The sequence below is a fragment of the Electrophorus electricus genome, chromosome 4 (assembly GCF_013358815.1).
Source record: "Electrophorus electricus isolate fEleEle1 chromosome 4, fEleEle1.pri, whole genome shotgun sequence".
Classification (NCBI taxonomy): Eukaryota; Metazoa; Chordata; class Actinopteri; order Gymnotiformes; family Gymnotidae; genus Electrophorus; species Electrophorus electricus.
The window spans coordinates 1,708,562-1,852,740 of record NC_049538.1 but is presented as its reverse complement, the minus strand read 5'-3'; the positions used below and the strand labels follow the sequence as shown (position 1 = coordinate 1,852,740).

The 144,179-nt window shown below is 40.2% G+C and overlaps 5 protein-coding genes, 1 non-coding gene and 1 pseudogene across 6 annotated transcripts; all 7 read left to right on the top strand.

Moving 5' to 3' along the window:
• The first annotated feature begins 2,492 nt into the window (after positions 1-2,492).
• LOC118241150 lies at positions 2,493-4,034 on the top strand (annotated as a pseudogene).
• Positions 4,035-11,348: 7,314 nt separating this feature from the next.
• LOC113588925 (interferon-induced very large GTPase 1-like) lies at positions 11,349-18,328 on the top strand. The gene is given in 6 exon segments (XM_035525071.1): positions 11,349-11,871; positions 11,961-12,186; positions 12,188-12,375; positions 13,678-16,526; positions 16,528-18,146; positions 18,148-18,328. Coding segments are annotated over 6 exon segments (5,067 nt in total). The 5' UTR covers positions 11,349-11,867.
• A 1,024-nt stretch (positions 18,329-19,352) lies between these two features.
• Positions 19,353-25,884, top strand: pick1 (protein interacting with prkca 1). The gene is made up of 13 exons (XM_027028329.2): positions 19,353-19,522; positions 19,895-19,967; positions 20,150-20,261; positions 20,536-20,664; positions 21,047-21,113; positions 21,748-21,837; positions 22,445-22,498; positions 22,662-22,724; positions 22,918-23,051; positions 23,428-23,520; positions 23,698-23,748; positions 23,982-24,126; positions 24,385-25,884. The coding sequence occupies exons 2-13, from the start codon at positions 19,927-19,929 to the stop codon at positions 24,645-24,647; spliced, it is 1,242 nt and encodes a 413-aa protein (XP_026884130.2). The 5' UTR covers positions 19,353-19,522; positions 19,895-19,926; the 3' UTR covers positions 24,648-25,884.
• A 347-nt stretch (positions 25,885-26,231) lies between these two features.
• Positions 26,232-26,304, top strand: trnar-ccu. Its single transcript has one exon. It is a non-coding gene; the product is annotated as a tRNA-Arg (tRNA).
• A 39-nt stretch (positions 26,305-26,343) lies between these two features.
• plbd1 (phospholipase B domain containing 1) lies at positions 26,344-33,230 on the top strand. Its single transcript, XM_027028325.2, has 11 exons — positions 26,344-26,604; positions 27,790-28,012; positions 29,294-29,377; positions 29,710-29,851; positions 30,053-30,187; positions 30,443-30,587; positions 30,686-30,886; positions 31,074-31,214; positions 31,432-31,617; positions 32,031-32,137; positions 32,485-33,230. The coding sequence occupies exons 1-11, from the start codon at positions 26,538-26,540 to the stop codon at positions 32,704-32,706; spliced, it is 1,653 nt and encodes a 550-aa protein (XP_026884126.2). The 5' UTR covers positions 26,344-26,537; the 3' UTR covers positions 32,707-33,230.
• A 1,005-nt stretch (positions 33,231-34,235) lies between these two features.
• On the top strand, positions 34,236-37,802 carry LOC118241261 (tumor necrosis factor receptor superfamily member 13C-like). The gene is made up of 4 exons (XM_035525670.1): positions 34,236-34,275; positions 35,151-35,266; positions 35,443-35,598; positions 37,253-37,802. The coding sequence occupies exons 2-4, from the start codon at positions 35,167-35,169 to the stop codon at positions 37,510-37,512; spliced, it is 516 nt and encodes a 171-aa protein (XP_035381563.1). The 5' UTR covers positions 34,236-34,275; positions 35,151-35,166; the 3' UTR covers positions 37,513-37,802.
• Positions 37,803-45,071: 7,269 nt separating this feature from the next.
• Positions 45,072-122,668, top strand: LOC113588926 (IgGFc-binding protein-like). The gene is made up of 72 exons (XM_035525068.1): positions 45,072-45,138; positions 47,290-47,411; positions 47,546-47,824; positions 48,011-48,106; positions 49,656-49,809; positions 49,924-50,177; positions 50,294-50,440; positions 50,517-51,096; positions 51,205-51,788; positions 52,153-52,717; positions 52,848-53,446; positions 53,664-54,219; positions 54,456-54,652; positions 55,096-55,305; positions 55,588-55,776; positions 55,876-56,165; positions 56,451-56,722; positions 57,006-57,115; positions 57,264-57,539; positions 57,733-57,828; positions 57,933-58,086; positions 58,173-58,426; positions 58,543-58,689; positions 58,766-59,345; positions 59,454-60,037; positions 60,402-60,966; positions 61,097-61,695; positions 61,913-62,468; positions 62,705-62,901; positions 63,345-63,554; positions 63,837-64,025; positions 64,124-64,413; positions 64,699-64,970; positions 65,254-65,363; positions 65,512-65,787; positions 65,981-66,076; positions 66,181-66,334; positions 66,421-66,674; positions 66,791-66,937; positions 67,014-67,593; positions 67,702-68,285; positions 68,651-69,215; positions 69,346-69,944; positions 70,162-70,717; positions 70,954-71,150; positions 71,594-71,803; positions 72,086-72,274; positions 72,374-72,663; positions 72,949-73,220; positions 73,504-73,613; positions 73,762-74,037; positions 74,231-74,326; positions 74,431-74,584; positions 74,671-74,924; positions 75,041-75,187; positions 75,264-75,843; positions 75,952-76,535; positions 76,900-77,464; positions 77,595-78,193; positions 78,411-78,966; positions 79,203-79,399; positions 79,843-80,052; positions 80,335-80,523; positions 80,623-80,912; positions 81,198-81,469; positions 81,757-81,876; positions 81,994-82,178; positions 82,394-82,554; positions 82,870-83,115; positions 85,765-85,924; positions 122,300-122,402; positions 122,600-122,668. The coding sequence occupies exons 1-72, from the start codon at positions 45,072-45,074 to the stop codon at positions 122,605-122,607; spliced, it is 21,381 nt and encodes a 7,126-aa protein (XP_035380961.1). The 3' UTR covers positions 122,608-122,668.
• Positions 122,669-144,179: the final 21,511 nt, after the last annotated feature.

Here is a 144,179-nt window from a genome sequence, read left to right as displayed (position 1 = left end):
TGTCATGAAGGCTTTTATGTGATGTGATGTAATGGGGTGGATATGCAAATCACCTTTAATAAAATAGATGTATGTAAAAATCTCATGAATCATTTTACACTTACAAACCATAGTACATCTACTGTCATGTACAGCTTGTGAAACCTCCTCTACCATGGTCATGTTTGGTTAGTTTATGACCACAGGACCATTGCTGACCAGAAGGTATTTAGACCATTCTGAATACAGCCGTGACACTGACATGGTAGTACCATGGTGGCAGGTGTAGAAAACCTGTATGATCCGGCCTTTGAATACACCTTAAAATACATCTTAAAATGCTTCTTAGAATACACCCTAGAGGTTCAGTGAATCACCATAACACACAAGTTATTCAACTTTTGCAACTTAAACATAACTTTTATCCTGCATGATAATAATATATCTTAGTTTCATGCACCTAAAAGTTAATGTATATATATATATACACACTGCCTGGCCCCCCCCCCCCCCAAAAAAAAAAACCCCAAAAAAATTATATATATATATATATATATATATATATATATATATATATATATATATATATATATATATATATATATATATATATATATATATATATATATAATTTTTTTGGGGGTTTTTTTTTTTGGGGGGGGGGGGGGGCCAGGCAGTGTGTATATATATATATACATTAACTTATATATATATATATAACTACAGACAATCCTTTTTTCATTCATTTATTAGTCAAGAACCATCAAAAGGAGGACAGGTAACCAGTTTATTATACAATCCTGACATCAGCTACAACAATGGCAGCAACAGACAGCAATAAAGTGATTTCCAATATCTGAGTGTCTCATTTGAAGGTATAAAGGAATTGTTAATTAATGATTTAAGATAGAAACTAAAACTACATATTTTAAGCACATTTTGGCCAGTCTGGAGGGAAAATTGTTTTATTACATCATTAAGTAGTTAGAAAAAGGTAAAATAGTACAGATAGCCTATACCTAAATTAATGCTCGAGTTGCCTACCTCCTTAATGTTACAACTTTCATCTACATGGTTTATTATTACAACAACTGTAAGTGATACTGTGCTAAACCACATCGGCAAGTCTGTGTCTGTGTTATTTAATTAAGGTCCATATGTGGAAAGGCAAAGATGTATGTGACAGTACCCCTTTGTCAGTGTTGTCCTCTGTGTGGTGAGGTTCAACCATGTAGGCCTTTGTTTGTTTTGGTTTTCACCCCTTCACGTTTTGCTAGCATGCCTCACACAGGTCTTATGTTCTATCATTTAGCTATGACACTTGTGCTTTATTTCATTTTGCCCATTATCATTATGTTTGTATTTGCTTTTGTTTTTATTAAACCACTGCCCACTCCAATTTGCATCTGCAACCTGCACTTCCCCCATGCACCACCATTACAATGTGACAATTTTGGCATTTAATTATTATTTGTAAACATGTTAACAAATAGTTGAAGGACCATAGCATAACTTTTTCCCTTAAATGTAAAATGAAGAGGTTAAATGAAGAGGTTTGACTATGTTTTGTTATGGTTGTTTCTTTGTACTCCGTGCCTTTGTGTTTATCTTAGCCTTCATGTTTCCTAGCCTTTGGTATAGCCTGATTCCCCTGTTTGCTTTCGTGTGGTTTTTGTTTTGTTTACACATGTATCCCCATTCTCTCTACATGTTGGCTCTATGACCCTGGACTACGACAACTACTCTGATTTTGAATTTTCCCTGAATAAATCTCGTTCTTTTCCGCACATGCGTCCATCGCCTTACTGCTCAACGTTACAAAATCAGAGTTAAGCAGACCCAAACATCTTTAAATAAATAAAGTTAAAAGTAAATTTTTTTACAGAATACAATACCTGAAAATGGATTAACATGTAAGGAAAAGGAAAAGCTCAACTTTAGAATTACAGAGGAACCTTTCATTATACTTGATCTCATGGAAAAGCACAAACAAAAAAATGAAGACTTCAGATATTCTTCAAATAACCACACTTTCACTGTGTTACCTAGATTCCTGTACAGAGGAAAACATAATATAAACTGTGTATAAACTAAAGGAGAATAATCTGCCCTGTTAGAGGAAAATATGGCATGAATGGTGTGAGATGAATAAAGATCTGTACCGACTTCAAGGGGACAACTTGGAAATGCAGAAGAGCATAAATCAAATTGAAGCGAATCCGTGAACAGCAGCAAAACCATGGACTGTCTGGCCTTATGAAACAATTTATTTTCACACTGAATTTTCTCGGAGAGGAAGAAAAAGCTTATTTTCTTAAATTGGGATTCTCTTAGACAAACAAAGTAAGGCATTTGCAAGCACAACTTGAGGAAATATATCTATATAAAATAATAATTAAAAAAAAACGAATGCAGCAACCTTTGGTTTGGAGCACATCTTCAGGGAAATGGGTCAGATATATGAGTCATTTAAATCTGTACAATCAGGAAAGAAAGTATGTAAGTATGTAGAAATGCTTTTTCTCCCTAAACTTGCAGCAGAGCTCATCAAATCTGGGCTTCCAATAGAACTTATGGATGGTGACGCTGCTCATGTTCCTCTGGTCTGGGTTTCAGCAGTTCTAGATGAACTCATCAAGATTCTGGGAGACCAGAGAGTCTTTATGCTGTTAGGAAATCCACCATGTTGAATGTCATGTTTGGACTCCAGTTTGCAGTCAGTGCAGGCAGATGCACCAGAGGCCTTCATGCAGCTGGTCAAAGTGTCAGAGGCAATGAAGGCAGACCTGAAGTTTGACTACACTTTAGTTGTTGATACTGAAGGACTTTGAGTACTTGAGCTTGCAGGGAAATCTGCAATGCCTCATGATAATGAACTTGCCACATTTGTCTTAGGACTTGGAAATGTAACTTTGATCAACATTTTTGGTGAGAACCCTGATGAGATGCAAGATATACTTCAGATTGTTGTTCAGGTCTTGCTGAGGATGAAGAAGGTCAGACTGGATCCCAGCTGCATGTTTGTGCATCAGAATGTTAAAGACACTACAGCTGCTGATAAAAAACATAGAGGAAAGAAGATGCCTGCAGGAGAAAATGGATGAAATGACAAAACTGGTTGCCACAGAAGACAACACTGAAGCTGATTGTTTCAGTGATGTCATCACATTTAGTGTACAAGAGGATGGAAAGTACTTTGCACAGCTGTGGGAGGGTAGCCCACCCATGACACCACCAAACCCATGCTACAATAGGTTCAGGAGCTAAACAATGCCATTTTCAAAAAAGCTTCTAAGTCAACTTCAGTCACACTCTCCCAGTTTAAAGCAAGATTTTGTGATGTTTGGAATATGTTGCTTAATGCAGTCTACAGAAAACTGGAAATAGAGTTTGGAAAATGGACTTGGAGTCTCAGGGGAGCCATGTTAGATATTGAAGAAACCATGCACAACAGAACTGAACATGAAAAACTGGAAAAGATTGAGGAAAAGGACCTTTATATACACATTGAAAAGACTAGAAAAGAAGTGGAAAAGTCAATGAAGCAGTACTTTGAAGACGACAGAGACAAACACATTTTAATCTAGTGGCTAGCAAGATACAAAAACAAAATTACACAGCTTCATGATAACCTTATTAAAGATGCAAAAACAAAACTAGAAGTTATTCAATAGCGTAATGCATGAGAGAAGTTCAAAAACAAGAAAAAGCTTATCAATTTAAGCAAAGTGCTTGCTTTCAGTCTAAAAGACAAAGAAACAGAAGATAATTTTCTCAAACAAGAATTTGTCAAAGTGTGGGACAAGTGGGTCACTGAACTGACACAAGACACACCTTCAGAGAAAACTGTGAATTTTTGGAATGATTCCATAGAGATTATATCCATTAGCGATGATCAGGCTTTTGTATATGAGAAACTATCGCAGGAAGATTACAAAAAAATGGATAAACTTGGAAGTTACTCACAGTACATTATTTTGAAAAAGCATGAAAGGGGCTTTTTTTTGAAAAAGGTCTTTCTGATGAGGATCGACACGCAAAGGAATCAGATTTGAACAGGAAAAAAACAAAGGACAAAAATCAGGAACTCTCAACTTCTCAGTCACTCTGGAATTATTTTCTCACTTTTTAAAAATGGCAGAAACCAATAGATTTTTTTGTATTCTGAAAATGACAAAATTGAGGAATTTAATAATAAACATCATCCAAGAAATTGAGAGAATAATGAAAAAAAAAGAAAATTGCAAAACTAGGATAAAAAGATAGCTATATTCAAGAACTAACAGATTATGCCCAAAAGAGTCTGAAGGTTTCAACCTCACAATATTCAAACCTAATGGGTTGTAGCATTTGCAGAGCTACATGGAAAAAAAAAAATTAAACATCCACAAGTATATTTTGTCTTTTAATTTATCTGATTTTGACTGCTAACCTCTTGCACCTCCAGTACAAACACTATTGTCTTGATTTTTGTAAAGCATGCCTGGTGATGCCTTAACATTTTTATGTTTAGGCATTGCCCCTAGTAAAGTTGGTTAAAGAGTTTGAAGCAATTGTAGGGCAGTGGCTAAGGTACAGGACTAGAACTCAGAAGGTTGCTTGTTCAAGGCCCACTACTGCCAAGTTGCTACTGTTGGCCCCCTGAGCAAGGTCCTTAACCCTCATTTGCTCAAGTTGTACTTAGTCATTATTGTAAGTTGCTTTGGGTAAAAAGTGTCAGCTAAATGTGGAAATAGAAATTGTATTCCTTCAGTTCTGAGTGTGCCTGTGTGATTCACAAATGGATTTGTGTTGTGAAGCAGGGCAGTGCATCCTAAATGTAATAGCACCCAAATGGTTTAGCCTATACAGACAGCTGAAATAATAATAAAAACTTTCATTTAAAAACTGCATTTTGTGTTTACTTGTGTTATCTTTGTCTAATATTTAAATTTGTTTGATGATCTGAAACATTTAAGTGTGACAAACATGCAAAAAAAAATAAGATATCAGGAAGAGGACAAACACTTTTTCACACCACTGTATGATAATAGATAGCCCAGGGGCTTGGGCAGATAAGACATTGTCTAAGATGGATTTGGTGATTAAGAGTGTATTATTGTACCAGGGCCAGGTCTGGTGCAGAACAATGCAGGAAGGTGAGCCACACAGTAAGCAAGAGACTTCACAGTGGAGAATTGTCCCAGATACAAGGGGGCAGGGAAGACTGATCTCAGTTGAACTCCACCTGTATCACAAAGCCAGAAGAAGCAGAGACACCTCAGAGAAAATGGGAGGATTGAGAATAACAGAAGCTAGTAAAAGGGGAGGGACAGAGAATAACAAGAAAGTAGACAAAAACAATAGAAAATGAAAACAGTGTATAATGATAGAATCAATAAATTAGTCATTTTGCAAACAAAAGCACACGTAAACACAATACATATTAAAGAATATTAGCCAAAGGTTTTAGTCCGGATTAAAGGATTGAGAATGTGTCTGAATCCTGTTCTAGGCAGGGAGTGCAGGACATCAGGGCAGGAACAGCTCAGAATAAGGACATAGGCAGAAGATAAAATGAGAAATTAAAGAGAAGAGTACAAACATAGTGAAGCAGTTTATCTGTGTTTATCAAATGTTTAGCTGTGCATGTGGAAACAATACACAATGAGGTTTATAGGTCATGTGATGTTGAAGGCTCAGAAGGAGCAAGAGACGAGGTTTCAACTATGTAGTCTTTATTGCTATGACAGAAACAGAGAAAGAAAAAACAGAAGGAAAAGTAAACATAAGGAGAAGTCAGCATTTCAGTGGCGCTCGGTAAGTCGCTCTACACTCTGCTAATGCACAGCGCTGACTTCAGGTACCTGTGGGCTTAAATAAAAAGAGGAAAACAAGGAACAGGTGTGTTGGGTTAGTACTCAGGTGACTGTGAGCGGGGCAGGTGTGTGGTGTGGTCCTGAGCAGGAGTGGGCATGTCCCTCCTGTTAGACAATCAGCCTACCATGACAGGTCAGCTGTAGAGATTAGCATTTTGTAAACACAATATGTTAGCCAAAAGCTTGTGCTCATAAGTAAGTCTTCAGTCTGAGACTGTATATTGAGAGTGTGTCTGAATCCCATTGTAACGGTGAGCGGTAAGGAGGTGGATGCATGCGCGTCTGTTGTCTGTTATTCTTGTGATGCGAAAACTGCTCACCAACAATAATGCATCTGTAGACAAGACTAAAAACTACTTGTTATGAAGTCACATGTCACTCACCTGGTGTAACAGGTTAACTGGGCACACTCTCTGAAGTCATGTGACTTCAAAGAAATATGTCTTGCCACACATCCTACATAACTGCCACAGCCCTCATATGGGATTCATTTCCTGCTGTGACTAACACACAACAAGCAGAAGTACATGAATAACAAGAGGCAGCAGAAGTTCGAAGGACATTTTACCCAAGTAGGATTTCATTTTAAAACTCCTATTAACTATTTTACCCATTGTAGTTAAGTTAGACTCACTATGATTTAACAATATGTTGAGGGAACGATCATATAGATACTGACAAGAACACAGTGGTAGCTCAGTGGTTTAGGTACTTGACTTGTTCTCAGATAGTTGCTGGTACAAGCCCCATCACATGCCAAGTTGCCACTTAACCCTCAGTCATAATTGTAAATTGCTTTTGGTAAACGTGTCAGCTAAATGTAGAACACCAAACGTTTTAGTAATCTGGGGTTGGTTATAACAATTTATTTTTAAATCTAGTATTTTAAATAAATTCTTCTAATGCTTCCTCTGTCAATTTGACAGATTGCAACTTTCTTTTATTTTCCTCTGAAAGGTGCTCAGAAGACTCTTAGTTCCTAAGAATGTTCTGATTTATTTTACTATTGGTATCTTATAGCAAGTAAGAGAGCCTACACGCACTCAGGGTCACAATCAGGATTTAGTTTTACTAAAGGTCCCTGCATTCCTAACATTATTGTTAAGCATTATGTGCTTTCTGATTATCTTTGTATTTTTTTTGACACATTAATTTCTACAGATACTTAAACAGTGTTTTTATTAAAAAAGGCATATACATGAGGATACATGTGATACATTTATGAAGGATATAGTTACAGCATGTCACCAAACATACAAGTAGACTCTGTTGATGTACCCCTGAATCATTTCATTGTGAAAACTTTGAATATGAGGGATGTTATTGCACCATTAAAGACTAAGAAGATGATCAATGGAGAAATACTATGAACATAAGTGATAAAAAGAGAGTGCAAGAAGGCTGAGTATAAGTGATGAAAAAACAAACTTCAGCTCCATTACAACAGCAATAAGAACTTTATAGATGTCTCTATATTAAACAACTTTAATACTTCTCAAACTTTCCTTTTATAGCTGAGGTCTGTGGTCTAAGCAATTAAAATGTAAATGGAAATCTTTCCAAATTCCAGTCAAGATTTCTGACCTGTCTGACCCAACCATAGTTCTTTGATTGCCCTCGTAACGGTAATAATGGATATCAACTGAATTCTTGTAAAATGTAAGTTCTGAAATTGCTAGTTCTTAGTTACCTGCTCAGAATTGGAAGTTATATACATCTGATCGGATAACTGTAACATGCAGAGTACTTCAGGGATCAGTTCTCGGTCTACTTTTATTCAGTCTGTTTATGCTCCCATGAGGCTATAACAAAACAACAAATTCTATAAGAAAACAATATTATCACAGTTATGCAGATGACATGAAAAAAGATTTGGCTCTTACACCTCATGATTACAGCCCAATACACACACTAAATCTTCTCTGTCTTTATTCAGAGTGCATAAATAACTGGATGAGACAGAATTTCTTGAAGTTATGATATTTGGCAGCAGAGAAGAGAATCTCAGAATTATAATTCTTCTTTAATCTAATAGAGTCAGATCTCACCTTAAACGTTTATATAAATAAATAACAAAATAATAAAATGAAAAAATAAGCAATTAATGACTAGTCCAGTTTTCTAGAAGTCCTGGATTGGTCCCAATGGTGTGTGCGTGTCTGAAACCCATGAGAACGTCCATCAAGAGCAACGGAGAAGTAGTTGGCTGGGGTGGAGGTGTGGTGGGCTACAGCAGGGGATATCTGGCGGGTGATGGGAGTAGCCATGGCAACTGAGATGGGTTGAGGCTCAGTAACATCATGACATCAGAGGTAGATGTACTGCGATAGTGTGACAATGTGAAACAGGTGAGTATGATTAATATGAAGGTGATTGGGAGCAGGGCAGGTGTGTGCTGTGATCCTGAGCCGAAGTGGGCATGTCCTTCCTGCTGGATGGGTGGCTACCCATGACAGACAGAAAGAGAGAATAGATTATTAGGCATGTCCAGGTACGAGGGTGTGAGAAACTATAATGTTCAAATTAGGAAACTATAAGGTGCAAAGATGGACTTGGAAGATCTAGCTATGGCAGCATAGCTAAAAGGATAGAGCCAGAAGGAACCACAGGCATGAGAGAACCTTGGAACATCAGCACTCTGCTGCTCTCAGTCAACAAACTTGAGTGACAAAAGAGAAGTAAATTGACAGCATCATAACATCCCAGTTTACTATAACTATCAATGCCCATGGACCCTCAGATGTACACCTTTAGTATGGGAGCTTTATAGGGAAAGGCTTTGCCCCCTGCAGTAGATTTTCTTATTCTTGGTACTAGTAAGGACCTTTTGATCTAAGCAGACATGGTGGGTCATAATGGACTAGGAGTTTTCTAAAGTACTGTGGGGCAAGACCATTCGGTGCTTTGTAGGTCATTTGAAGTATTTTATAATCAGTACAAAATTTTATTGTGAGCCAATGTAAAGTAGCTAAGATAGGAGTGGTGATCAAATTTTCTAGTTTTAGTTAGAACTTTACTGTTCAAGCGGTAATAAGTGCCTTTCTATACTTGAGAACGCTCTCCTTCCATGCAAGCTGGAAGAGAAGTTTGGTGTGGCACTATTTATGTTCTGTTTTTCAAATGTTTTGTTTTAAATTGCGAATGTGGTCAAGGCACGAATTTTTTATCAGATTTATTTTATTCTTATGTGGACCAACATCATTGAGCATACAGCACAATACTGATTCTAAGCATTCAATTATTTGATTAAGTTATGTGGGGTTTGAGGGTATTCTAGGTGCAAATAATAAGTCTCGGAGATTCACAATAAATCTAGATGCAGTGACTGACATGATCGTGCGTCTGGTGCGGTAGCGAGGCTAGGTTACTATATTGTGGCTCATATGTAGTTCAAATGAAATGAGAAAATGGCCTGACATGGCATCGGACTCAGGTAGTATGACTATGTTCTCTATGTCTACACTGTATGTCAGCACTAAATCAAGCCTATGTCCACCAGAGTGTGTGGGTTCTCTTATGCATTGGGTTAAACCAATTGATTCTAATATAGAACTAATAATTCTATTATAGAACTAAATGCCCATCTCAGAGGGATTTGGGCACTATCAAAGTGACTATTGAAATCACCAGCAATAATGGCTCTTTCTACTAGAGTGATTAGATTACAGAGGAAAACTGCATATTTGTTAATAAATTCTGAGTAGGGTGGCGTGTAGATGCCAATTAGTAGATAAGGCTGGGAGGGCGTCTTATCACTGGCTACATCATGTGTACAAGTAAAAATAATTTCAAAGGACTCAAAATTCTAACCAGCTTCTGGTTTATGCCTAATGTGTCAGAATAAATAAATGCAATGCCACCCCCATGGCCAGTTAGACAAGGGTGGTGTTTGTAGCGGTAGCCAGAAGGACAGGTTTCCTTTAAAACTGTGTACTCATTTGGCTAGATCCAAGTTTCTGTTAAAGTACAATAAATTTATGATCTGTTAGGCTTTCACTTATCATGAGTGCATTATGATAACAATTGATCCTTTTGTGCTAGTTATTGTAGAGGCTGTGTTAATTTACATGTAGCACATCTAGAATGGTTGCAGGCTACGGTAAAAGACATTACAGAACACTTCAAAATATCACAAGAAGAGGCACATAGGCACGTACACAATAACAAGTCACTGCAGTAAGACTAATGAGCAGTTTTGATTAGTTCCACTCAGACAGAAATGTGTCCTATAGTAACGGAAAATATATAAAGTAGCCTATGTGAAAAGGTTGTTTTTCATTTTACTTTATTTATAAGATTTGTTTGTATTATGTTTTCCATCCATGTTTTTGTTATCTCTTCTGGAGGGTTAGAAGGGCCTGATTGCACATCACTGTTCTTGTCATAAGCAATGAGAAGTTATATAAGTCAATAGATATCTAACAGAAACAGTGAAGAGAGGAGAAGCATCAGTAAACAAGATATTCCTCAGACGATGCTGAGCAGATCAGCAAACACTTAGAATAATCGAATGTACCAAAGTAAACCTCAATCTGCGTTTAAAAGTGAAGTGGATTCCTTTGCTAAATCATTGTATGTATTTCATAGGTGGGATCTTCTATATAATACTGAGAACTGGTATTGTGTAATAAACATTGTTTACCTACAGGCTATCAGGCTACTGAACCAGCTGTAGGTCATTCCCTAAATACCATGGTGACAAAGTCACTTTATTGTTTCTGATATGCACTCAGCCTTGGGCTGAATTCTCATGCTGTCACGGAACGCTCGCCTCCCGCGAGTCATGTGGTTTGGCCCGCCACGTGCAGTGGGAGGATCTTCATTTGTAACCACGCCTACACACACCTGCACCTCGTCTTGTCCATGTGTATTTAAACCCGTGTCAGTCTGTGCAGTGCCACTGGTCATTGTGGATATGACGTGTTGATGCTAAATGTTGGCGGCATCATTGTTGCTGTTTAATGTTAACGGTTTCGTGTTTCTGTTTATTTCTTGTGTTATATGTGTTATATGTGAGTGCTGTATTTATGTAAAAATAAATGTTCGTCCACGTCGACTGGAGTCTGTGCGTTCTGCCCCATGCCCTTCAGCACTCGGGCCACCATACGTTACAGATGCTTTATAATACTGTACTCTACTGCCAATGCTCCTGTTCTCTTTTACTTGTCACTTATGCTCAATTCACAATGTCACCTTTTTTTTTTTTTTACATAATATTCATAAAATATATTGGGAAAATGGCACTACACACTTCCATATTTATTGTCTATATAATTTCTAGTATAGTAGTTATACTGAGGCTGCAATTTGCTATTTCACAATATTTTGTGTGTGTTTGTGTAGAACGTTTTTGCAAGTAGGAGAACATTTCAGAAATGTTGTTGGTTAGGGTTATCAATTATAATATTATAGATTAAAGAACAACATGTGACATCACAGGACCTGATTTTAACCAAGATTGACATGATTTTTTACAGAACAAGTTCCTGCCACACAATAGAATAACACCAATGAACTCAGAAAGCTTCTGAAGACATTAATAACTACCTTAATATAGACACGAGAGAATGTCTCATTAGACCCAAACAAAATCTTTTGTTCAGTGGGTTTGGACTGTGAAAAGGAAGGTGATTAACATGATGCTAACACAGTGGAACTTTCTGGAAAAAAGGTTTAACTTAGAGGTTAACTCATGATTCTTCATTCCAAGTTCCAGACAGACATGTCTTTATGATCATCTCAGCAAAGCAGTGTGAGACAGTGAGAGGACGATGGGTTGGTACTGATTACTGTCAAACAGAGGGCAAGTGACAGAGCGTAGGAGGGTTCATACATAAAGCTAAAACCTTATTATCATAATAAAAATCACCCCTGTCCCTTTCAAATTAAACATTTACAGCTAAACAATCAACCAATTGTTTATTTTCAGGGAGAGTGACCAAAGTAAGAGGAAAGCACTCCCCAAGTCTTATAAAAATGAATAGGAAACAAACACAACCACCGAGTTTTAGTACTGGAACCTCTGATAAGATGGGTAAGCATGAACCAAAGAGTCTGAAGTGTTGTTGATTTTGCAGTGCTCTGGTCTTTGTGGTATAAAATAAGTGTGTTGTTTCATTCTAGATGACCAAGTGCCCAATCTCACCATTGTGCTCTGCAGTTCTGCAGTTGACTTTGGAGATCAGAACATTCTGCTTGGACAAGAGCAGCCACCTTTAGAGAAAGCTGATTTCCCTCTAATTGCACCCAAACCAAGGATGGTATCAGGGTGTAACGTATCTGTAATCAAAATACTTGGCTTGCAAGAGGCCGAACTTTATCTGGACATTGTAGACAAGATTATTGCCCAGCAATAAGAAGTGTGGAGACAGATGTCACACCTGCAGCAAGAGCATGAACAACCAATCAGAGATGAGAACACTGCTGGAGAAGATTGACCATCTGGTCTCTGAAAACAAGCAGTGCTGCTACACTGCTGAGATGTATAAGACTGCACTTTCACTTAGACAAGACATGCAAGACATCCAAAGCCAGCAATGTAGTATGTGATTACCCTTCTAAGGTTCCTTGTCACACTTGCTTCTCACTGATGAATCCTGAATGGTGTCATAGACACAGTTCAAACCAGATTCCTTAAACAAAATAAGATCTTTAACCATGTGCTTATGCTTTATTGTGGTGTTTGTACACAGTCTGCAGTTTTCAATGTTTTATATATTTATACACCCCAAATATGATAAAGAGCAAGCGGTTCTTCAAAACATTGTATGATACCATATTAACAAAGTATTATTTATACATTGTACATTTAAAGCCTCCGATGTAAGACAAAAATCTATTTTTTTGTATGTGTGTGTCTGTGTTCTCAGTATGTAATTTACAACCACATGATGAAGAGTTGGACATCAGTCAATTAGAAGACCCAAATGTAAGTAGGTCCTCACACATTCAGCAGACACATTCATTAGCTACATTTACCAAAGTCTAGTTTAGGTACGTCCCTAGTAAACTGGGCTTTAAACTGGACTCACTCATCAAGTAACCATTTTGCACTGGCTTTTTCATAAATGTAGATCTGGCCATATATATATATATATATGTGTGTGTGTGTGTGTGTGTGTGTGTGTGTGTGTGTGTATTCAAGGCATTGTATTTACACTCTGAAAGAAACCCTTTGTAGTTTATACACTGTTTATTTTAATTGTTTACTACTGAACACAATTTGATGGTACATGATAAAATAAATTATTCATAATTCACATAACTTCATTTTAAAATAGTTTATTAATAACACTTTTTGGACCCCTCCCCCACCCCAAATTGTTTTTTCATTGCTTAAGGGAAATGCTGTGCGACAATGGTACAGAATCACAGGAAAAAAAAAATTATGAACACAAACATTATAGAACAGTGCTCACAGAGCAATAAAAATCATAAAATATTGTTTTAAATGTCAACAGATCTGTCCCACCTTCAAATGATTCTTGATAGTGAATTCCATGCTGTATTAAATTGTTCTTTGGTACTTTTTAACCTTTCTGGTTGGTTGCATTCATTTAAAGCAACATACTGGACATGAGGCCTAAGCAAACGTTCTGATGCCTAAGGGCAACACTGTGCAGTGTTTTAATAAAGTTTAATGTACTTTAAATAACCACATGTGCCACATGTGCATGAGCAGGAAAGCAGCAATATTTTCATTTTTGGTTCTAGCATCACAAGCCACTTTACTTTTCCTCCCCAATAGGAACTGAACATGTCCTTTACTGTGCTCATGCACTGAGCCCAAAACTCAGGTATAACTGGCAGTTGAAAATAAGCTAACATGCCACTGAAGCAGATGACAGACGAGATCAGTATGAAGGAGTTGAGCAGCTCTTTAAAAGACTTCATCTACTGGAAAATCTAAATCACAAAATGAAACCCACAGATATTCTTCAAATAACTAAACAGCCATTAGAATGCCAAGAGCCTGGTAGACATTTAGTTCAAACCTTCCTACAGAAGCTCATGATGATGGACTACAGAGCAAGATACTTTACTGCAGATGATGAAACCAATGGACATTCAATAGATGACATTCAACTAGATACTGAGAATGAAGACTATAACAGCCTTTCAGATTTTTTTGAGACAAATTCAACAACTCCTGATGATGTAAACAAAGAACATCTTATTCATCCCATGGATATCCAGATGGCAGTTTTCCACTGCTCAGATAGTTTCCTAAAGCAGCACATAGTGACTAAACTGTCCCAGTGTCAGTATGCTCTGCCTTTACTAGTGCCTAATCCCTTCACCAGAGAGATTGAGTTTCCTCTTTGGGCATTTAGACACATCAAGAAGAGTTGGAAGACCACTGACACCTCTGGTAAAAAGACCACTTTAGATAAACCAATTTATGATGCTGAAACTCCAATGTTGGCATTTTTCAGGCTTGGCTCTGTGTCCCTATCCAAGTCTCATCTGATGAACAGCCTGATCAATGAAAGACACAACACCTTCTTTGACAGACACTGCCCAGGCAGCAGCAGAAACTGTTTACTGATGGATGGACTGGTGGAGATTGCCTGGTACCTCCCATCTGGAACAAACAACGATATTTTCAATGATTGTGTAGCATTCTGTAATCTCCGTGGTGATGCAAAAACTAATAAGGAACAACTGGAGATTCTGGTTGGAAAGTCATCTGCGAATATTGTATTTTTAGAAGAACAAGAAGACACTACAAATAATTCAATATTGCTTAAACTAATTAAAAGTGAAACACCATTAGTTTGCTTAGTATCTAAGCAATCAGGTGCTAATTCACAGAGAAACCTGAAATTCAAAATTTGTCTTGAAAACAGAAATCAGCATCAAATAATAACTGATCTCAAAAGAATAATCAAAACTTGTCTAAAATCAGCCTCAACTGTTTCTTTTAGACTTGAAAATGTGGCCAAAAGCAATGCGATCAGAGTAGATGAGAATGCTCAGGAATTCCAGGAAGGCAGAGAAGCAGCTTTGCAGATAATGACGCTGCTGGATGGAAAGGACCTGTCTCAAATGAAGGAGAAATATGTGCCCTGTCAGGGGAAACTGTGGCATGACTGGTCCCAGAAAAACAAGGAACTACACAGACTTCAAGGGGTCAATTTAGAAAAGCAAAAGTGTAGAAAACACACTGAAATGAAACAGATTCGTCAGCAATAGCATAAGAATGGGCTCGCAGAATTTATGGAGTTCTTCATTCACACACTGACTTCAACCACAGAGAATAAGAAAAACTTTTTCCTGAAATTGCTTGGGATCCTGCTGGACAACTGCACTGCAGATAATCTACTTCATCTTCCTCATGCATGTGATGAAAAATCCTCAGTGGATTCAGACCTTAGAAAACAGGATAAATCCAAAAAAATAAATGAATGCAAAATCAAACAAATTAATGCTACAGCGTTTGGTTTGGAACACATACTCAGGGAGATAGGTCAGATATATGAGTCATCAATGTTTATACAAACCAGCCAAAATGACAAGGAAATAGATGACTTCTCATTTCTCCCCAAGCTTGTAGCAAAGATCATGTTGTCAGGATATCCACTGGAGTTGATGGATGGTGATGCTGCTCATGTTCCTCTGATGTGGATTTCAGCAGTTCTAGATGAACTTATCAAGATCATGGGAGACCAGAGAGTCTTTGTGCTGTCAGTCTTGGGGATCCAGAGTTCTGGGAAATCCACCATGCTGAATGTCATGTTTGGACTCCAGTTTGCAGTCAGTGCAGGTAGGTGCACCAGAGGAGCCTTCATGCAGCTGGTCAAAGTGTCAGAGGAGATGAAGGAAGAACTGAAGTTTGACTGCATTCTAGTTGTTGATACTGAAGGGCTTCGATCAATTGAGCATGCAGAGACATCTACAAGGCATCATGACAATAAACTTGCCACATTTGTCATAGGTCTTGGAAATATGACTTTGGTCAACATTTTTGGAGAGAACCCTGCTGAGATGCAGGACATCCTTCAGATTGTTGTTCAGGCCTTGCTAAGGATGAAGAAAGTCAGACTGAACCCCAGCTGCATGTTTGTGCATCAGAATGTTGGTGATATTTCAGCTGGTGAGAAAAACATGGAAGGAAGGAGATGCTTGCAGGAGAAACTGGATGAAATGACAAAACTGGCTGCCAAAGAAGAAGACAGTGAAGCTAAGTGTTTCAGTGATGTCATCACATTCAGTGTACAAGAGGATGTGATGTATTTTGCACAGCTGTGGGAGGGTAGCCCCCCCATGGCACCACCAAACCCATACTACAGTGGAAACATTCAAGAGCTAAAGGGAAACATTCTCTCAAAAATGTCAGCATCTTATGTTTGGAAACTGTCACAATTCAAATCCCATATTAGCAATCTATGGAATGCTATTCTGAATGAAAATTTTGTGTTTAGCTTCAGAAATACTCTAGAGGTGGCAGCGTACAGGAAATTGGAGCATGAGTACAGTAAATGTACTTGGAGTCTAAGGAGTACCATGTTGGCAATTGAGAACAAACTACATAACAGGGTCATTAATAATTTTTCTTTAAAGGTTGAGGAAAAAGATATAGTGGAGGAAATAAAAGAGACAAAGACAGGTGTGGAAAAGTCAATCAAGAATATCTTTGATGAAGACCAAGATAAAGAAATTTTGATCCAGTGGCAAGAAAGATTTGAGAAAAAAAATTGAAGGTCTTCATTATGACCTTGTGAAAGAAACAAAGAGAAGGCTGGATGAAGTTACTCAGTTGAAATTAGCAAGAGAAAAGGTAGACTGTGAAAAGTCAAATAATGAGAATGAGCTTTTTAAATTGAGCAAAGAGCTTGCATATAGTATGAAAAATAAAGGAATGGATGAAGATGACCTGAAGAAAGAATTTGAAAATGTGTGGTCCAACTGGGTCATGAAGCTCACACAAAACACACCATCCCTTGGAGACATTGATTTCTGGACTGATGTCACACGGGCAATTTCAGAAACCTATGAACTACATTTTGTTTGTGAGCGACAAAATCAGGCTGTGTATAAAAACATTGACACCATAGGATATTATACAGACTACATTATTCTTAGCAAAAACCAAGAGATTTGTCAAGAAAATCCACAATCAACAGTGAAACATATACAGGAAGATGAAATTAAGATTACTGTCAATGTTCATGATTATACAGTCAAATGTGACATGTATGGTCCATCAGAAGAGAACTGCAGAACGAGTACCTTAAGAGAAGTTAACAGCTCATTAAGCCTTCTAACTGAACGCATTATCAAAGAAGCTAAACAAGAGATTCAGAGGAAACCCATTGTAGAACGTGGATACAATCACATCTACATTCCAGAAATAATTGCCTCTATTAAAAATAAAGTAAAAGAGCATGAATCTAAGATCTATAAATATAAACTCAAAAGGGAATTCACAGTAGATCTATGCCTCTATGTGTGTACCTTTGCTGTTGACCAATTTGCTGGCCTATACAAGAAATTCAAGGAAGACAATGATGTAAGAGAGTATTTGAAGAGGCAGCAGTCTCAGTACTTCAACATCTTCAAGAACTACTGCAGAGGTGCAACCTCTACAGCTGTGTTTGGTGAGTTCATTGTGGAGAAACTTGAGCCTTCCATCCTGCAGGCAGCATATGATCAAACTGCCATTGATCTGACTGAGAAAATGAAATGTGAAGTTCCAGCCTTTAGTGGAAACCGGTCGAACCTAGAAAAACACATTCTGACATCACTAGCTGAAGAGGAGAATTTTGAGAATTATATAGAATACATTCACAAACCCAAAGAGCATTTTAATGGCTTCATTACAAAGGAGGTAAACAACTACATTTTTAAAGAAAATTGTCCAGAAGCTCTGAAAACTATCAAAACTAACATCAAATCTAAGGGAAAGTGTGTTATAGATGCTGTGAATGAAACAACAAAGGAAGTCAAAAACAATGATGGCGATATCAACATTTGGCTGCAGTATTTATCCAGAAAACTAAAAGATGAAGTTCAATTTAAAGAAAAATCTTGTATCAATCAGAATGAAATTACAGACCTTGACTTTCTTCAAAATGTTGTAAATAAAGGTCTAACTAGCAGCATGTTAAAACTATGCAATAGCATTATATGCAGTTCTGACCTCAGACTGGAAATGTTCAGGAAAAAACCTGATCAGATTCTAATAGAGCATCTGTGCCGATGCTGCTGGGTGCAGTGTCCATTCTGTAATGCTATCTGCACCAACACAATGGAGGACCACGCTGGAGATCACATGGTCAATTTCCATCGCAACTGTAGAACCAATGGATGCCAGATGGAACATCACTCCTGATAACTCTGAGATGCCATACTGGAAGTGGTTTGTTTGCAGGTTTCAGGAAGACCTGGAAAAGCATTACAAGAAACAGTTCAAGGGCCCTGGGGAGATTCCAGATGAATGGAAGACCTGTACTAAAGATGAAGCTATTAGAAGCTTAAATGTGTTGTAGAACTCCGAGACACTGAAAGAACTGAGTTAGCTTTGTGTTTTAAGTCTTTTGCTGTAAGGATCATTTGTCCATAAAACTGATTTAAAAGGCCACAATGTTAAATGTTAACATGAACAAAAGAATCTCCCAAACCAAGAAGAATACAGCCTTGGAATTACCAGCAAGCCAGGGATTAACCGAGGAAGATACAGCGATCCAATCTGAGCTAACGGAAGTGACCAATGGCAGTCATTAAATAAACTAAATATAAGTACTCCAGTTTTCAAAAATTTCTCCAGTGGTAGAGTAATTTATTATTTTCCCTGTAATTCAGACTATTAATTAAAGTTGTACTTCACACGGGATTCAGCTTTCACAATGCTACTATTACTATAGCGCAGTTTAGTCTGTTTAAAAGTTGCATTTTGTTGTTACTGATTTATCTGATTAAAACAAGCAACCTTCACAATAGATATATAGTAGACGTTACCTATGCATTTCTCATCTTTATTTGATTTTTGCTTTTTAATTGCTGTTTTGTAAATCTAATATATTTTTATTCTGAAATGTAATCTAAACTCTACATATTTGTTGTGGAATGAGAGATATGAGAGATATAATTATAATAAAAAAATCTGTTTTGAATTTAGTCTTATTCTTATAAGAATTCTTGTTCTTCTTATTATTATTATTTTATTTCCATATTTGTTAAATATGTTTACCAATGATGATGTGCTCATTTCTTGTTCAGAGGACACTTTCACCATTCAATGTGTATAACGTCTTTTCATTTATTTGAAATCAGATGGAAACGGCCCTGAAATATGGCCGTTACTTATATGGACGCTATTGTTTAAAGTTTAAGCAAACAGATATTAAACTCGGACCAGAGTTAAAATTATTTATTAAATAAATGAAGTGTTGATTTTCATTTTGCTGTATAGGTTTACATGTATCTGCCAAAATTACAATTTTTATATTCTGATTTTGTAAAATATTCGAAGGTCGTCAGTTACCTGTGTTTCCTATGAGCTGTCGGAAGTGACGCAAACAAAAGGTAAACTCTTCTACCCTGTTCTGTTGTGAGGCGGTGCATATGGAACGTTTATTAAGTCATTGTTGATTCATCTTCGGAATAAACAGTGTTATTATCTATATGTCAATAACGAAACCTTCCGAACTGTTCTCTCTTACGCTGGGGAAACTGTCTTTGCGGTAAGCTTATGCACCTGACTTCCACAATCATGCTAGTTAGCTAGCTAGCTATCTTTAGATATCGGTTAGCTAACATATGCCAGCCTTTCTCCTTTCGGTGTGCCGATGCTCATTGCACACAAGAACAGGAACCGAATGGTTCACTTGCAAGGTAAACGTGGATGTCAGGATGTTGATGCTAATCTGGTTGTCGCAATTCCTCATTTAGCCACCTAGCTAATTAGCTAGCACGGCTAGTTATTTGTTCCCAATGTTCAGCAAAGCCGTCACCTGCCTCTCTGGTAAGGAACTGTGCACTTGATTGCCTGTCTGCGTTTATGAACAATCTGGCGATAACTATCCGCTCCGTTTATTACGGATTATGATTCACAGCTTGGAGTTTTAAAGACAGTCCTCTTCCTGGCATGTTTACGGACATGGACTACGAACTGGAAGAAGATAAACTGTAAGTGAAAGCCACTGATAATGTGTGCTGATGTTACAGGTAACGCACATGCATTGGTCATGGTGCTAAACCGCCGTCGTTGTCCTTGCTTTATGATGATGCTGCACTGCTGCTGTAGGAAAGGCGACTGCGCCGTCCTCTTGACTGAGTGTTTGCATAATTGTGTGGTTTCTCTCGTGCAGGGGGATCCCCACTGTTCCTGGGACAGTGACTCTGAAGAAAGATGCACAGAACCTGATAGGCATCAGTATAGGGGGAGGTGCACAATACTGTCCTTGTCTCTATATAGTACAGGTAATATATGTGGATTAGATGATATGTATGCTATATAGACTAATCAAAGCTGATGTGTATATATAGTCTTTGTGTGTGTGTGTGTGTGTGTGTGTGTGTGTGTGTGTGTATGTATGTATATGTATATGTGTGTATGTATGTATATGTATATGTGTGTATGTATGTATGTATATGTATATGTATGTATATATATATATATATATATATATATATATATATATATATATATATATATATATAAACACACACACAAATGTTTGTGCTTGTGTATCAGGTGTTTGATAACACACCGGCAGCACTGGATGGAACGCTTGCAGCAGGTGATGAAATCACAGGTGTGAATGGAAAACCGGTGAAGGGAAAAACCAAAGTGGAGGTGGCTAAGATGATACAGACTGTGCAGGTAGAGGTGTTTGTGTGTGTTTTTGTGTGTGTGTGTGTGAGAGAGAGATCCAAGCTTGACTGGACAGTAAATATATGGCTTTAAATTACATTTTTTTTACATTTAAAATAAGTAATTATAAATTAATACTGACATTGTAAGAGACATAGTTTATGGGTATTTAATTGATTTAGTACTCAGAATTAGGTGGTGGAAAATTTGCATTGCTTAGATACACCAAAAAAAACGTTCACACTCCACTTTGTTTGAGGGGGTGGACCTGTATAGTGCTCAGTTTTATAGCAAAAAACAAAGTCCAATTTAATTCCCTTTAAAAAAACAAACAAACAAAAAACAACTAAAGCAGACGTCACTAATGGAGATTCTCTCTTTTGTCCTGCAGGGTGAAGCTGTGATTCACTATAATAAGCTGCAGGCTGACCCTAAGCAGGGCAAGTCTCTGGATATAGGTAAATACATGGGATACAGTAGAGTATCTTTGCTTATAGGTAAATACATTTAAGATTAAAATTCAATTTACTGTCAGTGCTTAGTGCAAGGCTTCAAAACAAGTGCATCTTTTACATATCCCAGCTTCTTTTTTGGAGGCTGGTCTCAGAGCACAGGGTCAGCCACTGCACAGCACCCCTGGAGCTGAAAGGGTTAAAAGCCAAGGGCTCAACAGTAGCTGCACGGCAGAAGCGGGATTCGAACAGAAAACCTTCTGATTGATAGTCCCAAGTCCTATCCACTAGGGTTCCAATACACATAGATAATATATAGGTAAATATACGGGACACATTAGAGTATCTCTGAATAATATGATGGAGTGAAAAGAGGTATGTGAGTGCCTTGAATGAATGAACACACATACACTGGTGTGTGTGCAAATAAGAGCAAGAAACATTAACAGACACAGAGGATGAATTAATCAGAGAGAACAACTTGATGCTGTGCAAATTTTTAAAAAAAAGATTAAGTTCTGATTCACAACAAACAAGTAATGGGTGATGAATGTTAAAGTTGCTGAAATATGGTCATCTGATGAAAGATGGTGGAGGAGTCTGGCATTTAAATGTGTGGGGGTGTGTTTTTTCTTCTCAGTTCTGAAGAAGGTGAAGCACCGTCTGGTGGAGAATTTGAGCTCTGGTACAGCAGATGCCCTGGGTCTCAGCAGAGCCATCCTCTGCAACGGTGACTCATGACAACAGCTCCTAGTCACACACACACAGGCTGAGTTTACATGCAGAGATTTCCACCAATCAGATCAAATTCATTCTGGTTCTAGGTTAAGAGTGAGCTGGTTTTATGCACTCTACTCAACAGTCTTATGACAGTCCCCATTTACATGCAGACTTAAAGTTTGAAACATAGACTTTGTTTCCTTTGCAGCTACAGACCAGTTCCTCTGTGCATCCATGTTGAACGTTGTAAATTCTTTTTATGTCTCAAATGCACATGTGCAGAACGTATTAGTTTCCAATCCATAATGTAATGGGATACATGTGTTTATATAGCTGTTATTCTTCTATTTAATGGATTATTTACAGTTTTACCCACCTCGTTCAATCAGATATAAATTGTATTCGGGAAGAACTCAATTGTAAGTCTATTGTGATTGAGGTGTATGCATGGACATGCTCTATTCCGATTCAGCTATTGGTCAGATTCTAAATGGATTATCAGGCAGCATGTAAACATAGCCTCAGACTGTCAAAGCACCAGTTCCACTGTGTACATGTCATGAGATCAGTCTGAGTCTTTGTCCAGTTGAACATCACATATGATTGTTTTTGTTTAGATGGGCTTGTGAAAAAGCTAGAGGAACTGGAAAAAACAGCAGAACTGTATAAAGGTAAAATGCCTTTTGTGTGGATCATATTTTTTTAATAAGGGAATGTGCTTGTCTGAATGAAAAGGTTTCCTTTCTCTCTGTAAGTGCGCACATGTGCGCATGCGTGTGTGTGTCTGGGTGTGGCTGTGGCTGTGGGTGTGGGTGTGTGTGGGTGTGGTTCTAGGGTTGATGGAGCACAGTAAGAGGTTGCTCAGAGCTTTCTTTGAGCTCTCACAGACACACAGAGGTGAGGCACATCATGACAGAATTACAGGAGACATACTTGTGTACTGTACTACACATAGTCTAATGATGCTAAATATATAAAAATACTGCTCATTTCTAATTTTCTGAGAGTACCTCTGCGCACTAGTGCATGTTCTATCTGTCTCTCTTACTTTCACTCCATTTGTCTGTCTCTCTGTCTCTCCCTCTCTCAGCTTTTGGTGACGTGTTCTCTGTGATCGGTGTCCGGGAGCCACAGGCTGCAGCGAGCGAGGCCTTTGTGAAGTTTGCAGAAGCTCATCGTAACATCGAGAAATATGGCATCCAGCTACTCAAGACCATCAAACCTGTGAGGAGCTCTTTAGTGCACCAACCACTGACTGAGCTGGCTTCATAATAGAATAATAAAACTTGTGAACATCCTGGGCTTTTAATCAACTAAAATATTAACATGGTGAATTCTAGTTAGTTAGAAATGCTATTGTTATGCCAGACAGATTTAAGTGTTTGTATCTTCTACGCAGAGAAGGCTATTCATAGGCTAAAAGTGTACTTGTTCAACACAGAGTGAAGTATTAAAACACATCTGCACAACAAACAAACAAAGGTTTCTGTACTTTTAGCATATAAACAAACATAATGTGGAAGTAGAAAACAACACATGTAGAATATGGAAAAGCAATTCTTGTAGTAACGATGGATTTTGGTCTTGGTCCTGTTCACAGATGCTACATGACTTGAACACTTACCTGCATAAGGCAATTCCAGACACCAGGCTCACCATTCGCAAATACCTGGACGTGAAGTTCGAGTACCTGGTATGAAACCTGGCAGGCTGTGCAGAAGTGAATGCACAACACCAGCACAACACTGCCAAATTCTGGAGAATTTTACTATTGGCTACACTGCATAAAATGAATTAATGAAATGTATTAACTGGTCCTGTGTGCATTCAACTCTGGCTTCGCATTTGTGTGCGTGTTCGTGTGTGTTAGTCTTACTGTCTGAAGGTGAAGGAGATGGATGATGAGGAGTACAGCTGCATTGTAAGTTACCCTCGTTCCATTCACTCTTTAATCTCACTTGTTAAGTATCACTACTCAGTAGAAGTGACCACATCCTTATTAAGCATGTTCACAAAAGGGTGCAGTGCATGTATGAACCTGCCTAAGACCAAACCTTCAACCTTAGCTAGAAGTTGCTCAGGACACAGTGAAGATAGCAGGGGGACTGTGTGACTGTGTGTGTGTTTGTGTGTGTGTGCGTGCGCGGGGTACAGGCGTTGGGGGAGCCACTGTACCGGGTCAGCACGGGGAACTATGAGTACCGTCTGATCCTTCGTTGTCGGCAGGAAGCTCGTGCTCGCTTTGCAAAAATGCGCAAAGACGTGCTGGAGAAGATTGAGCTGCTGGACCAGAAACATGGTGGGTTCCATAGCGTCTGAATCGCATCCGAGCCAGTGTGCTGCTCTTTAATTTGTGTTAGGTTTTCACAGTTTAGCACAGTGAACTGATAGGATACAGATATGATAGATAATGTACTTTAAATCCTACTGACTGCTATACTACCATACTACTTTGGATTTCGGTGAACTTAACCTTCGCTTTGCACTAGCTATGAGTGTAGTATGTACACTCAAATGTGGGCTAGTTATAAGGGAAGTGTTTCTCTCCTCGCTCCAGTCCAGGACATTGTGTTCCAGCTGCAGAGGTTCGTGTCAGGCATGTCACTGTACTACGATGAGTGCTACGCTGTGCTCAAGGAAGCCGACGTCTTTCCCATTGAAGTGGACCTCTCACGCACCACCATCAGCTACAGTGGCCAGAGCCAGTCCTATGAGGAAGAGGAGGAGGAAGAGGAAGAGGGGGTGGGAGACAGCAGGGAGGGGGGTGTCTCGACCGGCCAAGCAGAGAACGGCGCAGAGAAACTCATAGATGATGAGTGAGTGAAGTGAAGAAGTGAATCGTGGTGGCTAAGAGTGAAGTGGAGAAATGATGGTTAAGGAATGAAGGACTGAACGAATGAATGTATGATTGAAGTGTTGAGTCAATAACTGGGACAGAAGACAGAATAGTTTGGAAATACAGAGAATAAATGAGTGAATGGATAAAAAGGAGAGATAGTGATTGATGGTGAATGTATGAATTAATGTGGAGGTAACAATCCAAAGAGTTCATTGAGATTTGTTTAGCAAAACCAATGCAGAATTGGAAAAATAATTGTGTTCTTTTCAGGTAGTAAATTTATTATCATTTTTGTAGTATGTTGTATTTAAAATGTTTTTTTCTGACTTTACCTCTTAAAACCAACTCCAGAGTTAAAATATTGGATTTCATTAGACATTAAACAAATTTTCTATCAGGACCTTCCAGAAGGCTGGTATTCCACAGTCTGATTTGAGCACAGATATTCTCCATGGGGGAAACCAAGTGTAAAATTGCTTCATGTGAACAGTGATTTGGTCACTGATGTATACTGCCGCTTAAGTAGAAATAGAGATGAATGATGCTTTGTGATTGAACACTGAATTGTTTCTGTATGTGGGTTGAGGGTGGCCTCAAGTCTCTGCACTGTGTGTTGGTCTGAGGAATGTTCTTTTGCTTCTGACGGGTCAGTTCAATCTTTGTTAGTTAATTATTTTTCGCAGTCATGTTTTGCATGGTTACCTGAAATCAAGGGTAATTAAGCATGTACATTTTATTATTGATCTTTAAAGACCCATCCTATTTCAAATTTTTGTTTTATCATGGTAACACATTCTTACTACTGTATTTGAAGGGTGCCATTCTAATTCTGTTTCTGTAGTAACCGGGTTACTCTGATGGACCTGCTGTATCCTGCACCTATCATGAATGCCTGTCATTATCACAGCCATTTGTGGTAGATTTTAGCTGGAATTACAATACTTAGGAAGGCATATTACTTGCACAGAAATACATGCAACAAATTCATTATCTTCAAACTGATATGTTCTACTTTAAAATTTAAAGGACTTTTATTAATCTCTATGTATTTATTTATATGTGTAACTTTGCTAGATGACCTAAAAATTAAAAGTTGTTCTGAAACACCCTTGCACTGTGCTAAACGTTCCTAACTGGGTTGATTAGCTTTTAAAACCGCTATTAGTCTATAAACACGAAAAATCTGAATAAATGATTTTCTGTTTTGGGTTTTCATCATTTAATTTCCATGTTCTGTTTGGGGCTCTTTGTGTGTATGAAAGACTTTTATCTGAGTGTTTATCAATTGTTAAAGATATAAAGTCGTTACCATAATAGGGAAGAATGTAATAATTTATGAAAGAATAAAATTAAAAGTACTTGTTGCAAAAAGTATTACTTTAAGCAGCGGAACACGTAGCTGTGACAAACAGTAATTAACTACTGTTAGCAAGCTGTTTCTAACAGTTACAACTGCGATGTTTTTGGTTTTTCAAAATCGGTGGGAGAGTATGATCAAAATTCGAATCAAATTAGCGCTAGTTAGTTCCGTTTAACATCAAATACATGATCAAATACACGCGGTTGCCCCAGTGGCCTAATGGATAAGGCACTGGCCTCCTAAGCCAGGGATTGTGGGTTCGAGTCCCATCTGGGGTGTGTGTGTGTTTTTTTTTTTTTCCCTTCTCTTTTTAACCCCCCGATTGTTTAAACGTAACTGCGTAGGCACTAATAGCGTACACGTGTTTTTATTTATTTTTGTCTTTCTTTTCTTTACATATTAACAGGACCACGAGTTAGTGAAACGCACTGGAGACGAGGAAGTTTGTCATTCACAGACAACTTTCAGTTCTATTGTCAGTGACTGCAGTTGTATGCGCTGTTGACTAACAATGACTGCTTTGAAAGTAACTATTTTTATTTTGGCATGTGCTGTTGCGACGGTGGTGAAACTCGAAAGTAAGTAACTTGGTTTGCTTGACTTGGCTAGCAAGCAAGCAAGCAAGCAAACTTTACTTTGTTGGCAGACAGTGCTTCCTAACGCTAGCTACTTAACTATGAAACTCCCAAGATTGATTTTCGTTATTGAAAACAGTCATTGCAGATGTTAAAATCCGAAGAGCTCTTGCCAGATCGGCGGAGTTGGTATGTAGGAGACGACCTAATAAAGTGGTGAATGCTGGCTTGATTAGACATACCCTCAGTGTGCAGTTTTACTACTCGCGCCATGGCTTGTTTGCAGGAATTCAACGCGTGTTAGTAATTATCCCTTATCAGCCCAGTATAAAAGAGGGTACTTTAACTTCAAATCAAAAGCTAAGTTGATTACTTTTGTGGTGTTTCTTGATTTAAAAAAATCTTTATGTTCACTCGGTACAGGAAAAATGGCAGAAAGAGCCGTTATTGTAGGTCCTTTAGCGTCTTTCTTGCGCTTTCATCTTAACAGTGCATAACCTGTAGTACTGGTTTCTTGGATCGAGCCTCTTGAACAATTGTGGTGTCAATGGCGAATTACTAGAGTCTTTTAAATCTAGGCTTATTCTCAGCTTGGGTCTCGGAAACTGACCTCACCCGTTCCACCATGCACTCTGATTAGCAACGTGTTTGTTTGTTTGTTTGTCCTGCACCTTTTTACATCCTCAGTTGCAGTTCCACTCTTGGGATCGCGAAATAAATTTGTCAAAGTTCATATTTCATTACTAACCCAAAAGGGGAAGCATATCTTCTGTATTTTAAGAGGAAATGTGTCTGCTATAAGTTGTTCAAGGTTTAGATATTTTTAGAATATGTTGGCATAGCAGTATGTGTTCCAAACGTACCTTCACTTGCTTTTGAAGATAAAACAGACTTTTTTATTAATGTGTCCATGTTAAGTATATGTAATATAAATATTAAGATATTTAAGATAAACAATGTAAAAATTATATAATGGTAGTAAACATCTGGCATGCTCATTGTGACCTTAGAGAACTGGAAAAAAATCTTGTGCAGTTGTCCAAGTGAGTCTTCATGTGTTTTCTTTAGACAATTTGTCACCCACATTTGAGCAGTCATTCGCAAATTACGCTGCTAGTTCCATCCGTTCCTGTTTAGGTCTTTAATAAGATGGTGTGACACTACATGTGGTGTTTCTCCTGCATGCAGAGGTGCAGAAGGTGACTGTCTACTGGGATGCCACCCATAAGGCAGTGCTTCTGAAAGAGGGTGTGCTGGAAAAAGAAGGCGATGCTTATGGTTACTACAATGACTCCTTATTGTCAACGGGCTGGGGCGTGCTGGAGATCCGGGCTGGATATGGCAAGACTCCTGAAACAGATGACATCACCTACTTCCTGGCGGGCTACCTGGAGGGATACCTCACTGCCCAGTGAGTAAACAGAGCTGCAGTTTAAAAATTGAGGGCTGCCTTTTCAGCCACTCTATAACCAACCTCAGAAATGATCACCTCTAACCTCTGCTCCAGTCGTCCTTGTGCCCAGTCGAAGGGAAAAAAACCGAAATGCCATAGTGAATCGGGACCCCTAGGCCTCCGTAAAAGAGCCCAAGTTTCGTGTTGTTTAGACCGTAATCACTCCTATTCCACTGGAGCATCCTTCCTGCAAAATCAGTTCCCAGAACACATCTCTAATAAACATGACCTTCAGAATATGAGTTTTAGTAACTCAATCAGTTCCTAAATTGCTGTTAATCTCTAATAGTCATTTATTCTCAGCTTTTACCATTTTTAAGTAATAAGATTTAGAACGTATTATAATTATAGTGTCTAACTTTTCAGTTTAGCTTTAGGGCTGTGACAAATGTTTTACTTCATGCTGTTGACTTAGGAAGTTGTGCAATATTCATGTTAATGGACATCAGTTCTGCTTTTGATACTGTAGACCATAACGTAGTTATTGGTTGTTTAGAACAGTAGGTAGAGTTACAAGCAGTTCACAGAACCTTCTCAGTGAATAACGTTTCCTCCTCTCCCCATGTGACTTGTGGTCCAGAAGAGTATATTGGAGCCCAGTTTCTTCTCGGTGCATATTCTACTATTAGGGCAAACTGTCAGTTTTCAGTGTTATGCAGACAACCACAGTTAAACACACAGCTTTCCCTCTTCATGAAACCTAATGATGACTTCAGTATTTGTATTGACATCTTGTTATCATCTCCAATAAGATGCTAGTGAGATCCTGCTAGTGTTATTGATTCAGATTTTAGATTTGATGGGTCTGTCATGTCTGTAGTGTGAAGCAGTTACTTCCATCTTAATCATTACAAATCTTAAATCATTCCTTTTCGGACCTGAAAAAGCCTTCATGCATTTCTATTATTTTCTTACCTTTAGTACTGTAACAAATTTTTCAATAGGTTTAACCAATTTCTTGCTTTACCTACAGTTACAAACTAGTAGTCTAGAATGCCATTACTAAGTTATGTACCACCAGGAAAAGAGGCCACATTTCAACAGTCCTCTGGGGCTTAATCCATAGTCCCATTGGTTGCTAGTTAAATTTAGTCTAAGGTCAAGTTATTTGTTTGTTTTATTTACTTATTTATTTTTAAAGCACTTAATGGTTGAGTCCTCTATGCAGAGAAGCTCAAGGTCTTACTTGTGGTGGAAATTTAATGTTGTCTGATTTGTAGTCTGTGTTCTTCTCTCCAGGCAGATGTATGACTACTTCACCAACATGTATCCGCAGGTGATAACAGACCCCAAAACTCTGGTTGCTGTGAAGAACTTTATGATGTGAGTATGAACTGCTTATTGCTACTTAATCCAAATAAACTACATCCAAATTTTTTTTATTTGAATGTAGTCCACATCTGTGATCTCATTAACCAAACCTGTGCAATTTAGTTAACCAAAGGCTTTATGGAAACCTGTGTGGCCACTGATGAGTGAAACTAAAACTTCAAAGACATCAGATCTTCAGGAGGAAAGTTGGCCACACCTGGAGTTGTGTGTGTGTGTGTGTGTGTGTGTGTGTGTGTGTGTGTGATATTTCCACAGGACTCAAATTTATTTTATCTGTGATGTACACTATAAGGTGGTGTTTTGTTTGTTTGTTTGTTTTTCAGTAAGCAGGATGCATGGGCTCGAGAGCAGGTGAAGTTGACTAAGAGCAGTGATCCACTGTGGCGTCATGTAGGCTTCCTGCTGGCCCAGATGGACGGGCTGCAGGCGGGCATGGGTGATTGGGCCAAGCGCATGGGCCAGAAGGTGAGGAAGATATGGACCTTCTGACCACTGTAATATCAGGACATGCATCTTCCTGCAGGGACCCAACCCCAGTCAGACACATCCCATCCAGTTTATTATACTGTCACTATTGTAGTCTTTTACATGATGCTGTGAACCTGTATAGACTGGACTGGAGTATAGTGGTGATTCTTTCTCTCCTCCTTCCCCCTCCTTCTCCAGCCCCTGACCCAGTTTGCAGTGCAGTTTCTGAATGCGATCGGTGATCTTCTGGACCTCATCCCGGCGTTGGTCCCTGGTGCTAGAGTTAATCTGATGAAAGAGCCACCCATGGGCCACTGCTCCGCCCTCATTAAGGTACCAGCCACATTACAAATCTGTCAAATTGAGGACTAATTATGCAAATATCAACTCTCACTTTTAGTAGTAGCCCACAACCATGAAGCATTATTGATCATTATTGACATTAGTGTGGTTAATGGGAATAATGTATATTTTTGTAGATGAGGTTTAATAGTGCATGTGTTTAGGATATGATTCTTTGAAATTTTTACTATCTTTTAGTTTCTCTCTCTCTGTGTGTGTGTGTGTGTGTGTGTGTGTGCACTGCAGATGTTGCCAGGCTATGAGAATCTCCTCTTTGCCCACTCAAGCTGGTACACTTATGCTGCCACTCTGCGCATATTCAAGCACTGGGACTTCAAAGTCACAGAAGCACACACTGCTACTGGGAAACTTTCCTTCAGCAGCTATCCTGGTGTGTTCATCTTGCACATTTGTTCAAATATTGCAGACACACTAGTTTTAGTCCATCCATCCTTTATCAGATGTCCTCTTCATTGGAACCTTCTGTAGGTTCTTTGGTGTCTATGGATGACTTCTATCTACTGGGCAGTGGCTTAATGATGACGCAGACCACCAACAATATCTTCAACTCCTCATTGTTTGACCACATCACTCCTGCTAGTCTCTTTGCCTGGCAGAGGGTCCGTGTGGCCCACGCGCTGGCTCATACCGGACCAGAGTGGGGCCAGGTTTTCTCCAAGTTCAACTCTGGTGAGAACCCCACACTTCTGCTTGGAAATTTAGACAAAAATAAGTTATCTAATAAACAGTTACATAATGATTTAAACAGGTAATTGGGGCTTATTTTCATCTTGAGCAGGTGTTGCCCTCCCATTGCTGGGGTCAGGCACATGTTCAGTGTAACAGAGCTCTGTTCTCTGCCTGTCCTCTTTCTCAGGCACTTATAATAACCAGTACATGGTGTTGGACATGAGCAAGGTTTTCCTGGGTTCCAGTATTGATGATGGAGCTCTGACGATAGTGGAGCAGATTCCAGGACTCGTGGAGTACTCTGATCAGACGCAGGCACTGCGGAGGGGTGAGCTGCCACACGCAATGCCAAACGCATGTACATAAAAGACCTCTGTGTGTACCCCACTGGTATGCCTGCGGTGGAAGACGTGCCTATGCACTGTTGGTACATTCACTCTCAGAATGGCGTGACCCTGTTAAGGAGCATGCAGCTTTGATGAATGATATTCCTAGTGAGTTCAGACCATAATAGTCCCCTGTAATGCAAGGCTGTTTCCCTCAAGGTTACTGGCCATCTTACAACGTGCCCTTCCATCGGAAGATCTACCTGCTGAGCGGCTATGAACAGTTGTGGAAGAAATACGGAAATAATTTCTCCTATGACCTTTGCCCTCGAGCTAAGATTTTCCGGCGGGATCAAGCGTCAGTGACTGACCTTGCCTCCCTCAAGCACATTATGAGATACAATGGTAACTATGGCAGCAGCCTTCCTGATGACCAGTATTGCAGTGTCAAGTTAAAGCCCTGCATGTCTCCAGCACTGCACATCTGCATGGCTGTTATTTCTGGAAAGAAACTGAGCAGTTCTGCTATTACCAGTTGGACTGTAGCTCACCGTACACTTAGAGGCATGAAAAGGTTGACTTATACATATATAAATAAGAATATTTTGAGACATTTACCTTTCATTCTTGAAGAGAATCAGGCTCAGTCTGATGAAACTACCTCACAGAGGTGTAACACTTTATCTAAAGACAGTATTACTAACCTATTTACTACTTGTACACAATCTCTAAGAAGTATTCAAGTTTGTGTTTTAAACAAGAATTGGTGTTCTTACTGTATTGAGCAGGTTAATCTATGCTCTTTTATGATTTCATAGACTATAAGCATGATCCGTACTCTGAGGGTAATGCTTGCAAGTCCATCTGCTGCCGTAATGACCTGGTTCAGAAGCATGCAAGTCCTGGGGGTTGCTATGACACCAAGGTGAGATGCCTCCATCTTCTGTGCTTCTGCCCTCTTCTCAACCCGCAAGCTCCCTCTGAGGCTGTATTCCATAAGATGATTATGCCCCCAGCAGTGAGGCACTGCCAAGATTGGAAGGAGTTTTGGAATTTCAGCAATGTGACAGGACATTAAATTTTTCATTCTGTTTTCATTTAAGTTAAACCTGTTTATTTACCTGTATATATGTATAGGGGTAGATGAGGTATCTCTCATTTTAAAAGAATGAGAATGGTGTCAAGGTTTGAAAACTAGGTTCTAGTACATGTTTGTTAACTGGTTTGCTTGCTTTTGTCGAACCTGGGACTCTTGGTCTCTCTTCCCTGTAGGTAACAGATTTTTCCATGGCACACAAATTTGTGTCTGAGGCTTTAAATGGACCGACCACAGAGGATGGGCTGCCTCCGTTCTCCTGGGACCAGTTCAACAGTACTCTGCACCAGGGCCTGCCCCGCATCTACAACTACACCTTCATTCCCATGCAGCCACTGATGTTCACTCCATCAATCCCGGTGACTCCGGAAAATTCTCGGGTCACATCTGATTATTAATTCAATTATTTCTTCCTCAAACTTGCACAGTTCCTGCTTCAAAAGTGCAGCACTTCAGAGTCTTTGGTTAAAAAAACCCCCACACAAACTTGGAACTGTTGTGTAAAAAAACAAACAAACAAAAAAAAAAAACATGGCTCATTTAATAATTAATTTCTACAGAAAAATAACCTTTTGAAACCAGGAAGTGCCCCTTGAAAACATTAAGCCATAATGAATGTGACACAATGAATGTGACATATATCAGCTCTGATCAGAGATGTCTGACGAGCTGCAGTTGTGTTTTAACCTCTCAGGACCAGTGAATACCATGTACCAGAAGCAGGTATGCATTGCCAGGATTTGATTTTAAGTGTTCTTTGCATGGGTATTTTGATTTTTAAAATTAGTGTCTTTGTGTCAAGTTTGCTGTTGACAATGTATAGACTGGGATAAAATGAAATATTGCAAGAGTTAATCAAATGGAATATGCTGAAAATATTGTACATGAATTTCATATGCAATCAATAAAGACTGCCAGAGCATACTGTCTGCTGTGAATGTACAGGGCTCATGGAGCCATAGTGCTGATAATCTGACAGTTTTGTCAGGACTTGGCTTAAACTTTCCACTGCGCTCTTGGCACATATGCACAAGTTTGAACCTTTTTGAATTCTGTTTTGAGGGCCAATTATGAAACGTGCCACTATTATAACTTTTGTTTTCTGGTGCAATTATGGACTCCATTAATAATCCTTTGGTCATTGTTTTCACACCGTTCCCTCAGAGGGTGTGTTCAGATTTGGTAGCTTTGGTTTGATTAAAACGAACCCTGCTGCGTCCCCTCTGGTAGTGCGGTTCGTTATAGTAAATGTGAGCCAAATAAGCGGACCGAGACCACCTAAGCAGGTAGGTCTTGATCCATTTCTAGTGCAGTTCGTTTTAAGTATGAACACAATACAAAACAAAGGCACCTAAACAAACCAATGACCACCTACGCCATGGGCCCAAAGTCTCCTTTGCTTGTTCTGCTTCCTCACATCCCTCGCTGTCTGATGGTATCAACTACACAATTTATTAAAATGTTACTAGTAATTCACACAAACATGATTACACTTCAGGGGGTGAAATCCAAGGCACTATAACCTCACTCCCAAAACATTAGATCACTATACATGTCATTAGCAATTTGTTATGCCTTAGATTATTAATAACACCCTGCTACCTCCCTAACCCTGAATACTTGTATAATTTATAAGTAAATATACAGAAAGGAAAAACTGTAGTAAAGTACCCAAGTTTCCAGGAAAACAGGACGTTTCGGACAGAGGTCCGTCATCATGTCACGGAATGTTCCCCTCCCCATTGTTCACGTTGTACGGCCCGCCACGTGCTGTGGGAGTTCTTCCTCTCGTTTGTAACCACGCCCATGTTTGCATACACCTGCACGTGGTTTATCGTGTAATGTGTATGTATTTAAACCGCTGTGGGAGTGTGCACAGTTGTCGGTCTTTGTTCCTGTTTATGTTCACGTTAGTGCTGTATGTTCTGTTTGTAAGCTGTTGCCTGTGTTCACCTTACCTGTTTCACGTGAGTGCCAATGTGTTAGTTGTTCGTGTGTTTTTAATAAACATCTGTTTTCGTCGAGAGAGCCTGTGTATCCTACTCCTCGCCCTGCGGCACTCGGGCCATTACACATCAGCTGTGCACGCAAAGTGCTTATAAAGTGTATATATAATTTATATATACTCCTGTAAAGAACCTGTGTTTTTCTCCAGAACAATCATAACACTTTACCATTATAAATGATCTAACATGTACGTAATATCATGTTAACATGATATAAAATATCATGTTATGCGATACTCCTGAAGAATATCCCAAAGGGGACTGCTTGTTTGTTTTTAGTTGTGTGTGAGTAAGCGTTAAACACCAGACAGCGAGGTTTCACATGGTCCATTACATGCTCCATAGCTTTGATATAAATCAATTCATATCGTTAGACATTTCATAGTTTAAGCTATAGCTGCTAACCTGTCGCTCATCTATGAATGACCTTGCAGTATTGAGAGCATATGAACTCATCCTATATGACTCGTATGAGAATATAGCTGAGTATTGTTCGCATATTTAATCTATTAGGTATGCATATTGTGGTCTGTTTGTGGCTCCCTCTGTTACCATACCTGCAAAATCGTCCGGGTCTATTTTTTCTCCAACTGTTGACACCTTCCTGTTCACATGTTCACCCTGCTATCTTTCTCTCTCTGTCTTTCCGACATCTTCTCTGCTACCCCTCTCTGGGGAGCTTCTCAGTGATTCATTATTTCCTAAGTCAATAAAAAGAAGAAGTGAAATGTCCCTGTATTCCACTCTTCACTCTCTCTTGCGTTCTCTCTCTGTCTCCAACACACATTCTCATTGCGAACACTGGTTAATGCTTTGCTGTGTCCTGTTGGCAGTAGTTGTGGAGAAGCAGTTATGGAGAAACAGTCATGTTCACCAGGATTGACTTGGGACCCTCTTGTGAAGGATTGTACCACCCTCGATACCCTGGAGAAGCCACAGCTGCCTGTCAATGGTGAAGCCACTCCGTTCTGCTTGTCTCTTTGCTAAACTGTAATATGTACTTTGGCACAGTTCTCTTCCTACCTTTATGTTAAAACAAAAGGTTAGATATAGAAAGTGTCCACATGTGGTAGGTAGCTAGACTATCAAACTAGTGTGTTTGTGTGTGTTTTTGCATTGCTGTTGTAGCAGACTTCCAAGAAGCAAGAAGCCCCAGGTCCCCAGCAGGCTCCTGGTCTCAGCTGAACCCCACCATGTGGGTGTGTGTTGGGGTCGTGATGTGCAATACACTCCTGGCTCTCCTGCTGTGGTTCTTCATTTACAGACGACTTGGCCATAACACAGGTTAGGACACAGACGCGCACACACACACTTGTAAATGTATAGGACATGGGTTTAGTAATGATATATGTAATAACATGTATTATGTAAATTACTATGTAATCTTTCAAGCCTATCCCTAAATCCAACTGTAAACTTAATCTCAGTGATCAAAAAAATAAATGTTTTTAAAACATCCCTTTCATTTAACTTTTGTATATTTTTCACACACACAATTTAGAGAGAAGGAAAGAAAACCTGTAGAAGTTATTCTAAAGAAGCATGCATACACACATTTTATATATATACACACACACACACACACACACACACACACACACACACACACACACACACACTACAGTGCAATCATTTTAGGCAGGTGTGAAAAAAATGCTGTAAACTAAGAATCCTTTCAAAAATGGAAGTGTTAATAGTTTATCCATCAATTGACAAAATGAATGAACTGAAGAGAAATCTAAATCAAATCAATATTTGGTGTGACCACCCTTTGCCCTCAAAACAGCATCAATTCTTTTAGGTACACTTGCACAAAATCAGGGATTTTGTAGGATTATAGTCAGGTGTATGATCAACCAATTACACCAAACATTGATCATCAAACCAATGATCATCAATTTCACACATAGGTTGAAACACAGTGATTAACTGAAACATAAACAGCTGTGTAGAAGGCTTAAAACTGGGTGAAGAATAGCCAGACTCTGCTACCAAGGTGAGGTTGTGGAAGATGTTTGGAACAACCTACCAGGACATCTTGAAACCACAGTCTGCTTTGAAATCTTTGTCTGGTAGAGCCCTTGCTGATGCAGTATAACTACCTTGTGTCTTGTTGCTGTACTCAGTCTTGCCATGGTGTTTGACCTGTTCCACAACCTCACCCAGTTTTAAGCCTCCTACACAGCTGCGTATGTTTCAGTTAATCACTGTGTTTCAACCTATGTGTGAAATTAATGATTATTGGTATATAATTGGCACCTGTTTGGTATAATTGGTTGACCTGACTATAATCCTACAAAATCCCTGACTTTGTGCCAGTGTACCTATAAGAATTGATGCTGGTTTGAAGGCAAAGGGTAGTAACACCAAATATTTATTTGATTTAGATTTTTCTTTTGTTTGCTCACTTTGCATTTTGTAAACTGCTAAAAAAAATATATATATTTGTATGTTTGAAAGGATTCTTACATGAGAGAGAGAGCGAGAGATTCAACATTGTAGTAAAGTACACAGAGAAACAGAAAATTCTGCACAGCTAAAGAAGGACCTCTCTCAGAAACGTTCAGTTTCTCTGGAAACTCTGTGTACTTGACCTAGAGTCTTTGTTTTATCTGTTTAACTGCCAGTGTTGAGCTGTTAAATAAGACTGAATGCTATAGGACCAGACAGAGAAGCTGCTGAACCAGTTGTCGGTATAGAGCTCTCTGTTCTTTTGTAGTAAATGTACTCATTACAAAATATCTGAAGTTCTATTGAATTTTGTTGTTTATTAAAATGAATCAAGCCATTAAGCCAAACAAATGTGTAGCACGTACAGATGGACTATTCATTACATGCTTTATTTAATTAAGTTTTTGGATGGCTGGTTGACCAATGGATGACAATGGGGAGCAGAGCAATGGTAAACATAACCAGAGATTTGGTGTCTGCTCTGCAGGTAAGAGAAACCCAGACTCTCCAGCTGGCTGTGATCAGAATGGGACCTTGCTTAGGCCACCCTTGCTGAGAGTGAAAGGAGACCCTCCTGCTTCCTGTCCCCACACGAATGGCAGAATACAGGAAGTGTCTATCTGTGAAATGGGCCAGGGGTGGGACACGTGTACAGGAAGAGTGGAGCATGGAATCCCTCTACCTGCTACTGAGTTGGGAGACTCCGCCCTTGTAACCACCAAAACAGTGCAGCCTGTTGAGGTCTAACTGTATTTGGTATTTTGCTGGTATTATGAAACTAAACATCAAATAAGGATACTCTTTAGAGTATTAACAGGGTAATATTAATCTTCTCAATTAGTTTATGTATCATTACAACAGGTTTGGAGCGAGAGATTACGATAACTCCAAAAGCCCATAAGATCAATTGGTGCTGAATGCATCAGTACATACTAAACTAAATATTTCAGCATTATATATGGAACTAAATTGTAATTATTATATATCATAACATATAGTGCAAAAGCAATAAATAAATAAATAATAATTTAAAAAAATCCCAACAAATCAAATGTAAATACATATTCTAATGACAGGTAAACACCAGAAACAAAAGCACACAGACACCAAGTCACAGAATTCAACGGAAAGCACATCAACAAAGCAGATAATAAAGAAAAAGCACAACAGCACCTGGTAACTGACAACGCGGAAGAGGGAAGTAACTAAAGAATAACTACAGAATATTTATCACATGCAAAATATGAAAAAGGATGGTGTGTTTTGGGAGTTCACCTTTCTAATGAACAACCAAGCATAATAGAAACCTTAATATTTGTAAAAGAGATTGAATAAAAGAGACCCAAAGATTAGGTTATCTTGCCTGTAATTTTAGTAGTTATTGACTTATAATCCACTCTCTTATGATTTCAGTTGGTTTCTATATTTTGTCCAATGGAATTTTCATCATTAAGTACAGGTAAAGTCAGATAACTGACAACACTAAAGTACACTCCAGATAATGATTGCATTGCCACCATCTCCAGTGACATAGATTTTGCTAATATTGCTTATTTTACACTCAAATAATGTTGTTTTTTGCCTGCTCAGTTAGTTTTTTCTTTTGTCATTGTATTTATTAATTCAATTTTGTTGGTATTTTTATGTTATTGGTATTTTTATGTTTATTTGTTTGCATCTGTTTTTTTCCTTTTAGGTGTATTGATTTTTTACATGCATGCATATTTTAAAACATACATTTTGCCATCCTTCTGTGTTTTGTATGTAATCAGAAGTTTTCTGGTTCAAGCCCCACCACTGCCAAGTTGCTACTGTTGGGCCCCTGAACAAGACCCTTAACCCTCAATTGCTTAAGTTGCTTTGGATAAAAGCATCAGGTAAATGTAATGCACTCCCCCTGGTGATAGAAAAAGGACAGCACATTTGCTAATCTGAGCACTCATGGCTCACGTAAAGCTTCTACCTTATGACATCTATTGTAATTTTTTCTCGTCATTTCTCACTTGCCATTATTTCATGCCCCTGAGCCCAAATTGTTATGAGGAGATTGTGGAAAAATGTATGAATATATTTACTGTGAAAAAAAGTTTAATTTGGTTCAGTGAAAAAAAAGAAAGGAGTGAACTAAGGTCTTGTTTTATTTGTTTGTTTAACTTCGTTCATTCATGAAGTTCCTTTCTGTATGTATAGATTTATAGCGAGGGTTGGGCAGTCACAGTGATGACATCAGGTTAGAATTTAGACAACTTTGCCTTGCTGATTTCTTTAGTTTGATTTACATACAAAGATAGAGGAATATAGATGTGGCTTACTATAGATGTTGGACTTGCTGATATTTATGGATTTTTGAATCCAAGAAATGGACGAAATCATCAAGAAATGCCAACTACACAATGCAAAGTAGCTGATAAGCTCAACAACGCATGTGTAACATAATATGAAGCAAGTCAAGACTTTTGAGGGGAAGTATTTTGTTTAATAGGGGCAAATCCAACACTGTGATCCTTTCAGCAGTCCATAATCATGAGGCCGATACTCAGAATCAAAACTAGCATACATGCACACACACATAAAAACAAACAAACAAACAACCAAAAAACAACATACATGCCAAAATATTTGTCAATGAAATGTTAACATGGAATAATGGGATTAACAAAGACTGTTTACACTGAAATTTTTATTGTACAAAGAATTTACAGAATATAATTTACAAAACATACTTTTTTTGTTTTAACATGGTTCAAAGATTAACACCTCCTGGAATTTAGCACACAATACATTCCAGAAGTATTAAAAGAAGTGTTATTAAATCATATGTTTACGAAATGAAATGGTTTAATGTGTGTGTTTAATGTACAGAAGCTAGAAATAATTATATGAATATCTATACACACACACACACACACACACACACACACACACACACACACACACGTGTGTATGTGTGTGTGTGTATAGATTGGGCTTTTCGACCCTGGTTGAGAATTAATCACTACTTCACTGACTGTCAACTCTTGCCCTGAGGACTCACTATCCTGCACAGGTTTATACATTGTCTAACCCAACACTCCTGATGCATTTTATTGGCATGTTTTGATTAATTACTCAAATAAGGAGTGTTGTGGTAGGCAACACTAGAAACTATAGAGGGCAGGGGGTTGAGAACCACTGCTTAATTTAACCCGTGCCTTAACTAGTGCATTGTTTTGATAGTTTGACAACAGGCATGCCACTGTAAACATCTGGCTAATGTTTACTGTGTGGGAAAGGGAGACGACACCATCATACAACTTTTGTTTTATTCTCCTAATTACACTTTACACATGTACTCTCAGTTGTGCTAAGGATTGGGTTTCAGTAACCTGGTTTGCAGGCATCTGATTTTACTTTGATAAAAACAGTGGGCAGTAGACTTTGCACTTAATGCAGTTAGTAATGAGGAAGTCCTTGTCAACCACTACTGCCATTTCTTCAGTGAACCAGTTTGCCAACCCTGACTTTTTGAATAACTCGGTCACTCACTGACCCAGCATACAGTGAGAAGACAAATGTCACCACACCATGTGGGGCTATGCCAACCAGGCCCTCCATGGCGTAGTGAGATTTGTATATGGAGTACATTTCACTTTGAGGGAATGGTGATGATGGTGTTTGACACTTTAGGTCAGTGCAGTCCATGATAATCTGAGTGTCAGGAAAGTCTTGGAATTCTTTAGCGAAGTTGTTTTTCACTTCCCTTAGTGACAGCCAAATACACTCAAGAACTGTGTACATGTAGTTTGTCTGTGTCCAAATAATTTGACTCACTGTGGAAGGATGAATGCTAAAGCCATGTCCCAATTCTGTCTCCTTCAAACCGGCAGAGAGGTGGACAAGGAAAAGGGAAAATTAATCAGTGGGCTGGAGCACCTGCCTCTGAAGGTAGTAATGTATATTGTGAAATATTATACAATTATGACATGGACAAACTACCTCCATTAAATTATATTGAAGTTATATTATTATATCAAAGCATTCAAAGACCTTCCTGACACAGGTAATCTCAGACTGGACTGAGCTCAGGTGTCAAGACACCGCAATCTCCACTCCTACAAGGTGAGGCTCTATACTACATTCTAGCTAATACCACATTTATATCATCTAATCATTTATTCCAACTATTAATATGCTATGGAAACATGATCATCTATAGAGCAGGAGTCATCAGTTCCAGTCTTGGAGGGCTAGTGTCCAGTACAGCTACTGATTGCTGGATACTGACTCTCCAGACATCCAAGACTGGAACTGATTAACTGTGATACAGTAAATAAAATATGACCTACTCCTGACAGCTGTGAATGGATATAATGTTGCTTGGGACTTAATCCATTTTGTGGATGGATGGCTCAATGAGCCACCAAAATGCTATTAAGTGGTCATAGCTTTGGAATCTGTTCGCAAACATGTTTTATTAACCTTTTAAGCATCAAATTAGTTATCAAAGTGTCAGCGCATTGCATCTATTGTGGTGTTTACTACACGTTACCTGGTGTAAAATCAAATATCCTTGTCGGAGTCGGCAAAACTGCTGCAGTCTAAAAAGTTAGCTGGATGCGTAGTTCCTGCAGCCGATTTCTCAGCTGCTCTGCTTCAGGAGAGAGAGCTTCATTTTTTGTGCAAGACATGTCCAGCGATGATGGCTCGGGGACAGCACAGTAATCATGGTCCATTGTAAGTTTTGTTGATGGATCTTCCAGGTTGATATGTTCTCTCCTCTCCCACACACAGCGCCGCAGTGCCTGAATCCTGTAAGCAACGGCACTGCACCTTTCGCCAGTCTTCTCTGACATTTTGTGGTTTGGGGTTCAACCAAGTGGTCTGGTATGAAATGTTTGTTACAGACCTTTGAATGCCTTGAAATAGTAAAGGTCCCGATGAATGTTTAGCCACCGTCTCCTGAGTTGATTTTGGGCTGTGAAGCTATGGTAACTTAAATTTCCATTAAACTTTGCAGATGCCTATCATATTTTAATCAAATGCTAGCAAAAAAGGTAAGGTTTTGAGTATGCTGATTAATGTAAACAATAATGCCGGAAATGTAGAAACGGTAGTGGAAAACGGAAGTGTGTCACAGCCATAAATGCAAGGAATCTATTGTAGTTTCTTATGAGGAGGATGACACACGAGAGGTGTTTTATAAGAAACATGTTTACCTCTTATTCCTTCCCTTATATATATATATATATATATATATATATATATATATATATATATATATATATATATATATATATATATATATATATACTGCAAAATGCGAGAGGGTGTCCGCAATAGAGTTGGGTGACTCCAGCTAAATGACTAAAACCGAAAGATTTATATAGCTTCTCCATTGGGCAGGATTTTCTTTTAATTTTGCAAAGTAGAAGTATGTATTTCACTAAAATGGCAAAGAAAACTTACCTGTATAGATTTCCCGCCTAGTATTTCTGCTACTTAAGCAACAGCTCACCAACCAGTCAGTACTAAGCAGCAAAAATGCTAGTGTCTTACTGCTCAAAACCCATGTTCTGCTAATTTATAGTCTTGAAAATGACCAACTGTTTAGCAACATTTGTAACGGTCACTTTTAAAAATTGATTAATTCAGGTTCAGTTGATATAATATTAACTTGACTCAATCACATTAGCTAGCTCCACAGCTAATATTGACATTAGCTTGTACACAAACTGTAATTATCTGTTTATTATTATATATTGCTTATAGGCCTATTCAAGACACAAATTGAATCTAAGAAATAGATAAAATCACATTAAAAACTTGTCCTATCTTAGATGGTTAATGTAAATGTGCCAGCTAGCTAGCTAGCTAACCTAGGGGATATTGATAACAGGCTAGAAAGACTAGAAAAGACGAATATTTTAAGGTAAAATACATTTGTATTCATGGTAAACTTGTTCTCCACACAATAAAACAAGGCAATATATCGATAGCTGTCATCATAACAGCACAAGCAACTTTATCGTCTTGTGTTTTTCAACTAAATACTAAAATTAAAAAAAATAAATTCCACTGCTAAACTAATTACATGACCTTGTAGTTTGTCAAATGGATAATTGAGTCTTTTAGGAGGAATAGACAAGCTGGATCTTTTATAGTCATGACTGGCCTCTCCTGGCATATCTGTCTCCACAATTGTTTAATTTTCTCTGTCCCTGTCCTTGTTTTGGTTTTCACTGTCTCATTTATTTCACCTGTTCCTTATTAGTTCTCATTAGTACACCCTGTGTTCAGTCTCCTTGCTGGTCATTGTTAGCCATGCAGCATTTGTGTGCACTTCACATTCTGAACTTATCATAACTGTTCTCTAAATACACTGTTGTCTTCCATGTTGTTTCAGCAATTTGAGCATGTATGAGCTGTACTTCATCCAATTAATCTCTGTAGTTTTCAACAGTTAATTCTTTCTCTCACAAAAGCTGTCAAGAATAATTGTTATTCTTCAATGTTTTGGTCCTTGGGGTCTCAAAACATGGTTATTGCTTATTGTTCTCAAAATTGAGATGACCACTGAATTATGTTACAACCCAGCCTAGGCTGGGAGGCCATAACATAGGAATCGAGTTTAACAGCGGTAAAAGTGGATATTGGAATGCAAACCAGACAAACACGTTGACAGCAAAGGTCAAGTGTATTTACAAGTTTTGGTGTTCAGATGCAAGAAACTGGTGCAATAGCGTTAGGAGTGGCCCAGGCCAACACAACAAACAAAACCACACTAGAAACAAACAAAAAAACCAACTGACTAAGTTAACAAAAAGAAACACACAATAACTATACTGACTATACTGGTAAAAACTGAGATAAATCCACACCCAAACAAAATGGCAGCCACTCCCTACCACCTGTGTGTAACTACTATATACGGGGCAATATATACAAGATACAAGAGACATATTACCCAGCAACCAAACCAAGGGACAAAGCAAACCGTAAATAAATGGGAGAATGCACACAAATCCAAGCAATCACAATAGCAAAATGCAGCAACAAGTCAAAACACTAGCAACAACAATCTGTTCTCTAATGAGCCCTAAGCTGAGCCCTTCTTCTCTTCTTTTTCCTTTTATATGGTCCTCTGCTTACTGGAAAACCTGGAATGGATTGGGATGGGGAACACTGGAGAGTCAGAGGCAAAACCTGAAACACAGGGAAGACAGACACACACAGGTGGACATAACAGCACATTTTTCTGGACCAACAGTGTGTGTTTACACATCACTGAACTGTAGGGAGCCAATAGGTGATGCACAGTTACACATAATCAGGAAATGACTTATCTGTATGTAGGAATCTCATTTACTAATATTCTGTACTTTTAGATTCCTGTCATCAGTGTGGGCATTATTTATTTTATTCCCTAGCCACTTTTTTCTTTACTTTATTGTTTTTCATAACAATAGTCTCATTTCACTCTTATGCTACTTAACCCATTCAACAGCCTCCCCTCCTTCCATAGCCAGACAAAAGAGAGACAATATTCCAGTATGTCATTAAATATCTCCAGATGAAAGGGCTTTGGAAACTGCCATTTTTGGCTTTCTTAAGCTAAACTTTTTACAATAGGCTTCATATTTCTACCAGCTTGTTTTTCTTTCATACTCTCCCCTCATTTATCGTACAAGGAAGTAAACCACCGGAAAAGTGCTTTAGGGTTTTGTTTGAATATTCCTTAGAGGTTTACTCATGACCTGTCCAGATCTACGGTAAAGGTCTATGATGCAGAGCAGTCGAGATGTGAATCAGTGTGTGAGCGGAAACCGGAGCAGCTTCACCACACACAGGCAGTTCTGCAGTGGATTCGGAGGTGAGCACCTAATTTCCTCATCATCAGCCCTTCTTCAAAGAGTAGTTTACTTTCTGTTCAGCATATATTTAATATAGGAAAAATGGGTATTTTTTGTTTGTTTGTTTGTGTTTAGAGGAATACAGATAGTGTAATACAAAAATAATAATGTGCAGGGCTTTATTTCTAATTACTCTGTTTCTAAATACAGACAATCCCAGAAACACAGCCCAGTCCATTCCTACAAACGTTTTTAAAAAAATGTATCTCAAATATATATACATGGCCACAATTGTGTCATAATATGAAGGGTTTAAAGATCAGAATTTAAAATTGTTCTGTGATTAATACTGTTATTACGTTATGTATCCTTTGTATCATTATATATTGTATAACCAAGGTATACAGCCTACACTTCTCATATCAGTTTTGTTGGAAATCTTAAATTTCTCAGCTGATATTGGAGATCTTTGACACCATGGCGACTCTCGTCCCACTGGACATGTCCATGTATGCATGTATGCTGTTTCTGCTGCTGCTGAATGGTGAGTTCACTAGACATAGGGAAATGAGTACTACTATTTCTTGCAGCAGGAGCACATAACTGACTTTTTCTTTATTTTGTAAACAAAGTTCTCTGTGTTCACATGGAAAATATTATTTCTCTCACAGGAGGATTAGTCAGAGGACAACAAACAGGTAAACCTGTTCTAAAAATTTCAACAGAGCAACAATCTTTTAGATTGTGGTTTTCAACACTGTTTACCTATTAAGATTTGACCTCTTCAACTCCCAGGGCCTTCACGTGGATCCAGACTCCCATAGATTCACTGTAGTTACAGAACAATGCACAGTAGTTAGTGGTGTGAAATTTAAGTTTAGTAACTAAATAAAAAGCAAATTAATTTAAGTTTGAACTGGGTTTTGAATTTAAGAATTTTGAAAACCCTTTACATTTTTGGTTAACATTCAATAAAAATAACTGATGGCATCTGAATTATGTTCTAATCTATATATATTTTCTTTATTATTATTATTATTATTTATCAAAAACATACAAACATACTACTAGTAAATATACTACTACTAACAATAATTTAAAAAATGTTTTTTGTAGCAGCCCTATATCTATGACCCTAAATGAAAATGAGAAGATGGGATCTATGGGTTTTAACCTAGGAAACAAACTGAAATATATTTTACTTCCTACACGGATTAGGTCCACCTGACACAAAAGCGTTAAATCTTTGTTTAAGAAATAACTGAAATCAGACAGCATTATAACCCCACTGCCAACCAACCCTTAAACCTACTGTCATCCATTCCATTTTAAAAATGTTACTGCTTTTAAGCAATTTTACCGTTTCTATGGATTTACAATTAAAATGACCCCAACATCGATACAATTTCAAGAAAGATGATTGGTTGCATGCTGTTTCAAGTTAGACAGTCCATCACTGGCGTCCTAAAAAGCTCTACAGTAAATTGTAGTTTGTCTTGGTATCCTGTCTCATATTCAGAACTATATACATCGACGGCCCCTATCATCGGGAGACTTAAAACAAAGAAACAAAACATCGCAAAACCGCGAGTATGAGTAACTAGAGCAACGATGGCAACATGTAATGTCACTCAAAGTCTGTCATTCTCTGCCACATTCAACTAATTTTGAGAGCCTCCCCTTGTTTTTTGTGAAAATGTTATGGTTTTATTTACTATTATGTTATTGTCATCTTTGTAATGACAATAGTATGCTATGTGTCTGAAACGGTGTGTATGAAAATATGGAACTTACCACGTCCCGTATTGATTCACTAAAGGATGCAGGATTTTATTTTTCAATGTTGTAAGAAACCATATTCTACAATAAACGGCAACTCTACTGCCCAGCTAGGTTAGCAAGACAGAAAGACAAGAGAGAGAGATGCAAGCTAGCAAATCAACTTAACTTTACTGTTATTTGCTGACAACAAACGTGGAGATGAGAGAACACATCTAATTGATATTTCCCTAATTCTAGAGAGTTCCGCTTCATCTTCTTGTCGAAGTTTAAACATTTTCAATTGCTTTGACACAAGAGGGAAGTGGGGCTCTTGTGTAGTTTGCGGGGCCCTGCGTAGTTTGCGGAAAGGGCTGACCTGCTCTGATAATAGGCTCTGTTGCTCAGTTTTCTTTTCGTTGTCCTTCAAAATACATACAGACATTTTGAAGTTCCTGCTGTGCAAGTTCATGTTAATGTTGCTTGGGGTAGAATGCAGGCTGGTCAAACTTAAAATTCAGCTTTGGGCCATCTGCAGTTACAATGGTAATCTAGTGACATTTGCATTTAAAATAATAAAATGGTAAACAACTTTCGATGTTACTATTCTCCAATGTTTACCATGCCATGCAGTAAAAGCATATCATAACTTGGCTACACAAGCTTGCTGTGTGTTGGGAGGGTACTGGATCCTAGGTATCCTGGATATGGAGTTTTACCAGCTCCCTGAAAGAGAGCAGACAAAAAGCAAAAGATCAATAACTGAACAGCTTCTATGCAATGTGACAATATACATTTAATCTATATCTTAAAGTTTTAGTAGTTTTAATTTTCTCAAATTTGAGTAAATATTTGCAGAAAGAAACTAGAAATACAAATGAGCAGTTCATGCTGAAGGGTTGGTTCTATATTAATTACAATCTCTGTTATGTCTCAGGACCTTTCTATCCATTTGGAATGGGAGACATTGTGACTGGAAAGCTAGATGATGGAAGCTCACCTGCTATCTCTCTTCTACAACCCTTTATATTCTTTGGAAGAATATACAATCAGACATATGTGAGTCTAACTACATTTGCACTGTCTCAATAAATTCGGCTTAGAACCTAAGACCCCTTACTCCTAAATAACAATACAACATATTTATTTAGTCAGCAAAACAAGCCCTGTGGTGTGAACCTTTTTTTCTGCAGGTCAACAATAATGGAGACTTAACCTTTGATCAGCCTTGGTACAGCTTCACTCCCTACCAGTTCCCTGCTCATGGGGGGCGAGACATCATTGCTCCATTCTGGACAGATATTGATAACCGAGCAAATGGCATCATCTCATATCAGCAGTACACTAGTGGCAGTGTTCTCACCCAGGCCACCCAACACATCAACCAGTACTTCCCTCAGCTGAGAATCAGAGCAACTTGGGTCTTTATTGCAACATGGGACAGAGTTGCTTACTACCCCAATTCAGGCACAGTAAGATTCTCCTCAAAACACTGTAACTATATATGCATGAATACCAATTGTCCAGTATTAATCTAAATAGGACTGTTTGTGATACTGGAAAATGATCAATGTCGGACTAAGTTTAGGCCCTTTAAAACATACTTTTTTTGGCTTTTACTTGTGTTGCACACATTTCTGTAATGTGATATTTTTCAGGAAACATCTTTCCAAGTCGTTTTGATATCAGATGGCAGTCACTCTTTTCTTCTGATAAATTATGGACAGATTGCTTTAAGAAACATAAATGTACAGGTGAGGACAATTTGGGGAAAATAACAAAACACTTTAGCTTAGTACAACATGTGGACAAAATATGAAGCAGATACTTATATTGTTATGCGTCCAGTCAAAGAAGCTTGTGGGACTTTGTTTAGATTCATTGTCTTTGTAACATCATAACCTCTCCTTGCCCGACTCTTATTAGTTTTCAGTCAGTTATACTTGAACCAGACAAATTTAAGGGGAAAGACCAGGAATCCTAAGATATATACAGAGTATGGTATATAAAGTATTTTAAACAGGGATGAGCAACCCTTCATATTACACAGACACTTCAATTACTCATGGAAATGATAAATACAGGCACAGATCAAAAGAAGGAAAACAGGATCGTATGGAAAGTTCCAGTGATGGGATGTTTGATGCGACGGCCCACTGGGCATTTAAAAATAAACTTGCAATAATGCTTTATATTATTGTTTTTATTTTGTAAAATGTGGAAGAAAAGTATATGGATATGTATGGTTTCATTGTAAGGGCTCATTTATTGCAGCACTTTGATGACTAAACATAATTGATGACCATCATTAGATCGCTTTTATGAAATGTGAAATTTGTTAAATGCTGTAGCTTTGAAGAGTTTTAAAGTTAAGTCTGCTATAATTTCTGTAAACCACCAGGTGTCACTGTCTTGGCGTTGGCATGTAGTCTCACAATGACTCTAATCTTTTACCGGCATAATAAGGAAGAAGCCCTAAAAGCTATATGATGTTTTGTTTGACTATACTAAAAAATTCAGATACTGGGAACAAACAGCAAGATACAAAAAGAACAAGGAATATCTCAATAACTTAACAGCTGGGGAAGACTGAAATGATGTGAGAGAGGTTTATGGGTGATGGCTAATGAGGCTTTGAATGTAGATCAGGTGAGGGAAATCAAGGTTGTGTCTGGTGGTTAATTGACTGGCGAAGCAGTGTTATATTGGAAGGAGTGTTGGAAGGAGATGTAAAGTGAGACACGGCACATGAGGACCATGAAAAAAAAAAGCATTTTGGTTAATTTACCTAAATAGCTGATATGCAAGAATGCATTGTTCAGTTCCAGTATAATCTGCTTGTAGATCATGTGATGCCTCCAGTTTTGGCATTTATTTTTCAATAGCTGGTTTCTCACCAACCATTACTCTAATCAACTGGAATGTTGCATGGTGCATCATCACACCTTCTGTAGTTGAGTCAATAATACAGAAAATTATTACTGTTTAATATTAGCCTGAAACCATTGTCCACTTAACATGAAACTTTAATGGCAAAATAAAAAAATAGTTTCAATTTCCTATTGTACTGTTGCAAGTCTTTACATAACAATAGTGTTAACTTATGTTGGATAATCTAGGGTGTACATCCATGACAATACATATAGTTTTTAAATGATGACATTCGTTGCATTTCAGAGCTTACATCTCAACATGTGCTTGAATGCCACTGGAAGGTATATGTATTATTATTAGTAGTTATAGAAGTAATATAAATAATAGAGTGTTGTTTGTTTGAATGTATGTATGTTTTGGCATCACTAGGCAGGTTATGACACTGGTAACTCCAGCTACTACTTCTCCATTCCTGGGTCATTTCAACACAACTACACAAACTTGACATACAGCAGCAACGTGAATGTGACAGGCAGATGGGCCTTCCGTGTAGACCAGGGATCACAAACATGTCTGTTTAATGGTAAAATGACAATAAGTTAAATAAAGTCATTTAAAGCAATTTATGCATGTAAAATTTCAGGTTAGATTCACAGTGATTCACTTCGGATCAAACTGAAATGTTTTGTTCTACCAGGTGGTACTGTGCCACAGGGAAGCTCTTTTTGGACAGATGCCTCTTGCCAGCAGAGATGCACCTGTAGCAGCAGGGGTCTCCAGTGCAGTTCACAGCCCTGCACCTTCTCTCAAGCCTGCCGTCCTGCTGCTTTCCAGTACAGCTGCCAAAACATTCAGCGCCAGACCTGTACCATCTCTGGGGACCCCCACTACTACACCTTTGACAATCAAATCTTTCATTTTCAAGGGACCTGCACCTACGTCCTGTCTGAGGTTTAGTTTTTAACACTGATTTTTATTTTTTTTGCGATTGGATGAGAGAAAACCATATTTAATATGAAGGAGTCTGTTTTAAAAGGATCTGAATATGAGATTGATTTTCTCTATAGGTTTGTGGCAGGGGATTACCATATTATCGCATTGAAGGCAAGAATGAGAATCGTGGTAGTACAAGTGTGGCATGGACACGCCTGGTCAGAGTATTTGTCTATAACGAAGAACTGGAACTAGTGAAAGATCATCAATATCAGGCCAAGGTCCGCATCATGACATTACATCAGTGTACTCTTTTGATTTTGTATATTACTCTAATTTCTACTGTTTTCTCTGCAGGTAAATGGAAGCTTTGCAGCAGCACCTTTCAGCCTCCACAATGGCTCCATTCAAGTTTATCAGTCTGGTTTCTCTGTGGCCATCAGTACTGATTTTGGATTGGTTGTTACATATGATTCAAATCACTATGTGACCATCAGTGTACCTTACGACTACCAGAATGCCACTTGTGGCCTGTGTGGCAACTTCAATCACCATCCAGAAGATGACTTCCGCACACCATCTGGACAGATCTTGAGTTCAGATCTGGACTTTGCAAACTCCTGGAAAGTACCAGGAGACATATATCCTGTCTGTCAGAACACTCGGTGTTCAGGTTTGGCTTGTTCATCTTGTACCACAGCTCAGACCAGTCTTTACAGGAGTGGAGCCTTCTGTGGAATCCTAGCAAATTCCAGTGGCCCTTTTTCCACTTGCCAATCAAGGCTGGCACCCCAGATATTTACAGAGAACTGTGTTTATGATCTTTGTGTGGGAGGAGGATACCAGCCAATCCTGTGCCAGGCACTCAACGTGTATGCTGCTCAGTGCCAGCAGCAGGGCATTCAGCTGGGCCAGTGGAGGAGACCAGGATTCTGTGGTAGGGGTCTTAATGGTTTTCCATATGTCATGAATAAGTGTACAGGATAGGAAATCGTTGTTCCAGCTTATCAAAATCCATAACCAATCTTTTTCCATTTACTTGCAGAAATCCCATGTCCTGCCCACAGTCACTTTGAAACCCAGGGAACAAGCTGCCCTGCGACCTGCAGTAACCCTTCTGCACCTTCAAGCTGCCCCTTGCCAAACCAGGAGAGCTGTATCTGTGATGCAGGGTATGTCCTGAGTGCTGGAGAATGTGTTCCTGAAGCTAACTGTGGCTGCACTTTTGAAGGACTCTACTATGCTGAAGGCCAGTCTGTGGTACTGGGTGCAGATTGTGGAAGACAGTGCGTTTGCAGCAATAGAGCAATGAGCTGCCAGAATCACCAGTGTGGTCGACAGGAGACGTGCGGATTGTATAACGGAGTAAGAGGTTGCAGACCCACCAGTTATTCCACCTGCTTGGTGGAAGGACTAGGCACATATCACACCTTTGATGGAGTGATGTTCAGTTATCCAGGAGCTTGTGGACTCACCCTGACTAGGGTAATGGGGCCATCCCAGCTACCAAACTTTGAAGTGACAGTGCAGAAAGTGCCCAGAGGTCCACAGGACTTTATTAGGGTGCTGAGGTTTGACGCAGAGGGAACTCAGGTCTCTATTGAGATGGCAGATGGAGGAAAAGCACAGGTAAGCTCACTTTTTACACTGGATACTAAATTATTTCAATGTTTTCTAATGGCATTTGTAGAACAATATTAACAATAGGATAACCACTGGACATAATACATCATCAAATTTATTTATATAGTGCTTTTTGCAACCGCTGTCACAAAGCAGCTTTACACATGTCTGAGTCCAAGCCCCCACTATGCAAGCCAAGGGTGACCGTGGCAAGGGAAAACTTCCTAGAGCTTGAGGAAGAAACCACATGAGGACTCAACGAGGGGGCCCAAAGACTCAACGAGCGGGCCCATCCTTAGCTGCTGGGCTACAGGTTTTTTTAGGATCTTGATCATAATCAACCATTTCTTGCCAACATTGTTTCCCCTAGGTGAGTGGACAAGTGGTTTCTCTTCCCTTCGCACTTGCCAGTGGTCGAATCCTTATCTACCACAGCAGTGTGAAAGGTATCATTATGGAGACAACCTTTGGTGTAATTGTGCGAGCAGACTGGCCACACCTAATCAGAATCACTGCACCCAGCACTTACAATGGCTCACTTGGTGGTCTGTGTGGGAATTTGAATGGCAACCAGGCAGACGAGTTTTACAGCCCAGTCGGAGTCTTGCTTAATGACTCACGGGTGTTTGGGGATAGCTGGCGAGATGGGTCCCTCTCAGCCTACTGCGTGGAGTCCGCAGGCATCTGGCAAACGGGATATTATCAGAATACCAGCCAATTCACACAGAACTGCAGCATCATGGCCTCAGCACGTGGACCATTTGCTCAGTGTCACAGCAGCCTGGACCCTAGGCAATGGGTAGCAGATTGCACCCATTCACTGGAACAGACCGGGGGAGCCAGAGAGTCCTTGTGCGAAGTGCTGAGAGGCTACTCTGTACTCTGCCAGCAAAATGGTATTAGAGTGGGAGAATGGAGAAATATCACAAAGTGTGGTGAGTACTGGACAACAGTGTAAAACAAACTAATCTTTGTTGTCATAGTACATCACTGCGTAGTAGTTGTCCACACTTGATAAAGTATTTCGAACAGCCAAAAGCTAACTAGATCTCTTTTTGATTACAGAGTTCCCCTGCCCAGTCAACAGCCACTATGAGTTGTGTGGCACTTCCTGCCCTGCTGCGTGCCCTAGTCTATCATTCCCCTTCCTGTGTACCCAGCACTGCCAGGAAGGATGTCAGTGTAACGATGGGCTCTTGCTAAGTGGAGAACGCTGTGTGCCCCCCACGGGCTGTGGCTGTCTCCATGAAGGGCGCTACAGGCAGGGTGGAGAGCGTTTCTGGTATGGCGAGCAGTGCCAGTCTTTGTGTGACTGTGACGGGACCACAGGTTTAGTTCACTGTGTCCCATCATCTTGCAGCGGTCAGGAAACCTGCAGTATTGTTGGGGGAGAATTCGGCTGCCATCCTCAACCCCGTGCCACGTGCTCTGCTTCAGGGGACCCCCACTACATCTCTTTCGATGGCCGCACATTTGACTTCCAGGGCACATGCCAATACATACTGGCAACTGTATGCAATAATACTCGACGACTACCGTACTTCCAGGTTTCAGCAAGGAATGAAGCATGGAATGGACTCCCAGTTTCAATCACTGCTGAAGTTTACGTCAATGTCTCAGGACATCTGTTGCACATCTCACGCGACATGCATGGCACTATTGAGGTAAGGAGGACAGCCACAGCTGGTGGATTAAGGAGATCCTCCATGAAAGTAATGGTCATCGTACATTATTAATTACCTTATACTAGCTGGAAGATGAAAGCAAATATTATGCACTGGAAGACATGTTGAACATGGGGGAATGGTTATAAGGCCATCATATATTGAGGCACATCCCTATGTTGTAATAATCTATATGGTTGGGCTTTCTCTTCATCAGATTGATAACGAGACCAGGCACCTTCCTGTCCTGCTTGATTCTGGCCGAGTGTCCATTTACTCCAGTGAACAGAACACTTTCATTTCAACTGACTTTGGCCTTAGTGTGAGTTATGATGGCTCATGGGTGGTGCGCATCACTGTGCCAGCAAATTACAGTGGAGTCACATGTGGTCTTTGCGGTAACTACAATGGCCAGACACGTGACGATTTCCTCACGCGTTCAGGTGCACTGGGCACTTCAGCTTCCCAGTTTGGAGCCAGCTGGAAAGTGCAGAATGACACACTGTGCAGTGATGGGTGTGGAGACTCCTGTCCATCATGTCCAGACCAAACTAGGGCACGGACTCAATGTGAGATCCTCAGAGACAGGCAGGGTCCCTTCGGCTTCTGCCATGCCTATGTGGGTCCTGAGGCCTACTTCAACAACTGTGCATTTGATGTTTGCCTCTCTGGGTACAGTAACGATGTTCTGTGCCGTTCCATCCAAACCTATGTCAGTGCCTGCCAGTCTGCCAAAGCAACTATCTACCCCTGGAGACAGAACACGACCTGCCGTAAGTCACTTGGTGCAAACCAGGAAAGAGCCTGCCTGCAGAGCACTGTCTTGCAAGTTTATGTGGTTTAAAATGAGGGATCCTCTGATGTATTGTCTGTCATACAGCCATATAAAATTCTTAAGAATTCTCACAGTATGTGGGACGTTATACACCTGTTATTGAGGTATATCTACTGTTGCACAGTAGGGTGATACAGCACAATGTGTTTCTTAATTCTGTCTTAAATTTCTCAGGTGTGGAGTGTCCCGTGAACAGCCACTACGAGCTGTGTGGTACAGACTGTGGGCACACCTGTGCCAGCAGCGTTGATGCTGTATGTGAGAGGACATGTTCAGAGGGCTGTTTCTGTAATGAAGGCTTCGTGAGGAGTGGAGGTCTCTGTGTACCAGTGGAACAGTGTGGCTGCTTGTACAATGGACTCTACTTTCATGTGGGTTCCTATATTTTGCAATTAATAATCTGCAAGTACATTAATAAATTTATACTAAATGACAATTTGTTCTAAAATGTGAACGATCCTAAAACTGATATATAACACCAAAGTCAATATATAACACTGCAGTCAATGCTCTGGGACACCTGCTCTCTTGATTTCTCTAAAGAACTTTGGCATAAAATCCACTTCTTGGTCACCTTGGCGACTTGATGACTATACCCTCTTCTGGCAAAACATGCCCAAATCATCATTACTCAATCTCCTATTGTAATGACTGCTATGAGGTGTTTGTAATGATATTCTGCATTTGTTTTATACCAAACATGGCGTTGTGCAAAATGGCTGAACTTATCCACTTTGGTTTCTTTTGTCCAAAGGAGAGAAATTGTTTGGTGTGCTCTGAGGCAGCTTTGTAAATCCAAGGTGTTTTTTTCCAGATTGGCAATCAGTTCTGGACTCCAGGATGTTTTCAACATTGTGAGTGCTTTGCTCCTAATGACCTGCGCTGCCTCTCCACCTCCTGCTCTCCCACTGAGGAGTGTGCAGTCAGGAATGGCCAGCGTGGCTGCTACAGCCAAATGTCCTCCTGCATGGTGTGGGGGGACCCCCATTACCTCACCTTTGATGGAGCTCTGGCCACCTTTCAGGCAAGAATGAGCTGCTTCATGGCTCTCTTTTCATTAATATGATTCTATCTTTTAAAAAAGCAGATGATATAATCATAAATGTGTAATATATGTACTAAAGCAATCAAAAATACACAATCATATAAAATGGATAGAAAGCTCAAATAAAAAGAACATGGCTAAAATCTTACTCTAGTGGAGGTTAATCCATGAAGGCCTTCCATTTCGGGGAAAATGAGCCATTCAGTGAAACTGAACTGAAATCTACTACTCTGTAAAGTTCAATAATGTGTTTTTCTCCAGGGTACTTGTTCATATGAGATTTCTCAGACCTGTGGGTATGTGGATAATAATGAGCTGGGATTCCGTGTGGTGGCCACCAACATACACCGTGGGAACATGGCCGTGTCCTTTGTGTCTGCAGTGGATGTGTGGCTAAGTCAAGGAGCTCAGCACACACAGATTTCCATTGGACAAAATGGGAGAGTGAAGGTATTAATTGATATCATGCATTGTGCTCCCCTGCTTGTGAAATTCTGATATTTTTCCATCTCTCTGTTCTTATTAACTTTTTTTTTTTCCCCTTTGTAGGTTGATGGGAATATTGTGAATTCATCTGCTTTTCAAATCAGTTATCTGGCAGAAGTTCATCAGGAGCTAAATTTTGTGGTTGTGAATGCATCAAGTAAGCTCCTGGTGTACTTTGATGGTCGTTCTACACTTTCAGTGAGACTGGGCCCAAGATTCCGTGGATCTGTTTGTGGAGTGTGTGGAAACAATAATGGAGACCCAACAGATGACAAGACTTTGCCCAGCGGAGCTCTGGCACCCAATGACACTGCTTTCGGAAACAGCTGGAAATCAAACACCAGCAGCCCAGGGTAGATACATTCTAACTCTATCTGGAAAAAACAGAACAATAAATGCATTCTTTGAAATGACAATACACAGATACAGGTGCACAATGTGTACCAATGTGTCCTTGTACAATGTGTGCAGGAACTCACAGTTGCTATGACTAATTCAGCAACTGTTTCCAATAAACATGATATGTAGAGCAAATCCTGGAGACTACTTTATTTTGAAACAACATCATCCAAGTAAAATTCAGTTTTCAGTTTCACTGTCCCATGTAAAGTCCCTGACCATTCTGTGTTTTTTTCCAGGTGTGGTGCTACTGACCAGACAGCAGATCCTAATACTTGTCCCTTTAGACTGAGGTACTCTGACCTCTGCAGCATCATCACTAACACCAGTGGACCCTTCCACCTCTGCCATGGCCATGTCAACCCTGCCCCTTACTTCACTTCCTGTGTTTATGACCTTTGTGCCTACCCATCAACCAGTGACATGCTGTGTTCAGCTGTGGAGGCCTATCAGGCTGCTTGTGTCATGATGCAGCTCCAGATCTCAGACTGGCGTGTTGACCTGTCTTGCCGTAAGTCTTCCATACTTGCATAAATTGAGAGTCTGGTCTTAAATTTCAATTCAGAACATGAACTGAAAGGACATTGGGGGTTTTACTGTAGGTATACTCTGAACAAATGTGTGTGAGCGCCAAAAGTACTGTTCTTCTCTGCTAATTGACTCACAACTACAAGTTTGTACTGTTCTTTGAACTAGATTGTTAATGGAGATAAACAAATGTCTAAAAAGTTATTATTCTGAGCACTCAGTTTTATATGGTGACATTAAATCTTCCTTTATCTTTTGTGTCTCAGGGCCTTTCTATCCATTTGGAGTTGGAGACATAATGAGTGATGGACGCTCACCGGCTGTCTCTTTGGTGCAGCCGTTTTTATTCTTTGGAAAAACATACAGCCAAACATATGTAAATCAATCTAAATAAATTTTATACTTTTTAATGTTGGTGCTGTCTCAAGCTGTAATGTGTATGTCAATCTGATTTTTGTAGACTGTCATTGGTAAAGCAAAGGGCTTCTAATTCATGTGAAATATAATGTGGTTTTCTTCTGCAGATCAATGAGAACGGATACTTAACCTTTGATAATGTGTGGGACAGCTGTGTTTCTTACCCTTTCCCTCGTCATGGGGTGCCTGACATCATTGCTCCATTCTGGACATGCATTTTTCGAGGAAGAGGAGTCATCTCATATCGGCAGTACACTTCTGGCAGTGTTCTTACTCAAGCTACCCAAGATATTTACCAATACTTTGCTCAGCTGAGATTCAGAGCAACGTGGGTTTTTGTTACAACGTGGGCCAGAGTAGCTTACTATCCCAACTCAGGAACAGTAAGAAATGACTTTGAAAACTTTGGATGTCATGTGCTTAATTAAATCGTGAACTGAATTCCTGACTAGTGGTATCGAGAGAATTTTTTAAGTCAAAATGATAAACCGAAAGCTAGACTGAAAAATTGTACATGGACTAAGTTTAGTTAGATTTTAAAATATGTCTCACTTTTTAATCTTTTGTTTTTTCCAGGAACCATCTTTCCAAGTAGTTTTGATTTCAGATGGCCATCTCTCCTTTATACTGATGAACTATGGTCAGATTGCTCCAACAAGTATGTTGGTACAGGTGAGCACAATATGGGAATGAAAAGCTTAGAATGCCCTTATGTTTAAGGGTGATAATACATGCGGCATATATATGATTATTATATGCTGTGTGTCATTTGCTAGGCTGGTTATGGTACCGATGACGGGAGTTACAATTTCTCTATCCCTGGGTCATTTCAATACAACTACACAAGCTTCACAAACAGCAGCAACGTGAACGTGACAGGCAGATGGGCCTTCCGTGTAGACCAGGGATCACAAACATGTCTGTTTAATGGTAGTGTGCAATTTATGCATGTAAAATTTCTTGATAGATTCACAGTGAATTACTTCGGATCTAACTGAAATGTTTTGTTCTATCAGGTGGTACTGTGCCACAGAGAAGCTCTTTTTGGACAGATGCCTCTTGCCAGCAGAGATGCACCTGTAGCAGCAGGGGTCTCCAGTGCAGTTCACAGCCCTGCACCTTCTCTCAAGCCTGCCGTCCTGCTGCTTTCCAGTACAGCTGCCAAAACATTCAGCGCCAGACCTGTACCATCTCTGGGGACCCCCACTACTACACCTTTGACAATCAAATCTTTCATTTTCAAGGGACCTGCACCTACGTCCTGTCTGAGGTTTAGTTTTTAACACTGATTTTTATTTTTTTTGCGATTGGATGAGAGAAAACCATATTTAATATGAAGGAGTCTGTTTTAAAAGGATCTGAATATGAGATTGATTTTCTCTATAGGTTTGTGGCAGGGGATTACCATATTATCGCATTGAAGGCAAGAATGAGAATCGTGGTAGTACAAGTGTGGCATGGACACGCCTGGTCAGAGTATTTGTCTATAACGAAGAACTGGAACTAGTGAAAGATCATCAATATCAGGCCAAGGTCCGCATCATGACATTACATCAGTGTACTCTTTTGATTTTGTATATTACTCTAATTTCTACTGTTTTCTCTGCAGGTAAATGGAAGCTTTGCAGCAGCACCTTTCAGCCTCCACAATGGCTCCATTCAAGTTTATCAGTCTGGTTTCTCTGTGGCCATCAGTACTGATTTTGGATTGGTTGTTACATATGATTCAAATCACTATGTGACCATCAGTGTACCTTACGACTACCAGAATGCCACTTGTGGCCTGTGTGGCAACTTCAATCACCATCCAGAAGATGACTTCCGCACACCATCTGGACAGATCTTGAGTTCAGATCTGGACTTTGCAAACTCCTGGAAAGTACCAGGAGACATATATCCTGTCTGTCAGAACACTCGGTGTTCAGGTTTGGCTTGTTCATCTTGTACCACAGCTCAGACCAGTCTTTACAGGAGTGGAGCCTTCTGTGGAATCCTAGCAAATTCCAGTGGCCCTTTTTCCACTTGCCAATCAAGGCTGGCACCCCAGATATTTACAGAGAACTGTGTTTATGATCTTTGTGTGGGAGGAGGATACCAGCCAATCCTGTGCCAGGCACTCAACGTGTATGCTGCTCAGTGCCAGCAGCAGGGCATTCAGCTGGGCCAGTGGAGGAGACCAGGATTCTGTGGTAGGGGTCTTAATGGTTTTCCATATGTCATGAATAAGTGTACAGGATAGGAAATCGTTGTTCCAGCTTATCAAAATCCATAACCAATCTTTTTCCATTTACTTGCAGAAATCCCATGTCCTGCCCACAGTCACTTTGAAACCCAGGGAACAAGCTGCCCTGCGACCTGCAGTAACCCTTCTGCACCTTCAAGCTGCCCCTTGCCAAACCAGGAGAGCTGTATCTGTGATGCAGGGTATGTCCTGAGTGCTGGAGAATGTGTTCCTGAAGCTAACTGTGGCTGCACTTTTGAAGGACTCTACTATGCTGAAGGCCAGTCTGTGGTACTGGGTGCAGATTGTGGAAGACAGTGCGTTTGCAGCAATAGAGCAATGAGCTGCCAGAATCACCAGTGTGGTCGACAGGAGACGTGCGGATTGTATAACGGAGTAAGAGGTTGCAGACCCACCAGTTATTCCACCTGCTTGGTGGAAGGACTAGGCACATATCACACCTTTGATGGAGTGATGTTCAGTTATCCAGGAGCTTGTGGACTCACCCTGACTAGGGTAATGGGGCCATCCCAGCTACCAAACTTTGAAGTGACAGTGCAGAAAGTGCCCAGAGGTCCACAGGACTTTATTAGGGTGCTGAGGTTTGACGCAGAGGGAACTCAGGTCTCTATTGAGATGGCAGATGGAGGAAAAGCACAGGTAAGCTCACTTTTTACACTGGATACTAAATTATTTCAATGTTTTCTAATGGCATTTGTAGAACAATATTAACAATAGGATAACCACTGGACATAATACATCATCAAATTTATTTATATAGTGCTTTTTGCAACCGCTGTCACAAAGCAGCTTTACACATGTCTGAGTCCAAGCCCCCACTATGCAAGCCAAGGGTGACCGTGGCAAGGGAAAACTTCCTAGAGCTTGAGGAAGAAACCACATGAGGACTCAACGAGGGGGCCCAAAGACTCAACGAGCGGGCCCATCCTTAGCTGCTGGGCTACAGGTTTTTTTAGGATCTTGATCATAATCAACCATTTCTTGCCAACATTGTTTCCCCTAGGTGAGTGGACAAGTGGTTTCTCTTCCCTTCGCACTTGCCAGTGGTCGAATCCTTATCTACCACAGCAGTGTGAAAGGTATCATTATGGAGACAACCTTTGGTGTAATTGTGCGAGCAGACTGGCCACACCTAATCAGAATCACTGCACCCAGCACTTACAATGGCTCACTTGGTGGTCTGTGTGGGAATTTGAATGGCAACCAGGCAGACGAGTTTTACAGCCCAGTCGGAGTCTTGCTTAATGACTCACGGGTGTTTGGGGATAGCTGGCGAGATGGGTCCCTCTCAGCCTACTGCGTGGAGTCCGCAGGCATCTGGCAAACGGGATATTATCAGAATACCAGCCAATTCACACAGAACTGCAGCATCATGGCCTCAGCACGTGGACCATTTGCTCAGTGTCACAGCAGCCTGGACCCTAGGCAATGGGTAGCAGATTGCACCCATTCACTGGAACAGACCGGGGGAGCCAGAGAGTCCTTGTGCGAAGTGCTGAGAGGCTACTCTGTACTCTGCCAGCAAAATGGTATTAGAGTGGGAGAATGGAGAAATATCACAAAGTGTGGTGAGTACTGGACAACAGTGTAAAACAAACTAATCTTTGTTGTCATAGTACATCACTGCGTAGTAGTTGTCCACACTTGATAAAGTATTTCGAACAGCCAAAAGCTAACTAGATCTCTTTTTGATTACAGAGTTCCCCTGCCCAGTCAACAGCCACTATGAGTTGTGTGGCACTTCCTGCCCTGCTGCGTGCCCTAGTCTATCATTCCCCTTCCTGTGTACCCAGCACTGCCAGGAAGGATGTCAGTGTAACGATGGGTTCTTGCTAAGTGGAGAACGCTGTGTGCCCCCCACGGGCTGTGGCTGTCTCCATGAAGGGCGCTACAGGCAGGGTGGAGAGCGTTTCTGGTATGGCGAGCAGTGCCAGTCTTTGTGTGACTGTGACGGGACCACAGGTTTAGTTCACTGTGTCCCATCATCTTGCAGCGGTCAGGAAACCTGCAGTATTGTTGGGGGAGAATTCGGCTGCCATCCTCAACCCCGTGCCACGTGCTCTGCTTCAGGGGACCCCCACTACATCTCTTTCGATGGCCGCACATTTGACTTCCAGGGCACATGCCAATACATACTGGCAACTGTATGCAATAATACTCGACGACTACCGTACTTCCAGGTTTCAGCAAGGAATGAAGCATGGAATGGACTCCCAGTTTCAATCACTGCTGAAGTTTACGTCAATGTCTCAGGACATCTGTTGCACATCTCACGCGACATGCATGGCACTATTGAGGTAAGGAGGACAGCCACAGCTGGTGGATTAAGGAGATCCTCCATGAAAGTAATGGTCATCGTACATTATTAATTACCTTATACTAGCTGGAAGATGAAAGCAAATATTATGCACTGGAAGACATGTTGAACATGGGGGAATGGTTATAAGGCCATCATATATTGAGGCACATCCCTATGTTGTAATAATCTATATGGTTGGGCTTTCTCTTCATCAGATTGATAACGAGACCAGGCACCTTCCTGTCCTGCTTGATTCTGGCCGAGTGTCCATTTACTCCAGTGAACAGAACACTTTCATTTCAACTGACTTTGGCCTTAGTGTGAGTTATGATGGCTCATGGGTGGTGCGCATCACTGTGCCAGCAAATTACAGTGGAGTCACATGTGGTCTTTGCGGTAACTACAATGGCCAGACACGTGACGATTTCCTCACGCGTTCAGGTGCACTGGGCACTTCAGCTTCCCAGTTTGGAGCCAGCTGGAAAGTGCAGAATGACACACTGTGCAGTGATGGGTGTGGAGACTCCTGTCCATCATGTCCAGACCAAACTAGGGCACGGACTCAATGTGAGATCCTCAGAGACAGGCAGGGTCCCTTCGGCTTCTGCCATGCCTATGTGGGTCCTGAGGCCTACTTCAACAACTGTGCATTTGATGTTTGCCTCTCTGGGTACAGTAACGATGTTCTGTGCCGTTCCATCCAAACCTATGTCAGTGCCTGCCAGTCTGCCAAAGCAACTATCTACCCCTGGAGACAGAACACGACCTGCCGTAAGTCACTTGGTGCAAACCAGGAAAGAGCCTGCCTGCAGAGCACTGTCTTGCAAGTTTATGTGGTTTAAAATGAGGGATCCTCTGATGTATTGTCTGTCATACAGCCATATAAAATTCTTAAGAATTCTCACAGTATGTGGGACGTTATACACCTGTTATTGAGGTATATCTACTGTTGCACAGTAGGGTGATACAGCACAATGTGTTTCTTAATTCTGTCTTAAATTTCTCAGGCGTGGAGTGTCCCGTGAACAGCCACTACGAGCTGTGTGGTACAGACTGTGGGCACACCTGTGCCAGCAGCGTTGATGCTGTATGTGAGAGGACATGTTCAGAGGGCTGTTTCTGTAATGAAGGCTTCGTGAGGAGTGGAGGTCTCTGTGTACCAGTGGAACAGTGTGGCTGCTTGTACAATGGACTCTACTTTCATGTGGGTTCCTATATTTTGCAATTAATAATCTGCAAGTACATTAATAAATTTATACTAAATGACAATTTGTTCTAAAATGTGAACGATCCTAAAACTGATATATAACACCAAAGTCAATATATAACACTGCAGTCAATGCTCTGGGACACCTGCTCTCTTGATTTCTCTAAAGAACTTTGGCATAAAATCCACTTCTTGGTCACCTTGGCGACTTGATGACTATACCCTCTTCTGGCAAAACATGCCCAAATCATCATTACTCAATCTCCTATTGTAATGACTGCTGTGAGGTGTTTGTAATGATATTCTGCATTTGTTTTATACCAAACATGGCGTTGTGCAAAATGGCTGAACTTATCCACTTTGGTTTCTTTTGTCCAAAGGAGAGAAATTGTTTGGTGTGCTCTGAGGCAGCTTTGTAAATCCAAGGTGTTTTTTTCCAGATTGGCAATCAGTTCTGGACTCCAGGATGTTTTCAACATTGTGAGTGCTTTGCTCCTAATGACCTGCGCTGCCTCTCCACCTCCTGCTCTCCCACTGAGGAGTGTGCAGTCAGGAATGGCCAGCGTGGCTGCTACAGCCAAATGTCCTCCTGCATGGTGTGGGGGGACCCCCATTACCTCACCTTTGATGGAGCTCTGGCCACCTTTCAGGCAAGAATGAGCTGCTTCATGGCTCTCTTTTCATTAATATGATTCTATCTTTTAAAAAAGCAGATGATATAATCATAAATGTGTAATATATGTACTAAAGCAATCAAAAATACACAATCATATAAAATGGATAGAAAGCTCAAATAAAAAGAACATGGCTAAAATCTTACTCTAGTGGAGGTTAATCCATGAAGGCCTTCCATTTCGGGGAAAATGAGCCATTCAGTGAAACTGAACTGAAATCTACTACTCTGTAAAGTTCAATAATGTGTTTTTCTCCAGGGTACTTGTTCATATGAGATTTCTCAGACCTGTGGGTATGTGGATAATAATGAGCTGGGATTCCGTGTGGTGGCCACCAACATACACCGTGGGAACATGGCCGTGTCCTTTGTGTCTGCAGTGGATGTGTGGCTAAGTCAAGGAGCTCAGCACACACAGATTTCCATTGGACAAAATGGGAGAGTGAAGGTATTAATTAATATCATGCATTGTGCTCCCCTGCTTGTGAAATTCTGATATTTTTCCATCTCTCTGTTCTTATTAACTTTTTTTTTCCCCCTTTGTAGGTTGATGGGAATATTGTGAATTCATCTGCTTTTCAAATCAGTTATCTGGCAGAAGTTCATCAGGAGCTAAATTTTGTGGTTGTGAATGCATCAAGTAAGCTCCTGGTGTACTTTGATGGTCGTTCTACACTTTCAGTGAGACTGGGCCCAAGATTCCGTGGATCTGTTTGTGGAGTGTGTGGAAACAATAATGGAGACCCAACAGATGACAAGACTTTGCCCAGCGGAGCTCTGGCACCCAATGACACTGCTTTCGGAAACAGCTGGAAATCAAACACCAGCAGCCCAGGGTAGATACATTCTAACTCTATCTGGAAAAAACAGAACAATAAATGCATTCTTTGAAATGACAATACACAGATACAGGTGCACAATGTGTACCAATGTGTCCTTGTACAATGTGTGCAGGAACTCACAGTTGCTGTGACTAATTCAGCAACTGTTTCCAATAAACATGATATGTAGAGCAAATCCTGGAGACTACTTTATTTTGAAACAACATCATCCAAGTAAAATTCAGTTTTCAGTTTCACTGTCCCATGTAAAGTCCCTGACCATTCTGTGTTTTTTTCCAGGTGTGGTGCTACTGACCAGACAGCAGATCCTAATACTTGTCCCTTTAGACTGAGGTACTCTGACCTCTGCAGCATCATCACTAACACCAGTGGACCCTTCCACCTCTGCCATGGCCATGTCAACCCTGCCCCTTACTTCACTTCCTGTGTGTATGACCTTTGTGCCTACCCATCAACCAGTGACATGCTGTGTTCAGCTGTGGAGGCCTATCAGGCTGCTTGTGTCATGATGCAGCTCCAGATCTCAGACTGGCGTGCTGACCTGTCTTGCCGTAAGTCTTCCATACTTGCATAAATTGAGAGTCTGGTCTTAAATTTCAATTCAGAATATGAACTGAAAGGACATTGGGGGTTTTACTGTAGGTATACTCTGAACAAATGTGTGTGAGCGCCAAAAGTACTGTTCTTCTCTGCTAATTGACTCACAACTACAAGTTTGTACTGTTCTTTGAACTAGATTGTTAATGGAGATAAACAAATGTCTAAAAAGTTATTATTCTGAGCACTCAGTTTTATATGGTGACATTAAATCTTCCTTTATCTTTTGTGTCTCAGGGCCTTTCTATCCATTTGGAGTTGGAGACATAATGAGTGATGGACGCTCACCGGCTGTCTCTTTGGTGCAGCCGTTTTTATTCTTTGGAAAAACATACAGCCAAACATATGTAAATCAATCTAAATAAATTTTATACTTTTTAATGTTGGTGCTGTCTCAAGCTGTAATGTGTATGTCAATCTGATTTTTGTAGACTGTCATTGGTAAAGCAAAGGGCTTCTAATTCATGTGAAATATAATGTGGTTTTCTTCTGCAGATCAATGAGAACGGATACTTAACCTTTGATAATGTGTGGGACAGCTGTGTTTCTTACCCTTTCCCTCGTCATGGGGTGCCTGACATCATTGCTCCATTCTGGACATGCATTTTTCGAGGAAGAGGAGTCATCTCATATCGGCAGTACACTTCTGGCAGTGTTCTTACTCAAGCTACCCAAGATATTTACCAATACTTTGCTCAGCTGAGATTCAGAGCAACGTGGGTTTTTGTTACAACGTGGGCCAGAGTAGCTTACTATCCCAACTCAGGAACAGTAAGAAATGACTTTGAAAACTTTGGATGTCATGTGCTTAATTAAATCGTGAACTGAATTCCTGACTAGTGGTATCGAGAGAATTTTTTAAGTCAAAATGATAAACCGAAAGCTAGACTGAAAAATTGTACATGGACTAAGTTTAGTTAGATTTTAAAATATGTCTCACTTTTTAATCTTTTGTTTTTTCCAGGAACCATCTTTCCAAGTAGTTTTGATTTCAGATGGCCATCTCTCCTTTATACTGATGAACTATGGTCAGATTGCTCCAACAAGTATGTTGGTACAGGTGAGCACAATATGGGAATGAAAAGCTTAGAATGCCCTTATGTTTAAGGGTGATAATACATGCGGCATATATATGATTATTATATGCTGTGTGTCATTTGCTAGGCTGGTTATGGTACCGATGACGGGAGTTACAATTTCTCTATCCCTGGGTCATTTCAATACAACTACACAAGCTTCACAAACAGCAGCAACGTGAACGTGACAGGCAGATGGGCCTTCCGTGTAGACCAGGGATCACAAACATGTCTGTTTAATGGTAGTGTGCAATTTATGCATGTAAAATTTCTTGATAGATTCACAGTGAATTACTTCGGATCTAACTGAAATGTTTTGTTCTATCAGGTGGTACTGTGCCACAGAGAAGCTCTTTTTGGACAGATGCCTCTTGCCAGCAGAGATGCACCTGTAGCAGCAGGGGTCTCCAGTGCAGTTCACAGCCCTGCACCTTCTCTCAAGCCTGCCGTCCTGCTGCTTTCCAGTACAGCTGCCAAAACATTCAGCGCCAGACCTGTACCATCTCTGGGGACCCCCACTACTACACCTTTGACAATCAAATCTTTCATTTTCAAGGGACCTGCACCTACGTCCTGTCTGAGGTTTAGTTTTTAACACTGATTTTTATTTTTTTTGCGATTGGATGAGAGAAAACCATATTTAATATGAAGGAGTCTGTTTTAAAAGGATCTGAATATGAGATTGATTTTCTCTATAGGTTTGTGGCAGGGGATTACCATATTATCGCATTGAAGGCAAGAATGAGAATCGTGGTAGTACAAGTGTGGCATGGACACGCCTGGTCAGAGTATTTGTCTATAACGAAGAACTGGAACTAGTGAAAGATCATCAATATCAGGCCAAGGTCCGCATCATGACATTACATCAGTGTACTCTTTTGATTTTGTATATTACTCTAATTTCTACTGTTTTCTCTGCAGGTAAATGGAAGCTTTGCAGCAGCACCTTTCAGCCTCCACAATGGCTCCATTCAAGTTTATCAGTCTGGTTTCTCTGTGGCCATCAGTACTGATTTTGGATTGGTTGTTACATATGATTCAAATCACTATGTGACCATCAGTGTACCTTACGACTACCAGAATGCCACTTGTGGCCTGTGTGGCAACTTCAATCACCATCCAGAAGATGACTTCCGCACACCATCTGGACAGATCTTGAGTTCAGATCTGGACTTTGCAAACTCCTGGAAAGTACCAGGAGACATATATCCTGTCTGTCAGAACACTCGGTGTTCAGGTTTGGCTTGTTCATCTTGTACCACAGCTCAGACCAGTCTTTACAGGAGTGGAGCCTTCTGTGGAATCCTAGCAAATTCCAGTGGCCCTTTTTCCACTTGCCAATCAAGGCTGGCACCCCAGATATTTACAGAGAACTGTGTTTATGATCTTTGTGTGGGAGGAGGATACCAGCCAATCCTGTGCCAGGCACTCAACGTGTATGCTGCTCAGTGCCAGCAGCAGGGCATTCAGCTGGGCCAGTGGAGGAGACCAGGATTCTGTGGTAGGGGTCTTAATGGTTTTCCATATGTCATGAATAAGTGTACAGGATAGGAAATCGTTGTTCCAGCTTATCAAAATCCATAACCAATCTTTTTCCATTTACTTGCAGAAATCCCATGTCCTGCCCACAGTCACTTTGAAACCCAGGGAACAAGCTGCCCTGCGACCTGCAGTAACCCTTCTGCACCTTCAAGCTGCCCCTTGCCAAACCAGGAGAGCTGTATCTGTGATGCAGGGTATGTCCTGAGTGCTGGAGAATGTGTTCCTGAAGCTAACTGTGGCTGCACTTTTGAAGGACTCTACTATGCTGAAGGCCAGTCTGTGGTACTGGGTGCAGATTGTGGAAGACAGTGCGTTTGCAGCAATAGAGCAATGAGCTGCCAGAATCACCAGTGTGGTCGACAGGAGACGTGCGGATTGTATAACGGAGTAAGAGGTTGCAGACCCACCAGTTATTCCACCTGCTTGGTGGAAGGACTAGGCACATATCACACCTTTGATGGAGTGATGTTCAGTTATCCAGGAGCTTGTGGACTCACCCTGACTAGGGTAATGGGGCCATCCCAGCTACCAAACTTTGAAGTGACAGTGCAGAAAGTGCCCAGAGGTCCACAGGACTTTATTAGGGTGCTGAGGTTTGACGCAGAGGGAACTCAGGTCTCTATTGAGATGGCAGATGGAGGAAAAGCACAGGTAAGCTCACTTTTTACACTGGATACTAAATTATTTCAATGTTTTCTAATGGCATTTGTAGAACAATATTAACAATAGGATAACCACTGGACATAATACATCATCAAATTTATTTATATAGTGCTTTTTGCAACCGCTGTCACAAAGCAGCTTTACACATGTCTGAGTCCAAGCCCCCACTATGCAAGCCAAGGGTGACCGTGGCAAGGGAAAACTTCCTAGAGCTTGAGGAAGAAACCACATGAGGACTCAACGAGGGGGCCCAAAGACTCAACGAGCGGGCCCATCCTTAGCTGCTGGGCTACAGGTTTTTTTTAGGATCTTGATCATAATCAACCATTTCTTGCCAACATTGTTTCCCCTAGGTGAGTGGACAAGTGGTTTCTCTTCCCTTCGCACTTGCCAGTGGTCGAATCCTTATCTACCACAGCAGTGTGAAAGGTATCATTATGGAGACAACCTTTGGTGTAATTGTGCGAGCAGACTGGCCACACCTAATCAGAATCACTGCACCCAGCACTTACAATGGCTCACTTGGTGGTCTGTGTGGGAATTTGAATGGCAACCAGGCAGACGAGTTTTACAGCCCAGTCGGAGTCTTGCTTAATGACTCACGGGTGTTTGGGGATAGCTGGCGAGATGGGTCCCTCTCAGCCTACTGCGTGGAGTCCGCAGGCATCTGGCAAACGGGATATTATCAGAATACCAGCCAATTCACACAGAACTGCAGCATCATGGCCTCAGCACGTGGACCATTTGCTCAGTGTCACAGCAGCCTGGACCCTAGGCAATGGGTAGCAGATTGCACCCATTCACTGGAACAGACCGGGGGAGCCAGAGAGTCCTTGTGCGAAGTGCTGAGAGGCTACTCTGTACTCTGCCAGCAAAATGGTATTAGAGTGGGAGAATGGAGAAATATCACAAAGTGTGGTGAGTACTGGACAACAGTGTAAAACAAACTAATCTTTGTTGTCATAGTACATCACTGCGTAGTAGTTGTCCACACTTGATAAAGTATTTCGAACAGCCAAAAGCTAACTAGATCTCTTTTTGATTACAGAGTTCCCCTGCCCAGTCAACAGCCACTATGAGTTGTGTGGCACTTCCTGCCCTGCTGCGTGCCCTAGTCTATCATTCCCCTTCCTGTGTACCCAGCACTGCCAGGAAGGATGTCAGTGTAACGATGGGCTCTTGCTAAGTGGAGAACGCTGTGTGCCCCCCACGGGCTGTGGCTGTCTCCATGAAGGGCGCTACAGGCAGGGTGGAGAGCGTTTCTGGTATGGCGAGCAGTGCCAGTCTTTGTGTGACTGTGACGGGACCACAGGTTTAGTTCACTGTGTCCCATCATCTTGCAGCGGTCAGGAAACCTGCAGTATTGTTGGGGGAGAATTCGGCTGCCATCCTCAACCCCGTGCCACGTGCTCTGCTTCAGGGGACCCCCACTACATCTCTTTCGATGGCCGCACATTTGACTTCCAGGGCACATGCCAATACATACTGGCAACTGTATGCAATAATACTCGACGACTACCGTACTTCCAGGTTTCAGCAAGGAATGAAGCATGGAATGGACTCCCAGTTTCAATCACTGCTGAAGTTTACGTCAATGTCTCAGGACATCTGTTGCACATCTCACGCGACATGCATGGCACTATTGAGGTAAGGAGGACAGCCACAGCTGGTGGATTAAGGAGATCCTCCATGAAAGTAATGGTCATCGTACATTATTAATTACCTTATACTAGCTGGAAGATGAAAGCAAATATTATGCACTGGAAGACATGTTGAACATGGGGGAATGGTTATAAGGCCATCATATATTGAGGCACATCCCTATGTTGTAATAATCTATATGGTTGGGCTTTCTCTTCATCAGATTGATAACGAGACCAGGCACCTTCCTGTCCTGCTTGATTCTGGCCGAGTGTCCATTTACTCCAGTGAACAGAACACTTTCATTTCAACTGACTTTGGCCTTAGTGTGAGTTATGATGGCTCATGGGTGGTGCGCATCACTGTGCCAGCAAATTACAGTGGAGTCACATGTGGTCTTTGCGGTAACTACAATGGCCAGACACGTGACGATTTCCTCACGCGTTCAGGTGCACTGGGCACTTCAGCTTCCCAGTTTGGAGCCAGCTGGAAAGTGCAGAATGACACACTGTGCAGTGATGGGTGTGGAGACTCCTGTCCATCATGTCCAGACCAAACTAGGGCACGGACTCAATGTGAGATCCTCAGAGACAGGCAGGGTCCCTTCGGCTTCTGCCATGCCTATGTGGGTCCTGAGGCCTACTTCAACAACTGTGCATTTGATGTTTGCCTCTCTGGGTACAGTAACGATGTTCTGTGCCGTTCCATCCAAACCTATGTCAGTGCCTGCCAGTCTGCCAAAGCAACTATCTACCCCTGGAGACAGAACACGACCTGCCGTAAGTCACTTGGTGCAAACCAGGAAAGAGCCTGCCTGCAGAGCACTGTCTTGCAAGTTTATGTGGTTTAAAATGAGGGATCCTCTGATGTATTGTCTGTCATACAGCCATATAAAATTCTTAAGAATTCTCACAGTATGTGGGACGTTATACACCTGTTATTGAGGTATATCTACTGTTGCACAGTAGGGTGATACAGCACAATGTGTTTCTTAATTCTGTCTTAAATTTCTCAGGCGTGGAGTGTCCCGTGAACAGCCACTACGAGCTGTGTGGTACAGACTGTGGGCACACCTGTGCCAGCAGCGTTGATGCTGTATGTGAGAGGACATGTTCAGAGGGCTGTTTCTGTAATGAAGGCTTCGTGAGGAGTGGAGGTCTCTGTGTACCAGTGGAACAGTGTGGCTGCTTGTACAATGGACTCTACTTTCATGTGGGTTCCTATATTTTGCAATTAATAATCTGCAAGTACATTAATAAATTTATACTAAATGACAATTTGTTCTAAAATGTGAACGATCCTAAAACTGATATATAACACCAAAGTCAATATATAACACTGCAGTCAATGCTCTGGGACACCTGCTCTCTTGATTTCTCTAAAGAACTTTGGCATAAAATCCACTTCTTGGTCACCTTGGCGACTTGATGACTATACCCTCTTCTGGCAAAACATGCCCAAATCATCATTACTCAATCTCCTATTGTAATGACTGCTATGAGGTGTTTGTAATGATATTCTGCATTTGTTTTATACCAAACATGGCGTTGTGCAAAATGGCTGAACTTATCCACTTTGGTTTCTTTTGTCCAAAGGAGAGAAATTGTTTGGTGTGCTCTGAGGCAGCTTTGTAAATCCAAGGTGTTTTTTTCCAGATTGGCAATCAGTTCTGGACTCCAGGATGTTTTCAACATTGTGAGTGCTTTGCTCCTAATGACCTGCGCTGCCTCTCCACCTCCTGCTCTCCCACTGAGGAGTGTGCAGTCAGGAATGGCCAGCGTGGCTGCTACAGCCAAATGTCCTCCTGCATGGTGTGGGGGGACCCCCATTACCTCACCTTTGATGGAGCTCTGGCCACCTTTCAGGCAAGAATGAGCTGCTTCATGGCTCTCTTTTCATTAATATGATTCTATCTTTTAAAAAAGCAGATGATATAATCATAAATGTGTAATATATGTACTAAAGCAATCAAAAATACACAATCATATAAAATGGATAGAAAGCTCAAATAAAAAGAACATGGCTAAAATCTTACTCTAGTGGAGGTTAATCCATGAAGGCCTTCCATTTCGGGGAAAATGAGCCATTCAGTGAAACTGAACTGAAATCTACTACTCTGTAAAGTTCAATAATGTGTTTTTCTCCAGGGTACTTGTTCATATGAGATTTCTCAGACCTGTGGGTATGTGGATAATAATGAGCTGGGATTCCGTGTGGTGGCCACCAACATACACCGTGGGAACATGGCCGTGTCCTTTGTGTCTGCAGTGGATGTGTGGCTAAGTCAAGGAGCTCAGCACACACAGATTTCCATTGGACAAAATGGGAGAGTGAAGGTATTAATTGATATCATGCATTGTGCTCCCCTGCTTGTGAAATTCTGATATTTTTCCATCTCTCTGTTCTTATTAACTTTTTTTTTTTCCCCTTTGTAGGTTGATGGGAATATTGTGAATTCATCTGCTTTTCAAATCAGTTATCTGGCAGAAGTTCATCAGGAGCTAAATTTTGTGGTTGTGAATGCATCAAGTAAGCTCCTGGTGTACTTTGATGGTCGTTCTACACTTTCAGTGAGACTGGGCCCAAGATTCCGTGGATCTGTTTGTGGAGTGTGTGGAAACAATAATGGAGACCCAACAGATGACAAGACTTTGCCCAGCGGAGCTCTGGCACCCAATGACACTGCTTTCGGAAACAGCTGGAAATCAAACACCAGCAGCCCAGGGTAGATACATTCTAACTCTATCTGGAAAAAACAGAACAATAAATGCATTCTTTGAAATGACAATACACAGATACAGGTGCACAATGTGTACCAATGTGTCCTTGTACAATGTGTGCAGGAACTCACAGTTGCTATGACTAATTCAGCAACTGTTTCCAATAAACATGATATGTAGAGCAAATCCTGGAGACTACTTTATTTTGAAACAACATCATCCAAGTAAAATTCAGTTTTCAGTTTCACTGTCCCATGTAAAGTCCCTGACCATTCTGTGTTTTTTTCCAGGTGTGGTGCTACTGACCAGACAGCAGATCCTAATACTTGTCCCTTTAGACTGAGGTACTCTGACCTCTGCAGCATCATCACTAACACCAGTGGACCCTTCCACCTCTGCCATGGCCATGTCAACCCTGCCCCTTACTTCACTTCCTGTGTTTATGACCTTTGTGCCTACCCATCAACCAGTGACATGCTGTGTTCAGCTGTGGAGGCCTATCAGGCTGCTTGTGTCATGATGCAGCTCCAGATCTCAGACTGGCGTGCTGACCTGTCTTGCCGTAAGTCTTCCATACTTGCATAAATTGAGAGTCTGGTCTTAAATTTCAATTCAGAACATGAACTGAAAGGACATTGGGGGTTTTACTGTAGGTATACTCTGAACAAATGTGTGTGAGCGCCAAAAGTACTGTTCTTCTCTGCTAATTGACTCACAACTACAAGTTTGTACTGTTCTTTGAACTAGATTGTTAATGGAGATAAACAAATGTCTAAAAAGTTATTATTCTGAGCACTCAGTTTTATATGGTGACATTAAATCTTCCTTTATCTTTTGTGTCTCAGGGCCTTTCTATCCATTTGGAGTTGGAGACATAATGAGTGATGGACGCTCACCGGCTGTCTCTTTGGTGCAGCCGTTTTTATTCTTTGGAAAAACATACAGCCAAACATATGTAAATCAATCTAAATAAATTTTATACTTTTTAATGTTGGTGCTGTCTCAAGCTGTAATGTGTATGTCAATCTGATTTTTGTAGACTGTCATTGGTAAAGCAAAGGGCTTCTAATTCATGTGAAATATAATGTGATTTTCTTCTGCAGATCAATGAGAACGGATACTTAACCTTTGATAATGTGTGGGACAGCTGTGTTTCTTACCCTTTCCCTCGTCATGGGGTGCCTGACATCATTGCTCCATTCTGGACATGCATTTTTCGAGGAAGAGGAGTCATCTCATATCGGCAGTACACTTCTGGCAGTGTTCTTACTCAAGCTACCCAAGATATTTACCAATACTTTGCTCAGCTGAGATTCAGAGCAACGTGGGTTTTTGTTACAACGTGGGCCAGAGTAGCTTACTATCCCAACTCAGGAACAGTAAGAAATGACTTTGAAAACTTTGGATGTCATGTGCTTAATTAAATCGTGAACTGAATTCCTGACTAGTGGTATCGAGAGAATTTTTTAAGTCAAAATGATAAACCGAAAGCTAGACTGAAAAATTGTACATGGACTAAGTTTAGTTAGATTTTAAAATATGTCTCACTTTTTAATCTTTTGTTTTTTCCAGGAACCATCTTTCCAAGTAGTTTTGATTTCAGATGGCCATCTCTCCTTTATACTGATGAACTATGGTCAGATTGCTCCAACAAGTATGTTGGTACAGGTGAGCACAATATGGGAATGAAAAGCTTAGAATGCCCTTATGTTTAAGGGTGATAATACATGCGGCATATATATGATTATTATATGCTGTGTGTCATTTGCTAGGCTGGTTATGGTACCGATGACGGGAGTTACAATTTCTCTATTCCTGGGTCATTTCAATACAACTACACAAGCTTCACAAACAGCAGCAACGTGAACGTGACAGGCAGATGGGCCTTCCGTGTAGACCAGGGATCACAAACATGTCTGTTTAATGGTAGTGTGCAATTTATGCATGTAAAATTTCTTGATAGATTCACAGTGAATTACTTCGGATCTAACTGAAATGTTTTGTTCTATCAGGTGGTACTGTGCCACAGAGAAGCTCTTTTTGGACAGATGCCTCTTGCCAGCAGAGATGCACCTGTAGCAGCAGGGGTCTCCAGTGCAGTTCACAGCCCTGCACCTTCTCTCAAGCCTGCCGTCCTGCTGCTTTCCAGTACAGCTGCCAAAACATTCAGCGCCAGACCTGTACCATCTCTGGGGACCCCCACTACTACACCTTTGACAATCAAATCTTTCATTTTCAAGGGACCTGCACCTACGTCCTGTCTGAGGTTTAGTTTTTAACACTGATTTTTATTTTTTTTGCGATTGGATGAGAGAAAACCATATTTAATATGAAGGAGTCTGTTTTAAAAGGATCTGAATATGAGATTGATTTTCTCTATAGGTTTGTGGCAGGGGATTACCATATTATCGCATTGAAGGCAAGAATGAGAATCGTGGTAGTACAAGTGTGGCATGGACACGCCTGGTCAGAGTATTTGTCTATAACGAAGAACTGGAACTAGTGAAAGATCATCAATATCAGGCCAAGGTCCGCATCATGACATTACATCAGTGTACTCTTTTGATTTTGTATATTACTCTAATTTCTACTGTTTTCTCTGCAGGTAAATGGAAGCTTTGCAGCAGCACCTTTCAGCCTCCACAATGGCTCCATTCAAGTTTATCAGTCTGGTTTCTCTGTGGCCATCAGTACTGATTTTGGATTGGTTGTTACATATGATTCAAATCACTATGTGACCATCAGTGTACCTTACGACTACCAGAATGCCACTTGTGGCCTGTGTGGCAACTTCAATCACCATCCAGAAGATGACTTCCGCACACCATCTGGACAGATCTTGAGTTCAGATCTGGACTTTGCAAACTCCTGGAAAGTACCAGGAGACATATATCCTGTCTGTCAGAACACTCGGTGTTCAGGTTTGGCTTGTTCATCTTGTACCACAGCTCAGACCAGTCTTTACAGGAGTGGAGCCTTCTGTGGAATCCTAGCAAATTCCAGTGGCCCTTTTTCCACTTGCCAATCAAGGCTGGCACCCCAGATATTTACAGAGAACTGTGTTTATGATCTTTGTGTGGGAGGAGGATACCAGCCAATCCTGTGCCAGGCACTCAACGTGTATGCTGCTCAGTGCCAGCAGCAGGGCATTCAGCTGGGCCAGTGGAGGAGACCAGGATTCTGTGGTAGGGGTCTTAATGGTTTTCCATATGTCATGAATAAGTGTACAGGATAGGAAATCGTTGTTCCAGCTTATCAAAATCCATAACCAATCTTTTTCCATTTACTTGCAGAAATCCCATGTCCTGCCCACAGTCACTTTGAAACCCAGGGAACAAGCTGCCCTGCGACCTGCAGTAACCCTTCTGCACCTTCAAGCTGCCCCTTGCCAAACCAGGAGAGCTGTATCTGTGATGCAGGGTATGTCCTGAGTGCTGGAGAATGTGTTCCTGAAGCTAACTGTGGCTGCACTTTTGAAGGACTCTACTATGCTGAAGGCCAGTCTGTGGTACTGGGTGCAGATTGTGGAAGACAGTGCGTTTGCAGCAATAGAGCAATGAGCTGCCAGAATCACCAGTGTGGTCGACAGGAGACGTGCGGATTGTATAACGGAGTAAGAGGTTGCAGACCCACCAGTTATTCCACCTGCTTGGTGGAAGGACTAGGCACATATCACACCTTTGATGGAGTGATGTTCAGTTATCCAGGAGCTTGTGGACTCACCCTGACTAGGGTAATGGGGCCATCCCAGCTACCAAACTTTGAAGTGACAGTGCAGAAAGTGCCCAGAGGTCCACAGGACTTTATTAGGGTGCTGAGGTTTGACGCAGAGGGAACTCAGGTCTCTATTGAGATGGCAGATGGAGGAAAAGCACAGGTAAGCTCACTTTTTACACTGGATACTAAATTATTTCAATGTTTTCTAATGGCATTTGTAGAACAATATTAACAATAGGATAACCACTGGACATAATACATCATCAAATTTATTTATATAGTGCTTTTTACAACCGCTGTCACAAAGCAGCTTTACACATGTCTGAGTCCAAGCCCCCACTATGCAAGCCAAGGGTGACCGTGGCAAGGGAAAACTTCCTAGAGCTTGAGGAAGAAACCACATGAGGACTCAACGAGGGGGCCCAAAGACTCAACGAGCGGGCCCATCCTTAGCTGCTGGGCTACAGGTTTTTTTAGGATCTTGATCATAATCAACCATTTCTTGCCAACATTGTTTCCCCTAGGTGAGTGGACAAGTGGTTTCTCTTCCCTTCGCACTTGCCAGTGGTCGAATCCTTATCTACCACAGCAGTGTGAAAGGTATCATTATGGAGACAACCTTTGGTGTAATTGTGCGAGCAGACTGGCCACACCTAATCAGAATCACTGCACCCAGCACTTACAATGGCTCACTTGGTGGTCTGTGTGGGAATTTGAATGGCAACCAGGCAGACGAGTTTTACAGCCCAGTCGGAGTCTTGCTTAATGACTCACGGGGGTTTGGGGATAGCTGGCGAGATGGGTCCCTCTCAGCCTACTGCATGGAGTCCGCAGGCATCTGGCAAACGGGATATTATCAGAATACCAGCCAATTCACACAGAACTGCAGCATCATGGCCTCAGCACGTGGACCATTTGCTCAGTGTCACAGCAGCCTGGACCCTAGGCAATGGGTAGCAGATTGCACCCATTCACTGGAACAGACCGGGGGAGCCAGAGAGTCCTTGTGCGAAGTGCTGAGAGGCTACTCTGTACTCTGCCAGCAAAATGGTATTAGAGTGGGAGAATGGAGAAATATCACAAAGTGTGGTGAGTACTGGACAACAGTGTAAAACAAACTAATCTTTGTTGTCATAGTACATCACTGCGTAGTAGTTGTCCACACTTGATAAAGTATTTCGAACAGCCAAAAGCTAACTAGATCTCTTTTTGATTACAGAGTTCCCCTGCCCAGTCAACAGCCACTATGAGTTGTGTGGCACTTCCTGCCCTGCTGCGTGCCCTAGTCTATCATTCCCCTTCCTGTGTACCCAGCACTGCCAGGAAGGATGTCAGTGTAACGATGGGCTCTTGCTAAGTGGAGAACGCTGTGTGCCCCCCACGGGCTGTGGCTGTCTCCATGAAGGGCGCTACAGGCAGGGTGGAGAGCGTTTCTGGTATGGCGAGCAGTGCCAGTCTTTGTGTGACTGTGACGGGACCACAGGTTTAGTTCACTGTGTCCCATCATCTTGCAGCGGTCAGGAAACCTGCAGTATTGTTGGGGGAGAATTCGGCTGCCATCCTCAACCCCGTGCCACGTGCTCTGCTTCAGGGGACCCCCACTACATCTCTTTCGATGGCCGCACATTTGACTTCCAGGGCACATGCCAATACATACTGGCAACTGTATGCAATAATACTCGACGACTACCGTACTTCCAGGTTTCAGCAAGGAATGAAGCATGGAATGGACTCCCAGTTTCAATCACTGCTGAAGTTTACGTCAATGTCTCAGGACATCTGTTGCACATCTCACGCGACATGCATGGCACTATTGAGGTAAGGAGGACAGCCACAGCTGGTGGATTAAGGAGATCCTCCATGAAAGTAATGGTCATCGTACATTATTAATTACCTTATACTAGCTGGAAGATGAAAGCAAATATTATGCACTGGAAGACATGTTGAACATGGGGGAATGGTTATAAGGCCATCATATATTGAGGCACATCCCTATGTTGTAATAATCTATATGGTTGGGCTTTCTCTTCATCAGATTGATAACGAGACCAGGCACCTTCCTGTCCTGCTTGATTCTGGCCGAGTGTCCATTTACTCCAGTGAACAGAACACTTTCATTTCAACTGACTTTGGCCTTAGTGTGAGTTATGATGGCTCATGGGTGGTGCGCATCACTGTGCCAGCAAATTACAGTGGAGTCACATGTGGTCTTTGCGGTAACTACAATGGCCAGACACGTGACGATTTCCTCACGCGTTCAGGTGCACTGGGCACTTCAGCTTCCCAGTTTGGAGCCAGCTGGAAAGTGCAGAATGACACACTGTGCAGTGATGGGTGTGGAGACTCCTGTCCATCATGTCCAGACCAAACTAGGGCACGGACTCAATGTGAGATCCTCAGAGACAGGCAGGGTCCCTTCGGCTTCTGCCATGCCTATGTGGGTCCTGAGGCCTACTTCAACAACTGTGCATTTGATGTTTGCCTCTCTGGGTACAGTAACGATGTTCTGTGCCGTTCCATCCAAACCTATGTCAGTGCCTGCCAGTCTGCCAAAGCAACTATCTACCCCTGGAGACAGAACACGACCTGCCGTAAGTCACTTGGTGCAAACCAGGAAAGAGCCTGCCTGCAGAGCACTGTCTTGCAAGTTTATGTGGTTTAAAATGAGGGATCCTCTGATGTATTGTCTGTCATACAGCCATATAAAATTCTTAAGAATTCTCACAGTATGTGGGACGTTATACACCTGTTATTGAGGTATATCTACTGTTGCACAGTAGGGTGATACAGCACAATGTGTTTCTTAATTCTGTCTTAAATTTCTCAGGCGTGGAGTGTCCCGTGAACAGCCACTACGAGCTGTGTGGTACAGACTGTGGGCACACCTGTGCCAGCAGCGTTGATGCTGTATGTGAGAGGACATGTTCAGAGGGCTGTTTCTGTAATGAAGGCTTCGTGAGGAGTGGAGGTCTCTGTGTACCAGTGGAACAGTGTGGCTGCTTGTACAATGGACTCTACTTTCATGTGGGTTCCTATATTTTGCAATTAATAATCTGCAAGTACATTAATAAATTTATACTAAATGACAATTTGTTCTAAAATGTGAACGATCCTAAAACTGATATATAACACCAAAGTCAATATATAACACTGCAGTCAATGCTCTGGGACACCTGCTCTCTTGATTTCTCTAAAGAACTTTGGCATAAAATCCACTTCTTGGTCACCTTGGCGACTTGATGACTATACCCTCTTCTGGCAAAACATGCCCAAATCATCATTACTCAATCTCCTATTGTAATGACTGCTATGAGGTGTTTGTAATGATATTCTGCATTTGTTTTATACCAAACATGGCGTTGTGCAAAATGGCTGAACTTATCCACTTTGGTTTCTTTTGTCCAAAGGAGAGAAATTGTTTGGTGTGCTCTGAGGCAGCTTTGTAAATCCAAGGTGTTTTTTTCCAGATTGGCAATCAGTTCTGGACTCCAGGATGTTTTCAACATTGTGAGTGCTTTGCTCCTAATGACCTGCGCTGCCTCTCCACCTCCTGCTCTCCCACTGAGGAGTGTGCAGTCAGGAATGGCCAGCGTGGCTGCTACAGCCAAATGTCCTCCTGCATGGTGTGGGGGGACCCCCATTACCTCACCTTTGATGGAGCTCTGGCCACCTTTCAGGCAAGAATGAGCTGCTTCATGGCTCTCTTTTCATTAATATGATTCTATCTTTTAAAAAAGCAGATGATATAATCATAAATGTGTAATATATGTACTAAAGCAATCAAAAATACACAATCATATAAAATGGATAGAAAGCTCAAATAAAAAGAACATGGCTAAAATCTTACTCTAGTGGAGGTTAATCCATGAAGGCCTTCCATTTCGGGGAAAATGAGCCATTCAGTGAAACTGAACTGAAATCTACTACTCTGTAAAGTTCAATAATGTGTTTTTCTCCAGGGTACTTGTTCATATGAGATTTCTCAGACCTGTGGGTATGTGGATAATAATGAGCTGGGATTCCGTGTGGTGGCCACCAACATACACCGTGGGAACATGGCCGTGTCCTTTGTGTCTGCAGTGGATGTGTGGCTAAGTCAAGGAGCTCAGCACACACAGATTTCCATTGGACAAAATGGGAGAGTGAAGGTATTAATTGATATCATGCATTGTGCTCCCCTGCTTGTGAAATTCTGATATTTTTCCATCTCTCTGTTCTTATTAACTTTTTTTTTTTCCCCTTTGTAGGTTGATGGGAATATTGTGAATTCATCTGCTTTTCAAATCAGTTATCTGGCAGAAGTTCATCAGGAGCTAAATTTTGTGGTTGTGAATGCATCAAGTAAGCTCCTGGTGTACTTTGATGGTCGTTCTACACTTTCAGTGAGACTGGGCCCAAGATTCCGTGGATCTGTTTGTGGAGTGTGTGGAAACAATAATGGAGACCCAACAGATGACAAGACTTTGCCCAGCGGAGCTCTGGCACCCAATGACACTGCTTTCGGAAACAGCTGGAAATCAAACACCAGCAGCCCAGGGTAGATACATTCTAACTCTATCTGGAAAAAACAGAACAATAAATGCATTCTTTGAAATGACAATACACAGATACAGGTGCACAATGTGTACCAATGTGTCCTTGTACAATGTGTGCAGGAACTCACAGTTGCTGTGACTAATTCAGCAACTGTTTCCAATAAACATGATATGTAGAGCAAATCCTGGAGACTACTTTATTTTGAAACAACATCATCCAAGTAAAATTCAGTTTTCAGTTTCACTGTCCCATGTAAAGTCCCTGACCATTCTGTGTTTTTTTCCAGGTGTGGTGCTACTGACCAGACAGCAGATCCTAATACTTGTCCCTTTAGACTGAGGTACTCTGACCTCTGCAGCATCATCACTAACACCAGTGGACCCTTCCACCTCTGCCATGGCCATGTCAACCCTGCCCCTTACTTCACTTCCTGTGTGTATGACCTTTGTGCCTACCCATCAACCAGTGACATGCTGTGTTCAGCTGTGGAGGCCTATCAGGCTGCTTGTGTCATGATGCAGCTCCAGATCTCAGACTGGCGTGCTGACCTGTCTTGCCGTAAGTCTGCTTTTCTTTTTTACCTCTTTTGTAGTGTTTTATGTAACATAGTGTACTGAAACTCCATGCTCACACCATGGTGGAAAATAATTCTACACTTTCCACTGATCTGCGTTGTTCACTTCTCTTGTCGTGCTGTCATTTGAGCAGCGTGGAATATTTATATACTTTTCCTAGATTTCATTTTGTTGAGAATGAGAATTTGAATGCAATGGATATGTTTACACTGTATGCATAATGTGAATAAAATTTTGTCTGTGTATGTTCTTGATTTTTCCTCTGTTTAGCGTGGGTGGACCCCTGTGTGGAGCTGAACTGCACTGAAGATGAGTGGTGTGGGGAGACAGATGGTGTCTATGGCTGCTTCTGTATTCAGGATCATCGTCGACCACACCCCGAGTCTTATGGTAAAATCAAATTTCAATATACTTGTGTGGAAATCTGGTAACCTTGGCAGAGTTTATCCAACATCATTTATTCATTTCAATGGTATTTTTTTTTCACGTCCCTTCTCTGTGTTCTAGATGCTATTGAAGTGTGTGAGGGCAGCTCTGGCACCATATCTCTGTCCCGCTGTCAGCTCTTTGAAGCTGGTTTCCCTGGAAACAGCCTGCACCTGAATGACCCCAGCTGCAGAGGAACAGTCACAAATGGAAGACTGGTGTTACATTTTGATAATGATAAACATGTCTGTGGCACAAACCTCATGGTAATATTTTGTACTAAACTCTTTATCACACTTTCTTGTTGCATTATTATTGTAACAATATAATTTAAGTTTCCCCTGTGTGCTAAAAACTACATAGGCAGTCTGAATAATGCTTTACCTACACATTAACAAAATGATATTATGATATGTGATATTACCAGATTTTTTAAAATCACATTTACTGTATAAATTTACCTCTATTTTAACATCTATAGACCAACGGCACCCACTTTATCTATGAAAACACTATCCAGGGCAGACTCAACTCATCAAGAAGCCCCTTTAATAAACATAAAAAGCTGGAAATGCCCTTCTCCTGCATCTACCAGCTCACTCAGACACTGACTATGAAAACAGAACTCCACCCTTTGTGGAGGTGAGATGGACTACTGCCTTAAAATACCACAAATATGTATGTTTTAACACATATTTAAATGTATGCACTAAAACACCATAAATATGTAGTCTTGTACAGCTTTTAAGGTTTTTATAATAAGCTCAGAATAATTTTCATGCATGTGAATAATTTTAGTGGTATGCCAAGAATTACATTTGTACAGCATGGCAACATATCACTTTTCTGTCGTGTTTTGTCTGTACAGCACATTAAATTGTCTTCTGCATGAAATTTGCATTAAATGAACTTTCTTTGCAATGTGCTGTCTATTAATGTTGTTGTACTTTTCTTCAGCATAGTACACAAGACCCTTCCTGATGGTGTGGGGATGTACCAGGTCAGGATGATTCCCTATAAGGATGCTGGTTTCTCCCACCCTTACAATGGCAGAGCAAACATAGAGGTCGACCAGAGGATCTATGTGGCAGTGTTTGTTCAAGGAGTGGACAGCCATCAAATTGCTATAGTAATTGATTCATGTTGGGCCACTCCTGAGAATGACCGCAACTATACTGTCCGCTGGGACCTCATCATTAATACGTAAGGCACTTTGGCTTTCTTGGAATATTTACATTTAGATTTATGGCATTTAACTGACACTCTTATTTATATTTGCATTTAGCTGATGTTTTTATCTAAAGTGACTTACATTATGACTGAGTACAAGGGTTAAGAGCCTTGTTCAAGGACCCAACAGTGGCACCTTGGCGGTGGTGGGGCTTGAACCAGCAACCTTCTGATTACAAGTCAAGTACAGTGGGTTAGAGCTCAAGATATCATTGAACTACTTTCTGAGATTCAGGAATCAATATTGATACCTAGAAATCCAAAATAAGCATAAACTCTATATCAGACAATGAGAAGTGCAATAATAAACAGTACCAGACAAGTCTGGGTTTCAGTTAGTTAACCTAGTTGCAGGATCAATGGCCATTTAAATACTCTACAAATAGATAAGTCTAAAGTCTACATTTGAAGACTGCATGGCACTGTGCTGTCTGGATAGCCAATGGAAGTTCTTTACACCATCTGAGAGCCAGGACAAACAAGCATTTTTGAACTTGAGATGTGAAGTAGCCAAGGTACAGATTGGTCCTTGACCATTGTCATCACGTACAGAGGGGATGGTCCATTTTTGGCTTTGAATGAGAACATCAGGATTTTAATTTTGATGCGGGCACCTACTGGAAGCCAATGAAGGGAACGCAGCAGTGGAGTGGCCTGTGAACTTGGGAAGATTGAAGACTAGTTGTGCTGCTGCATTCTGGATAACTTGTAGAGGTCTGATGGTCCAGAGAGGAAGACCAGCAAGTAGCAAGTTGCAGTAGTCTAGCTTTGAGATGACAAGTAACTGCACAAGCACCTGGGTAGCTTCCTGTGAAAGAAAGGTCCAGATCTTTTGTATGTTACAAAGGAGAAACCTACAAGGCCAGGTCAGGTTTGAAACATGAGTTGAGAATGACAACTGGTTGTCCAAAGTTATGCCCAGGCTGTGAGCAGCTACAGAAGGAGACAAGTAGGGGGCTGTCATCCAGTGTCAGTCTAGGAAGCTGAGATATGGCTGGAAACTTGAGTGTCAGAAAGTGTCAGAACACTGGTGGAAAGAGAGGAAAAGGCTGGTGAATTGCTGCAACCTTCTTCTCAAAGAAGGTGAGGAAATTCTCAGGAGTAAAAGATGAGGTAGGAGGGGGGAGGGTAAAGGAGAGAAGAAAAAATACTGAAGAACTTATATGGATCATATGCTGATGATTCAAATTTTCCTCTGTAGTATGATGACTGCAGATTTTATTTCCAGTGAGAAATTGGAAAGGAGAGACTGGTATGAATTGAGTTCTGAATCTAGGTGAGTTTTCCTCTAATACCTCTCTGCAGTTCTTAGTTCTCTCCTTTGGCAATACAGTGCTTCCATTAGCCAGAGGGCAGATCTTGCAAGTCTGTAGGAGAGAGGTGAGGAGAGTGTAGAAAGGAAAATATTAGTAACTATATCCAGGGATAGAGAAGAAAGAGAGTCAGAGTGAGGGAGGGTAGAAAATATAGTAGAAGCAAAGAAGGAGGGACTTATGGAGCACAGATTGTGATGGAAGGAGGAAAAACATGGGGAGGTGTGGATAGAAAGAAGAGTGAGAATCACAAGAAGAGGGAGAGAGAAGGATAGAAAGGTTTGAGAGGTGAAGGGGCTTACTGCAATGTCTGGAGCTATGGTGGTCTGGGTGAAAAATAGTCCAGAACATTGCCCACTCTGGTTGAGGGTGAGGTCAAATGATTACAACAGTGGAAGGATGCAGGAGGAATGTAGCTTGTGTGATGGAAGGTTGAAGTCACGATGGAGAATGAGTGGGTTTCCTTCAATGGGGAATTTACTCAGGAGGGTCTCAAGCTCAATGATGATGTTATCTAGAGAACCTGGAGTAGGTCTTTAGAGTTATTTTAAGAAACAACAACAGTGTAACGATGAGATGGGGCAAGAGGCAGGATGCAAACGTGAGGAGGGATTTTATTAAATAATAACAAGTACAAACAAAACCAATGAATATAAACCAGAAATGAGCCATTACAGAACACCGGGGAGGAAGATCAGAAAACTTAAACACAGACATGACAAGGGCAAACATAAACAAACAAGAACAATGAAGAACATTAACTGCATGCAAAGAATACTGAACCTACAAACAACCAAATGAGCCAAACCTACAAAATAACCAACAACATGGATAACAAAACACAGGTCTTAAATATACAAACTAATAAGGGAATAACTATACACAGATGGAACCAATAACAGTTGGACAACTGAACAAGGGGGGGTAGAGAAAACTGAAACTAAAACAAGGAAGTACATGGAAAACAAAACAAAAAAACACAAAAAAATGAGGAAGATAACAAAACAGAAGCCTTCCCTGTGAGAACCGCCAATGCCAGGGAGGGGCGACCATGACAAACAGCACATTGGGAAAAGGAAATCTTTTTTGTGGGCTCAACCCACATACTAGAAAAACTAAAAAAAAAACCTTAAAAAAAAATAAATCAATAAATATATATATATATAAAAACATACACATAATGATTATACTGATTTAGGCATAAACCTATAGCAATATGTGAATTGTCATTTTATAAGTTACAAATAACTGCATATTTGAAAGCCTGCCTCCATAACTGGTAAAAGTAAAATATCCTAAATATTTTCAGGTGTCCTAATCCAGATGATAACTCAGTGGAAGTGCTTCAGAACGGTGTCTCCACAACCGCCCGCTTCCTCTTCAAGATGTTTGCTTTTGACGATTACCCCAAGGTCTTCCTTCACTGCTCCATTCACCTTTGTCTACTGCAAAACAACAACTGTGCAGTGGTGAGTTCTGACAGCTCCTTCCTCTCAATCACACTCCAGTGGTAAAGAGAGAGCAGACCTAAGCATTATACTAAAACTACAGTGTATTACTCTACTGTGCCACTGTAATCTAATTACAGGGTATTACATTACTGTGAATAGTAATGTTTTATTTTTTATTTGCAAGCTAAAGTGTTCAAACTTGGACATGTGCTCTTCTAATGATACCTACTGTTCTCATAAATGAATATTGAGGGATTAAAATGGATGTTTGTCTCAATAAATCCATTTTATCTTGTATAGCATTGTCACCCCGGATACTACCACAGATTTGCCAGGTCTGTGGACATCAGTCACACCTCCTCCATATCTGTGGGGCCTTTTATCAGGACTGACTGAAGCACAGGTGAACCATTACACTGACAAAACGAAACTGCTTTCCATGCTTCCTCATGCTTTATACAGTTACTGGAGTGATATAAACAGTACCAAAGATAGTTCTGCCACAGGCTAGTTTTGAGTTTGTTATTGTTGAGCACATGGTTTGATGTTTGACAGCCCCTCTTGCAGCAATCATAACTACAATGTGAAAAGCAATAATTCTTAAAATATAACATGATTGGTGCTCAGTTTATGAATTTACTGAAAATGCTTTTTCAGTAAAGGTGCAGGAATACATTACACAATAATGTAACTCGTAGCATTACTCATTTTGATTGCATCCAAATGTATCAGCTATTTTTCCCAATTTGCATTTTCAGGTGTCTAAAGGTATTTTGTGGAGCTCCTGAGTACATGACAATCATCTGAACACAAAATGTTTCTATGACTAAATCTTTACATAAATATAATCTCCTTTTAATGAATGTACTGTCATGCTGTAGGTGAATTTTGTTTTGTTTAAATCTGGTGTGCAAGTTTTCATGGCGAGGTATGCATAATCCAGATATGTATCTTAAATTGTTAATATAAACATGAATTGTGAACATGTAGAGGTACAGATTACACTGGATAGGTGATGTTGGTGGGTTCCTCATTGGGAAATGTGTACTGAACCTTGCACAGATCTGGAGTAATCATTGAGTTTTCAAATTGCTGCTTTTAAAGGATTAAATTATCAATTATTTACCACATTTATCCTTATGATTAATTTTAGTATTTAGTATACATTTTCAATAAATTTCTCCATTATAGCATCATTAATTGTCTCTCTTTTATGGCCTATGTAATTCAGGTTTATTCTGAGTGGAATTAAGAAAGCTTGACAGCAAATAAACATATAGAAGTGTAAAAAAAAACCAGATAAAAATGTAATCCCACCACCATCAGTCCACTTCCACTACCACCATCACCACCTCTCACATCACACCACCTCCTTCACCAGCACAATGGCACTATCACCTCCACCAGGCAACCACCAAGTAATTGTACCTTGAAATTCAGCTCTGTTCATTTGGCTCTGTTTCTTAAGTGTATGGTGTAAACACTGTACCAAAACCAGACACTAGGAAATTATTGGTCTTGGCAATTAACTCTTTAGCTAGTAATAAATATCCCGTGTTGACATAGTGTTCCAAACCTCTGCTGTGAGTACAGAATGGAGCTTTGTTGCTAGTCAGACACAGTGCTCAAGGAGGGCCTGTACACAATAGGATGCAGTACTTCTACATTTTACTCTTAGGCATACCGTGCTTCTCACAACCTCCCTGTACTCATTTCTGTCCTCTCCATATTAAGACTCAAAATTTATCAACAGTTTTATACTCAGAAAAACCTCTCAAATTATATGAAAGCATGCAGTAGTATGGCCTGGGCTTAATATGTGAAGTAATTAGCCAATAGACTCCTACCAGACTATTGAAATATCATTAAATAATCTCATAAAATATTACATTACATTTACGGAATTTAGCAGACGCTCTTATCCAGAGCGACTTAGAAAAGTGCTTTGTCATTTACTCATAGAATATATCCTAGTACAGTACAGTAGGTTAGAGTCTAACATGCCAATGAACTAGAAGATTATAGAATACAGGGATCAATGCTAATACCTAGGAATACAAAATACATAAGGTCTACCTTAAACAATGATAAGTGCAATAAACAAGATGTGCTAGAGATTGTTAAACAACATAAACAATACCCTACAATAAGTACAATTAGTCATTCAATATGGGAGCAGGGTCAGTTGTCCTCTAGATATTCTGCAAATAGATCAGTCTTCAGTCGCATTTGAAGACTGCAAGGAACTCTGCTGTCTGGACAGCAAGTGAGATTTCATTCCACCATCTTGGAGCCAGGACAGAAAATAGTCTTGATGCTTGTCATCCATGAGACCTGAAGCAAGGTATTTCAAGTTGAGCCGTACTTGAGGTTCAAAGTACTCAAGGTATGGATCAGGCTTTGACCATTGACCTCTGACCTAATTTCTGAAGGGGCTGGTCCATTTTTGGCTTTGTAGGCAAGCATCAAGGTTTTAAATCTGATGCCTGCAGCTACTGGGAGCCAATGAAGGGAGCGCAGCAGTGGAGTAACATGTGAACTTCAGAAGATTGAAGACCAGTCGTGCTGCTGCGCTCTGGACCTCTATAGAGGTTTGATGGCTCTTAGAGGAAGACCTGCAAGTAGCAAGTTGCAGTATGCAGTAATCTAGTTTTGAGATCACAAGAGACTGCACCAGCACCTGGGTAGCTTCCTGTAAGAGAAATGTCCGAATCCTTCGTATGTTACAAAGGAAAAATCTGCAAGACGGGGTTAGATTAGAAACATAAGTTGAGAACGACAACTGGTTGTCCAAATTTATGCCCAGGCTATGGGTAGCTTTGGATGGTGATACCAGGGTGTTCTTGAAGGAAACTGTGAGGTCATGGTAAGGGTTGGGAGTACCTGGGATGAACATAAGCTCAGTTTTACTGGGATTGAGCTTCAAGTGGTGGGCTGTCATCTATGACGCGATGTCACTCAAGCATGCTGAGATACGTCTTGAGACCCGCATGTCAGAGGGTGGAAAAGAAAGAAATAATTGAGTGTCATCAGCATAGCAGTGGTAGGAGAAACCATGAGAAGATATTACATCACCAAGAGAACGAGTATACAAAGAGAAGAGAAGGGGGGCTAATACTGAGCCTTGTGGAACACCAGTGGAGAGTCTATACGGTTTGGATGTGGATCCTCTCTGTGTCACCTGATAGGATTGTCCCTCCAGATAGGACTGAACCATCTCCAAGCAGAGCCAGTCACACCAAGTCTGGAGAGAACAGAGAGAAGAATGTTGTGGTTCACTGTGTCAGGGGCTGCTGAAAGGTCTAGAAGAATCAAAACAGATGACAGTTTGGCAGCATGAAATTTTAGCAACATTAAATTTTTCCATCACTGCTATGAGGGCTGTTTCTGTAAAATGTGCCGGTTTGTAGCCAGACTGATTGGGATCATGCAGCTGGTTCTGGGTGAGGAAAAGAGACAATTGATTATTAACTGCTTATTCAAAGCTTTTTGAGAGGAAAGAGAGAAGTGATACCGGTCTGTAGTTGGTAATGTTGGAGACTTCGTGTGGCCTTCTTGAGGATTGGTACCACCCTGGTGGTAAACAAATTGATCATAAGGAAAAACGGGAGTTATAATGCTAACATAACATGTAGAGCTAACAGGACATAGTTGTCACAAAAATGACTGGGTGTGGTACTGAAATGTTCTTTTGGCTTGTCCTCTGTTCACTTACTAGAGGGAGTAAAAATTTATTGTCACATAAAAAAAGGTTTATTGTCATGAATTTCATATACAGATGTCACCTTTATGTAGGCCATTTTTCCAGACATTCTTTCTTTTTCCAGGAAGATATAATGTTAAAACAAAGGAGTTAAATATAATTTTTAACACAAAAGTTGGATAAAATAACCTTTGTCTGCTGGTAAAATGTGTCCCCTTGTTTTCTGCTCTTAAAACCATAGTACTTATAAGAAGCGATAACAACCCATGCAACAAACCTATGCAATTAAACCCAAAATAAATAATCATTAAAAGAACTGGCAATAAAACAAAACCAATAAAGCAGAACAATAACAATAAAACAACAATAAGCCAATAAAAGCCCTATCACCATAAAATTCACTATTCAATTTCCATTGCTCTAAAACACATTGTCTCTATTACTGTTCAAGTCCATCTTTCTCTCAGGATGGTGGGGGGATGACCGTAACTTCTCCTGCGTGGCTCCCCAGCACTCCTTTCATCATCTCCTGGGGCCAGTGGAGATCCTTCCCTTGCCCGCTGCCCCTTCTCAGGCTACCTCTTTCCCTCAGGGTGCATCTGCGGGGGCCAGGGTCTGTAGTGGCAGGGACCCCCCTGCATGTGGCCTCAGCCCCCTCCTCCAAATGGCTGCACCCAGTGCCCCCCACAGCACTGATGTTACCAATCTTAATGTAGCATACAGTGGCACCGTCACAAGCTTCCCCACCAACAGATTATGGCCCACCCCGTTTACCGCTAACTGGTAAACTTGGGGGAGGACCTCCCCTGCTGGCAGGCTCGGGCCTTGTAGGGGGCCAATCATGGCCCACAGGTCCCTTGCCCCCCTGCAATCCAAGAACACGTGTCTCACTGTTTCTGGCTTGCCACATGCCACACGTGGACATGTTGATGTCACCGCCATGCCCCAGGAGTGCATCACAGCCCTGACCAGGAGAATGTCATGCGCCGCCATCCATGCCAAGTCCTTGTCTTTGTTTCGGAGGGCTGGGTGAACCATGCTCTTCCATACTTGCTGGGCCTCCCCCTTCGTGAGCCCAATTGTTGGGCTCACTTCCTCCTGGTCCTGTAAACAAGCAATGAGCAGTTTTGCATTGGTTAAAACTCTGTCGCCTTCTTTTTCCAAATTATATTTCCTTAAAAACTTTCTAATAAAATCATACTCCTTTGGCAGCGTAAATGACACTGGTGTCTGTAGGTCCACCTTTAATATCCCCAAGGTCCTCAGATAGGACCCCATCCAGAACCGCACCATTGTCCTTGCCTTATTGAGGGGGGGGGGTCCTGGTGTATCTCATGTGCAAAGCCGCAAACTTCCTCCCCAGGAACAGGTACGGGTCCGGAAGGCCTTTCCCTCCATTCTCTGGCCTCTTCTTCAACAATTCTCTCTTCAGCCTCTCCCACTTGGACCCCCACAGGAAGTAGAACACTGCTCTGTCCAGTTCTAAAAGAAAGTGTCATGGGGGACTAAAAACAGAACATAACAATAAAAGCAGGGGTAAAATAATTGCTTTTATTGTTAAGATTTTGCCTTCTATCGTCATTTGTCTCAATCCCCAAAAACCCAACCGCTGCCTCGCTTTCCCTATTGTCTCCGTCAAGTTGCCCTGTCTACCACCCTCTCTGTCAAATTTGACCCCAGAATTTTTAAAATTTGTTTCCTTAAAATCTACATCCAAATTCACACATTCATCTCCCCGTGGCCCAAAGAGCTGGGCCTCGGACTTCCTCCTGTTGACTTTTGCACCCGAGGCCCCCCCATACCATTTCATTAGGTGCAGAGCTTTCTGGCCTGATAAAACATCCATACATAAAACCGTCACGTCGTCCATATATAAAGAGCAGGTCACCGTCAATCTTTCTGGCAAGTCCAGTCCTTTAATCCATTGGTCCCTTCTCAAGTTCTGGGCCAAAGGGTCAATACATGTCACAAACAGGAGGGGGGATAACGGGCACCCCTGCTGTATTCCAGAGCAAACATGAATCGCTTTGATTAGGTGCTGTAATTCTACTGTTGATGTCTGTATACAGCAGACCCACCCACTCTATGAACCTCACCGGAAAACCCATTTTTTGGAGTATCTGAAACAGGTACTGGTGTGAGACCCGATTAAAATCTTTTTTGAATTCTAAATTTAAGACTAATAGCCGAATATTTCTGTCTTTCGCAAACCAGATGGAGTCCCGTTTCAATATCACACTGTCCATGATCCTTCTCCCTGGCACTGCGTGAGCTTGATCTGGGTGGATGATGTCTTCTAAAACCACTGACATACATCGTGCTAAAGGTTTGATAAAAAGTTTACAATCCAGATGTAATGTAATTGGCCTCCAGTTCTGTAAATCCATCTTTTCCCTTTTTTTGCAGTAAAGTCACTACCCCGTCCTAAAACCGTCTGGGAGTCGGTTGAGTCGTTGAAATTCCATAAAAACTGTTAACAAATCATGTCCTAAAATGTCCCAAAAAGTCTTGTAAAATTCTATGGGGAGTCCATCCTCTCCCCGGGACCTTGTTTAAAACCTTTCAGACATTTAAACATTTCTAAAACTGTGAAATATTTAGTTAACTCCTCCCATCATACAATTGTTTATAAAATTCTTCCACTGCTTTTAAAATTCCCTCATCCTTATTCCTTATCCTCTTCCTTTCTTTTAATTGTGTAATCCCACCCCCTCATGACATTATTTCCTTAAAAAAAGTAGCATGTGCACGTCTCTCCTTCCTCCATCTCTTGTTCTTTACTTCTTAAAATCACCCATCTGCTAATTGACTCCATCTGATTGGCCATTTCCTTTTTAACTTCCTTACTTTCCTCATTAAAATCCACTCCCTGGTTCACCAAATTAAAATACCTCTGCAGCCATTTTTGCAGCCCCATCATGCAACTTTTCCATTTATCTTTCCTTTCCCACTCCAGAGAGACGGGCCAGCAGTCCATCACTGCTCCCACTCCCTGTAAGATGACTGAAAGGGTAAAGTACATTCCTGCAGTAAAAATACATCTGCTCATATCTCTCTTAGAAAGGTCAAAATACTCTGTGCCCTTACTGGGGCTCTCACGCTTCTCACGTTAATTGTGGCGATTATGAGAGTCATGAGCAATATGTAGTTAAAGGTAAAAACCAGGTCCTGTTAATCCCCGATGTTTTACTCTACTGTAGGGAGGCGAGGTTAGGATAGAGGGAGGGTGTGGGCTTGCCATCCGCTCCTCCTCCAGAAGCCCCCCTCTCAGCTTCCTGATTCAGCTCAGACGTGGCTGTGGCATTTGGCACAGAAACATCTGCCTGAGCAGGAGCTTGTCTTATCAGTACATGCTTCACAAATGGAGGAGGGGATCCTTTCAGCAGTGTGGCAGCAAAAACAGCTATTTCTGACCCAGGCATCTTCTTGGGTTTTATCCCATGCGCCTTGCCCTACACTGGCTTGGCCTTACTCCAGGCCTGCCAAGAAGTCTTCATATACTGGAAATCTCAGCTGAGGTCCCCATATCCTTCATAAACAAACATAGCACTGAGTGCTACACACTCCCTTTCAGATGAGCCTGTATGTGGATAGTAACTAAACCCAGCACATTCAGTCCAACCAGCCAGACAATCAATGTATGGATCACGATGTGAGCCCAAACCACACCGAAACATCCAATCGTTTGGGGTTTCCCCCTTTTTGGGTTTTATATAACTAACACCATAACCCATGGGTCACCCAGCAAAATCACAACCAGTACACAACTATACAAAGAGCACTCAAATAGATACAGAAGAGGGAGAGTTCACCAATAAACAGTAAATTGCATTTCAATAGGTTTTAGGCAGGATAACAAATCCTTACACAGTGTACACAAAATTCAGCTAATGCATGCCAATAGATAAGACTTCTTCCACCTTTTCAACAGGCAGGATAATAAGTACGTACAAAATTCAGCTCGTACCAACGGATGAGACTTCTTCCACCTGATTAGAGACAAAAACGCACCTAAACTAAATTTAAGCACAGAGATGCTGCGCAGGAAGAAGACACTAAATCCTGGGGTGTCACTTACCTGCGCAGTATCCCACTTCTGACTGTCAGAAACTGGTTCAAAGTAACCAGTCCTTCAGGTTCGATCTCCTACAAGTTACCCTCTGCCCTCCGTCCTCTGTAGCCAGATCAATCCAGGGAAGTCAAGAGACACTGACACCAAGGTAGTGAATCAAGAGAGTTCCACTTTATTGAGGAAAGCACAGAGTATATGTGTGTCCTATATCTACTATCTAAATCTACAGGATGATGGGGAAAAGTGAGGCATGTTCTAAGGGTCTACGTAGAAAGGAAAGAGACAAGGTTAATAAAGATTAGATGTTCTCTGCATGAACGAGCCGCGAGCTGTTCCCGTGCCTGCCATGAGCCACGCCTGTGCTTAAAGAGAGAGAGAAAGAGAAAGGGAGGGGTAAAGGGGTAAAGGGTTTGGGCTCACATCGTGATCCATACATTGATTGTCTGGCTGGTTGGACTGAATGTGCTGGGTTTAGTTACTATCCACATACAGGCTCATCTGAAAGGGAGTGTGTAGCACTCAGTGCTATGTTTGTTTATGCTGTAAGGGGTAAGTTTGTAAGTTTGTAAGTTCTTGCTTTACCTTTACTTCTTGGTTGTCATGACAGCCACTCATATAGACAGTCAGGGTGACCAACCAAGCCCATAGACAGTGTGGCTGAAATAGTACTGTTGATTGACAGTACAGCACAACTCTTCTTACATGTTCCTTTTCAACATGTACTCTAAGTGTATTTTAAACATATTCTGAATAGGTTACACTTTTTATGCATTTTAAGGGAATACATTAGTAAACATATTTTGGACAGTATATTTAATAACCATGATTACTTTTTTGAAATATTCTGGCCACTACCAAGTGGACAATTATATTAACTGCTCATTTATGTACCTCAGTACCTGTTATTATTGTTATTTATCAGAGGCATTTGACAGACGTGACTTTTTTATTGGTATGTTAGTTGCGTGGAAATAAAGATCCATAACTTCATTTGCTGGCATCTCACTCTCCCTGCTCTACAAGATGAGCTAGACTAACCAACAGCTATTTCTACGATGACTTCACATTTACAATAAAACCGTTTCTATATAACATGAATCTATATTCATCCAATAATCAGAGAAATTCTGTACCCAGGTAGCACTCGGGATATTGTTTATTATTAGTGTTGAAGGTAGTCAGCGCTGAAGGATAATCAGCTTTTGTTTTAGGCATATAAAAAACAGAAACACCTGAAGAATCTATTCTTCGAACTCAATTTCACAAATGTTATTGGACATGAATGTACAAAGGTAGGAAACATCAAAGAGTCTCACACCGCTGCATGAAACGCAAAAAAAACAACAACTACAAATTAGGACCAACTGACATTTCTTGTTTTCCCTTAAGTGAAGAGGTCAAACACATAGCGAGTGATTCAGTGATAAGCTGGGAAATAGATCAAAGCTCAAACAAGGTGTGAATGCAAACACACACACACACACACACACACACACACACGCGCACGCACGTGCGCACTCTCTCTCTCACACACACATACACACAAAGATGTTCATGCACACACACAAATACACACAAGCTAGCTAACTCACTAGCCTGGAAGAGGAATTGTTACTTAAGCCATGATACTTGTTACAAAAGTTCTGTTTTTTCTGCCAGCGGGTAAAACCTCCTGATGACCAACCAATCAGTTGTATTCAATTAGCAGCACCTGGCTGCTAGTTACCTATTCAGTTCCTGTGGAAACAACTTATTTTTCTGCATGTTGGCTTACTTTTTGTTAAATAACTTATGTTATAATAAAACATGTTATGTGAAACTAGAATTGTTTAATTATAGAAGTGGGTGTGGAACAGACTTTTGTTATTTATAACCTTATAAATTAAATTGAATAGCATTCTTTCTCACCTGAGTGTGAATAATGAGGGTGTAATGCAGGTACATTCCTCACAGTACTTAACCCTTGTGCACAGTAAGAGAAGACAAAATATGCTTTTCATAATGAACCATTGTGTTTAGTGCAGTTGTTCAAAATATAGACACTTTGAATATGATTAGTTATCTCCACATCCAATCACATTCATAATCACAATACCCTCCTATTGATATGTTACAGCGATTAGACATTTTATTGTGATAGCTTGATAGACACAGCACCCCTAGTGATGTAAAATTCTTGCACATGGGGTTTGATGACAGGCTGAAAAACTAAACAAAAAACAAAAAGAAAAACAAAAATTCTAGTCCTGTTTCTCAGTTTGGACATATAAATTTGGCTCTCAACTCCTTGTTACAAACACAACACAAAACAAATGTCCTAGTTCCCCTCATCTTACATTATTTATATGCACCTTGTGATCTTTCCCTCATCTCACTGCTCTGTGCAGGAAAATGTGAAAAGTTGAATTTGACATGAGAACTGTAGTTCCCAAATTGCCACCACACATTTCAAACTATAGCTGACCTGCTTTTATGTGAAGTAATTTAGATCATTATTGAAATTTTACCTTTTATGCAGCACACATTATATTTGCTCTTTCATTACACTTTATTTTAGCTCTTATACATTAAATGCTCTCAGATTCACCATTTTGCCTTAAGGCAAAAAAAAAAAAAGGTAATTAAAAGCCTGACATTTTTCACATATTGTACTTTCCAGCAAATGGAAAACTTTGTCCTTGTTTCTAATAAGAGTGTGATGAGATGAGAAATAAGTGCATGTGAGACATTTCATGGCACCAGGGTTAGGGTTAAACTATACAAAGCTTGTACTTGTAAACACATTTAGCTGATGTTGTTATGCAAAGCAACCTACAATTATGACTCAGTAGAATGTGAACAACTGAGGGTTATGGGTCTTTCTTAGGGGCCCAACAGTGGCAACTCGGCGGTGGTGCGTCTTGAACCAGCAACCTTCTGATTACTCGTCAATCACTAATTTGGTTATATCAATTGCTCTTTAAGCCATTTTCCTTCTTTTACCAACTTGCTCACGTGTGTGTGTGTGTGCGCGCGCGTGCATACGTATGTTACATGTATGTTAGTGTGTGATAAAGAGAAAAGCACTTGTGCGACATTCTGTTTAGCAGTGTGATTTGTCAATCACTGTACAAGGAAGTAAACTGTTGAAATGATGGACATACCTGAGGTGTTCTTGAAAGAACTGGCTTAGAGCCAATTTATTTAAAATCATCGAATGTTCCTTCATGACCCACCCATTTTTATGAGTAAAGGTATAAATACAGGAGTACAGGAGTCAGTGGATACAGGTGCAGTTGGAGCGTCATCACTACACAGAGACACCATTATTGAAGAAAGAGACAGAGAGGGCGAGAGAGAGAGAGAGAGCGAGGGGACACGCTGAACTTGTTCCATTGGTGCCTGTTCAGGTAAGAACGTGAGACCAGTCACCGTCACTCAACCCTCACACTGGAGCGCATCTTCTTTTTCATATAGTATGAGGGATGGCATTTATATAAATATTGTATTAGACACCTAATATTGTACCTTTTTATACTGCTTTTTTGTGGGTTTTTAAATTTAGAACACATATTTGTAGACAATTTCAAATATATGTATAATTATGTTTGATGTTTTGTATAAAATTAAGACATAAATTACCTATTAACCCTCTGAAGTCTATGGGCATTTCCTCTCTTTTTGCATATTTCATTAAATTCACTTTAAAGGTTTCATATCAAAATGTACAAAACAGTCTCAGCTCTCTTCCGAATGAGGTACCATTTGACCTAGAGCATTGCATAAAGAAATGATATGATCATAAAGCTGAAAATATGAGGTCCGATTTTAGAAATCATATTCCATGTAATAGCATACTTAATATACTCATGTATATCAAATGTTTTGGTGCTTGAAATAAGTTTACCAAAGTGTTTGATTCACAAAAGCAGTGAGATATATGACTAAAGTAGTATAGAAATCTTAGATGTGCTGAAGTAAAATGTGACTGAAAAATGAGCAGGGAAATATGTCATATGACTTTATATTCAGACAGGTATTAATTTGTATTTCCTTTGAATAATCATTTAAAAATTATTCTCTACATTTCAATTTAGACTGTAATCTTACTCTTTCAGTTTTGGTGCATTTCATCATGATGAGGTCTCTAATGCCACTATGTACATCACTGCTGTTGATATTAAATGGTAAGTTATTGAAACCAAATATTATATGGTGTTTATAAGCAAAAAATGGACTTTGCAGTAGTAGTTCCAGATAAAAAGCATTTTCCCTGTGTCAAATATAAACACTACAATTCTGATTATTTTTATTTCTTTCACAGGTGGACTGATCGAAGGACAAACAACAGGTAATGTTGCTTCTGTAGTTGCAAAAAGCTGAACATTTTGGAGGTTATGATTCATACTATTGGTTTATGGCCATAAGCTGTTCTAACATTTATTTATTATTAATAATAATAATAATAATAATAATAATAATAATAATAATAAAAGGTTAGTCCATCTTAACTGCTTTGAAATGAGTTAGACTAAAGAGAACTATTGGGAGCATTTCATCAGGGTGAACATTTTTGTATCTCACCACTTTTTTTAAATGGAAATTTGTATCACCATGTCTTAATCACCCCAATCTTAATATACTCTTAGGCTACATAATCTATCTAATAATTACAAATTCCTCTACCCTCTACACATAGGCAAACGCCTACCTTCTTATTCATGCGAGTCCATTGTTTATTATTTCCAAATATGTTCACCCAAGAGTATGATATTGCAAAAGGGTTAACCTGCCAGTCCAGTGAAATACAGGTTAATTAAGATGCCCAACTCCTTTAGTGGAAACCTACTGCCCTTCTTAGTTTAACTCTGCCCTAATCTAACTCACCAATCTGCATTCAGTAGCATCTGAATTGTTAGAACCAGGTGTGGGGGAGTTATATGTTGGAGGTTTGACGTGAGGAGGTAAAGCAGGACGCAAGGATGAGTCATGTTACACACAACAAATGTTTATTTTGACACAAAAGACAACTACTTGGTTAGCAAGCTAACCGGGTTTAAACATCGACAACATACTCAGACACAAGACTTATATACATGCATACTAATGACACACAATAAGCAGGTGAGAAACACAGGGAGGGTGTGGTTATACGGACAAACACGCACACACACACACAGGGAGACATTTGGGGGGAGGGATTGTACCATGACAGAGCCCCTCCCCAACCGCGTGACTCCCGGTGCGCCAGCCTATCGGACTACGGCCCCGAAGTCCACACTGAATGTCGAGGCTGGTGGACCGAGCGAACCAATATGGGCCAGTGCGAACAGTACAGCAGAGGGTAAGACAGGGACCAAGACAACAACAGACAAGGACAAACACACTGACAGCAACAGGCACTGACACAAAAGGGGACAAGATTATTGGTACAGTGATCGAAACAAGGATAGACACAGTGACTGGGACGGGGACAAAAACAGAACTACATAAAGGGCCATTAAACAGTCTGGGGAAGGTAGCAGGAGCTCCAGTCAGTCCCTCACTTGTTGGCTGGGTATGGCCATATGGACGAATACACACACAGGGAGACATTTGGGGGGAGGGGTTGTACCGTGACAGGAAGGAAGTAGATTATTGCTGGTAAATTGTTTAATGTTTAATTAGAAACAATGTAATACAAGCACCTTGTATGTGTTCAATCTTTAATCATGCATCATTCATGTTAGACATCAAGCCCTTCAATAATGAGCAGTTTTTAGCCATTTTGTTATGCACATGTGACATTTTTGGAGTGAAGGAACAAGGCGTGAGTTAGAAAACAAAATAAAACAAAACAAAACAACAAAGGCAAACAGAAATTGGTCAATCAAAAGTAAACAAGAGTCTTGGGGTGCATAGGTTTGCAAGGCATGTCCTCATAATGGAGACGAAGCACCGACGAGATGCTCCCCTAGGCTTAAATAGGAAAAGTGGAATGACATGCAGGTGTATGTGATAATTAATAAATGGGTGATTGTGAATGTGGAAGTGGTTGTGTGCTGTGATTGGTGGAGGGACTGATGATTGATGGGCTGCAGGTGTCTGACTGGCTGGAGGAGAGTGAATGGGGCTGTGAGGGTGATGGGCTGTGTATGTGTGTTTGGTTGGGTGTAGGATGGTGTGCGACAGCACAAAAATCTTATTATATGTCAGCTGACTGGAATGGGCAGCTGCATCGAATATTTCCCAACACAGCATTCCTAAAGTTTACGCAGCAGTATTCAGCAGCAATAAATTGACCTGATTGATTGATTCTTTTAGTGCCAAGCGATGGGTCAGTGGAGCATGGTTCTGCTGAAATGATCAAATTATTCACCATAAACGATGTCAAACATACTGCACACAGAATGAGACTAAGCAGGTAACAGACTGGTCCGATAGACCTATTCAACCTGTTCTGAAAAACGAGCTCAATCCCACCCTCTGTGAGCCAGTCAGGAACCCTCCAGGGAATATTCTTGAAGTGTTTTGTATTCCATTACTCATCAATCTTAAGGCTAACAATATAAGTTGTAACAGGTTTGGTCCCTGTCATTGGTTGTACAAACCACCAAACCTGTTGAATAGCAGTTCCAATGGCACCATTTTAAAAACAGGAGGGGCAAAGAAACCGCACATCCTTTGCCTTGGCATAAATATATTCCACATTTTTACAGTGTCCATAGAATTAGTCCACATTAGTAAACCACTGCAGGTTTTCAGTTTGCATTTCCACCCAATATTTTTGCACCTTAATGTGAGACTTTAATGGCAGATAGAAATAAATTATTTTATTATTAATAATCAATCCTTTAGCTCTGTCAGTCATTTTTTTCAGATTTTTGGACAAACTACCTCTATAACGTCTTCTCTCATCATATAAATGACAAAACTCAACAGAATATGTTTATTTCAGTGTGTGTGTGTGTTTTTTTTACTTGCATCCATTCAATTCTAAGGCTGTGTTCACGTTACCAACCTGAAGTGACTCATGTCCATTTTTATGATTTAATGCAGCTCAAATTTGAGTTTTCCAGGTCTATGTGGACAGACAAATTTGAGATTTTCTAATCAAATTTAAGGCACTTTCCTATGTGGCCCTATGTCAAATTTGTCAAATCGGCTTTGTGGCCGTATGACTTGAATGGGAAAGGCCAGATCGGAAAAGTATTTTCACTGTGCAATATTTCTTTGTAATGAAGCCCCATGTGTTTGTCAGTAACTATGTTATTTAGTTAGCATTACTTAGCTCTCTAAGTAGTAAAGTTTGAACTACTTGATTCATTATGTACAGTTTGTCATAAACATTTAGATGCATTATACAGAGTACATTTACATAATTTCACTTGGATAGCTAGCTAGCTACCTGTCCAAGAGAAATGCTGCTAATTGTGTACTCAGTCTCATCCTATGCAAATGTAATAATTATTTCCATTTTGGAAAAGCTCTTCTAGTGTTAAGTCTTGTTTTATTATAATTGTGAATTGTTTGCCTACGGTACAAAGCATCTGGTGATGCAGGGCACTCGACGGAAATATGTCATTGTTACATAGGACTTAATTCACAACTATCAAAGCAGTATCAAAATAAAGCCAACTTTGGCCACCAGGGGGAGGCAAAGGACTGCGCCACAGTAATCAGGAACGATTAGCACAGCCTGAAGAACAAGCAACCCCTGAAAATACACATGCTCTCTTAGTTACTGCATTCAAGTCAAACTTAAGCATACTTGTTTACATTATCATTTAGACTTTTAAATTATTATTTATTTTATTTTATTTTTTTATTTTTATTTTTTTAAATATATATTTTTTAAAGATATGTAAAGTGGGTGGTCAGTATGTCTATTTTATTTGGGTCTCTGTGCTTCATGCAGTGTGTATTTTAAATCATTTTTGCACAGCACTTTGGTCAACAACTTTACTTTTTAAATAAACAAAATTAACTTTCTGACTTCATCATCTTATGAAATTATTTTTATTATAAAATATTGTTGCTACCTATGTGACAGAGTGCTATGAAATTATTTCAAATTAACTTTGGAGCTGGAAGAAACAATAGCAACAGTCTATAAAATGCTCAGACCCTCAGAGCAGAAGAGGAGGATGGTGTGCCAGGTCATAGAGAGAACATGCAGCACAAACAGAATTAAAAAGGTCTTGAAAAGTTCTAGGTTACAGGTTAAGTAAAGGGCTGAAGCTGGTGTGTAGCAGTCTAGTGTCTGTATGTCAGTGTGATTCATCATATTACATCGGGAAATGGATTTCACAAGGATTTGATTAGAAATGATTCACATTTCCATCAAATTATAGCTGTTTGCTGTTAACCAAAGGCACCAGATCTCCACTCCAAATTGCTTCAGACCTTTCTCTCATTTGTATATAAATAACCCAGACAGTTGATGTAAAGACTGTATACTGTAATAAAGGTTAAAAATGTCAAAAAGCAATTCTTCAATAATTACTATATTTCCACAGAAATGAGTCCACCTGCCTCCACTTATGATCCCTGTTACAACTACAGTGTCCTTGATGACACATGGAGAACCACATGTAGTTCCTATGGTTATGGCTACTACACTTATGGATTCTCCAATTACTTCAACAGTCATGATGACACCACTGTTGAATGGGATGGCTGGTATCGTCTGTATCTTCAGGGAGCAAAGGCACAGATTTCTGAGTGGTGTGTGGGTTCTATAACATCTGGTGGATACACTCCACTTCTGCTGGGTGGTTCACATCCCCTTATTGAAGATGGAATTGTGACCAGAGAAATCTATGGGTCCAATAACAACTATTACTGGTACTGGGGGTACTGGTGGTACTGGTGGTACAATAGCCAGTGCAGTTATTACACGTCCAACCCAATCCATGTGAAAGCCTGTCGAGGACATTACTATGTCTACAGACTGGTCAAGCCGGACACATCAATCCTGCGACCTACATATGCTGCAGGTACATTATTCTCTCTGATTTTATTTTATCAACACCAAATGGAAGAACTTTTTATCTGCATCGAAATTGAACATTTACTGTAATGTATATGTCACTATATGCCACTGTACTTCACTTTACAACAGATATGTTTATTGTGTTTTTCTGGTTGCTATAAACAGTTGTTGTTAATTTAACAAAACACACAAAAAACAATGTAAGGCTTTTCAGTGTAAATAAAATAATTTAAGAATTAATTTATTTCTACTCTTTAAATGTCCATGACAGTTGCTTTAAACAGTCTTACATCTTATGACCCCTGCAACAACTACATCTTCCTGGACCAACCCTGGAGAGCCAATAATGCAACTGGTTTGGGAATTTGTGACAGCAACTTCAACTGGAATGGCTGGTACCGCCTGCTGTACAATGGGATGGACATCCGTATGACTGAGAGCTGTGTTGATGTTAACAGATGTGGTACTTTCTACACTCTGTGGCTCAATAGCAATGTTTAAAACAAAATCTCAAACAGAAACAATTTTTTAAATGTACTTCAGACCTAAAAAACGTAAACAACAATATTTAGATTTAAAAATATAAAAATGTTCTCTGAAGAAGAAATTATTTTACTGAAAAAAATTTCATAAACATACTGCCTGTTACGGTTGACCCCTCCCTGGTGTCTGTTTCCATAGTAACCCCAACTTTTGTCTTTGTTTTGCTTTTCCCTCTCGTTAGTACATGGATTTAAACTTTGTGTTTTTTATGTTCATTGCTGGCCATTTGTACTTGTCCTTCATTTGTAGTCAGCTCTATTGTGTTTGCTCTGCCCGCGTTATTTCTCCTAGCCTTCTCACGTTCTCTGTGTGTAGCCAATGTAGCCTCTGTTAGTGTAGCCTGTGTTCCATGTTCCACACTGTAGTCTGTGTTGATCCTGGGCTGTTTAAACGACCCTGATTATGTATTTATAATACATCTCGCTCCTCTCCGCATTTGTGTGTGTGTTATCATAATAAATCACATTAAATGAAAATCACAATAAATTAATTTATGGAACTTCTATGTTCTCTGAAATGATTGTGTTTCTTACAGGGAGAAAATGCACAGATTTCTGAGTGGTGTGTGGACTCCATCTGGTGGATACACCCCACTGCTGCTTGGTGATTCACATCCCCTTATTGAGGATGGAATTGTGACCAGAGAAATCTATGGGACCAATAATTACAATTACTGGTGGTACTGGGTATACGGGTGGTATGGAAGCCAGTGCAATTACTACACGTCCAATCCAATCCAAGTGAAAGCCTGTCCTGGACATTACTATGTCTACAAACTTGTCATTCCAGCTGTATCAATCCCACTTCCGGTATACACTGCAGGTACATTCTTTACCCTTCTTTATCATTATATGAGTTGCCATTTGAACTTATCAATCTTCCATTAGTCTTTACAGTGTTTGTTAATTGAACAAAACAAACTGGAAAGATTAGCATTACAAATACATGAAATAAATCTTTTATTCCACTGCCCACAACCACTAGGAGCGCGAAGTGTTTTTCTAATTTATAAGATCATGTTGGTTACTATTAATAATAAAATGTATTTTAATAAAAACAAAAACTTGGCTAGTCTACCATTAGAACATGATATAAATCATCCTGAAAGGCACAAGACCTTATAAGATCTTAAGTGCTATAAAAAATATTAAAGCCTTAAAAATAAATAGATTTTTACAAAGCAAAAAACAAATTAGTAATTTTTAATTTTTATTTATCTATGACAGTTGCTTTAAACAGTCCATCTTATGATCCCTGTAATGACTATGTCTCCCTGGACCAACCCTGGAGAGCCAATAATGCAACTGGTTTGGGAATTTGTGACATGAACTTCAACTGGAATGGCTGGTACCGCCTGCTGTACAATGGGATGGACATCCGTATGGCAGAGAGCTGTGTTGATGTTTACAGATGTGGTACTTTCTACACTCTCTGGCTCAATGGTCCTCATCCTCAGATAGAGGATGGAGTGGTCACCCGCCTGGTCTGTGCAAATGCAGGATCTGACTGCTGCTTCTTCCGGTCCAACCCAATTCAAGTTAAAGCATGTCCAGGCAATTTCTTTGTCTACGAGATTGTCAGTCCAATGTTCTGCAACATGGCGTACTGTACGGGTATGACATTTATTTTAAATATATTTTTTATATCTTTCTAGTGTTGTCCAGGCTTCTTTCATGTTTTTAATCCCTGTTTTTCTTTTTGTTCTTTCTTTCTTAAGATGTTAACACCATAACTCCAAATCCTGTGCCTACAACCATGGCCAATGGAACAGAACTCACCGTGACCATCAGTAAGTTACTAGAAAAATTAGTTTGCAGGCTATAATGGTACTGATAAATAGGCACACTTAAGTCCATTGAGGCTCCAGACATTATTGACAGTCCGAATGGCTTTTTTATTGTATACAGTGCTTAGGTAGATCAGCTGGTAGAGTATGTAGAACAAGGTGCTAGCAACACCAAGGTCATGATACCCAGGGGGTACACACTCCATCATATATACCGATAAATATGTATTAGCTTCTTTGGATAAGCATCTGTCTAGTCATGAGAATGTATTTTTTAAATCACTGCAGACAACAGACAAAATCTACACACCATGTTATCTAGAATCTGGGATATCTCAGAGTTCACAAAAGTCTTAACAAACAAAATATAAAATGTGCTTTTCCCTAACTTTAGTCGTTAAAAAGTTTAGAAAATTATGAAAAACCTTTAGAAATTATGAAAAACCTTTAGAATTGTTCCAATTTCTTTCTTTACTTTTCTGTTGAAAATATTATAAGAACAAATGCTATTCTTCAATAAAAGCATGTTCTGATATGTTTTCTTGTTTTTTGACAAAGGATTACCCTTATGTTCAGAATAAAATAGAGTTAAACCTTAAAAGATACCGTTAATCACAAACAAATGACATGGTAAAACATTACAATCCTCTAATTTGCTATGTTTAATGTTAACATAATTTAATTGTGGTACAAGTTTTAGCCTAACAGTAATAATATATTGACAGAACAAGTAACTTTTACTTTTTTACCTAGACAAGGTTCCTAAAGATCTTGTTTAGTAGGTTTGGCTGTTTTAACTACTATGGTTCTTAAACATGCTGCTATATAGACAGCTATATAGACAGCTAAGATAATATTACAGGATAGATTGCAGACAAATGCTATCTGTTTGGATAAGGTTAGACAGAAAATGAGAACATTTCCAAGTTGTTTTGGTGATCTTAAAATGTTATTAAGGCTTAAATGTAGGCAATAAATTAAAACTTAATTTTAGTGTAATAATGATTTTTCATTTTGTTTTGTTGATATTGTTGACTAGACTTTCAGAGCATGAGTACATATATGCTATAATTAACAATTTCCTAAAAGGGTATTTGAAAATGTTCCAAAGGATTTTTTTTTTAAATTAATTTTTAAATTCAGTGATTGCATTTGGTGTTTTTCTAATTTTTTTTGGAAAGCTTTTATGAATACAGCCCCTGTTCTTTTCCACTTAGAAACAGTTTTATATCTCATGTAAAACTACTTTAAATCAAACATTCAGTTTTTGACAATATATATACACGATACAAATTCAGTGTCTTGAACTGACACTTGCCACCCTTTCCTAATGTAGTTGGCAATTATTATGGTACAACAGTAGATTGCTAGAAATGTATATGACTGTGCCTGATTCAGTGCCTCAGATTTAAGACATTCCTAATTACTGACTAGAGAGAGAGAGGAGTCCTGCATCCTGGCAACAGCTTAATCATTAATTTCCATGTGTATTTCATGAACTACATGCAGAACTAAATGCAGTCTGCTAACACTTGAACTAACACCTGAGATGTCTTACCTCTTCTTGATATGACTTTTCTGTAAATTTGGTACCAGGAGGGTTTTCAATCTGCTCAGCACTCAGCCTGAAACACAACCTAAAACTAAATCCATTCTCAGATCTTAAATATAGCTGCCTTGAACACAGAATGGGATTACTCCCTTTCACCACATACTGCTTGCCATCAGATATCTTCATTTATTGGTACAGTCAACATACATTCCTGTGACTGTCTATAGCTCAAATGAAACAGTGCAAGATCCTTGAACATTACATTTTAATAACAAATGATTTTAGTAGAATCATCTACCTTGTACTTACACTTATTGGCAGCTTTACTAGATTCCCCTATTGTAGCTTTCAGTTGTACGGTTGCAGACTGTAGCTTGAAAGTTAGAAGTGAGTTTTTTTTACTTCTATGAATCATTCCAGTCTTTGACTCTAGAGAAGACATTCGTCACATTGTAACATCACACTAGAAACTCATTAATGCATTCACTATGACTGAATGACCTTGCAAGTACAGTTTGCAAACATATACGGTTATTTGTATATCAAAATCACCAGAAATGTTGGAAATCTAATTATACCACAATGACTGTGTTTCTACAGCAAGCAGTCCAGACAGCTATACTTTTGACCCGTGTTAAAACTATAGTGTTCTGGATGACATCTGGAGAGCTACATACAGTTACTATGGTTATGACTACTACAGTTTGGGGTTCTCCAATTACTACAGCAGTCATGATGACACCACTCTTGAATGGGAAGGCTGGTATCGGCTGTATCTAGAGGGTGCAGATGCACAGATTTCTGAGTGGTGTGTGGGCTCCATGTCATCTGGTGGATACACCCCACTGCTGCTTGGTGATTCACATCCCCTTATTGAGGAAGGAATTGTGACCAGAGAAATCTATGGGACCAACAGCTACTATTACTGGTGGTACTGGAATTATGGGTGGAATGGTAACCAGTGCACAGCCTACACTTCCAACCCAATCCAAGTGAAAGCCTGTCCAAGACACTACTATGTCTACAAACTTGTCAAGCCAGATTTGTCAATTCCTTTGCCTGTATACTCTACAGGTACAGTGTTTAAAGTCTTATTTGAATTTGAAGTTATTAAACCTTCTGTCCTCTAATACATTGATTTAATTATATGAAACGGTACATTCTGCTTACAATGTTTTTCTATTACTATTACAATGTCTTCTAACTTTACAAAGAAAAAAGGAAACCTTCATGATCAGTCCCTCCCAAGCTCCGTGTTCCCTGTTTTTTGTGTTTTTTAGTTATGTTCCTTAGTTTCGTTTTCTCCACCGCTTGTTTGATTGCTTGCACCTGTCCCTCGTTTCTACCTTTGATTCTTGTATTTAAACCCCGTCTTGATCTCTGTCTTTTGGCTGTTCATTCTGTAACATTGAGCGGTAAGGAGGTGAACGCATGTGTGGAGAAGAGCAAGACTTATTCAGGGCAAATCCAGAATCGTAGTCATAGTCCAGGGTCAAAGAGCCAACACGGAGTGTACAGGGATACATTATTAACAAGACAAGGGCTAGAATACACAAAAGCAAGGAGACACAAAGAAAAAGTACACAAAGGCAAACGTGAAGCAGGCTATAACAAAGACTAGGGAACACGGCGGCTAAGATAACACAAAGGCACGGAGTACAAACTTACAGGCTTGCATCAAAACAACCAAACACAATGAAGCATAACAATGAACAGCCAAAACACAGGGTTCAAGACAGGGTTTAAATACAAGAACGAAAGGTAGAAACGAGGGACAGGTGCAAGCAATAAAACGAGGAGTGGAGAAAACGAAACGGAACTAAAAAAACACAAAAGACAGGGAAAACACAAAACCTGAGAGGGACTGATCGTGACACAAACAAAACAAGCAAAAAACCTGAGCACTCCTACAGTTAGAATAATACATAAATTATTCTTAAATTCGGAAGATTGAAAGATCTTAAATACTATAAAAATTGTTACAGCCTTAACAGTAAATTTTTACAAAGAAAAAAAGATTTATACTTTTTGTTTATCCATGACAGTTGCTTTAACCAGTCCATCTTATGATCCCTGCGATGACTTTGTTTCACTGGACCAACCCTGGAGGGCCAATAATGCAACTGGTTTGAGAATTTGTGACAGCAACTTCAACTGGAATGGCTGGTACCGCCTGCTGTACAATGGGATGGACATCCGTATGACTGAGACCTGTGTTGATGTTAACAGATGTGGTACTTTCTACCCTCTGTGGCTCAATGGTCCTCATCCTCAGATAGAGGATGGAGTGGTCACCCGCCAGGTCTGTGCAAATGCAGGATCTGACTGCTGCTTCTTCCAGTCCAACCCAATTCAAGTTAAAGCATGCCTAGGTAATTTCTATGTGTATGAGATTGTCAGTCCAATGTTCTGCAACATGGCCTACTGTACAGGTATGACATTTTTTTCACATAGTTTTATTTATTTATTTCAAGAGTTATACATGCTTTTTCATGTAATCATGCATGTTTTCATATTTTGATTTTACAGATGTCAATACCATAACACCAAATCTTACCCCTACATCTGGTGTAACAGAACTCAACAAAAACATGGGTATGTTGTTATAAAATTAATTTTGCATTCTGTAATAAATTGATTTTCTGGATTACATTAACAACATAAATAAATAAACAATTTGACAACTGATATTCAGTTAAAATAGATCATCTAATGAATTTTGTTTAATGAGGATACAAACATTGTCTACAAACTAAAAGGCAGTGTTATGTTAAAACAAAAATCACTAAACATTTATACATAATTTTAAGTAGTAAAACATTGTGATTCTGTGGAAGTCATATCTCCTACTAAACTCTTTAATTCTGCATCTTTTCCTAACTTCAGACTTCAAAATTGAGACAAAGTATTATTTTAAAACAACAACAGCAACAACTATTTAGTTTAGAATTTTCCCTCATTCCTGGGTTTGGATTGTTCTTTAGAATAATTCTAAGGGCAAGTGTTATCCTTTAAAAACGTACATTCTTAAATGGTTTGTACAATGCTCACATTTGTTTACAGTCTAAAAATGTGGTAAAGTATGCCTATAAAATGTACATTCAGTAACTTGAGCATGCATCAAGATATTCAATAACTATGCAAGGGAAGGAAACTGAAATACTGTAGTCCCCTGATATGCTAATCTTGTTTAATTGCGGTACAAGTGTTCACCTGACAAACTTTGCAGCCAAGTAGTATAATAAACTGTATTTAGCTAGTTAGCCAATACATTTCTTAACATCTTGGTTAGTAAATGTGACTTATTTAACCAGCACTGCGAGACATGTGTGGACCAATACCTGAAATATTTGCCTCAGAAAGAAACACTTCTGATCTTGGATGCAGAGCAAAACTCAACTCACAAGGGCTATGGCAATCCTCTGAGTAGATGCATTCTGGCAGCTTTATCAAGTTCACTTACTGTACCTTTCAGTTGTATTTTATAAATATACAGTTACAGACAGTAACTCAGCTATCGACGTGCATACATGACACATAAAACTTTATGTATTCAATGAAAATAATGTTTGAATTGACCCAGCAATTACAGTTTAGACATAAATGTGTAGCTTTATCATCATTATCAAAATAAAAGATCCTATTGGGAATCTTAAATTCTCTATGATGATTGTGTTTCAGCAAGCAATCCAGACAGCTCAATATTTGACCCCTGTTACAACTACAATGTTCTTGATGACATCTGGAGAACCACATACAGTTACTATGGTTATGACTACTACAGTTTGGGATTCTCCATTTACTACAGCAGTCATGATGACACCACTCTTGAATGGGAAGGCTGGTATCGGCTGTATCTAGAGGGTGCAGATGCACAGATTTCTGAGTGGTGTGTGGGCTCCATGTCATCTGGTGGATACACCCCACTGCTGCTTGGTGATTCACATCCCCTTGTGGAGGATGGAATTGTGACCAGAGAAGTCTATGGGACCAACAGCTACTACTACTGGTGGTACTGGTGGTACTGGAATTATGGGTGGAATGGTAACCAGTGCACATACTACACTTCCAACCCAATCCAAGTGAAAGCCTGTCCAGGACATTACTATGTCTACAAACTTGTCAAGCCAGATTTGTCAATTCCTCTGCCTGTATACTCTACAGGTACAGTGTTTAAAGTCTCATTTTATTTGAATTTGAAGTTATTAAGCATTCTGTCTTCCAATACAATGGTTTAATTATATGAAATGGTACATTCTGCATATATTGTTTACTATTACTATTACAATGTCTTCTAATAAAAAAAACAAACAAACAAAACAAACAAAAGCAAAAAACCTTAGCACACCTACAATGAGAATATTACATAAATCACCCTGAAATTCATCACATTTTATAAGATCTTAAATACTATAAAAAAAATTACAGCCTTAACAATAAATACATTTTTACAAATATATATTTTACAAATATATACTTTTTGTTTGTTCATGGCAGTTGCTTTAACCAGTCCATCTTATGATCCCTGCGATAACTATGTTTCACTGGACCAACCCTGGAGAGCCAATAATGCAACTGGGTTGGGAATTTGTGACAGCAACTTCAACTGGAATGGCTGGTACCGCCTGCTGTACAATGGGATGAACATTCGTATGGCAGAGAGCTGTGTTGATGTTTACAGTTGTGGTACTTTCTACACTCTGTGGCTCAATGGTCCTCATCCTCAGATAGAGGATGGAGTGGTCACCCGCCAGGTCTGTGCAAATGCAGGATCTGACTGCTGCTTCTTCAAGTCCACCCCAATTCGTGTTAAAGCATGCCCAGGCAACTACTATGTTTATGAGTTTGTCAGTCCAATGTTCTGCAACATGGCCTACTGTACAGGTATGACAGATGTTACATGTGTTTACACATTTCACAGTTTTGTGTTTAACATGTTTTGTCATGTTCACATCTCTGTTTTCATATTTCTTTATTTTCAGATGCCAGCACTATAACTCCAAATACTGTGCCTACAGCCATATCCAGTGGAAATGAATTAACCTCTGCCATGAGTAAGTTGCTTTAAAAATTAATAAATGTACTGATTTTATGGATTTGATTTTATGGATTACATGTACAGCAGACAATCCAATGCCTATTGTCCAGTCAGCATTAAAAACTGATTTTCATATCTTAAATGAAACCTGGCATGGATGTAATCCAATCCAGTAACTAACACAAATAAATAAATTACATGCTCGTGCGCACACACACACACACAAAGGTCTTCATATATATATATATATGGGCAAGGAACAGAACGCACAAAGGTTTGTGGGTTTTATTACAACTAAGAAGAGGGAAGGGTCAGAAAGCCAGGCCAGCATGGTAAGATATCAGTTAGGATGTTTATGGCTTTGTTGCTCAGCATCATGGCACCAGGGGGGCCTTTGGTCCTGTCTCCATGGCCCAGGGGTGAGATAAAGCCCACCCTGACCAGGTCAAAGTCTCATCAGAAGGATAATTTATATATATATATATATATATATATATATATATATATATATATATATATATATATATATATATATATATATATATATGAACTATAAAATATATATAAACTACCAAAAAAGCCAAGCATTTTGAATAATAATATCACTCAGATCCTGCATTTATGTATGTAATAATATTATGAATAATAGCACAATAAACAATCCTATTTTAATTCATACTCCTCATTATTGACTGTGTTTCTACAGCAACCAGTCCAGACATCTCCACTTCTGATCCCTGTTACAACTACAATGTTCTTGATGACATCTGGAGAACCACATACAGTTCCTATGGTTATGGTTATTACAGTTATGGCCAGTCTGGATACTTCAGCAGTCACGATGACACCACTACTGAATGGGATGGCTGGTATTGGCTGTATCTACAGGGTGCAGATGCACAAATTTCTGAGTGGTGTGTGGGTTCTATAACATCTGGTGGTTACACTCCACTGATGATCGGTGGTTCACATCCCCTTGTTGAGGATGGAATTGTAACTCGAGAAATCTTTGGCTCCTTTACTTACAATTACTGGTGGTACGGTGGGTACTACTGGTGGTACTGGGGATATGGGTGGTATGGAAGCCAGTGCAGTTACTACACATCCAACCCAATCCAAGTGAAAGCCTGTCCAGGACATTACTATGTCTACAAGCTTGTCAAGCGAGATGTGTCAATTCCTCTACCTGTATACACCACAGGTACAGTCTTTTTCCATTTACATTAATGTACAGTAATGTAAATATAAAGTTCATGTTTTTTAAAATTAACATCTGACTGACCATTAGAACCTAAGAAGTTTGCCTTAAGATTTTTCTATGTAATGAATTATCCTACACTATGCAACTATAAAATATGTAAATATGTTTTAGTATTTCGATAAGTATTAGTTCAAATAAATAAACACAAAGATAAAAATAACTTCTGACTTTATTGTCCAAGTATATGACATTAAACATATTAAATGTCATTAAACATTACCTAAAAATCCATACATTAAAAAAATGATTAAAGCTTTAAAAATGATTGAGCATCTGAAAAGGAACGAGTGACCGATTCAATTTTACTTTCTCTTTATCCATGTCAGTGGCATTAACCAACCCATTATATGATCCCTGCAACAACTATGTTTCCCTGGACCAACCCTGGAGAGCCAATAATGCACCTGGGTTGGGAATTTGTGACAGCAACTTCAAATGGAATGGCTGGTACCGCCTGCTGTACAATGGGATGAACATCTGTATGGTAGAGAGCTGTGTTGATGTTTACAGATGTGGTACTTTCTACCCTCTGTGGCTCAATGGTCCTCATCCTCAGATAGAGGATGGAGTGGTCGCCCGCCAGGTCTGTGCAAATGCAGGATCTGACTGCTGCTTCTTCCAGTCCACCCCAATTAATGTTAAAGCATGCCCAGGCAACTACTATGTTTATGAGTTTGTCAGTCCAATGTTCTGCAACATGGCCTACTGTACAGGTATTTACACACTTATATACAACACCAATAATAATAATAATAATAATAATAATAATAATAATTCACTTATATAGCACCTTTCGCAGGTCCAAGGTTGTTTTACAGTGCATATAGCACAATGAATACACACACAGGAGAGATAAGATTATTGTGAAAGTTCCAGATGAATAGGATTACTCTAAACTGTGCTTTAAATGGAAGAAGGAAGAACAGTGTACCCTGATAAAATACCTGTTTTATGGGGCAATTTGAATTTGGGGATTGTTAGGAGCCAGAGGACCTAAAGGGTATAGGGAAGCACTAAGGGGTGTATGGAACACATTATGAAGTGTATTTGAGGGGTGTTCGGACACACTAAAGGTTGTAGGTAAGTGCTACGGGGTGTAGGAACACACTGCGGGATGTAGGAATTGCTAAGAGGTGTAGGGAATTGTGATGAAATGTAAGGAGTCACTGAGAGACTGGAGGGAGCAAGAACATGTCAAGTTTTACTACTGCAGGAAGCCAGTATGATGGAAGTGACATGAGCTGTTTGTGTACTGTAAATATGTCATCAGATTTTAATCTTTTGCTTTTCAATTTCACTTTCCTCCTTTATCCTCTCTTCAGACATGAACACCACATCTCCAGTTCTTGAACCCTCATCTGATGCAGAATCTAAAATGGCCCTGAGTGAGTTGCTGTAAAAACTATGAACCTATCATTATCCATTTGCGGAATGGATTTATTTCATTTATTTTTCTTTTCTTCTTGCCAAACTGCAGATACAGATGGACACTTGATTCCCACATACAGTTTTAAACAAAAACTACAAAACTGAAAAATAAAATAAGCAGTAATACCATTAAATGCCTTAGAATACCTAGAATGAAAAGAAATATGCACACAGATTGTATTGTAATTGTAGCAATTAGAGAACAAGCTGACTTCAATGACCAATAAAAGGAATCATTTAAATCTGATTATTCAAGTTCACAACATCTGCTTTTAGATTTTGGTACTTAATGTTGTGTCTGGAAGTTTTATATTTAAGCTTTTTGTAAGGCAGTAAATTAATGATCAGACAGGAGTGTGATGACCTAGAGGTGGTCACCTGCTTACATCACGGCTTCTCAAAGGCCATTCTTCATGAATGGTGTATGCAACACGTTAGCTTCTTTCCCAGCAAATAGTATTCTTAAAGGGCTGTTCTTTGGGAGAGTGATGTCTCTTTCTGCCTTTTCTATGGGGGACTATTGCCCCTCTTTGTAATGTTATGGTTATTTTCCCTGCTTTGCCTTCCACCATAATCTCTCTATCCTCTCAGTCCCCCCTCCCTCCTCTTTGGCTCAGCAGTTAGAGCTCTGCTTTGTCATCTTTTATGTCTCCAGTTCGACTAGGAGGTCAGGAGAAATTTCTGCTTTAGCCTTCCTGTTTTTGTGGAGAAGCATTCAGACCAGAAAAAACATGTGCTGCCAAATTAGGTCTTGCACCTTCCCCCTTCTCCACCATCACTGTGCATCTCACAGCTAGCAGCACTGCTTTGCGCATTGGGCACCAACCTCCCATTCAAACCCTGCACAAGCTGGGTGGATGATCTCTTTTATTTGGTTAGCCATTCTCCTGTCACACTCCTCTATCTGAGGTTGGCCCACTCTTGGGTGTTTTCCTCCATGGGTGTCTAGAGAGGTGGCAACTAGACAACAGGGAGTACTTGCCCCTCTGACCCAGTGTTGTTAACCCTCTTACACTTTTGGACACCACATTATTTTGTAATAAGATATCCTCATTGACATATACTATCATGCTTATTCTTCCACAGCATCCCCTCAAGACGACTTCTCATTTGACCCTTGCAACTACTATGATGTTGTTGATGATTACTGGAGGAACACAATTGAAATATACAATTTTTACACTGGTCATGACGACACCATTGTTGAGTGGGATGGCTGGTATCGACTGTTTCTCCAGGGGAATAGTGCTCAATTGTCTGAGTGGTGTGTGAACTACATGACGTGTGGTGGCTACACTCCACTTGTACTTGGTGGTTCTCATCCACGACTAGAGGATGGAATTGTGTCCAGAGAAATCTACGCCTACTCTGATGGCCAGTGCAACTCAGTGTCCAGGTCCCACCCAATCCAAGTGAAAGCCTGTCCAGGAAATTACTATGTCTACAAACTTGTCAAGCCAGACGTATCGATTCCAATGCCTACATACTGTGCAGGTAGAGTAATTCACATATTTATATGGTAGTAAAACATCTATAAATAGGTTAAATCTCAAAAACAGCCTGAAACTAGAAATATTATATAATTACACCAGATCAGATTACATCTATTTTAACTTGCTAAAATAGTTTTACAGAGAGAGATATTCTGAAGGAAGACAAAAGGAGTCTGATAAAAAAAAATTAAACAAAACATTGGTGAATTATATTTTCCATTTCCTGTCAAGTCTGTCAGAATGTTTTTATTTTGTTCAGTGTCTAAAGAAAAAAAAAGTATAATGCAAACAAGCTCTACGTGGACTTTGACTACTGATATTTAAGGGATGAGGTTAAAAAATATGTAAAATACAAACTTTATACTCTCTGGTAAGTCAGAAGCAAAAATTTACTGGATTCACAGAAGAGTGTTTTGTGTTTCTCCATCAGTAAATTTTACATACCCAAGCACTGACCCCTGTTATAACTACAATGAGTTGGACGACTCGTGGAGAGCCACAGATAATGCAGATCACAACTGGTGGTGGTGGTGGTGGACATGGTGTGACAGATATACCAATTGGAATGGCTGGTACCGGCTCTTTTACCAGGGAAATAATGTTGAGATGCCAGATTCCTGCGTTAGCCCGGGCATGTGCGGCACTGATATCCCTCTCTGGCTCAATGGTTCCCTCCCACAACTGGAAGATGGTGTGGTTGTACGGCAAGTGTGTGGCAGCTGGAACAGTGACTGCTGTTATTACAAATCATTCCCCATCCAAGTGAAAGCTTGCCCAGGAAATTATTATGTATATGAGCTTATGACCCCAGCCTTCTGTAACTCAGCCTTCTGTACTGGTAAATATTCTATTTTACCCAGTGTTTCTTCCAAGGTGATTATTAGTTGTTGTGGCAACTGGGAGTCACATTATGTTTTTGTTATTTTTCTGTTTTTATTTGATTTTCTCTCAAAAATGTAGCAATGGATATGCAAGTAAGGTGCTATATATAAAATCTACCACAGACACCTCATGGCAGATCTGAAGCTTATAGCTGTTCTAAGCAATATGCGTTAAAAATGCTGATGCAAAAATATATTTAAATACTATGGACATTTTTGGTTGTTGTGCAACTATAAATCTAGTAAAATATGTTGATGGTGACTGCCCTGAAATTTTGATGTAATCATCAAAAGTGTAATATAGTATGATTATATTAATCAATCAGAAAGCTTCTCCTTGTCTTTTAAACTTCTTTCAAAATGTGATTCTTAAATCCCACACAGATGATAATCAACCAATGTGAGATGACTGTTGAAATATTATTGACACAATATTACATTGTAAACACAATATTCTATCACTTGCATTTATTTGCTTTCTATTAATTTGTAAAATTACATTTATATTGCCTCCATTTCAGATATTGACACCATTTCACCTACTTCAACCAGCACTGAGGAACCAACCACTTGCACTACTGGTAAACTGCTTACACACACTTCCTCCAGTTGGAACAGGTGTCATTTTTATAAAGAGATTAAAAAAATAACATATTTCCTTTACCTAAAATTCATTCTTCATTATGGAAAACACTGTCAGATGACAACAGCAAATGAGCTGAGTTAATCTTCTGGTATTGACAATATTGACAAAGTTAGAGATATTTGCAAGTAGACAGTGGTAACATTTACATGCAGAGATTTCAGTGAACTGTTCATGTGCACCATAAACGCAGCAATCCAGTGAAAATATCTGTGCCCATCTACAATATATGTAATCTGAACAACATGTTGTGGATATGGGAGGAGATTCATTAAATGTTATATTTACCATAACCATGAAACACCTTAGAAGTGTTATCAGTATGTTACATGTTTATATTTGGACTATTCCCCATGTGTTTAACATGTCTTAACATGTCTTAGCTACAACCAGAAATGCTCTGACATAACTTCACAAGACATAACTTCATAGTGATGTGTGAAGAGAGGTGTTTGGGATGTTCATTCACTCACCCCATAGACCAGTAGAAGCTGAGTGAAGAGTGCATAGGTTGAGTTTGGGGGAGACCTTTCTATAAATTCAAGCTCAAAGCTGCATTGCTGTTGAATAAATACAGATGAAATACTGATAACAAAACATTTTACTGTCAACACAATATTTTATTACTTGGATTTTTCTCAAATAAATTAAACTGAAAATGTCTTCAATGCAGATTACAATACAACAGCAGTCACACCAAATGGTAAAGTACTTGCACTTTTCATTTGTATTTTATGGTTTATTGTGTATATTATGCAGTGACTTTGGGGAAACCGTTAACCCAGCAATATAATTTACAAGGTAGTTTCTTTCAGATATAGAAAAAGTTTATAAATCCAATTTATAAATCCAATATGTAACATCATTGTTTCCCTAAAACACACACACATTCTATGTACACTGTAGGATAGTAGAATAGTTATAGTTTTGTTTGCTTCTAAGTTCATAGTAATTTCCAATAGCTTGGCTGTTGCTGCTAATTGTTATATGAAAACAAATGTTAAATGTTACAATCTGCCCTCTTAACTACATTTACATTTACAGCATTTATCAGACGCTCTTATCCAGAGCGACTTACAAAAGTGCTTTGTCATTAGTGAGTAAACTCAATCTATATTTATTTATGTTCAATAGTTTCTATCAGATTTTATATTATACAGTCATTTAATCAGTGCTGTTAAACTTATCTAGGCCTAGATCATATTTAGTATTTCGGACAACTTGTGTTCAGTTGAGATTTGTTGTTTACATGATAATCATCATACTGTATGTGTGTGTGTGTGTGTGTGTGTGTGTGTGTGTGTGTGTGTGAGAGAGAGGGTGTATGTCAGCAAAATATAATTAAAAATATTGTGGTTTGGTTGCTATAAGATATGCTCAAAGGTACATTAAAAGGCATATACTATTCAAACAACATTTTACAGTGTTTCAACTTTCCAAGAACATTGTATTATGTTTTCATATCAGTGACTCTTCTGAGCCTCGTTAACCCCTGTGAGAACTACAATGTGTTGAGCGACGCTTGGAGAGCCACAAACAACACAAACCATTATAATTTTACCTTTCCATGGGGTCAGAGTGCATGGTCTGACACCTTTATCAACTGGAATGGCTGGTATCGGCTTTTCCACCTGGGAGAAAATGCCGAGATGCCAGACTCATGTGTTGCCAAGGGCATGTGTGGCACATTTATCCCTCTCTGGCTCAATGGATCTTACCCACAACTGGAAGATGGTGTGGTCACACGGCAAGTGTGTGGGAGCTGGAACAGTGATTGCTGTTATTACAAATCCTCCCCCATACAAGTGAAAGCTTGTCCAGGAGGTTACTATGTATATCAGTTTGTCCCTCCGACCATCTGTTTTTCAGCTTACTGTACTGGTAAGTAAATGTTTTACATTAACACATTCACATTTCTTTTTCTTTGTCAATTTTTTGAAATATCAAGAAAATGTAATACTAATTAGAAAATATTACAGATGTTGGTAACAGTACACCATTTACTACTCCAGACCCACCACAGTCCACCACCGTGGTCACCACTCCCTTTAATGGTAAACTACTCACATTTCCTCTGAGTAAAATCGACACTTTGCGCCATGTTTTGTAAACTTACTGCCTTACTGTCTTTTATATGTCAAACATTTTAAATATGAAAATGTTGATCATAACTGTATGGAAAAAGCAATACTAAGGAGAAGGCAATTCAGCATGTTCATGTTTCCGTTGTAATATTTTGCATATTTCATATAATGATCTTTTAAAAGAAAACTGGCATTTTTTAAAAATCAAAAGTAGTGAAAAAAATTACATTGCCAATATTTCAGCAACTAAAACAGGGAAAAATTAACTTGGTTTCTCTGTTTAAAGTTTTCCATTTTTGTTCATTTAGCAACAGTGGACCCATGTGAGGAGCTGAACTGCACTGAGGATGAGTTGTGTTGGGAGATACACGGTGTATATGGCTGCTTCTGTAATCAGAAAGAATCTACACTACACCCAGAGTCTTACGGTAAAAGTGTATTTTAAAACACGTGTGGAAACATATTCCAAGTAATTTATTTAACACCATTTGAAGAAAATGACTTCTCACACTGCCTTTCTTCACGTTTCCTCTCTGTGTTCTAGATGCTATTGAAGTGTGTGAGGGTAGCTCTGGCAGCATATCTCTGTCCCTCTGTCAGCTCTTTGAATCTGGTTTCTCTGGTAACAGCTTGCACCTGAATGACCCCAGCTGCAGAGGAACAGTCCAGAATGGGAGACTGGTGTTCTACTTTGATAATGATGATCACATCTGTGGCACAAACCTCATGGTACAATAAACACTACTCATACAGGCTGAAGTTTCTGCTACCTGTTAAATAAATAGCATGCAACATACTCTAACTAACTCCAACTCCTCTAAATTAGTCTGCTATACATGTTGTGTAATGGAATGCATATTTATCACATTTGCTGACCTTTTCCTGACTAAATTTAACTTTTACCAATATCTACAGGCCAATGGAACTCACATCATATACAAGAACTCTATCAAGAGCACAGGCAACTCAACAGAAGGCCCCATTAACAGAAAGAAAACACTAGTACAGCAGTTCTCCTGCATCTATGAGCTCACTCAAACACTTACTATGGCCACTGCATTAAACCCTCTACAGAGGTGAGGCAGACAAGTGTCTGGGGTCTAATAAATCTCTACTGACATCCTAAAAATATGAGCTGTTGGACAGTGTTTAAGATTTTTTTTTTTTTTAAAAAGCACGAACATATTTGTGAGGGTGCCAGGACAGTTGTATTACATTTATATTTTTAGTTGTGTTTAATTGTTTGTACAGAGAGTATTGCCAAATACTAATCAGTGGGTGGTTGTACTTTTCTACAGCATAGTACACAAGACCCTTCCAGGTAGTGTGGGGATGTACCAGGTCAGAATGATTCCCTATCAGGATCCTGGTTTCTCCCACCCTTACAATGGCAGTGCAGACATAGAGGTCAATCAGAGGATCTATGTGGCAGTGATTGTCCAGGGGGTGGACAGCCGTCAGATTGCTACAGTGATTGATTCATGTTGGGCCACCCCTGAGAATGAACGCAACTTTGCTGACCCTTGGCACCTCATCATTAATAAGTATGGGGCATTTTCTTTATCTGTACATGCAGAGCTAACTAGAACTTTAAAAGCTTTTGCCAACAGGCACTTGGGAAATGTTGGGACTACCCAAATACTGGTTTAACTCTTTTGGTTTAAGCATGGATTCATGTGTTCTTTTTAAGATTAGATTGTAAGATTAAATATCCACAATTTTTTCAGGTGCCCTAATCCGAAAGATAACACAGTGCAAGTCCTCCAGAATGGTGTCTTCACAACAGCCCGCTTCTCCTTCAAGATGTTCACCTTTAACAAATACCCCTTTAACAAGGTCTTCCTTCACTGCTCCATTCACCTTTGCCTTCTGCAGAACAACAACTGTGCAATGGTGAGTTCTGACCACTGCCCCCATCACAGAGGCACAGTGCTAAATAGAGAGCTTCAGCAATGCAGTGTAAATACAATGTTAGTGTAGAGAGGTAACAATAATGACTAACAATGTAGAATGATGACACACAGAATATATGTAGAACTGTAATACTCTCTTAACAAAAGGAAAGAATTACCATCCGTTCTTCTCATTTGAGAAAATGTAAGTCTTACTACATATAAGCATTTCCAACAGTGTTCTCCACACTTTAATATACATTCATATATTAATATGTATTAATGTTGTATTGATGGTGCAAAAACATGCTTTTTTCTTCCAAAAAAAAGTATTAAAAACTATAAGGTGGGCTCAAACCCAGGTGATGACACCAACAGCCTACTGGATGAGCAACGACCCACTAATGGTGGGTCCATGTGCAGAACAGTTAGATCGTGGAACAGGTAAAACAAGAAAAGTAAATAACCAAAGGGGAGTGGAACCCCTGCCGCTATGTTGGGAGGCAGACAAAGACCTGCTAGCCTGCGACAGCTATAAAACTACCTCTGCGTGTATTGCCCTTCAGAGAAACGGAGAACGACAAAACTAAACACCCCACCGAACGTGGGAAAAGGGAGAACCAAGGACACCATGGGAAGAATGGCAGCCCTGATGCACTGGGGAAAACAAACTAAAATTTCTCAAACAAAACCAGAAAGGAACTGTAATGGCTAAGGGGAGCCTCAATATCCAGCTAGGCACTTGGCTCAGATCTTTGACACAGACCCAACACTGAGTGACTGGGTCACTGGGTTAATATAGGCCTAGCCCAGCTGTTGGGTGTTAAGCCTGATTAGTGGCGTGCTTGACTTGAGGCCTCCCTCTGGTGGCCGGAGGTGCCCTCGGCCTGGCACCAACCCTTACAATTATGAAACATTTTTATGAAAGTTTATTGGAAAGGAGTAATTTGATTTCATCTAGAATGTGTTCACTCTTGAATATGTTAGTCTCTAATGATTTATTCTCCTAAATGAGCAGTAATGTTTATTAAATCCTTTTGACACCATCACTGTTTCTTTTTCAGCATTGTCAGCCTGGATACCACCACAGAGCTGAGAGGTCTGTGGATGCCCATGACACCTCCTCCATCTCCATGGGGCCTTTTATCAGGACTGAGAGAAGCAGAGGTGAGCCAACACAGCAGTCTCCATGTTTGCTTAGGTTTCAAATATCTAACATAACTACTGATGCAATATGAATAGTAACACACCTGCCGCAGGACTCATTCTGAGTTTACGTTTATAGCACCTAATAGCATCACCGATATTAATCTTGATTTGAAATGTTTAATATTCTGTATGAATGTGACATTTTTCTTTTACAGGCATATAGGTTTTAAAACTAGTCAGAGTGTCTTTGTGGATCTCCTAACTGTATGGATCATTCACTGAAGATCGTGTGCATGCAAACAAAAAATATTTTCTACTATAATCTCTACTAGGCTCTACTATAATCTCTACTAAAATAAACTAGAATCTCCTTTTGTCAATCTGACACTAGGATCAAAATATGAACATCTGTTTATTCTTTTAAATCTCTGATCATTCCTTTATGAAAATCTTTATTTTATTAGGCTTATTTAGCAATGAATGACTTTCCATAACTTTACTAAATTAATGTTGGTGTAAAATATGTAGTGCACCTTGCACAGTGATCATGAAAAGTTTTAGATTTTTGTTTTCACATTTGTTGATTTAATTTTCAAATGTCTCACATTTACCTTTAATATCTGTTTAATAAACTTCATTATTAGCAAGAACCATGTTGTATGAGTTTTTACATTTGTTATTTCTTTGTTTCTTTTATTTTTCATCTTGCTTACTTGCTGTACACATTTAACCATACTATCTGTGACAATATATTTGCTATATTGAGAAACAGGAAAATATTAAATACATTCAATATAAATATAATATAGTCATTCAACATTCAATATAAATATATTATAATATAATAAAACAGCACTTTTGAGTGTAATTGAAAATATGAAAAAAACCATTAATATTTATGTATGCAAAATGTTCCCGAATAGATATGTGCATATTGCTTTCTCCATTTACCACTTTGTTTTGCTAGACCAGCCCCCCAAGAACACAGTGAAGGACCGAGACTGGTATGTGTTTGTTTCGCTGGGACAAAAGTCCAGCTTTTTCCACACAGTGTGAATCTGCCAAGTCTCAACACCACCAAGCCAGAGACAACAAATCCCCTGGCGCTGCGGGTACACACGCATCTCATCGTTCCCTGGAAAAAACAGGATTCTAGGCATTATGATCCCAGGTAAGCACCATGAGCATGCCTGTCTCTAGGAACAAGCTGCAGTGCAATATGTGAGTAGATGCAGTGAATGCACAGATAATTGTTGGTTTGGTTTGCCCCTTGTTGTGTTATCCATCCTTGTGCCTGTTTCTGTGCCTGTTCCTGACCCTTTGTTTTTGTCCCTGTGTCCATTCATGTGTCCATTCCAGTGCCCATTTCTGTTTTTGTTCCAGTCCCATTAGCCCTAGACTGGCCTATGTTGCATTTTTGTTTTCCTCATCTTTTGTACCTCCGGTCATCCATCCTTGTTTGTCATCTTTTGTTGTGTTTCCTCATCCTCCCTCCAATCCTTCTGTCATCCCCAGTCTGTTTGTGCTCCCACTCCAGTGTCTGCATTTGTTCAAGTTCAAAGTTCAAAGTTCAAAGAGGTTTTATTGTCATTTCAGCTATATACAAGTACACAACAAAAATGAGACAATGTTCCTCCAGGACCATGGTGCAACACAAAACAACAGTGCAACAGACAACATGCTACACAAGTGCAAACAGTCCAATATAGTGCAAAAATGTCATTAAATAAACATTAAATAAACAATAATAAATACAGGACAGGACAAATACAAAATGAGTAGACAGTGCAATTATTTAGTCCAGTACACAGTACTGGGCATATGTAAAGTGAGTTGTGCATAGGAATCAGTGACATGCTACCCTGAACATAGCAGTCACTGGTAGCAGCCAGAACAGTTCAGAGTACAGTGCTGCTTTAGCACAGTACTCTAGCAGCAAGTAGGATAATGTGCAAGACTGCAACAGGACTGCATAGTTTATTTGTGTGAGGTTTGACTTCAGCACTAGTCCGATGCAAAACAATGTGTGAGTGTGTTTATAGATATGTATGTATGTACGTATGTATGTGTGTGTGTGTGTGTGTGTGTGTTTCAAGTTTCAAGTTTGGTTTATTTGTCACATACATAGTCATACACAGTATAACTCGCAGTGAAATGGTTGAGAGTGCTCGGTCCAAACTGAGGAAAAGGAAAATGGGTGCATAGAGAAATATATATATTCTAAATGTGTAAAAAAATATATTAACAATGTATGTACAATATATGTATATTATGTTTATATACACAATGTTCAATGTATATGGTTGTGTATATATATGTACACAATGTACAGAATGTACAGATCCATTTTGTAAAATGACATATTTACAGTTTTTATGTTACATGGTGGTAATTGAATATATATATATATATATATACACAGTTATGTTACATGGTGGTGGTGGTCTCGGCCCGAATGGCCTGTGGGAAGAAGCTTCTCTTCAGTCTCTCTGTCTTGGTCTTCAGGGAGCGAAAGCGCCTCCCTGACCTCAACAGAGAGAAGAGCCTATTGTTGGGATGGGTGGTGTCCTTTACAATCCTCCTGGCCTTGGTCTGGCACCGCTTGTAGTAGATGGTCTGCAGGTCAGGAAGTTCCGTGTGAGTGATGCGCTCTGCTGAACGCACTACCCTTTGGAGTGCTTGTCTGTCCTGCTTGGTGCTATTCCCAAACCAGACTGTGATGTTCCCCGTGAGGATGCTCTCCATAGTGCAGGTGTAGAAGTTCTGCAGTACCTTGGAGGGCAGTCTGACGTCTCTTAGGCATCTGAGATGGTAAAGACGCTGACGAGCCTTCTTTGCCAGGGAGTTGGTATGGCGGGACCAGGACAGGTCCTGCGAGATGTGAACACCAAGGTACCTGAAACTATCTACTCTCTCCACCGTGGTTCCACTGATCCTCACAGATTGGTTGTGCCGCTCCTGCATCTTGCTGCAATCCACGATCAGCTCCTTTGTCTTACTGACGTTTAGGAGGAGATTATTTTCCTGGCACCAGTTTTCCAGGTGTTTAATCTCCTCCAGGTAGGCCCTCTCATTGTTGTCCGAGATCAGGCCCATGACAACGGTGTCATCAGCAAACTTGACAATGATGGTGGAGCTGGAAGTGGCTGTGCAGTCCTAGGTGTGTGTGTGTAAGACTGTATATAAGCATGTATAAAAGTGCCCATTTTGGAATCTGAATTGGAATTGGAGTTAGCCAGAGTTCATGAGTCTAATGGCTTCTTGGAAGAAGCTGTTGCACAGTCTGGAGGTGCGGGACTGGATGCTGCGGTACATTCTTCCAGATGGCAAAAGGGTGAACAATTCATGTGAGGGGCGTGTGGGGTCTTTCACAATGTTGGTGGCTTTCCGGATGCAGCGTGTTATGTAGATGTTCGTGATGGAGGGAAGAGAGACCCCAATGATCTTCTCAGCTGTTCTCACTATTCTCTGGAGGGTCTTGCGGTCAAAGGCCGCAAACTAGGTAATGATGCAGCTGTTCAGGATGCTCTCTACAGTACCTCTGTAGAAGGTAGTGAGGATGGGTGATGGGAGATGGGCTTCCCTCAGCTTCCGAAGGAAGTAAAGATGTTGCTGGGCTCTCTTGGTGATGGAACTGGTGTTCAGGCTCCAGGTGAGGTTCTCTGCTATGTGAACACCAAGGAACTTGATGTTCTTGCCGATCTCCACTGAGGAGCTGTTGATGGCAAGCGGGGAGTGATCTCGCCTTGCTCTCCTGAAGTCAACAACCATTTCTTTTGTCTGGTCAACATTCAGATACAGGTTGTTGACCTTACACCAGCTCACCAGTTCTCGCACCTCCTCCCTGTATGCTGACTCATTGTCTTTGTTGATGAGACCCACCACGGTCGTGTCATCAGCGAACTTGATGATGTGATTCGAACTGTGCATCGCTGCACAGTCATGAGTCAGCAGTGTGAACAGCAGAGGGCTGAGTACGCTGCCCTGGGGAGCACCAGTACTCAGTGTGGTGGTGTTGGAAGTGTTGCTCCCAATCCGGACTGACTGAGGTCTACCAGTCAAGAAATCCAGGATCCAGTTGCAGAGGGAGGTGTTCAAGCCCAGTAAGCTCAACTTTCCAATCAGATGCTGAGGAACAATGGTGTTGAATGCTGAACTGAAGTCTATGAACAGCATTCTTACGTAGGTGCCCTTTTTATCCAGATGTGTGAGTGCCAGATGAAGTGTGGTAGAGATGGCATCATCTGTAGAGCAGTTGGAGCGGTACGCGAACTGCAGGCGGTCCAGAGAAGGTGTAAGCTGGGTCTTGATGTGTCTCATGACGAGTCTCTCGAAGCACTTCATGATGATGGATGTGAGTGCGATGGGACGGTAGTCGTTGAGACACGACACCATGGGCTTCTTAAGCACGGGGATGATGGTGGTGGTCTTGAAGCATGTTGGGACCGCGGCGCAGCTCAGAGAGATATTGAAGATGTCTGTCAGGACACCAGCACATTCTCTGAACACATGACCTGGGATGTTGTCTGGTCCAGCAGCTTTCCGTGGGTTAACTCCACGCAGAGTATGCCTCACATCAACTGCCGTCTGGTCATGTTGCGGAGGGATGGACTTTTCTGCTGCACCGTTGTTCTGCGCTTCAAACCATGCATAGAAGTCATTCAGTGCCTCTGGGAGGATGGCATCACTGTCACAGGAAGGTGATGTTTTCCTGTAGTTATTAATGGCCAGAATGCCCTCCCACATGCGCCATGTGTCACCAGTGTCTTTGAAGTGTCCATGGATCATCTGTGCGTGTGCACGCTTTGCTTCCCTGATTGCAAGTGACAGTTTGGCTCTTGTTTTCCTGAGAGCCTCTCTGTCACCTGTTCTGAAGTCTGAGTCACGGGTCCTCAGTAGCATGCGCACCTCAGCAGTCATCCATCGCTTCTGGTTGGGGCGTGTGGTGATGGTCTTGGAGACAGTAACATCATCAATGCACTTGCTGATGTAGCCAGTCACTGATGCTGTATACTCTTCCAGGTTAACAGTGCCACCATCAGTAGCAGCCTCCTTGAACGTGATCAAAGTCGTCTGCTCAAAACAATCCTGAAGAGCAGAGATGGTTCCTGCTGGCCAGATTCTCACCTGCTTCAGAAGCGGTTTCAAGCGTCTGACGATCGGTCTATATGCAGGAATCAACATTACAGACATGTGATCAGAGTATCCGAGGTGGGGGCGGGGCTCCGCCCGGTACGCACTGGAAATGTTTGTGTAAACGACATCCAGCGTGTTCGCTCCTCTCGTTGCAAATTTCACATGTTGATGGAATTTAGGCAGTACTGACTTGAGATTTGCGTGGTTGAAGTCTCCGGCGACAATAAACAGTCCGTCTGGATGAACATTCTGCAGTTCACTAATCGCTCCATACAGCTCCTGGAGAGCCTCGTGTGTTCGCGCTGGGTGGAATGTACAGCGCGATTGGATTATAAACACGGAGGTGAATTCCCACGGCAAATAAAAAGGTCTGCATCTGACAATAGCAAACTCCACCAGCGGTGAGCAGTACTTAATGACAAGCACAGAGTTTTTACACCAGGACTCACTGATATAAATGCATACTCCTCCGCTGCGTTCTTGGTTCTTGTGCTGTTCTGTCTTCTCTTGTTGTTGCCGCAGTTCCGGTTCCCTTGTCCACTCCTCTTGTGTCTCTGGTTTCTGTATGTTCTGCTTCATTGTCTGCTCCTCTGTTCTAGGTTCCTTTGTCTACTCATGCCCTTCCAGCTCCTGTTTTTGCCCCTGGGTCTGCTTCTGTTCCTGCTCCTTGCCCTGCTTTTTCTCTTGTCCATTCTCTTCCTGTCTGTGTCTTGTCCTAGTTTTGTTCCCTGTCCTGTTTTTTTTTTTTTTTCTGTTTTTGTTTTTTGTGTGGTTTAGTGCAGTGTACTTTGGGGTGGGGGGATACTGTCACAGTTGGCCTCTGCTAGTTTCTAATGTTCTTGTTTACTTCATGGTTTGTTATCCATGTGCTTGTTTTGGTTCCATTTCATTTTTTCCACCCCTCATGAGAGTCCCCTGTCTTTTTAGTTCTCATTAACCCATGTATTTAAACCATGTTCAGTCTAGTTATTCTGGTCATTGTGAATCATTCAGTCTGGTCATTGTGAATCATTCAGTCTGGTCATTGTGAATCCAAGCCTGTGTTTGTTCAAAGCACTGTTGTGTTTTTGCTGCCTGTAGTTGTTATCCAAACCTCTGTTAATCCAAGCCTCTGCTTGTGTAAGGTATTAAGTGTTATTCGATGTAGACTGTTACCATTTTCTGTTTGATTGTCTTTGTTCTTTTGTTTATCATGTATCCCAGAATACTCTGTGTTGGCTCACTGACCCTGGACTGTGATTATGACCATGATTCTGAATTTGCAGTTAATAAATCTTGCTCCTCTCAGCGTTTCTGTCTGTCTGAGACTGTTTAAGCAAGCTCTAGAAATGACCAACTGGCTAATCTACTTATCAAGAAACAAGACCAACGAAGGAAACATATTAATCAAATGAAATTCACAATGCAGGCATAACTGAAATCTCAGAGGAGACTCAGATGAGAGGGAACTGTAACGTTAAGGAGGCGGACGCATGTGCAGAGAAGAGCGAGATATATTAAGGGCAAATCCAAAATCAGAGTCGTTGTAACAGGAACAGTATGGGCAAGACACAGGGGCAGGAACAGGACCCAGACAAGACACAGGAGCAGGAACAGGAGCTGAACATGGGGCACAATGAGAAACAGGCACTGAAACAGAAGACATAACAGAAGCAGACACAGAAACCGGGGCAACAGGAGCAGACAGAACAGGACAAGAACCAGGAGCAGAAGCAGGAATAGACACAGGAACTGAAGGAATGGGAGTGACAGGAAAAGAAGCAACAGGAGCAGAAACAGCAGCAGGGGCGGACGTGGAAGTGGGAGCAGAACCAACAACAGAAACAGACCAAGGACGAAAAAAGTGCTGGAAGGGAGAATGAGGAGAAACAACAAAAGACGACAAATGACGAGGTATGACCGGAGGCATGAAAAGACAAAGAAAACAAAAATGCAAAACAGACCAGGCCAGGGACAAAGGAACAGGAACAAAAACGGATACAGGCACTAGGAAGGACACACGGACGAGCACAGGGACAAAAACAAAGGGAGACACAGGAACCGGAACGGGCACAGAAACAGGCACAGGGACAAACAACACAACAGGAGCAAAAAAACGGGCAATGGAGAAGGCAAAAACAATGGGGCAGCAGGAGCAGGCAACAACAGAGACACAGGATGCCCACAAGGAACAGGAGACACAGGCCGTGGCAGGATGGGCAGGGAGCATGAGACCTGTGAAACAGGAGGCAGGTCGGCGGACGCATAGGAGACTGGCTAAAGGGCAGTGGCAGCCTTTTGAGGCACAGGAGAGCTTTGAGGAGCAACCACTGGGACAAGTCTAACACAAGGCATGAGAATGGGCCTGGCTTGAGGCACAGGGGCTCAGGGAGTGGCTTATTCCACTCCAGGAACAGGAACTGGCGGGTCCCGGGGAGCAGCTGCGGCGTGTCGGGAGGTGCGGCTACAGGAACAGACCTGGTAACGGAACAGGCAGCGTCTCTCATGCCAGGAACATGAACTGGATCAGCACAGGTGGCATCTCTCACGCCGGGAACAGGAACTGGATCAGGACAGGCGGTGTCTCTCACACTGGGAACAGGACTAGGATCAGGCTGAGTGGAGTCTCTAACACCAGGAACAGTTACATCAGTTACAAAAAAATGTAAACAAAGAAATAAACAATGAAAGTCTATTCTGGGTTTTCTAGAAGTCCTAGTCTGGTTTCATAAAATAATTTTAAGTACTTTATTTCTTCTTCTGAGAGGTTCTGGACTTAGAGTTTCCCAAACTCTCCACTGTTACTTCTTTTTTCTTATACTGCCTAGATATATATCTTTACAGATTAGGGGGTGCTGCAAAAAGGAAGTGGATTTAACTAACTTGCAAATGCAAGCACTGTATATGCATTCCTCTTTGTTTTGGTTCTAATCTCATTAAATTAAGGCATTTTCCTCAAGATGGTTTACAAATAAAAGAAAAGAAAATGACAACAGAAAAACAGAATCTGAACAGTTTAAAACACAGTATATCCACAGATTCCAGGTGGTAATTTTATGACTCCTAGGTCCATCAGGAGAGGTCACGGAAACATAAAAGTTGGACCACGTGTCCTTGCAGAAATCATTAACCTTTAAAATTTAAGACCTAATAATTTTGGTGAAGCTGACACTTGCTGCTGCCATATTTGCTCTGTTTCTGATAACTGGGTTATCCAGAATGGGTGGTATGAGGTTTATTTATAGGTGAGAGTGCGGTTGGAAGGAGGTTGTTGGCTCCACTCCATTAATTTGAACACTGTAACGGCCTGAGTGCCACGGGGTGAGGAGTAGGAAGCACAGACTCCCTTGAGGGTGATAGACATTTATATACATGTGAAAGACAATGACACTCACATAAACATAAGCACTCATCACAACTATGGCTAACAAACGATGTGAACAAAAGCACGAACAAAGGTAATGACAATGACAAAGGTAACGACAATGACGCAAACACCAACAGCAGTTTAAATACACACAAACAGTACAACAATAAACCATGTGCAGGTGTGCACTGACAACAGTGCCACGATTACAAACAAGACAGACAATGGACACCCACTGCACGTGGCGGGCCGAGCCATGTGACCAGTGGGACAGCATATTTCTCTGCCAGGTCACAGCATATTTCTCCACATACCTGAGGAATGCAACCTCAGGTATGTGGAGCAGGAGTGTTTATTTTGCATGGGTGTACAGGTATGAACCTGTACCACATGGGCAGTAACATTGTTCCAAGGACATGGTTGAGCCTGCTTAGCAGCCAAGGCATCACTCTACAGTCCTGTGAACCCTCTAGTGCACATACTATTAGGAAAAAACCAGACATTGTTCTGCTCTTTCACATTTTCACTAAAAAAAAGGATTTCATCAGCTCGTCCCCCTTTGCTTTATTTGAACCTAGATGAACGGGTCAAATTAACCTCAAAACCTGAAGTGCATACAAAATATTTATTCAAATATAATTTGGGTATATATATATATTTGGGGCACTTTATAAGAGACTGAATGAACATTGAGGTTTTATATACAGAGGCACAATAGGATAATGAGATACAGGTAATATGTCATTACCTCGAATAATCTGGCGACTGAGAACGAACAGGGGGTTTGTGAGTAACATAGTCCGTGGAAGTCGGTGCCCTTGTGACAGACGTGACAGATAGTATAGTATTATATACATATGATATAAATAACATGACAGTATTACCCACTAATTGCAGGACATTAGGTAAGTATCACGATATTTTTATCCCTAGTATCCGGTTGAGAAATACTGGGATGACACTGTTGAGAGACAGGTTAAGACAATGAGCCATCTCTGTGTCTGCTTTGTTCTGAATTATTATCTGAATTATTTCCTGTTTTGTAACAGACAAGTGGATGAAAATGATACTTGACAAGGATTATATAATTACAAAAAAAGAACAATCAAAAAGGAAGAAAGAAAATTGATCTTTACACATGATCTGTGACCAAGAACAAAATACATTGTTTTTCTTTTCATCACCTCTAAGGTTTTTTCAAGTCACTTTTCATAGACTTAAAGATGAATGTTACTGCTAGCTGTGGGTATGATAAAACACCTCGATTGTTTAAATAAAAAATAAAAAAAATCCTTTATCAGAAAGGTTTTCGAAACCAGAGTTATTAAACACAACACAGAAGTCCTGGGATTTACTCAAATCACATTTTTGTTCAAAAAGGAAAGGAGTTGTTATTATAGAGTTTTGGAGCAGAACTGATGTACACTAAATTGACAGAAGTAATGGGATACTCTTAATGAGAGATACATTTGTTATTGTCACACCCAAGTTGACACCTAACCAACCACCCACATCTGTACACATTGATCCTCACTCAGCAAGCACCAATCAAACTCCCCATTCATTTCCCCATGCCCAATCAGCAGTCTATTAACAATCCTCACTCTCACCTGTCCCTTTTTGACTTTGCCTATTTTTCCTGCAAGTCCCCATCTGAAGTACATTCTGTTAGCCTCTACATGACACTGTACCAGTCCAAGTATGGTGCGCTTGCCTAGTTGTTCATATTTCTCACATATTTCCTTTGTGTTGCCACTCATTTGGTGAGCCAGTATTACTTTTGTTTGTTTATTACACAGTTGCCTCTTGCTCTACCAATGCCTTGTTCGCTGACTTAAGCACTGTGTCACAGGGATCCAGCATAAAAACTTGTTCTATGGCACTTGTTCACAGCCAATATAGCAGTATTAAACACACCGTATACTAAAAAGAACAGAGAATATCATTAAATGCTTAACATGCTTAAGGAGTTAAAGTGAAATGTAGTGTAACTAAATTTAAGATTTTCTTTTACAAAACCATGAAAAAAAAGTATAATTCAAATTAAATTTCAACTTTGAAAAAAGATTGAACAAAGATAAAAGGGTTCCTACCTAACAATGACATGTCAGACATTGCTTCAGTGAAGGCCAAAGTCACTACATCTCCAGCAGTGTTGGATAATCCCTGATGCAGTGCTGTTGACTGGAGTGCAGTAGTACTTTTGTGCTAGTGTTCTATGGTGTGGGATTGGTACTTGTTATGGTTGTTTGTTATGGTTCTACAGTTCCATGGAAATCTTACCACATATGAAAACTGATGGTAGTTAATAGCTACTGGGGCAGCCTTAGCTCAGGTGTTATTCTGGTAGTCACAAGATCCTCAAAAACACATTCTCTAAAACCTATGCATCAATAAACATAAAATAATAGTTAGATAATAAAAACCAGAAAGTATTAACCCTCTAGATCAAGATGAATGATGTCAGCTCTTTTGAAAGCACTGTGTTGATGTCAGCTCTTATCACAGAACTGTAGAATGTATTGCTGCCCCTAGTGGCATATCGTGAAATTCTGAGGCCCCACCGTAAGTGCAGTAGGGTGATGGCCTTTTAAAGGCTCTGAGCACAAAAGCAAACAATGATGTTTTTTTCTCAGCAAGAACAAGAGAAATCACATTTACACATCCTACGTGCATGTGCAGTACTGAGATAAAAGCAATTCATACCTCTGTGTGGATGTGAAGTACTGAAATAAATGTAATTTAAACCTCAATATGTATGTGAAGTACTGAAATAAATGTAATTTACACCTCCATGTGGATGTCAAGTACTGAAACAAAATGTTTTACAAGAACACAAATGTGCATAGACACAGTTCAGGTAATTGTCTATTCTGGACATAGTTACTTTCATCCAATGGCAATAAGTACCATAATATTGTTAACAATGAGATTTTCATAGCCCATTTATCATACCAACAACTTTAAAAAGTAAAAATGTTTAAGAGGTAATTATTTATTCTGAACTGAACTACATTCAACCAATAATTACCATAATATTGTTAACAGTGATTGGACCGACAGATTTATTAATATCATGTTACTGTGATGATGATAGGTTTAGCCTCAAGGCACAGTCAGCCACAAGTGTCTTCCATTTTACAGTAATAACTCATGGGTGTAATTACAGTGACATGACACTAATAAATAGCAATATTCTTTCCTTTGTCTGTCTCAGAGGATAGAGAGGGATTTGATGTCTGGATTGAGACTTCACCCACATTCCACAGTTTTGTAACTGTGACTTAAACTAAACAAAAGCAGAAAGCCTTAGAAAAGCTGCTCTAACTATGTAATTAAAGCAAAAATATACATATTCTATTCTGTTTGTTTTTAAAAATCATATTTATGTAGCATCATGAGCACAGCAGAATACAATTATTATTTAAATTTTTTTTTTTTTTTGACGTTTAACGAGTGATTAGTAAGATTCCTACTGTTTGTCTTTACTGATTAACTTTGTATGGCAGATGTGTGATAGGTCTATCTGGACACGCCCACTGCTTCTCAGAACCGCAACACACACATGCCATGGTCCTAATCACCCGCATACTAACCTTATTCACCTGTTCCTCATTTTGTATTTTGTATTTGTCCTGTCCTGTATTTCTTATTGTTTATTTAATGTTTATTTAATGACATTTTGCACTATACTGGACTGTTTGCACTTGTGTAGCATGTTGTCTGTTGCACTGTTGTTTTTATGTTGCACCATGGTCCTGGAGGAACATTGTCTCGTTTTTGTTGTGTACTTGTTTATAGCTGAAATGACAATAAAACCTCTTGAACTTGAACTTATCTTCTCTTTATTTAAGCCCACAGGTTCCTCAAGTCAGCGCTGCACATTAGCGGACCTATGAACAACGCGCTTCGCCAACGCTCTGTTAATCTAGTCTACGACTGCTTCCGCTGACTATGCTACATTTCAGCAAAACCTTACTTTATTATTATGGATAATAAAGAAGCTTCCCTTTGAGCCTCGCCTCTCGCCCCCTCTGTGCTGCCACTATCACAACTTGCGCGTGGGTGTGTCGTACAGGTTAAATGTGGACTAAATTACAACCCAAGCGCAAAAGACAGCTGGACTGCAATAACTTGCTCAGTTCAGATTAATTTTCATACAAATGCAAAACATAAATAAAAAGGTCTGGAAAGGTTTACATGATTCTTTGCAATGTATAAAATAAGTACCTGCACGTCAGTATGCAGAGACATCTGTTTGCTGTGAAAAGGAACAGCAACTGCTAACGATCATGAACATAAACAGTCATGATTTTAAAATCTCCCTTCAGCTCAGCACGCCCTGTAGTGGCAGCTCACTGAGTGAACAGTATGGGAATAAGGGTATATTTGCAGGCGTGGGTAGGCCCTGGTGAGTACTGTTGAACTGATCCCAGGAGAACAGAGACAGTCCATTTACAGCCTGACACAAACTGTTGTGTCTTATGAAAATGTGTTACCTACAGAAAAAAGAAAGTGAGAGAAAGCAAACAATTGTTTTGTCAAACAAGAGCGAGAAATCCCATTTACACCTCCATGTGGATGTGCAGTACTGAAATAAAATGTTTTGCAGGGTCAGAAATGTGCACAGAAACAGTTCAGGTTTTCATAGATTTTCATAGCCCATTTATAATATCAACAACCTTAAAAAGTAAACGTGTTTAAGAAGCTGAATGTCAGAAGCGTCCAAATCCAGTCGTGGAGGTGGACTGCATTTGGACCCCTCTGTCACTGTCATTTTGATGTAATTGGGAGGTTGAACCAAAGCCAACACAGACAATGAGACTGCATTAATTATGCCTTTCTATTTAGAGTAATGTTAAACAATTCACCAACAATTCCCGCCGGTGGGGGAGGGGCGCCGTGCATGAGTGAGAGACGACGTGATTAACGGTAAACGCAAGGATTAGATATTGTCTTCGCAGTCGACATCCAATCTGCAAAAAGGCCAACGCCCTCTGGTGCCCAGGACAGGGAAATAGAGAATAGAATGATATACAGCAAAAAACAGGTAATATAATGGCAAATACTTAGTAATAGTTAGTAATAGTTAACGTCAGGTGCTCGGAGCAATGTTACCAGTTACCAGCTAGCTAGCTAATGTTCGCTACCTAGCAAGCAAAAGTTATCGTCAGTTACTCCCACCCTATGTTCATTAGGGAAATTTGGAAAGACTATTCTGGTATTTGGGAAATAACCTACATAAAAGAAAGTGTATTGCTTAAATTAAGTGTGCTGCCTGCACGAACCATCCACTGTCTGCCTGGGAAAAAAACGGGCAAACATTTTCCTTGACATCTTAGTCTAGTTAAGTTAGCTAGCCAATGTTAACATTGCTTGCATTAAATTAAAAGGTGTTCCTTTTAGATGTAAGACTTTGCATTTTCCTTTTCATTTCATTCACTGCATGTAACGATGAGCGGTAAGGAGGCGGACGCATGTGCGGAGAGGAGGGAGATTTAATTGGGGCAAATCCAAAATCAGACTCGTTAAAGCAGTCCAGGATGAAAAGAGCGGACACGGCGAGCACGGGGATACATAAGTCAACAAAAATAAACACACACGAAGGAAAACGGGGAAGCAGTCTATAACGAAGGCTAGGGAAAAGTCAGGACTAGGAAATACGGAGTACAAACCAAAACTACCATACGAATAAACATTCAATCTCACACACACACACACACACACACACACACACAAATAATTCAAAGACCGGCAAAAACACCCAACAAGACTGGGTTTCAATACACGAACTTAACGAGGGACAGGTGTGGAAACTCAAACGGAGGGGCGGAGAAAACGAAAGTAAGGCATGGAACCAGGGAGTGCGGGAAAACGGAAGACAGGGAAACCATGACAACAGGGACGCCAGGAGGATGGCCATTCATGACAGAACCCCCACCCCCCTTAATGCGCGCAACACCGGGGCACGCAAAACGAAATAGGTAGTAATGAATGTCTATTCTGGGTTTTCTAGAAGTCCTAGTCTGTGTGTGTGTGTGTGTGTGTGTGTGTGTTATATATATATATATATATATATATATAATCTTTACAGATTAGGGGGTGGTACAAAAAGGAAGTGGATTTAACTAAATTGCAAATGCAAGCACTGTATATATATTCCTCTTTGTTTTGGTTCTAGGCTCATTAAATGAAGGCATTTTCCTGAAGATGGTTTACAAATAAAAGAAAAGAAAATGACAACAGAAAAACAGAATAAGAACAGTTTACAATACAGGATATCCACATATTCCAGGTGGTCATTTAATGACTCCTATGTCCAGGAGAGGTCATGGAACCATAAAAGTTGGACCACATGTCCTTGCAGAAGTCATTAACCTTTAAAATTTAAGACCTAATCATGGTGGTGAAGCTGACACTTGCTGCTGCCATATTTGCTGATTTTCTGATAACTGGGTTATCCAGAATGGGTGGTATGAGGTTCATTTATAGGTGAGAGTGCGGTTGGAAGGAGGTTGTTGGCTCCACTACATTAATTTGAACAGCCCACTGTAACGGCCTGAGTGCCACGGGGTGAGGAGTAGGAAGCACAGACTCCCTTGAGGGTGATAGACATTTATATACACGTGAAAGACAATGACACTCACATAAACATAAGCACTCATCACAACTATGGCTAACAAACGATGTGAACAAAAGCACGAACAAAGGTAATGACAATGACAAAGGTAACGACAATGACGCAAACACCAACAGCAGTTTAAATACACACAAACAGTACAACAATAAACCATGTGCAGGTGTGCACTGACAACGGTCAAACAAGACTGACAATGGACACCCACTGCACGCGGCGGGCCGAGCCACGTGACCAGTGGGAAGGGGAGCAGTCTGTGACACCCACACGTGGGTATGTGTGTGAAATCAATCTGCAAAGACTTAAAAAGAACCTCAGGAGGTGGGTGTGCATCATGTTTAGCTGTTTTTATTGCCACATTATTTTACGTACAAATTAAACAGGAACTTAGGATCCAATTCAATATTTGTCAGACGTCAGTAATGCATAAATGCTTGTCAATATTCTCTATAACCCTTCTTCATGCAACATGAAACATACCATGAAAATGGTGCACGAGAAAAGGGAGACAGGATTTAGCCAGAGCAAATCGGCCTTGTTGATGTTACAGTAGGCCCCTCTTAGCATCCTGTTTTCATGGTAACCCTGTCGCATGTCTTTGTTTTGCTTTGCTTCCTTGTTATTCCATCCCTCGTTTGTTTCCTCACCTTTCATTTGTATCACCTGTTCCTTGTTTCCCTTTTGTTAGCCCTCATTAGTCTGTGTATATATACCCTGTGTTTTCTGTCTTAGTTAGCTGGTCATTGTACAAAACCCTGTCTTGTTTATGTGGCCTGTGTTTATTGTTCTAACCTTGTTTGCTGTTATAGCCATGTTCTGTGTTTTACGTTTCTGTTTAGACTGTATGTTTATTTTTGATTTTCGTGTTTTACTTTCTGTTTTATTATGTATCCTGGAACTCTTTGTGCTGGTAAATTGACCCTGGACTGTTATGACCCTGACTTTGGATTTGCCCATAACAAATCTCGCACTTCTCAGCCTTTGCTTCTGCCTCATGTTCGCTCTGCATTACAGAGGGCATCTTATCAACCCATCTGTGCCAAAATGTTATATCTTACACTGATGCAGATTTGTGTGACTCCTGTTGGCCCCGACAAAGCCAGTGAAAGACTTATTAAGTTCATGCAAAAAAAACCAAAAAACGGAGTACATGCAGCCACTCCGGACTAATAAGGTCAAACGGAGCTCTCTTTCGCCACTGCTCCATGAGCAAAATAGTTACAGTTGTAGCCCTTGGGAACACTGTTATGCAATGTCTATTAATATTCGGTGGTCTATTATGTTGTACGGAAGCCCAGGAGGAACTTTATGATGATACTTACCTGTTTATGGTTAGGATTGCAAAGTTTTGTTTGACTGTGTTTGAGATTCTGTGTTGTAACTGTGTAGAGAGGGACATATACATCCTTGACCACATTAGTAGGGGCTAAAGCAAATTCTATTTTTATAATATTTATATTTTCTAAATTCTATTTATATAGATGATTTTTTTATGGCTAAATGGAATAAAGTAATATTTCAAAGATCCTGTTAAATGCAGTAATACTAGTAAGTTTAGCAGTTATTGTATAGCAGTTCTATTACAGTCTTATTATAATTAGTTTTATTCATTTGTCATTTTTTATTTATTTAGTCTACATTGAAGTTTGTTTTCATGTGGGTAGTGCCATATTCATTCTGGCAGGTCACAGCATATCTCTCCACATCCCTGAGGAATGCAACCCCTCAGTAACGTGAACCTTGCACATTCAGCTTGGATTAGGGCCAATGAAAGATCAGAGATGTGAGAGATTTCGGTCATGACCCTAGAGATATAATCATGCCTGGGCCGTAATATTAACATTAAAATTGCTCACAGTTAAATTGTTGTTCATAGTCACATGCTGAATATTTTAAAGATGTAAGTTAGAATTTGTATTTCTAATATGAGATTTGTACACATCTGCAGTTACATATTTATAAACCTGAAAGTAAGTGTGTGTGTGTGTGTGTGTGTGTGTGTGTGTGTGTGTGTGTGTGTGTATGTATTGGGCAGGATTACAGTATAAATTTGCGCCCAGAGATGTGGACAATTTGTAAAACACATAAGCTGTGAGGTAGTTTATTGTCTAGTATAATCTATGCCAGGACTCTTTTCTTCTAGAATGTGTTTTTGGAAGCTCTTTCTTCATCTGCACAATTCCCAGTGAATTACTGGAAAGCATGGGTGCTGAGGCACTGCCCTAGTCTGACATGCCAGCTATATTAAGGAGCAGGAGTGTTTATTTTGCATGGGTGTACAGGTATGAACCTGTACCACATGGGCAGTAACATTGTACCAAGGACATGGTTGAGGCTGCTTAGCAACCAAGGCATCACTCTACAGTCCTGTGAACCCTCTAGTGCACATACTATTAGGAAAGAACCAGACATTGTTCTGCTCTTTCACATTTTCACTAAAAAAAGGATTTCATCACCTTGTCCCCCTTTGCTTTATTTGAACCTAGATGAAAGGGTCAAATTAACCTTAAAACCTGAAGTGCATAGAAAATATTTATTCAAATATAATTTGGGTATACATATATTTGGGGCACTTTATAAGAGACTGAATGAACATTGAGGTTTTATATACAGAGGCACAATAGGATAATGAGATACAGGTAATATGTCATTACCTCAAATAATCTGGCGACTGTGAACGAACAGGGGGTTTGTGAGTAACATAGTCCGTGGAAGTCGGTGCCCTTGTGACAGATGTGACAGATAGTATAGTATTATATACATATGATATAAATAACATGACAGTATTACCCACTAATTGCAGGACATTAGGTAAGTATCACGATATTTTTATCCCTAGTATCCGGTTGAGAAATACTGGGATGACACTGTTGAGAGACAGGTTAAGACAATGAGCCATCTCTGTGTCTGCTTTGTTCTGAATTATTATCTGAATTATTTCCTGTTTTGTAACAGACAAGTGGATGAAAATGATACTTGACAAGGATTATATAATTACAAAAAAAGAACAATCAAAAAGGAAGAAAGAAAATTGATCTTTACACATGATCTGTGACCAAGAACAAAAGACATTGTTTTTCTTTTCATCACCTCTAAGGTTTTTTTCAAGTCACTTTTCATAGACTTAAAGATGAATGTTACTGCTAGCTGTGGGTATGATAAAACACCTCGATTGTTTAAATGTTTTAATTTTTTTTTCCCTGTATCAGAAAGGTTTTTGGAACCAGAGTTCTTAAACATAAGCACTCATCACAACTATGGCTAACAAACGATGTGAACAAAAGCACGAACAAAGGTAATGACAATGACGCAAACACCAACAGCAGTTTAAATACACACAAACAGTACAACAATAAACCATGTGCAGGTGTGCACTGACAACAGTGCCGCGATTACAAACAAGAAAGACAATGGACACCCACTGCATGCGGCGGGCCGAGCCACGTGACCAGTAGGAAGGGGAGCAGTCTGTGACACCCACACGTGGGTATGTGTGTGAAATCAATCTGCAAAGACTTAAAGAGAGCCTCAGGACGTGGGTGTGCTCTTTCACATTTTCACTAAAAAAAGGATTTATATATATATATATATATATATATATATATATATATATATATATATATATATATATATATATATATATATACACACATACACACACACACACACACAGTGGGTGAAATAAGTATTGAACACGTCACCAATTTTCTAAGTAAATATATTTCAAAAGGTGCTATTGACATGAAATTCTCACCAGATGTCGGTAACAACCCATGCAATCCACATATGCAAAGAAATCAAACCATAGATGTCCATAAACTAAGTTATGTGTAATAATGAGAAATGACACAGCGAAAAAGTATTGAACACATGAAGAAAGAGAGGTGCAAAAAGCCATTGAAAGTCATGACACCAGCTGAAATCTATCAGTAATTATAAAAGCAATCCTGCTACTTTAATATCAGCTGGTTCAACCGATGGCCTATAAAAAGATGTCTTATTACCAAGGTGCCACACAAGAAACATCTCATGATGGGTAAAACCAATGAGCTCTCTCAAGACCTTCGCAACCTTATTGTTGCAAAACATACTGATGGCCTTGGTTACAGAAGAATATCTAAACTACTGAAGGTTCCAGTGAACACTGTTGGGGCAATAATCCAGAAGTGGAAAGAACATCATTTCATCATAAACCAGCCACGACCAGGTGCTCCCCACAAGATTTCAGACAGAGGAGTGAAAACAATTATCAGAAGAGTTGTCCAAGAGCCAAGGACCACCTGTGGAGAGCTACAGAAAGACCTGGAATCAGCAGGTACAATTTTTTCAAAGAAAACATTAAGTAATGCACTCAACCTCCATGGCCTGTATGCACGCTCACCACGCAAGACTCCATTGCTGAAGAAAAAGTATGTTGAAGCACATTTAATGTTTGCTCAATAACATTTAGACAAGCTTGTGAAATACTGGGAGAATATAGTCTTATCAGATGAGACCAAAATTTAACTCTTTGGATGCCATAATACACACCATGTTTGGAGGTCAAAAGGCACTGCATATCACACCAAAAACACCATACCAACAGTGAAGTTTGGATGTGGGAACATCATGGTGTGAGGCTGTTTTTCAGCATATGGCACTGGCACACTTCATATAATTGAAGAAAGGATGAATGGACAAATGTACTGAGACATTCTTGATAAAATTCTTCTGCCATCTACCAGGATGATGAAGATGAAATGAGGGTGGACAATGATCCCAAACACAAGACAATGATACCAAACACACAGTCAGTTTCCCAAAGGAAACTCAATTGGTTTCAGCGAAAGAAAATAAAGCTGCTAGAATGGCCCAGCCAATCACCTGACCTGAATCCAACTGAAAATTTATGGAAGGAACTAAAGCTCAGAGTTCATAGATGGAGCCCTCAGAACCTTCAGGATTTGAAGAGTGTTTGTGTGGAAGAATGGGCCAAAATCACACCAAAGCAATGCATGTGACTAGATTATCCATACAGGAGGCATCTTAAAGCTATCATTACCAACAAAGGTTTTTGTACGAAGTATTAAATGAATTTCAGTAAGCGTGTTCAATACTTTTTCCCTGTGTCATTTCTCATTATTACACATAACTTAATTTATGGACATCTATGGTTTGATTTCTTTGCATGTGTGGATTGGATGGGTTGTTACCAATGTCAATAGCACCTTTAGAAATATATTTACTTAGAAAATTGGTGACGTGTTCAGTACTTATTTCACCCCCTGTTTGTGTGTGTGCGTGTGTGTGTATGTATGTATGTGTATATATGGCTCTTTCTTGAGCCATCAAACTCTTATCCTGCTTGTTTAGAATTGTCTTAAATGAGACCAAAAAACAGGTTTCAAGAGACTTTTTATTCAATTCTATTTACTGCTGAAGACAAGAACCTGAATTTTGCAATTTAATTGTCCTGTAGAACTGGAACACCATTTTCACCCATAAACAGGTTCATAGTCCACATGGGGTGAGTTATGACTTTCATGTTGAATGTGCTTCTAAATCATTTGAACACAAAGAATAGCATTCCCACTGCATTACTGTGACAGTTCTCCAAATATGCTTCCTTCTGTATGTGGATGCGTACAAAAAACCTTCTGATGGATTGCTTACCTGTTCATCAACTCTGCAACTAGGGTTAGCTAAGGTTACAATTAGTGTTAGGGTTTTTCCATTGCTCCATAGTTCAGTTCTGAAGCTCACATGCCTATTGTAGGAACATTTAGTGGTGGAGGAGATGGGCTAGCTTTAACTCCCCACACACATCAGTGAGCCTTGGGTTTTCATGACCATGTCAGCCCCCACCCCACACTTCACGCACTTTAGGGTTGCTCTATGTATATCCCAGCTCTTGATATGTGCCAATGTAATGAGATAATCAGTGTTATTTGCAATATATGAGAGAGAGAGAAACTTGCATTGACATACTTGAGATTTCAAGAGAAACATGACATTTTAGAGACAAGTGCTTCATCAACTGTTCACAGATAAGATGCAGAAAACAGCTGTGATTATAGTTATGGCAGTCTCAATTTATGGAAACATTCAATGGAAGGAACATGAAAAGTTGGAAAAATTCCAGGGAATGAAATCTCAGTTCAGAAGAGATACAGTCCAGAAGACAGCAAAAAATATTGCTCCACACCCTGAAACTCTCAGGCCCCAAAAAAAAGAAAAAAAAAGAAAGGATGTCTGGCTTGAGACATCACCTGTAATTTACAGTAATCGTGTTAGGGTGTAATCAAAGGGAGATCACCATCCCAAACATGGTTACAAGAATAAGATATGTTACTTCCTTTTTATGGTTCAGATTGTAGAGGGAGTTTTGCTGTCTGGCTTGACACATCACCTAATTCTAGACACCAATCTCACCAAATCTCTGATTTTAGACTTTTTCACTAACCAAACAAAATTAGAAGAAGCTCCAGAAAATCTGCTCTTCCAGTATTTAAAGTGAAATTAGACAAGTTTGGGTCTGAAGCTTTGACTGTGAATATTAGATTCCTAAACCTGGTTTAAACCTGCTGAATATGAAAGAATAAATAAGGCTAACCAGCTAATGTCTAATACATATACAGGACTTGCCAGACTGGCAAAGGTAGAGGGTCATCATCTTACTCCTATACTACAAACTCTA

What these genes read in the sequence shown, in the direction of transcription:
- LOC118241261 (XM_035525670.1), top strand. Translation starts at nt 35,167, where the DNA reads ATGGAGAAACAGTCATGTTCACCAGGATTGACTTGGGACCCTCTTGTG. An exon ending in GCCACAGCTGCCTGTCAATG is followed by an intron (nt 35,267 to 35,442) that starts GTGAAGCCACTC and finishes TTGCTGTTGTAG; the next exon opens with CAGACTTCCAAGAAGCAAGA. An exon ending in ACGACTTGGCCATAACACAG is followed by an intron (nt 35,599 to 37,252) that starts GTTAGGACACAG and finishes TCTGCTCTGCAG; the next exon opens with GTAAGAGAAACCCAGACTCT.
- LOC113588926 (XM_035525068.1), top strand. Translation starts at nt 45,072, where the DNA reads ATGGCGACTCTCGTCCCACTGGACATGTCCATGTATGCATGTATGCTG. An exon ending in GAGGAGACCAGGATTCTGTG is followed by an intron (nt 51,097 to 51,204) that starts GTAGGGGTCTTA and finishes ATTTACTTGCAG; the next exon opens with AAATCCCATGTCCTGCCCAC. An exon ending in ACATGCATGGCACTATTGAG is followed by an intron (nt 69,945 to 70,161) that starts GTAAGGAGGACA and finishes TCTCTTCATCAG; the next exon opens with ATTGATAACGAGACCAGGCA.
- pick1 (XM_027028329.2), top strand. Translation starts at nt 19,927, where the DNA reads ATGTTTACGGACATGGACTACGAACTGGAAGAAGATAAACT. An exon ending in CTTGTCTCTATATAGTACAG is followed by an intron (nt 20,262 to 20,535) that starts GTAATATATGTG and finishes CTTGTGTATCAG; the next exon opens with GTGTTTGATAACACACCGGC. An exon ending in AGATGATACAGACTGTGCAG is followed by an intron (nt 20,665 to 21,046) that starts GTAGAGGTGTTT and finishes TTTGTCCTGCAG; the next exon opens with GGTGAAGCTGTGATTCACTA.
- plbd1 (XM_027028325.2), top strand. Translation starts at nt 26,538, where the DNA reads ATGACTGCTTTGAAAGTAACTATTTTTATTTTGGCATGTGCTGTTGCG. An exon ending in TTTCTCCAAGTTCAACTCTG is followed by an intron (nt 30,887 to 31,073) that starts GTGAGAACCCCA and finishes CCTCTTTCTCAG; the next exon opens with GCACTTATAATAACCAGTAC. An exon ending in GGGGTTGCTATGACACCAAG is followed by an intron (nt 32,138 to 32,484) that starts GTGAGATGCCTC and finishes TCTTCCCTGTAG; the next exon opens with GTAACAGATTTTTCCATGGC.